General features: G+C 44.2%; 11 protein-coding genes across 14 annotated transcripts; 7 read left to right on the top strand and 4 right to left on the bottom strand.

The window, feature by feature from the left end:
* The first annotated feature begins 1,434 nt into the window (after positions 1 to 1,434).
* LOC133908854 (uncharacterized) lies at positions 1,435 to 25,685 on the top strand. Of its 3 annotated transcripts, none has more exons than XM_062351039.1 (44): positions 1,435 to 1,757; positions 3,243 to 3,428; positions 3,787 to 3,876; positions 4,491 to 4,564; positions 4,647 to 4,802; positions 5,204 to 5,327; positions 5,444 to 5,499; positions 6,535 to 6,589; positions 6,675 to 6,731; positions 7,389 to 7,490; positions 8,219 to 8,299; positions 8,388 to 8,440; positions 9,241 to 9,310; positions 12,456 to 12,519; positions 12,626 to 12,774; positions 12,849 to 12,973; positions 13,072 to 13,129; positions 13,316 to 13,413; positions 14,012 to 14,096; positions 14,180 to 14,245; positions 14,337 to 14,396; positions 14,606 to 14,692; positions 14,810 to 14,984; positions 15,591 to 15,634; positions 15,713 to 15,844; positions 15,917 to 16,045; positions 16,116 to 16,168; positions 16,240 to 16,288; positions 16,826 to 16,884; positions 18,600 to 18,750; positions 18,830 to 18,961; positions 19,285 to 19,413; positions 19,499 to 19,584; positions 19,984 to 20,099; positions 20,190 to 20,302; positions 21,229 to 21,352; positions 21,432 to 21,550; positions 22,172 to 22,376; positions 22,472 to 22,643; positions 22,867 to 23,191; positions 23,352 to 23,491; positions 23,841 to 23,962; positions 24,057 to 24,258; positions 25,274 to 25,685. In XM_062351039.1, the coding sequence occupies exons 1-44, from the start codon at positions 1,653 to 1,655 to the stop codon at positions 25,350 to 25,352; spliced, it is 4,857 nt and encodes a 1,618-aa protein (XP_062207023.1). In that variant the 5' UTR covers positions 1,435 to 1,652; the 3' UTR covers positions 25,353 to 25,685. The 3 variants fall into 3 exon arrangements, with proteins under 3 accessions (XP_062207023.1, XP_062207024.1, XP_062207025.1); XM_062351040.1 differs by having other exon boundaries at positions 5,216 to 5,327; XM_062351041.1 differs by lacking the exons at positions 1,435 to 1,757; positions 3,243 to 3,428; positions 3,787 to 3,876; positions 4,491 to 4,564; positions 4,647 to 4,802 and having other exon boundaries at positions 5,217 to 5,331.
* Positions 25,686 to 29,848: 4,163 nt separating this feature from the next.
* LOC133908856 (single-stranded DNA-binding protein, mitochondrial-like) lies at positions 29,849 to 32,388 on the top strand. 2 transcript variants are annotated; one of them, XM_062351043.1, is made up of 7 exons: positions 29,849 to 30,059; positions 30,257 to 30,330; positions 30,413 to 30,549; positions 30,626 to 30,834; positions 30,963 to 31,063; positions 31,378 to 31,437; positions 32,079 to 32,388. In XM_062351043.1, the coding sequence occupies exons 2-7, from the start codon at positions 30,264 to 30,266 to the stop codon at positions 32,093 to 32,095; spliced, it is 591 nt and encodes a 196-aa protein (XP_062207027.1). In that variant the 5' UTR covers positions 29,849 to 30,059; positions 30,257 to 30,263; the 3' UTR covers positions 32,096 to 32,388. The 2 variants fall into 2 exon arrangements, with proteins under 2 accessions (XP_062207027.1, XP_062207028.1); XM_062351044.1 differs by lacking the exon at positions 29,849 to 30,059 and adding an exon at positions 30,111 to 30,162.
* Positions 32,389 to 33,126: 738 nt separating this feature from the next.
* LOC133908855 (signal recognition particle subunit SRP54 2) lies at positions 33,127 to 36,849 on the top strand. The gene is made up of 9 exons (XM_062351042.1): positions 33,127 to 33,547; positions 33,691 to 33,790; positions 34,525 to 34,678; positions 34,749 to 34,899; positions 34,986 to 35,134; positions 35,623 to 35,723; positions 35,798 to 35,955; positions 36,097 to 36,211; positions 36,302 to 36,849. The coding sequence occupies exons 1-9, from the start codon at positions 33,317 to 33,319 to the stop codon at positions 36,631 to 36,633; spliced, it is 1,491 nt and encodes a 496-aa protein (XP_062207026.1). The 5' UTR covers positions 33,127 to 33,316; the 3' UTR covers positions 36,634 to 36,849.
* Positions 36,850 to 37,506: 657 nt separating this feature from the next.
* On the bottom strand, positions 37,507 to 38,571 carry LOC133906951 (homocysteine S-methyltransferase 4-like). Its single transcript, XM_062348923.1, is given in 6 exon segments — positions 37,507 to 37,674; positions 37,787 to 37,844; positions 37,916 to 38,064; positions 38,229 to 38,358; positions 38,482 to 38,516; positions 38,518 to 38,571. Coding segments are annotated over 6 exon segments (594 nt in total).
* A 17,714-nt stretch (positions 38,572 to 56,285) lies between these two features.
* On the top strand, positions 56,286 to 56,777 carry LOC133906962 (uncharacterized). Its single transcript, XM_062348932.1, has one exon. The coding sequence runs from the start codon at positions 56,286 to 56,288 to the stop codon at positions 56,775 to 56,777; it is 492 nt and encodes a 163-aa protein (XP_062204916.1).
* A 7,020-nt stretch (positions 56,778 to 63,797) lies between these two features.
* LOC133908857 (uncharacterized) lies at positions 63,798 to 71,565 on the top strand. The gene is made up of 18 exons (XM_062351045.1): positions 63,798 to 64,322; positions 66,157 to 66,396; positions 66,541 to 66,604; positions 66,717 to 66,846; positions 66,950 to 67,091; positions 67,476 to 67,733; positions 67,813 to 67,897; positions 68,338 to 68,440; positions 68,840 to 68,965; positions 69,034 to 69,147; positions 69,406 to 69,524; positions 69,639 to 69,726; positions 69,825 to 69,917; positions 69,988 to 70,077; positions 70,190 to 70,309; positions 70,418 to 70,509; positions 70,959 to 71,013; positions 71,226 to 71,565. The coding sequence occupies exons 1-18, from the start codon at positions 64,124 to 64,126 to the stop codon at positions 71,253 to 71,255; spliced, it is 2,148 nt and encodes a 715-aa protein (XP_062207029.1). The 5' UTR covers positions 63,798 to 64,123; the 3' UTR covers positions 71,256 to 71,565.
* A 3,643-nt stretch (positions 71,566 to 75,208) lies between these two features.
* LOC133908860 (lysine-specific demethylase JMJ31-like) lies at positions 75,209 to 80,128 on the bottom strand. The gene is made up of 15 exons (XM_062351046.1): positions 79,973 to 80,128; positions 79,797 to 79,874; positions 79,573 to 79,659; positions 79,308 to 79,475; positions 79,157 to 79,225; positions 78,942 to 79,068; positions 78,532 to 78,604; positions 78,309 to 78,425; positions 77,835 to 77,954; positions 77,130 to 77,148; positions 76,928 to 77,006; positions 76,532 to 76,818; positions 76,130 to 76,245; positions 75,965 to 76,058; positions 75,209 to 75,579 (listed from the first exon to the last, which is right to left on the bottom strand). The coding sequence occupies exons 1-15, from the start codon at positions 80,099 to 80,101 to the stop codon at positions 75,523 to 75,525; spliced, it is 1,620 nt and encodes a 539-aa protein (XP_062207030.1). The 5' UTR covers positions 80,102 to 80,128; the 3' UTR covers positions 75,209 to 75,522.
* A 15,529-nt stretch (positions 80,129 to 95,657) lies between these two features.
* On the top strand, positions 95,658 to 99,033 carry LOC133910111 (uncharacterized). The gene is made up of 4 exons (XM_062352629.1): positions 95,658 to 95,864; positions 95,945 to 96,031; positions 96,117 to 96,320; positions 96,744 to 99,033. Exons 1-4 carry the CDS (start codon positions 95,834 to 95,836, stop codon positions 98,789 to 98,791), a joined length of 2,370 nt encoding a protein of 789 aa, XP_062208613.1. The 5' UTR covers positions 95,658 to 95,833; the 3' UTR covers positions 98,792 to 99,033.
* A 3,114-nt stretch (positions 99,034 to 102,147) lies between these two features.
* On the bottom strand, positions 102,148 to 102,831 carry LOC133908861 (photosystem II reaction center W protein, chloroplastic-like). Its single transcript, XM_062351047.1, has 2 exons — positions 102,644 to 102,831; positions 102,148 to 102,560 (listed from the first exon to the last, which is right to left on the bottom strand). Exons 1-2 carry the CDS (start codon positions 102,714 to 102,716, stop codon positions 102,241 to 102,243), a joined length of 393 nt encoding a protein of 130 aa, XP_062207031.1. The 5' UTR covers positions 102,717 to 102,831; the 3' UTR covers positions 102,148 to 102,240.
* A 2,983-nt stretch (positions 102,832 to 105,814) lies between these two features.
* LOC133908862 (transcription factor BHLH148-like) lies at positions 105,815 to 107,430 on the top strand. Its single transcript, XM_062351048.1, has 3 exons — positions 105,815 to 106,267; positions 106,352 to 106,645; positions 107,136 to 107,430. The coding sequence occupies exons 1-3, from the start codon at positions 105,860 to 105,862 to the stop codon at positions 107,268 to 107,270; spliced, it is 837 nt and encodes a 278-aa protein (XP_062207032.1). The 5' UTR covers positions 105,815 to 105,859; the 3' UTR covers positions 107,271 to 107,430.
* A 1,043-nt stretch (positions 107,431 to 108,473) lies between these two features.
* Positions 108,474 to 111,164, bottom strand: LOC133906971 (calmodulin calcium-dependent NAD kinase-like). Its single transcript, XM_062348943.1, has 8 exons — positions 111,008 to 111,164; positions 110,430 to 110,653; positions 110,259 to 110,317; positions 109,784 to 110,005; positions 109,552 to 109,681; positions 109,114 to 109,445; positions 108,881 to 109,022; positions 108,474 to 108,776 (listed from the first exon to the last, which is right to left on the bottom strand). Exons 1-8 carry the CDS (start codon positions 111,162 to 111,164, stop codon positions 108,531 to 108,533), a joined length of 1,512 nt encoding a protein of 503 aa, XP_062204927.1. The 3' UTR covers positions 108,474 to 108,530.
* Between the last annotated feature and the right edge of the window lie 16,384 nt (positions 111,165 to 127,548).

The raw sequence follows: 127,548 nt of genomic DNA on the forward strand, positions 1-127,548 counted from the left end.
TGGAAATATATAGAATACACGGGCCTAACAATCTCACATCTTATCCTAAACATTTTGATGAAATCACGTCGAAATTAGTGCCCCATAGTGCCAAGGGAGGCTAGGACCGGGAGCAAACGAGCGTGGTATGTGACATGGTGAACCGCAGAGACTATATATATATCATTATAGAGGGATGCTCTCCCTTAATTCTTGTCAGGTGGTTACCATATCGCCACACGGCCCTGCTGCTCGTATCCCTTCCTCTGTTCCTCAATTCCCCTATATTTAACCAACCTCTAAGTTGAAACAAGCTGTTGAAAAATGAATCACGCGATGAGATCCTACGGCCAGGAAATTGGGACAAGAATTTGGGAATCCAGCCTCGAAATAGTAACTCGGTTATTCTTTGAGCCAAACCACTCTTATGCAGGTATTTTATTCCAGAACTGAAATAGCCGTACTTACCCTAAAGTGGGCCAAGTGTACTAGCACAAAACCATGTTAGTGCATGTACTCATGCGGTCAAGGGAACTATTGAATTCGGCATGGAACACGTAAGTGGTGGAGACGGCCGCGACGGCTACAGCCTTTGATCTCTCCATTGCAGGTGGTCTAGTGTGTGAGTTGAAGAGTTGTCGCTTCTTCACTTCATTAGTGCTTACATCGATTATATGCTAGGCAATGTAACAAAGTTGCGCATGCTTTAGGAGAGCTTGGTTTGTTGTGCCTCGCGGAGACCAATCCATACGTGGATGACCTTCTGATATGTATCAAGAACTTGATGGCCGGTGATTTGCTAATTTATCAGTACATGGTTAATGGAATTCTCTTTTCCATTAAAAAAGGGGGCTTCTCCTCCCCAGTCGATAGAGAATCAAGCAAATTTTAACTGACTGCTCCCCACCATTCGATTTAGATCCTACAAACCTCACATCATCTTCTACTTTAAGACAGCTTGTATTTCTTCTCGCAGCTCCCCCCGCCTCGCCCTCCTCTTCCGACTCCCCGTGGCACTCTCGCCGCTAAATTGGTTGCCACCGACCGTAGCGATGCTAATCCGATGGTGCCAAACTGTTGGTTTTATGCTCTTGCCTCGTCCCTCCATTCCCTAATCCCCTCCCTCCCAAACCTAACCATAACCGAGCAGTGTGGCAATGAGCGACAGCGCCGGAGACAAAAATGGCGGCAAGGGAGGGAACTCACCTTCGTGGTCTGGTGTGGACTTTGGTAAGAGAAGAAAAAAGTGCAGCGTTGAGAAGAAGCATAGGAGAAGAAAGCCAGGCACCGTTGGATACGCATCCAACGAACCGTGTAGTTGACTGAAATTTTAGAAAATTTGAGTCAACTGACGTGTAGACATTCCGGAAAAAAAAAACTACAAAGATATTTGTTTAGAGATCAAGATGCCCAGCTAATCGCTAGATCGAGATCGAACGGTCCTGCGACCTTCTTCCCGCAAAGCAAAACACAGAAGGCAACTAACATCGAGCGCACATAAAGGTTCTCTTCGTCGTCGTCCCCGCCTCTCCTCAGATCTCACCACCCCCCGCGCCCATCCGGTCCTCCCGCTTCCGATCCCCGCCAAAAGGGCAGCCCAAAACCCTAACCCCTAGTCTCCCCGTCGCTTCCCTGCTGTGCTTGAGGAGGAGCAGGGGTAGCAGGAGGCGGAGATGGCCTTCATGGCGGCGTTGGAGGCCGATCTGCGCGCGCTCTCCGCCGAGGCGCGCCGCCGCCACCCCGCTGTCAAGCACGCCGCCGAGCACGCTATACTTAAGGTCCGCCTCTCCTAGCCCGCGCCGTATTCTCCTGTGATCACGCCGCCGCCACCCATTTCGCGCTCCAGTCCCTCGGTCGCCCGTTCTGGATCCATTTAGCAACGGGAGTAGTATCAGACCATTTAGACGTGTAATTGGAATCTGAAAGTGGTTGTTTGGCTTTGGTAGCTCTAGTTCTGGTTTGGTTCTGCGATAGCAGTGTGTTATGAATTAGTGATATGGAAGTAGGATTGCCCCACCGGATGATTTTTGGTGATCTCAAGCGGGAGAACTAATTTTCAGGCCGATTTTACTTAGAAGAATTGCACCTCTGAGGAGTGGGATTTAAAATTTTTAACTGCAATTTGTGCATCGTGGTTAAGTAAGCTTATTGACGAGTGCTTAAACAGGTCTGGCCACTAGGTGGGTGTAGAATCTCTAATATGATGAATAGTTTTGAGCGGAGTTTGATGGTTTGTTGGAGGGTTAGGTTGCTTTGGTTCGGATGTTTGCAACTGATTTTGTGACTTTATCTGGTTGGAGTGGAAAATCTCAAGCTCAGACCAAATGCACACAGTTTCCATGGTTCCGCGGAAAGCTTAAGCATCATATGCCCAAAGAGGAATAAACCACGTGGAGCTGGAAGAACTTTATTGGTTTCTCCAAGTTGAAGGATTTATTACCTAGTAGTCCTGTGTTGGATGGCTCGTATGGAATTCCAAACTTAGCTCAGGAACTATATCCAATGAAGGATTGTTGGTACAATTTCTTGTGCTATTAAGAAACTCCATTATGCGTGGCTGGGTGTTTCTTTCCCCTTTTGCGTGTGATTTTTTTGGGGGAGTGTTGAATATAACTTCGTTGTTCAAATCATCAGTGGAAAAAAAGCCTAAGAACTCTTCGTTAGTCATGGTACACTACCAGACAAATTCGTAGGCTTTTAGTTACCATTTGGTTGTACTTTGAAACATCCATGTTAATGCTCTTTGCTGGAGAGTTTAAACTTGTGGAAACACCTGCCACTATCCTATTTTGATTTTATATGTATGAGACGGTTTTTGATGTTATTATGAAAAATGTTACCAGTTATTGGTTCTATTCCATGAACATTTATCTGCTTTAGGGTAAATCTAAGGCATACCTGTTATTTTGCCATAGAATCATTAAGCACATCCATCTAGTCGGTCCAACATTAGCTGTTCAAGCTTCTTTAATCTTTATTAGTACCAAGGATCTCTCTCTCATAATCCAAATTAAGTCAAAATTCTGGCTAGAAAATGTAGAGTGATTAGTTGAGCACACTTTTATTTTTCTTCCAGGACAGTAACTTTTGTTATTAAATATGTTATTCCTGCAAAAGACTGGTAGTTTGTGACCTTTTTATACATTTTCAGTAGTGGTATATCTTTTTTTTTTGAGCTGAGTAGTGCTATATCTTATGTGGTATAAGTAGTGTTTACTTGTTCCCTGACAAGACATGTATTTTCAATTCTTTTTATCTTGAAGCTCCGATCTCTATCCAGCCCAAGTGAAATAGCTCAGAATGAAGATATACTGCGGATGTTTCTGATGGCATGCAGTGTTAAGTCAGTGAAGCTGAGTGTAATAGGACTATCCTGTTTGCAAAAGCTTATATCACATGGTGCTGTTGCATCATCTGCATTGCAGGAGATACTAGCGACTTTGAAGGATGTGAGTTCTTGCCTTCTTGGTCACTTATTGACCCACATACCTCTCACTCTGTTTGTTTTGAAATTTTCGTCTTAGATAAATTTACAAATCAAACATGATATTCTGTGTTATCTATTGAATGTTGTGTCATTTAGTTTTATTCTGATTTGAGTTCGACAATATGTTTTCTGAAGGCAAAAATCTCAAACTTTCTTTTGTCAAACTAGAAGTTTGTTATAGCTGTTTATTTTTGTATTAGGACCTTCTTTCTTGTTTTACTCTGTGCACATTTTTGATAAAATTTGACTTACATAATATTCTTGTAGTTAGCTACAGCATTGAACTAGTTGTTTCTAAACTGGTGTTTGTTTCACTGCAGCATGCAGAGATGACAGATGAGATTGTTCAACTAAAGACTTTGCAAACGATGTTGATTCTCTTTCAATCGCATCTACATCCTGAAAGTGAGGTAGCAACTATCAATGGTTATAGTTTTTTTTTTGTGTGGAAGGTTTCTTACGTGTCATATCTTTAGCTAACCTTACAACATGTGGAAGCTTCTATCTATCAAAATAGGAAACATAAGACAGCAATAATGAGCCAACAAGTCACCACCTCTTGTTACTACTGTTGACTTTTTTCTCATCTGGATTATGTGCACTGCTACCTTTTTTTTTTCTTCTTTCTAAAAGGAAGGGTATTTTACTATTCTTTTTCATTTTTTTGAGTGTAGGCTGTTGGAGTTTGAGTTACGAGATTTTAATATTTTAAACCACAGTGCATTCTTGTCCAATATGTTTCAGTTGGCTCTAGAATAAATATTGTTACCCGAAATGGTAAAGAGACTAAGTGTCTCTGAGTGTAACTCCACTAGTAAAGTAGTAACTTTTAAGTCTGCCGGGAGGAGGGAGCATATCTGTTTGCTACTTCTTGGATTGTATTTGAATCTTGAATGTTTCTTTGGGTAGTTCTTTGAAGCCCAAGTAATAGTTGCGGTGTAATGTCTTGAATGCCTTATCATGATCTTGAAAATGTTACCATCCGTAGGCTTATCTTTTCAGTACATTGCTTATATTCTTTCAGGAGAGCATGTCTCAAGCTCTTGGCATATGCCTTCACCTACTTGAAAGCAGTCGATCTTCTGACAGTGTCCGCAAGTGAGCTCAATGGCATTTATTGTTATCTCATTGATTCCCAGTTCCTTATTGTGATATCCTAAATCACATATTGTTCATTTAGTACGGCAGCAGCTACATTTAGACAAGCAGTGGCATTGGTCTTTGATAATGTTATTCGCGCCGAATCACTTCCCTCCGGTAAAGCTTCTTCAGCAAGACTCAGTTCGCGTGTTAGCTCTGTTGCGGATAACGTCACTCGTAGCTTTTGTCACGCACTGTAAGACTCTGTCCATTTCTTTATTGATTAAGTTATTAAGGCAACTCTTAGCTGCTAGTTGACATTATGACAAAGTAGATCAACTTTGGCTAGAAAAGCAAAACACTCATATTTGAAGTTTGTTGTTCCCGATTCATTTTTTTGCCTTTTGACAAAGTTGCACTGCATGCGTTCTGCTAGATTCTTATTACTTGCACCATGCTAGAATTTTGCTTGTAGTTGACATGGATGATAAGACAAGCTGTACATATTTTGCTTTCATACATACGACTTCTTCATTCTAGTTAGATTTGAAAAGATATTTTATACCAAATACATGGCCGGTACAACAGAAAATTAATGTCATTTTTCTGTGTGTTGGTTTTGCGCTTCTCTTTTTTTGCTCTATTGATTCAACCTAGATTACATGACAGATCACTAGCAAGTAACTCTGGAGAGCCTACCATGAGGGAGAATCTGAGTGATGTTGGAAAGCTTGGACTACGTCTGCTTGAAGACCTGACAGCTCTTGCTGCAGGTGGATCTGTATGTGCGAACAGTTTCTAGCACCTTCTCTGTTCTTCAGTAAATAGGGATATATGAAGTGTTCTATAATTTTTTCCATGTGATCTTTTGGGTAACTCCCAACCTTTTCCCTCTAGGCTATGTGGCTCCGTGTTCATTCACTGCATAGGACATTTGCCCTTGACATACTTGAGTAAGCTCTCTAAGTTCCAGAAGGAAAATTTGGCATACTTTCGGGATAATTTAAGCATTCTAAATGTTGTCACTATCACATATTTTATTTTTGAAATTTAAGTCTTGCTTCAATTTTTTTGTTTTGTTTGAGCCGCTGTTGTTATATGTTGTTTGTGAAACTGATGGGCGGCAATGGTGCTGATCTTTAGTGCTGGCTTCTTGTGTGGCATGAGTTTCGGAAAAAAGATAATTGCAAAGGACATCATAAACACACCAAAGTCCTAGAAAATGATATTGACTTTGCGTGCCTTTAAACTCCACTAATCCCTCTTATAGAGTCATATTGCTTTTCTTCTAAACTTTTCATGAACTTATGACCCTTGTAAGTTGCATAGGCCTACATTATCATCACAAATATGTTCCCATATTCCAACAAGAGGTCTTGATGTTTGCATCCGCAAAGCATCAAATTATTTGCAGACGGATGGTTCCATACTTGAACAAAAGATTCTTGATGCATCATGCAGTTAATACTTTATGGTTTGTTGCAATTTCTTTCTAGATTTTATAATTATCTCAGATTTGAAAACGAGTATATCTTGTATTTGTGACTCATATGGACTTGAGTTTTTTTGGTTGCAATTATGGCCAAAGTCTGGATTGTTGCATGATGTCTCAATATTTTCTGTTATGCGGGTAGTGCATATTTTGTTCTTTTCCATTTATTATATTTCTTTTCAATTTACGATATTACTGATTGTTCTTCTCTAGTTACGAAATTGTTTGTGACACAACTTCAACAGAATTATTTCGCTCTAATTTTCCATTCATTTGCAATAGTTTGATCAGTCGCTTGTTGTTATTGTATAATGTCATGATACTACCTAGGGTTTGAGTTAAATATTGCTGATCCTGACATTCTACCGTAGTTGAGGGTTGAGTCTCGGCTGTATATGTTGTGCAAAACATGCATACAGAACGAGCCAACTGTATGTGTTGTGCAGAACATGCATATAGAACAAGCTAAAGCTCATATGGGCATGTTTTATGCCAGGTTTGTGCTATCCACATATGTTGCCATATTCCGGGCATTGTTATCTTACCAGCAGGTTTGTGTTTCTGAAGAACCTTTTATCATCTGGCATTTTTTTAAATCAATGATCGATAATTTTGGATCCTCTTAAAATCTGCTAGGTCTTGCGTCATCAAATTTGCTCTCTTCTTATGACTTCACTCCGCACGAATGTGGAGGTAGGTACATTAAAATCAGGAGTTTGTTTTTATACTTGTAACATTCTTAATTTGCAGTTTCAATTTTTCATTGCATCACCACAGTTACAAGCTTCATATGCAGAAACATGAGCTTGTATATTCAGTATCTATTCACGTTTCCAACAGTACATTGATGCGTCTCTGGGTTCTTGATTTTTAAAATGTAGGTTGCCATGTATGATTTTTGGAACCTTATATGCATGGAAAGTATTACATTGGGGCTGTGTAGTCTTTTGATCATAGATTCATAGTAGCTCTTGTCCTTTAGCTAATAGGGGCAAACACTTTATCATTTGGCCTGAATCAGGAGTTGAGAGGTTTGGCATTAAAATAAATAAATCTAAAAAGCTGGCACTCCTAGTTCTTTGGCTCTTTGCTATCTCACCTTGTTTCATGTGCTCATCTTGTTTTTATTCTCTTTGGCATTGTGTCGGCTTTTCAAAAGCACCTATGATTTTTAATTTTGGATGCAACAATTAGTTGAAAGCATCTTTTACGGGGCTTTAGTTGAAAAATCTTACTGGAACAACTAAAGTTTCCCTAATAGATTCCACAGGGCAGCTCATCACAACACAACAGCAGAAAACTGGTCCTTAGCGGCTTCTGTGCTTGATTTGTTTTCTGATTTGTCTTCAGCTCGAGGGTGAAGCAGGGGAGCCTTCTTTCCGTCGTTTAGTCCTGCGTCTGGTTTCTCATGTCATCAGGCTCTACAGCTCTTCACTTGTTACTGAAAGTGAGGTATTGTTTTGCCCATTCTCGTATACATCCGAATCCCACTACGCTAATGGATCTGTAAGTTGCTCAATAAGCTGAGCTAAACCATCCATAATGTGATCAATCGAAGCTCCAATTCTATAACCTTTTCTGATAAGTTTTTTGTTGATCAATGCGAGAAGTGCTGATAATTCTTTACTATGGAGGGTAGCTTTAGGAAACTATTATGGTTATTAATGATTATATTAGAAGTTAAGACTAAATAAATCATGGGACTAACTACGCAGGTTTAATACTTTTAGGAATGCATCATGTGAATTAGTCTTAAAGTAGGGGAATGAGAACAAACATTCTTTCCTGTTGGATTAGATGAGGTAGATTAAGCACCATAAGTCAGCAACATCTTCTAAAAGATCCCCCTGAATCATTCAATTTATACATGACTTCCTATTATGTCAGTAATCACCCTTAGTTTGCAGTGACCAAATTTGATTTATCAGTAGATCTTAGAGTTCTTATTCTGCTATTTTGAGGGTAGTTCCTGCCAGCTCTTTTCCCTGATATGGTTGACCATGAGATAGTATTTTACTTTACTTGTAGCTTGAAATCGCTAGCTAGTCTATATGTAACACTTCAGACCAACTAAATTGGGATTTGGAATAAATAGCCCGCTATTATATGAGTGCTCATGGTGCTTTTACTTCATCTAGTCATATTATCTCACCTGAGCTCTAAGCTGCTTCTGTTTACAGGTGTTCCTTAATATGCTTGTAAAAGTTACCCGTCTGGATTTACCATTATGGCATCAGATACTTGTTCTTGAAATTTTGAGGGTGAGTTTCCTTGGCTACAATAGAGATTGATGCTTATCGATGATCTATCTTTATGTGCTTCCCCTTATTGTTAATTTTGTTTTATCAGGGTTTTTGTGTAGAAGCCCGGACTCTGCGCTTGCTGTTTCAGACATTTGACATGTACGTATTATATCCACAACGCTATTCTTGAATCACTCTTGATATGTCTATCCTTCTTTCTTCTCCTGATGGATGGTTTTTTATATGGTTTTTCTCCGGAGGCTTGTTAATCATGCTGGTCTTGCAGGATAGAAATTTAGGATGTACTTGTTCTTTTTTTTCCTTCTAGCAGTCGGTTTTGGAAATTTCACATTTTTGCTATTTGTTGTCCATGTGTAAGAGAATTGATGCAGCCATAAAGATATTACTTGGTAGAATCAGTAGATGTAAGCAATCCTATAGAAGATACCATGAAATGTTTTAGGATTTTAAAATGTAATAATCAGCGGACAACATGGCAACTCATCTCTCATATTATAAATGTTCACTTCGCAGTTTTAATGAAAGGTGATTTATGACTTGCGAAAGATTTGTATTCGTTAACAATCGGTATCTGAAAAGCAGTGTAGAATATCTATATAAGCTTCCTTATTTTCTTCTGGTGATTGGATGCACATAAACCTGTCATGGGCTTTGAAGATTCTTGTATCTGACATCAGTAGTTGTATTCAAAGAATCTATTAGTGGAATAACTAATACTTTTCATTCATTTGAAGAATTATCTATTGAGAATTACCATGAAAAGGCTCCCTGTCAATGTTTTATCTTTTGAATTGTTGCTTAGCCAGAAGTTTCCTTTTTGCAGCTCATTACTATACATGTCACTGCATTGGTGCTTTACATCTCCGGGCATACGTTATGTTTATATGTTTTTTTGGGAGACCTTCAGCAGATTTCTTCTTCTTCTGGTAATGATACAGGAATCCTGTGAATACTAATGTGGTGGAGAACATGGTTAGAGCACTTGCTTTGGTGGTAGCTACTATTCAGGTGGTATTGGTTCCCTTGCTAAAAAACAATAACATCCTTGTTAAATAGCGATGCGCTTCTAGTTATTCTCAACCTTGGTTCCTTGTTTTTTCTATTACCATTTTTGATCACATGACCTTTTCTGTTTTCGTTTTGTTTTGTACTTTATTTATTTGTTTTTGTGCAAACTCCGTTTGGTTCGTGTTTTTACGTCTCAATCGTCAGATATTATTATTTAGTATTCTGACTCCAGTGCAAACTACCTTTTCTTTCTTCTACCAGGTTGGTTATTCTTGGTTTTTGATGCGCCTTGACCTGTCAGTGAATTGCCTCACCGATATGCATCATATCCTTGCTCAACCCAACTGGGCAATGATCAAAATGATGTTGTTTGTGAATAATCCTGATTATGTGGGAGATACTCAAGCAAGATATAACCTCTATTATCTCATATCCTCTCTCTCGTTCTCATCTTCACTTCTCAGCATCTGCTGGTCCCCAGCATCACGCCACCAAGCTGCATGGAAGGCAGCCTGCGAGAGAACTGCCAGGCTCCTGTTTCTAGTTACATTCCAAATTGCATGGCCTTAACACTTTCCATTGAAGTGTGTGCTATTGCACTATCTTGCTAGTCAATCCTCAGCCTCATCTTAGTTATAATCCCACCGTATAGGGTCAGCTCATTCTAGTAAGATAATAGCCAGTCATTTCACAATGTAAGTTCAAGCTCATCCGGTGCACATACCAAGGAAAGTCAACATTATAGAGAATTTAGTAGATATAGACCGAAACGACCCCTATTAAATGAAATCGCCACCGTTCAACATTCTCAGCTTTCCTGGCATTAAAATCATGGGTATGCATGGAAAAAACATAATTACTATTCTAGGATTCCAACAATAGGCATAAATTGAAGCGGCTTCACAATGAAATATGGACCTATTTTGCAAAGCGGTGACATATGAGAATCATCATGCTTGTATCTCTTAATTTAATGTCCAATCTGTTAGGAATATAGTCATTATCCTGTACTCTCTCATTTACTCTATATATTGCCCCATTAGGGCTATCATTGAATACGAGTTGCTATTCCTAATATGGTATTAGAGCTAGGTTTTCTCTTTTGGGACGCCTCAACTTGTCCCGATCTAGCCCACCTACCGTTGATTTCTCTCCCTTCCGGTTTCTCTCTATTGTCCGTCGACTTCTTCCCTCGTCGGTCGGCTTCTCGTTCTCTGGTTTTTTCACTATCGCGCGGCTCACAACGTGGCTTGCCGTCAGCTTTTCTCCCGCTAGCTCGTATGTCATTGCCATCAATGGTGACTTCGCCTGCAAGAGCTTCTCATCGTCACATGTCCGCCCGATCCACCGCCGAGCTACTACTCCGCCTCCGCTGTGGCTCCCTTAGCTAGCTCCTCTCCACGCATCTTCATGGTGATGCTCCTCTACGCGCCATCCGTCGCTCGTTGCCCGCTGGCTCGATTCCACGCCACCGTTGTCGAGATCCGCATGATCCGGCGCCTCGACTTTGATCCGTCGCCGTTGTGGCTTTGATTCATCCCCGCTCTGCTCTGGCTCCGCCCATCGTTGTCTTCGTTGATTCGCGCTCGCTTGCCCGTTGCCGGCTCCGCCCGATGCTGTCTTCGTTGATTCGGGTTCGCCTGCCCGCCGCTGGCTCCGCCTGCTGCTTTGGGCTCGCCTGTTGGCCGTCGACCTCAGCTTGATCCGCCCACCGTTGGCTCCTCCGCCGTCGGCTCCTCTCCGCCATAGGTTGCTCTACCACCGAATCTGCCAGCAGCTCATCGCGTGTTGCTTCCCGCCTGTTTGCGCCGTGCTCGTCTTCAGGTGCTGGCTCCACGCCGCCTCCACCAAGTTGTCTTCTTCTACATCTGGTCGCGCTGCATCTTGCCTACAAGCAATGCTTGCTGCTGGACTAGGTTGTATGTGTTGGGCCTGCTAGTGGCTTCGTTGGCTTTTTGCTTGCTTGGTGTCGTTGCTTTAGGCCAACGTTTTCGTAGTGAGCTGGTCCAGGTGCGTCCACATCCAAGTCTCGATCTCTCTTTGAGTTCTTCTATACTGTGCTAGTCCACATATTTCTTCGTCAATTAGTTGATTTCTTTTGTGGTTAGCTAAATGTTCGTCTTTGTTTGGCTACTCCTTTCTCGTCGTTATTGATGCAACAATCATCTAGGTCTTTTCGTAGCTTTAGTGACCTAGGGCATTCTTTTGTGATCTTGATCTTTCCGTAGCTTTGTTTGTAATTCATGATCTAGGGCATTCTTTTGTGATCTTGGTCTTTCCGTAGCTTTGTGATAATTTCGTTTGTTGTCTTGCTACTCGTTGTCACTTTGTTGTGATTCTTGACCAATGGCATTCTTTTGTTGCATCATCACGACTCTACTCCTGTGCTTCGTTTTGTACTTCTTCGGCTTGATTCGACAGAATTACCAAGGCTCCACTCAGATTTTGGATGTATTAGTTCTATATTGTCTAAGTTTAGTACTTAGTGTCAACTCTTTCAAATGCAACGCTATTGCATGCGCGTTGCATTTGAGGGAGGGGGGGTAGGAATATAGAGTCATTGTCCTTTACACATACGTTATTAGAGTCATTTCCCTGTATTCTCTCATGTACTCTATATATTGTCCCATTGGGGCTATCATTGAATACAAGTTGATATTCTTAACAAAATCATCTGCACAATGTGGCCCTTATCTTCTGTCATTCTTAAGTGCCACTTCCAAAGTTCTCTTGGTGTCCTCATCTTTGCTTCCCTTTTCTTGTGTTTGACCTAAATCAGCAGCACAATTTTCACTTTGACTTCAGCAGCTTCCTTTGTAGCGAACTTCCAAGTCTAGCTCACCTTGTCTCAACATAAAATAAAGTAAAAAAAATTTCGATTTCATGTTTACTCTTGTTGGCCAATCACAATGGTAAAATTTCAGAAGAAATGATTGGAATAAAATGATGACTGATACTTGTTCATCTCTATTTTATTTTGATTGCGATGCTACATAAATATGCTTGATTTTTATCAATAGATGAACATGCTCTTTATGTTGGTGATTGTCTACCATATTTTGTTGGCGGATCATGTTTCTTGGAACTCATTTTAGTTGAGCATTGTCTATTGTTATTCCTTTAACTTGAAATGTTTCTTTTATAGGCTTCAGATTCAAGCGAAGAGACTCTAGCAGCCGTTGCTGGAATGTTCAGTAGTAAAGCTAAAGGTACCATCTACAGTTAATAAAGTCTGTTGATAATTCACTTCCTCTGAGCTTGTTATTTAGTTATCTCAGATGTTAACTAAATACTGATACGGAAACTCATACACAGGGATTGAGTGGAGTATGGATAATGATGCATCAAATGCTGCTGTTTTGGTTGCTAGCGAAGCACATACCATCACTCTGGCCCTTGAAGGCCTCTTAGGTGTAGTTTTCACTATTGCTACTTTGACTGATGAGGCTCTAGATGCTGGTGAGGTAAGAAGAGATGATTCTTATGAATACAATTATGAATCTGGGAATGTAACGTTACTATTTTTTATTCCTTTTAGCTTGAATCACCAAAATGTGAATCAAATAGTATGGAATGTAGTGGGCAGTTGGCCCTTCTTTGTATGGATATGGTCAATTCAACATGGTTAACCATCCTGGACTCTCTGTCACTTATTTTGATGAGGTTAGGTCATTCTTTAAACTTACACTTACCTTTCTGTAACCTACATGCTATAATGCTATTTTCCCTGTTCTTATGGTTATGGGTAATCCAATTAACAGGTCACAAGGGGAAGCTATAATATTAGAAATATTGAAAGGGTACCAGGCGTTTACTCAGGTGATTGTAACACTTTTGAAAATTCTCCTGCTTGAGTCCACTTAGAGAATGACCGTGTCCCTCCCATAATACGACTTTAAGGACTACTGACGTTCTGTTGCTTTTCTGTTTCTATCCATTTTTTCCTATCCTCTATATTGAATCAACTGTTTTGACAATCAGAATGTGGAATGCATACTCTTTCAGGCATGTGGAGTTCTCCGTGCTGTAGAACCCTTAAACTCTTTTCTAGCATCACTTTGCAAGTTTACAATCAATAATCCGAATGAAGGAGAGAAGAAAAGGTACGCCACTAGTATCCTGTTCGCTAGAATATTACTGGACATATATCATATATGATATATCCGAATATCTTTGTTAGAACAATACATCATTTACCTGCAGCCACCTTCTCTGCAAGTTTCTCTTCCATTTTTTAGTAGATGAGATGAGATGTGGTGCGTATCATTGTAATATGGTTGATCAGAAATACGTTATAATATATTAGTGGTTTTAGCTGCAATGTTCATCCATCTTGTAAATTCCAGCCTTTTGATTTGTCTACAGTTAACTTTGGGGGTCTATGACCTACCTAAACATTTAGTCCATTGTATTTCCACCTTAATGCTCTTGTTGGGTTTCATCTGTAGCCTACCCCAACTTGCTTGGGACTAAAAAACTTTTTTGTTGTATTTCCACCTTAAGTGTGTGATAGCACTAATTTTTTTGGTTATCTGTGACTTTATCTGTCCAAAAAAGGGGTTCTATTTCTTTGGAATTTTTAATTTGGAAACTAATAGTTCGAAAAATGGAATATTTTTAAAGGGAATGTGACCTTTTTAGGACATATTGTACTGAGGTTTTTCATGATGCATTGGTGTTTATTTTTTATACCTATGTCAGCATTTTGCTCTCTCCTGGATCAAAGAAACCAGAAACTTTAATGGATCAGCGTGATAGTATTATTCTCACACCAAAAAATGTGCAGGTAAGTAGGAAGCAAGTGTGATATCACTTACTGTTATATTGGCATTTTCACATATATTTACTGTTGTTTCATTATGAATCCAGGCACTAAGGACACTTTTTAATGTTGCACATCGATTACACAATGTCCTTGGTCCTTCCTGGGTTCTGGTAAGTAGAGAGTTAGATTAAGTTGCACCATTTTTTAGATGATTTAGTTACAAGAATTACTATGGTAGATCTCTTATCCTTGGAATTGTAGGTATTGGAGACTCTTTCAGCACTTGATAGAGCTATTCATTCTCCACATGCTTCAACCCAGGTTACACATTCTTTAGTCCCCAATTTACTCATTATATGTGTCAAGGAATTTGTGTTATTCAGAAGTCGACATACATTTCTTTTTTGTTAACATTGTATTACCTCAAACAGTACCTCCATGATATTGTTGCTTTAATGATCATTCTGGTTTTCTCTGTCTAATTTGTGTTAGTATTATAATTTTGTTGACACTACCAGTTTCTCTCACAGGAAGTATCAGCTTCTGTTTCAAGACTCTCGAGAGATACATCTGGACAGTACAGTGACTTCCATATTCTCTCTTCTTTAAATTCTCAGGTCAGGAGGGAAACTTTTTTTTTTGCTTCTTTAAGGCCTTTTTTATGTTGCACTTTTTCATCTCTTAACTACATTGCCCATATGCTAAATTGCATTTTGCTTCTTTGTTGGAGGAAGTTGTTTGAAAGTTCAGCCTTGATGAACATAGCTGCTGTGAAATCACTTTTGTCTGCGTTGCACCAATTGTCAAGTCAGCACCTATCGGGAAATTCTCAATTATCAGGCCAGCAGATCGGGAGCATTTCATTTTCAGTGGAGCGCATGACATCTATACTCGTCAATAATCTTCATCGTGGGTGCTTTCTTTGCATGAAGCATGGATATTTTTTAAAGATAAAATAGCCTACTTAAATCAGTGATATTATGATCTGTGCTAGAAGTTTGATCAGGTATACATGCTAGGGAAGATATATTTTTTAAACAGCGACAACTTGAGATTGATCACATATATATACTTGAGATGTATTTGTTAAACATAACAGTTAAGTATGCTGGTTTCTGCTTTTCTAATTTGAAACGATGAGCATAATTTGCAGCTAGTGTCAAACTATTTTTGTTTTGTGGGACATCTCATACTTGTCCATTGGGTATAGCATTGAGGTCATCATACATTCATGCCAATCTATAGCATCAGTTAATCTTTTGATGAGCATGCTGTTACATGAGATGTGGCTTAGCAATTTACTACTTCATGACATAGTTCATGTAAATAAATGACTTGGATTGAGGAAGACCTGGGCTCACAAGAGCTCATGAACCATTGGTGAACTTGATCTATAGTCTTAACTGCTTAGTATAATTAATGTGAAGCCGAGTTAGGAGATAAGCTTACTGGCACCATAGTTTTGTGTCTTATTAGTTCTGCTATTGGTTATTTATGTGGTTTATCCTGTTCCAGGAGTTGAACCGATATGGGATCAAATTGCTGCTCATCATCTCGAGGTAGCAGTCTTTTTTGTTTGTTTTTCTTTCCTTTTATGTAATGTCAATGATGATGTTGGTGATGGCAATACATTGCAGCTTGCCAATTGCTCCAACCCACAATTACGAAATATGGCACTGGATTCATTAGATCAATCAATTTGTTCGGTTGTGGGTTCTGAAAAGTTTCAGGGCATCAGTTCAGCACCTCATCAGTTTCAAGAAGACCTAGTAAGGGCTCAATAAATTTACTTTGCTCTGCTCGTGTGATTTGTCTGACCTTTCTGTTCCTGTTCTTGCTAGTTGGTCAAAGAAAGCGAAACTGTATCATTTGAGTATGCAGTTTTATCTCCATTGGTGATCCTCTATTCATCCAACAAGAATATTGATGTTCAAATGGGTGCACTAAAGATTCTTTTGCATGTTCTTGAGGTACTTATTTTGTCATATATGGTTTTAATTGTGTGCATCAGACAGTATCGTCTTACCTGTATTGTTTCAGAGACATGGAGAAAAGTTGTCCTTTAGCTGGCTCAGCATTCTTCATATGTTAAGGTGGCACTGCTTTTTATTCGTGATATTAATTTAACATTTACTTTTAGTTGCTTACATCCATCTTATTCTAGGGCGGTTACTGATGCATCAGAAAAAGATCTTATCTCCTTAGGCTTTCAGGTAAAATTTCTAAATTGTTCACTGCTATGTTTTAGCATAATACGATTGTTCTCTGTGAGAAGGGTTTTTTTTTTGTTTGTTGTTGTAGCATAGCTTCTCAGGCCTGTAATGTTAATGTCTACCATGGACATATGGAAATGGAATGGGATTATGGGTTACATTGCTCGACTCTAGTATGTCAATAAAATAATTTTAGCCTGTAAAATCTGTATTAAATATGCCACTATGATACTGTGGGCAACATTTATAAACTTAAACATAGGATAATAAATGTTGAATGCTCATTTGTTTTGTTTGCTATTGTTTTTGTTAGGAATATAGAGTCCTTATCCTTTATGTATAGGTTATTAGAGTCCTTTCCCTGTACTCTCTCGTGTACTCTATATATTGCCCTATTGGTGCTACTATTGAATACAAGTTGCTATTCCTAACAGTTTTGATGCAGTGATATATTTTACATCCTAATGCTTTCTTACTAGGATATAAGTTCTATCATGCCTTTTAAAGATTGCTTCAACACAATTGTTTACTTTGCAGAGCATACGCGTAATAATGAATGAAGGACTGGCAAACATCCCTGTGCAATGCCTTGACGAGTAAGTCTCTCAAACTCACTTTTTTCTTTTTCTTTTGGGTAATGCATACTCTTGCTATTCTTCTCATTTTGCTACTAATAATGTGTTTATTGCATATGAGAGGACCTTTTCTCAATGTTTTTCCCTGGTTATATTAACACAAAACAGAACCATGGAAAATTAGGGAAGAAAATATCTACCACCTTGGATCCTATAAATTATGGTAAACTTAACATGGTCGTCAGTGAGTTTTAGGGATTTTGTATGAGATTAGCAGGATTCTACAGTGACATGCAATTGCACAGATAACAACAATATATCTAAAATTTGTTTTATTTCACTTAACAGAGTCTTCGACAGTGTGACAATAACCATATTACTTGAGACTGTTTGAATATGCTGAGGGAGTCCACTGTGGTTCTTGCCGGTTTCCCGTAGTGATTTGCAACTTCTCATCCATGCATGAAGAACACTGCCAATTTCTCCATCTTTTTTCTTGTAACAACACTCACTCAACTTATATAAATAAATGCTTATTTTTCTTTGCTTTTAAGTTTTAAGGATGGCATGCCTTGTTTTTAAAGATCAGTTCGCACAAAAGTAAAATGCATTAAGAAAAAGGAACACTAAATCAAAGTATTCTAAGTCTAGGCTTCCATACAATCTCATTGGAAGAGAGCCCACAAGGTATGGATCTTAGATAAGTGAGCGTAACCAACAGAAATGCTGATGAAAGACGATTCAGAAAATTTCGCATGTTACAGCTTTAGAATAGTTTGAGACTCATGCACGCCAGTATGGCAGTATACCATGAAATCATCTTGTGATAGTTGAATGGACACCAAAAGTGCTTAAGGCTGTCAGATGTACAAATTACAAATACAATAACCCTCAACAGGTACGACGGGAATTCAATACACACAAATTAGATGATATCATGCTGTCGAGTGTATCTGACTTGGTAAATTGCATTGATAAGTAACGATCCTGTCCGTTGTGATCTGGATACAAGATTAGAGCCTGACTAGTGCTGTCAAAAGTCAAGAAAATGTGCCTTAATACAGAACAACCATTTGCCATCATTTGGTGCAGCTATCTAGAAACTTTTGATGCTTTTTTTTTTGTCAATCACAACTGATTGAAATGGTTAGTCAAACAAACTTCGTTTGGAATAGAGGCTTGGTTAACAAAAACAAAGGTTTGAGAAGAGAATTCTAGCCTGGCTTCTCAGTAAGGCTTTTTAATAAGGGGATACCCTATTTCCATTACCATGTAACGGAACAACTGTTTATTGTCTTACAACCATTCCGAAAGGATAGAAACAGAAGTAGCAGTTCAGTCAAACAGAGGATGAAAGCAAGGTCCAACAGCTAGATAGACCGAAATTACGACACAATCAGACAACAAACAGTCCATATTCAGACACCAAAATAACCTGAAGACAAAAAGCAAGGCACGCATCACTGAGTCTCCTCATTATCATCCTCTGGCTGTTGCTGCTCACACTCAGTAAGGCTTTGAAAGGAAGAGTTATGTTTAGTTCATAAGAGTTTTATCCTCATCTTGAAATGAGTTATAAATTATTTCTCATAGAGCAGCACGTGCATACCTAAACTTCATGACTTTTTTTACTATTTGTTGCAATTATCTGATATTTTCTTGGTCAACAAATGCCTTCAAGACTATTTTTACTATTTGTTGCAATTATCTGATATTTTCTTGGTCAACAAATGCAGATGCATTTTGGTAACTGGAGCTTATGGTACTCAGAAAACTGATATAAACATAAGTTTAACAGCAGTTGGTCTTTTGTGGACTGCTACTGATTTTGTCGTGAAGGGATTAATCAGCAAATCTGTTGAGCAAGCTAATCACACAAATGAAGGCGTGTGGTCACTTCAGATAACTATACTATCCTCTCTGATTTTGTGTAATACTAATACGTAACTCTCTTTTGCTTGCAGAGGTTCAGTCTGGTGCAGCAACAAAAGAGGCAAAAATCAAGCAAATTCCTCCAAAACAAGTCGTTGATTATAGTAAACTTTTCTTTTCAGTTTTTTCTGTCCTTCAGAAATTGGGTGTGGATGATCGTCCTGAGGTACATCTTTGCAACATCATGTTCTGTGCTTGAACATCCACGATTTTGTTGATAATCTTTTGAGTAGGTCACTGCATGTCAGATCTTGTGATCTCATGAATCGTGCTAACCTTGGCATCCTCTGTATGCTCTCCAAATATACAGTGCACACTTCTCATTCTTATCATGAAAATAACTTTAATTTTACTTTTTCCTGAAGAAAAAAATTCGTTGTTTCAGCCTAGGATGAATCATTTCATTGAACTGTTAGCAGGCAACAAACATTTTCTTTATACCAAGATCTTTGTTGTACAAACTTATGCCAAGTGTTTGTTCATTTCAAGGTTCGGAACTCAGCTGTTAGGACTCTCTTCCAGACGCTCAGCACCCATGGACAAAAACTTTCTAAGAGTATGTGGGAAGATTGTCTGTGGTTATATGTTTTCCCTATGTTAGAACATGTTTCCCACTTGGTAAGTAATAATGCAATTAAGTAGCATGTTTTATCTTCCCCATAAATCTCGTCTGATGAGAATTAGGCTAAACCTTCTTTTCCAGGCATCTACCTCATCTCGAGATGAGTGGCAAGGGAAGGAACTAGGAACTCGAGCAGGCAAAGCTGTTCATATGCTTATCCATCACAGGTTTATGTCTTTTCAGAGAACTATAAACAATAGACACTGGCTATGAATTGATATTCAAACTACTGTTTATGAGAAAAGAAAGGATCAACTGCTGTTGAGCTTTGTAACTTGATCTCAGGAAAGCTTAAATGACTTATTTTTGGGCTTCAGTAGTATTTTTTGAGGGGGAATACACTTGATAAGGGAATACACTTGATAAGGGAATACACTTAGATACTAGTTTTTTTTTTTTTTTTTTTTTGAGGGGGAATACACTTAGATACTAGTTTTTTAGGTTCTGGTATTCCCTGTAGGCTTATTTGCTCTGGCATTAAATAATCTTGATTTCTTTGCACGCTTGCATGCTTTCTTGGTGATATCCCTCGTTTGTTCTTCTAATTACTTCGTTTGTTTTTCCAGTCGAAATACAGCACAAAAACAATGGGACGAAACTATTGTTCTTGTACTAGGTGGTATAGCACGGCTTTTGCGTTCTTTTTTCCCTTTCCTCCAGCAATTGAGCAAATTTTCTTCTGGTAATCTTTTCTTGTACTACCTATTGTACTTATGTTGGTTGTCAGTTTGTAAACTGCAAGTAACTTTTCATTGTATTTAAAAATGTTCAGGTTGGGTGCTTTTGCTTGATTTTATAAAAAATAGCATCTTAAGTGGTAGCAAGGAGGTTGCTCTTGCTGCCATAAATTGCTTGCAGACGTTTGTTGGTTCAAACTGTCCAAAGGTATCCTCTACCCCCCCTCCCTACTCTCTCTCTCTGGAATTGTCATCACTATCTTATTTATTAGAAGCACCTACTTGAGAATAACAGCCCTGCAAACCTGCTTGCTTTATTCACCATGAAAGTACCTGCTTAGATTGTGATGCTGAAATCTGGCTTCATACTCTCTAGGAACAAACTAGATTTTATCTTATTATTATTAGGGAGAATTCCTCTCATGCCACTGCAATTTTCCTTAATATTTTGCTTTGAAGAACTGTATGTGAACTGGCATTAATTTGTACACAATGAAAGTTTGATAAATAGCTTATATGGACCTCGACCCAATGGGTGCTATGGTGATAAACATGAGACAAGCAGGTTTAGAAATTCTTTCGGATTGTTATTTGTAGTTCAACATAGTGCTCTCATGGTTTGAAGTCTGAACTATGTTAAATGTCTTAATTGAACAAAGTAACTTTAGAAATCATAATGTTTATAACTGTATTCAAGTATTGACATCCTACTTCTGTGCCAAAACAAGACAACAGGTAACCAAGTTTAAAAGTAATGGACAGTTTTAGGTCGGGATTGTATGTTTCCTGTGAGTAGGCGCTAGGCATCGTTTCCGAAATGCAATCTGTTAAGGACATAGTCACATGATAGCTGTTTTGACTTACGAGTGCACTGGCTGCTTTATGTTTTTTGCTATATCTGCTCAAGACTTATAAGAAACTTCTCAGTTCTCACAACTCTGAGGTGGTAGTGCATCTTTCAGCCTACTCGATGTTGATAGAATTTACGGCTTGATCTATATTTTACTTGGAAAAAGATTTATTATTACTGTCATTGAAATGGCATGCATTGGACTGGTTGTATAATTCAGATATTATTTAGATAAGAAAAGCATCAGAAATACATGTTTCATACTTTCATGAATATTTTTTCAGGGCAATCTTGAATCTTCCTATGTCAAATCTGTTCTCAATATTTATGAACTTGTTCTTCAAACTTCACCAAATTTTAAGAATGACTCAACTGATAAAGTGAAGCAAGAGGTCCTCCATGGTCTTGGTAATTTACATTTTTTTTGTTGTTTTCTTCGAAGCACTAGATGTTGTAATGAGCTATTAATTGTGTTTCATTCATGCAGGCGATCTTTATGTCCAAGCACATTCTCTATTTAATGATGACATGTATCTAAGGCTCATGGCCATTATGCATCTGATGATTAAGAGTACCATGAATCCTACTGATTATGATAGTGAACTGGTATGCTCGTGCATGGATATTTTCTTTTTTTTTCTCGAATACATAGCAATGCATGTATATTTTCATTAATATTATTTTGCTAGAATATGGAGTATAACCATATAAGTTTCTTCTAATATCTTTATAATACTTAATTGCGAGGCTGACATGGAGGGTCTCTAGAATTTTCCAGTAAATTATCTGAACCACGTGCTTTACTTGTTGCTTTCTGGAAAGCTAACTACGACCCACTAACCTGATTCTGTGAACATTGGGTAGTATAGCACACCTTGAAAGAAGCTTTTGGTCTTCATTTTCTCATAGATAGTCTTAGAATATGTTTTTTTATTCCGTAGTTCTGGTTTTGTGAACATTGAGCATGAGAAAACACCATGAAAGAAGCCTTTAGCTTCATTTTTCTCCTAGATAATCTTGGAACATGTTTCTTATTCTACGGTTCTGGTTTTGTGAACACTGGGCATGAAAGTACACCATTAAATAAGCCTTTAATCTTCATTTTCTTGTAGACAGTCTTGGAACATGTTTCTTGTTCAATGCTTCTATCCTGATAACTTTCATACTTTAGGTTGGGGTGGATCCTGCTTAAAATTTGTTGTCTCAATTAGTTTTTCTATGCTTTAGGGTAGCATCCCTGCTGTACAGCGTGGTATATTGGAAATCGTTCCTATGCTACACCCAACAACTACATTGTCTTCGATGTGGGCACCTCTCCTCCTTGAGTTATTATGCTATCTTAACTGGCACGAAGGTCCCCTCCAGAAAAATAGTAAACAGATACACAAACAGGATCCTGATGCACTGGTAAATGGCGCAAAGCGTGCTTTTGGTAAGACATGTTATGATATATTATATACAATGTTGCATAGTTTGAGGAAGTATGTTTCTTCCGGAGTATTTTATGTCTAATTTACTATGTCACAGTTGAGCGAAGTCATCTCAATGACAGTGGCTCAAAACTGGATAGTGTGGTGGGCTGTGGCTGGGGTATTCTGTTTGTAGAAAAGCTTGTGCCAATCATTGTCAACCTTTTTCTGGAGGCCCCACCAACTGAAAGGTTTAGTGCCTCTCCGGAAGTCATTCAAGGTCTAGGAAGGTAAATTGCTTTTTATCTGATAACATAATGCAAAAGTAAGAATGCATTCACTCGTCAAGAAGGTTCTATGCTTATTACAGAACAGCAGAACTTTTTTTTTATACTTGTTAGTTATTTTTCATGTCAGAAAGCTTCATTTAGACCATCTATATTCTAGATAATGAGTGTGTGAAATTATGATTGTGGTCTTCTTTGATGCTTACTCTGGAAGTTGCCTACCTAGGTGCATGAATACAAGGAGAGACAATCCAAGGGGTACCCTTTGGAGAATTTCTGCTGAATGCTTCAATCGTGTTGTGACAGATGAGGTGAGGCAGGACAATGCCAATTGTAAAAGTGATGTGAACTCATATAGACTTTCTAGAGCTCGTTTCTGGAAGGAGGTCGCAGATGTGTATGAAACCTTTCTTGTCGGTTCTTGTGGACGTGTGTTGTCATCAGATGTTCCTTCAGCTGACTCTCTTACAGCTGATGAGACCCTTGAGATGAGTGTCCTCACTGTCTTCGGAAACGATGTTCTGAAGTTGCAGAAGGATGCTCCAGTTGAGGTTAGTTAGTCAATCAGAAGTATTTGCTTACCTTTTGCAGATGTATGCGACACTTGATAGCCGGGTGGCTTGGAAATCAGTTTTAGCATGACCTTGTAAATGCTCACTTGTGTCCATCTCACATCTAGTTTGCATATTTACTCCGATCACATTCTTTCAGGTATTGCAAAGGCTTGTGAACTGTCTTGATCGCTGTGCCTCACGAACAGGATCCCTGCCTCTTCAAACTGTTGGTCTTTTACCTTTGCACTGCAGCAGATTTTCACTGAGCTGTTTGCAGATGATGTTTTCTTTATGCAGGTACAGTAGTTTTCTTTTATTTGTTTGCTTGCAAGCATTGTGCAAGTCTATTGTAAAATACAATGTGCAGATCATCTTCAAAATAATTTGGCAGCATGACTCACATTTGAAGAAGCAATACGCTTCCTGCATAGTAACATGTGAGGGATTTGGAGAATGGTGGGTGATCTGTCCAACAAGATACTGGGTGGATGGGAGTCTTACATGCATCTAACTTTTCATTTCTCCTTTGTGTGGGGACAGCCTCAATTAGATATGGGCAAACTCTGTACTCTGTGTTCCTCACAATGTTAATGTCTTCTGATCTGTAAGTTTAGAACTAAATGTTACCTTGTTTCTGTGATTGCAGCTGTACAGTGTCGGCAAGCTCGTGCGCTACAGTGTCAGAAACCAGCGAAGTTTCTATTCCCATTCTTATGGAGCGATGTGAGGTTATACTGGGTCAGTTTTTAGCCGATGAAAATGACCTAGGTACCTTTCAAAATTTATATGATTACATTACGAATATGCTACCTTTTGTAAGTTGTAAAATTGCATTGATCTGTTGTATTATCGGTGATTGCAGGAGAACATCCTTTGCCTAGTGTGAGGATTGAAGAAACAATTTGTGTTCTTCAAGAGCTTGCTAGACTAATCATAGACATCGATGCAGCTAATGCTCTCAACATACCGCCATATCTGAAAGAAGCTTTGGGGAAAAACAAATCCCATGGACGGTCTCATTTATTGTCTTTGCTTCCCACTTTCTCTGAGCTTGTTGTTTCAAGGTAGCCATTTATCAAAGCCAGCACCTTGTGTTTCCCCATGCTGCATTAGAAAGCTCTGATCATGTGACAACTGACATGATGGAGACCAAAACCCTCTCACTGCCACAAGCACTAAAAAGGGTACATAGATAACCAGATATCGAATATTAGGGACTCGGCAATTCACAGAAAGAGAAACCTCATGGGCATATTCTTTCCTTGGTTGGAAAAAAACTTGCACAGCTATGGTTCTATCTCCTGGTTATTGCTGTTAGTCAGTCAACAAACGTAGCATTTTTATGGCTTTGAACAATCCATTGTTCCCATATTGGGGGTCATCATTACTTTGGAGTCAGTTCTTGACAAGTTTTGAACAAATCCCAAACAAGTTTAGGATAAATCATTTTAATAACGGTAATGCTAGGATAAGTCCTTTATAAAATTGAAAGTGTATATTATTAGCTTCAGGCTGCAAATTTCTCACAAGTAACCAGGGCATGTCCTTTGAGCTTCCTGCCAAATTTTGAATTGAAACGGTTGCCCAATTTACTGTGTAAACTTAGGATTTAACCACTGGCAGCGCCAACCTGTTCTTCTAAACACGGTTCCTCCCTGAATGCTGCTTTTTGTTAATTAAAGTGCTGGTTTTGCTTAGGATCTCTGGGGAAAACATATTATTTCCATATTCCTATTCGAGACATTTTGCATGATCCTGCTCACTTGGAGACTAAAAAAATAGAAAAAATCAAAAGAGATGAAACATACGTTTTAAGCATCAGATTTGAAGCAATCAAAATTTCCTGTCTTACCAATACTTTATTTTATGTGCCTTCTGATGTTTTTTTACTTAAATTTGATGTTGTGGCCGGGACATTGGTTGAAATAAGAAGGACATGCTGGAGTAGATAACTGTTTTTTTTTTTTTTTTAAAAAAGACACTAGATTAAGAGTTGGCTTTGGGCTTTTTATGATGCCAATTTTGCTTGTTGTAGTCTGAAGTTTATATTAATTGTTATTGTCCTTTGTGATGCATCAGAGAAGCTAGGGTGCGGGAGCTTGTACAAGTGCTGCTCAGGCTCATTTCCTCAGAGCTAGGGCTACAACGTCTGACATAACAACTAATGCTGAAACTCCCATTTATGTTCTTTTATTGGATGAAAAACGTCTAGTTTTGCTAGTATTTCCCCCTCCTTTTACAAATTTGATTCTGTATACCCATCGTGACAGTTAAATTAGGTGTTATCACATGCATCTATGAATAGAGTTGTATATGTAACATTTTGCTGGGAAAATATGGTGATTGTTTCTGTAGTAATTAGGTGTATAGCTCATTCTTCGCTGTTTTTGAAGTAGGAAAAACCCTTTCAGCCACTCATGTAAGTTGTGCCACTCCCCTGTATTTTTGATAAGTTGGAGTTGTTATAAAGAACAGAACAATTGCATGCGGAGATCCTTGTAAGTAAAATCAAGTTAAAGTTGCTTGTAAACTTGGACGGATTTTCTTTGTTCCTGGCTAAATTTTGAAGTTGTATTCGGTACTGGACAAGACTGATGCATGTTGTATAATTTTTTTTAACAATGAAATTTGCCCAGTCCGAATACGTTGAGATAGTTTTTTTTTTTAATAACAATACAAACCAATTCTGACCCATAAATAGCAAAACAATACTAGTTGCTACTCCATGCATCACTGGCGGGCTGATCAGTTGCACACTTGCATGACTTGATCAGTTGATCTAATTGGAAATAGAAGGGCTTAGAAGCTGCTCATGATAGTTAGAAACCGAAGAGTAATGTTCGAGCTTTATGTGTTCTTAGTTTTATTCACCTTCGAACTGTTTTCCTGTAAACCAAAGCAATAAACTAAATTCAGTGTGAAAAAGGAGAGTGAATTGGTAAATGGAGTCAGTCGACTAATCAGTCACTTCCCGGATCCTTTTTTTTTAGGGAAAGCCTTCATGGCGCGCTTTATTGATTCAATATAAAACTTACATCGTCTGATAACAAAGAGAGAATGAAAACCAGAGGATCCTCTTTCCAAACACACAAGTTTGGACCCTACGCTTCACAAACTAAAGTATGTGCTATCATATTACTCTCTCTAGGACAATGATCAAACATTACATTTGTAAAATTGCGACACAGAAACACACATTCTTCATGTAGCCGCAGCGGGACCTAAAGAATTTCCCCCCTCCTTCATAACATCAATCACCTCCATACAATCCGAATTGACGGTGATATTATTGCAGCTCAATTGTCATGCTAAGAAGAGTTCCATCACGTAGTGCCAGAGCTTCTGTTGTAGGTGCATCCGCCACCACCTCAATTCCCTGGCAACTAGCAGTGACAAACATCCCCTGATCATCGCGAATTTCAGCACCAGTGGAACCTGATCCCAAATCAAGAGAAAAAGCAGTATCTACATTTAATTTAACAAAACCCTCCTTTGGCTTACACCATCTGTGTCGCTTGATCTTTGCGTTGGGCTTCCGAACCTTGCAGTAATTGGTCACGATAGCCGCTATAGATTGAGCCGAGCGAACTGGCATCTGGATCATCTCACCATGCGTTACCTGCCGTCTCTCCCACCAGATGTAGTAAGTGGCCGTAGCAACAAGCTCCTTCATATCAAAGCAAGATAGGTGCTCGAGTGCCAGTGATTGTGCATTTTGAGTCGGCAAGCAAAGTAGATGCTCAAGTGCCACCGATCCCGATCTGTCAACCAAAGCAGCATCATCAATTATTTTCTCCATGCCCAAATAGCTCCAAATTTCCTTCACACGTGGGCATCGAAAAATCGCATGCATAATATCCTCGCAATCCAGTTTACAAATAGGACATTGGCTCGACGTCATCAGGTGACGATTAGCGAGCACAGCATAACATGGAACTGTCCCATGCAGTAGACGCCACACAATTTTTTATTATTTATTTTTGCCGGGACACTCGTCGACCAGACTTGCTTCCAAACAGGATTATTTGATGATGTTCCCTGACCTGACGCCCTCGCCATACTCCTACCATAATGAGATTCCCATTCAGTATAATAGGCTGATCTCACAGAAAAAATCCCATTCTTTGTCTGATTCTAGGACACAAAATCCTTCATCATTTCGACAGCTAAAGGAATGTTCAATATACGTTGGGCATCAATTGGGAGAAAAAGGTTTCATACCAGCTCTTCATCCCAACATCTGTTCTCCTCATCAATCAATTCAGAAACTTTTGTTAAGACAATGCCTCCCCTATGCGTGATAATTTCCCTTGATGGGCTGTTTGGGATCCAAGGATCATTCGAGATATTAATTCTTGTGCCATCACCTACGCGCTAGATACAGCCTTTCTTGAAAGTTTGAATACGAGCCCACAAACTCTGCCATGTATAAGATGCTCCTTTCTTCAGCTGAGCATTTAGCAAGTCTCCCGAAGGGTAATATTTAGCACGCAACACAGTAGCACAAAGAGTTTCAGGTTCTGCAAGAAGCCTCCAACACTATCTAGCTAACATTGCAAGATTGAAACAATACAAATCCCGGAATCCCATACCACCTCGTTTCTTCGGAATGCACATTTTCCACCAAGCAAACCAGTGCATATGTTTCTGCTAGTCATCATCCACCCACCATTATGGGACGTAGCATCTGTGATCCCTTTACATACTTGTTTGGGAAGTTTAAAAACCGACATGGCATACGACGGTATAGTTTGGGCTACTGCCTTGAGTAACACCTCCTTACCTCCAAAAAATAATTTTTTTTCCTCCCATCCACTTAGTCGACCGCACACCCTATCAAGAAGGTGCTTAAAAAAATATGTACGACCCACTCCAACAAGCGGAGGTAGCCCCAAATATTTATCTGTAATAGCCTCCGTCATGATGTTAAGCTCAAGACATACTCGTTCCCTCATATCAGCACTTGTACAAGGACTGAAAAAATACTGGACTTCTCTTCGCTAACCAGCAGGCCTGACGCTGCACAATAAGAGTCCAGAACAAGACGAAGCGTAGCTGCATTCTGTTCATCCGCTCTCATCAGTATTAGAGAATCATTTGCAAACAAGAGATGGGAGACTATTGGCACATTTCTGCAAACCTTGACACCAATTAAATCACCTAATTTCTCAGCATGCTTAAGAAGACTTGTTAGACCTTCAGCACATAGTAGAAACAAATATGGGGATAGAGGACCACCCTGTCGCAATCCCCTAGTTGGAATAATACATTCTAATTGATGAGAAATGACTTTCACTTGGTATTTAACTGAAGAAACACAGGTCATGATAAGTTCTACCCAAGAGATGTCAAAGCCCAGCTGTTCCAAAATTTTCCTCAAAAAAGTCCATTCAACTCTATCATAAGCTTTATGCATATCTGACTTGATTGCACAGAGACCAAATTTTCCCTCCTTCTTTCTCTTAATAGTATGATAGCTCTCATAAGCAATTAAGATGTTATCCGTGATCATACGCCCCGGAACAAAAGACCTCTGAGTTTCTGAAATAATATCTGGCAATATAGTTTTGAGTCTAGCTACAATTATCTTTGAAATCACTTTGTAAACAACATTACAAAGGCTTATAGGTCGAAACTGTGTTACCTTTTGGGGCTATCAACTTTCGGGATTAGAACAATATTTGTATTATTCCATTCATCTGGAATGGTTCTCTTATTTATCGCTTCCAGAACTTCATCTGTCAATTCCTCACCAATAATATGCCAAAACCGCTTAAAAACACTGCATGTAGGCCGTCCGAGCCTGGAGCCTTCAAATCACCTATGCTAAAAAGAGCTTTCTTCACCTCCCTAGTATAAGGTGCCAGCAAGACCTCATTCATAGCTTGTGATACACATGGCTTAACTTTATTAATAACTTCCTGGTCTGGCATCACAACTTCAGCAGTGAATAATTTTGAAAAATATTTAGCGACATGAGCAGTCAAGAGTTCATTACCTTCCACCCGCTCTCCATCATCACCCTTCAACTTTTTGATAATTTTTTTCTTTCTTGTACTAGCAAAATTGTGGAAGAAGGCCGCATTCTGGTCTCCATGCCGCAGCCAATTAGCACGACCTCTTTGAACCTAGTATATTTCTTCCCGTTTCAAAAGATTTTCTATTTGGATTTGCAGCTCCTTTTGTTTATAAATTGTCTCTTCTGCCAATGGTCCAGGCATTATCGCATCCAGCTCTTTCTGCAACTTGCGCAGGCGATTTCTAGGACCTTTCAAAACCTTTCTATCCCATTCATGCAATGATGCATGTATTTGCTCTGTCTATTGAGCCAAGGAGCTGCCACCATTCAGCTGGGCTATCTCCCACGCTGTTTTTAGAATCTCTTCCACTGCCTCCTCACACAACCATCTAGCCTCAACTTCCCGATCCTGTCGAGTTCTCTATCTTTTTTCTTTTTTGCGGCGTCTTTAATGTAAATCTTCATCAGCTAAATTCATATGGTCCAATCCATTTTTCCTCTCTATGTTACGCGTTACGAATTTTTATGTAATATAAATGCATTTATAGTAAAATTTTAATGTGCAGATTTCGTGGAGGAATACAGTTTTTCTTTCGAAAATACTGGAATTATTTCGGGCTTCGGCCTAGGGGGCTGAACCATGTCAACCCAAAGCCCAGCACTACCATCGTCCTCTTCTCCGCACCCGCGCCGTCGAACCCGCCTCCAGCCACCGAAGCGCGCCAGGCCGCCACTGACCCCGAAGGAAATCCTCCCTCGTGGTCGTCATCGTCCTTCTCTCTCCCCCCCCCCCCCATCTACCGGGTATTGGATTGGCGTGGGGGTGGGGGTTGATTTCTTCCGTTGGTAAGGAACCCTAGCTTGCTTGAATGGATCTTCTGAGAGAGCGGTTAATCCAAATTTTCATTATCGCCGCAAGTTGCTAGGGGTTTTATTAAACCAAACTGAGGTACCGGGGAGCAGCTTTGACAATGAGAAAGACTGTTTTGTGCGTGCGTGTGTTAAGTTGGTTGTCATTTCACCTCTTGTCTCCATGTTTGTAGACATACCATGAGTACAAGACTGCTGAAGGGCTTAAGCCTGAGGTGGCTCTTAGCGCAGCAAAGAAGCTCAGCTGGTGGGTACTTCTCCATTTCATCTTAGAAGAGGCTCGCAATATATTTACATATGGCTAGTACATTATTGTTTCTTTCTTGTAGATTTTTACAGAAATTCACAAGCATGGAGCTCCACTGTATCATTTTCCGATGTTGATGAGAAGAATGGCATGGGTGGCGAAGGTGACGACGACTTTACAGGTCCTAGGAGGAATATAGAATTCCGCGGCGTGTACCGGGTATTTGAACAATAATCCATACTTTCGTTTGCAGTGAAATAATTTGATACTTATTGACTAGGTTCATTCTTGCCAGGCAATCATTTGTGGTAAAGTTGGACAAGCGCCTGTCCAGAAAATATTAAGAAATGGGCATACGGTAACTGTGTTTACTGTTGGGACAGGTGGCATGTTTGACCAGAGGATACTGGGTGCTGAGAACTTGCCAACGCCAGCTCAGTGGCATCGGATAGCTGTTCACAATGAGCAGCTTGGTGCATATGCTGTTCAAAAGTTGGTCAAGAAGTATGTGGTTTTAGAGCATAAGATGCAGCTTTTCTCTCTTGATTGATACATTGTCAGAAATTTAGTTCAGTTTCATTGTCTTAATTTTACTGAGAAAATAAAAATGCTATCGCTGTTCCTCATTTCAGCTCTTCAGTTTATGTTGAGGGTGATATTGAGACTAGAGTCTACAATGACAGAATCAATGATCAAGTGAAAAACATACCAGAAATCTGTGTGCGACGCAATGGTACGTTAATCTGAATTCAAATGTAATTCTCCTTCGGTGACCCCTTTTCCCAGTAGCATCATTTTTAGCAAAATAGTTTGATTCAGATGAGTTAATTTAAGACCTGGCTAGCTGAATTATTTCTTGGAAATGAAATTTCCTGCTAATTATCTTACCCTAGTTGTACACCACTTCTCTTGATATATTGTGCTCTTATCATTTCTGAATTGATGACATTGCCATTTTTATAGATTTTGCAAGCTTTTTTCAACTGTAATCGTTGTCATTCTTCTCTTGATATAAGCTTCGTGTCCGGAAACCATTAATCTGTGCAGGCAGGATTAAATTGATACAATCTGGGGAAAGTGATGTCAGCAAATCATTGGATGAGCTAAGTAAGTTCAGCTCGCATCTCAGAAGTTTTATTTATATGAAAATTCATATAACATATAGAGTTCTAGATGGTCAGTTCCTTGCAAGATTAGTAACTAGGCAGCATTGTAGTTCAATAGAGTTGTTTACCTATGCTGCTTTTTGCTTTAAGACTAGCAGCTCAATGTCTATGGATAGAAAGAAACGAGAATATGCATGAGGAACTGTGTACCTTTGTATTAAGAAGGAAAGTGGGAACCTGGATCCATCAGCTCAAACACCACAATATTGTGCTCTACCTCTAGGCCATGTGGCTTTTCCATTCTATGTCTATGAATGGATGTGTAATTGTGGGCACTGGAATTTTAAAAACCTTTTGGGTTCTAGAGAACATGTTAATTGTTTTGATAGTCTATATATCAATGATATTAGAGAGTTAGGTAATCAAACGGTTTGAGAAAAATATGAAGAAATGAAAGGAAAAATGTCTAGCTGGTGTCCGCCGGGTAATTAGGCAGGACCCAGTATCCCAGTGGTGATGGGATCCTGAAACCTGGAACTAGAACCCTGGTGGTGTATAATTGTTTGCACTAGGACATTTTATTCATGTGTAACATATGTTCACTGCAATTCACAGAAGATCATAACAACCTTTTGGTGGCAGGGGAAGGACTTTTCTAGTTGCAATGCGATGGACTATAGGCAAGACGATGAAGAGTTGGTCCAGTGATGTGCTGGACTTGCTCCTCGTGGAACAAGATGTGGAAGTGATTCTATCAGGTTTAGCAGCATTGTGTCTAGGAGTGAAGGTTTGCATGTCCTTGCAGATCAAAGCAGTCTGCTTCTTTCCTTTTGTTTTTTCAGTTCAGCTGCTAGGATGGTCATATGGATGTTGAAATAAATTTGTGGTGTCATCTGAGCTAATATGGAGAGTGGAACCATTTCACGCTATCAATCCGATTATATTTAGCCGACGATTTAGACCCTATTTGTTTTTTTATTTTGATTATGGATTCTAGTCCTAAAAATAAAAGCAAAAGAAAATTGTCACAATTTAAAGGTTGATTCTCACAATCCATAATTATTGTTATATTATAAAATTCTGTAATCCACAATTTGATGAGAAGAAGCTTTAATTGTGATAATCCATAGCAAAAACAAACGTGGCATTAGGATAATATTTTACAGAGTAATGGGTAAATTCTAAGAGGGATGTTTTTTTCTTTTGGCTGAGAGCCACTTGAACACCTCATGGTCGCAAGTTACTCACCACAGAGTCTCGTAATGTTTGTTTCTAGCTTGGTGACCTTCACCATGAAACGTAATGTGATGCCGTCAAAGATGTATAGAGCCATCCAACCTATTTAAGCAATGCCATCAAGCTAATCCATCCTATCCTGATCCAATCAATGACCATCAAGCTAATCCATCCTATCCTGATCCAATCGACGGACGAGGGAGAAAGGTCGAACCGTGAGAAGGCTAAGAACATCTCTATCGGATTTTTTTCACGAGTTATATTTTTTTCTAAATAGATTTTTATTTTTTCTTTTATGGTTTCTTTCACGAAGTATTCTCAAGGTTATTTTTATTTTAATTTTTTTTCACGAATCACCTCGAGAAAAAGTGGAGATAAAAAATAAAAAAATAGAACGGCAAGAGAATTAAAAACGAACGAAAGATGGCCTTAACGGATCTCACATTCTCACTCCGCGTGAAACCCGATCCCGCCACGTCACCACCGCCTCCTCCGCGTCATCCCCTCCCCATCCCTTTCTCACGCGAGACAGGCGCTCCCCCGATCGGAACCCTAGTCCTCTCCTACCCCCACCCGCGGAGGTCACCACCGGCGAGGGAAGGGAAAGGGGTCGGCGACCGGCGGAACCCCACCAATCAGGCAAGATGGTGCTCGCGCAGCTGGGCGGGAGCATCACCCGCGCGCTCGCGCAGATGAGCAACGCGACGGTGATCGACGAGAAGGTGCTCAACGACTGCCTCAACGAGATCTCGCGCGCGCTCCTGCAGGCTGACGTCCAGTTCAAGATGGTCCGCGACATGCAGGCCAACATCAAGCGCATCGTCAACCTCGAGGCGCTCGCCGCAGGAACCAACAAGCGACGCATCATGCAGCAGGTAGGGTCGTGCCCGCCCCCCTTTATTCCCCTCCTCCCAAGTCACTGCCCCCGGACCCCAAAAGCTTCCATGGATTTCAGTGTAATTTGGGGGAGATCGTGCATCTTGCTGATCGCGTCAATTGTTATCTATGGTTGCTTTAGGCCGTCTTCACGGAGCTCTGCAACATGTTGGATCCTGGGAAGCCTTCCTTCACTCCTAAGAAGGGGAAGCCAAGCGTAGTCATGTTCGTTGGTTTGCAAGGTTAGTGTTCATGCTGATACGTTATGCCCCATGCTATGATAGATTCAGTATGCTTACATCTGCCAATCGAAGATGGCCTGCTAGTTTTTTTGCTGCTCAAGGTGCTCCTAAATGATCGAAACTTGTCTTATCATAGTTTAATCGGATTGGGATGTTTTGCTCTTTTGCTCATTATCAATCTAGTAAATAATTTTAAAGGTTGTTTCAGAGCTTTGCCAAAAGCCTCAGCAAAATGCTCACTTCATTACTGATTGTTGGTTTTTGTATGCCCTTTATGGAAAAACATAGCCTTTTTATCTAACAAGTTCACCTATGAATTTCACATCACTTAAATAGTTAGGATGTTTAAACGTTGACTGCTCGTGTTATGTAATTTATCAGAGATAATTGATCACTTATTGGAAGTCCTGTAGCTCTATTGTCAATTTCAAGCTATTTTCTTGAGGGCACTTCTTGAATCACCACGATGTTAGCGGAGCATGAGGCTTTTTCCTTTTCATTTTTGAAAAAATGGATGCAGTGATTTGAGGCAAAAAACGAAAGCATCATAGTTTCTTCATTCAGGCTGAACATGGTTGCACAGCTAGTGATGCTGATGCACTAGCCTATCTGGTTTATCTGGATTCTGGAAAGATGGGGCAAATCTTTTAAATTGAACCCTGATGGGGCAATTCATCATGTTATCCCTTGCATTCTTGTTATTATGTTCACAAGATAACATCATTTTCGTACAGGTTCTGGTAAAACTACCACTTGTACAAAATATGCATATTATCATCAGAGGAAAGGATTCAAACCAGCACTGGTTTGCGCTGATACGTTTAGGGCTGGTGCTTTTGATCAGTTAAAACAAAATGCAACAAAGGCCAAGATCCCCTTTTACGGAAGGTGCTCTAACTCTCTCAACTTCATTTATTTGTTAATGTTATCTCTGGTTTTTATAACTGTCTCTTTGCAGCTACATGGAGTCTGATCCAGTGAAAATTGCTGTTGAGGGTGTGGAGAGGTTCAGGAAAGAAAACTGTGATCTCATCATTGTAGATACTAGTGGAAGGCACAAGCAAGAAGCTGCACTGTTTGAAGAAATGCGTCAAGTTTCAGAAGCAACGGTATCTACAATCAAAATTCCCAAACAAGTTCAGCAATACCCTGAACCTAGCAAAATTTCACCTTCATTCTTTGTGCTTTTCTGCAGAAACCAGATTTGGTACTATTTGTTATGGACAGTAGTATTGGTCAGGCTGCATTTGATCAGGCACAAGCATTTAAACAAAGCGTTTCTGTTGGTGCTGTGATTGTTACAAAAATGGATGGTCACGCGAAAGGAGGTGGCGCACTTAGCGCGTTAGTATTCTCTTCCTTTTGTTGCTATACACTCTCGGTGCTTTTTCCTCTTTCCTAGTCTATGAATAACATTGTTTCTGTAAAAGATCTGGACTAGCTGCTCTCAATTTGCTATAGTCTGGGCACGTTCTCCACAAATAATTCTGCATTGTTTCATTCTTGAGAAACGATATAATTAGAGCTCAACCATTTTAAATAAGTATTGGAGTTGGATAGGTTTATGAGATAGTGGGATGCTATTCTTGAAACAGTTTCTACATATCACACGTGTTTCACTTTCAGGATATACTTCGAGCCTGGAGCTAATTTGCACACAACACTATCTTCGTTCATGTTGTCTTTAGTTTATTCTGTTTTTGTAATAAGTTCTTTTCCTTGTGCTCGTGCATGCATTTAGGATACCATCCTTGAATACCTACTTCTATATCACAGTAACATTCAGAACATGTGAGGAACTTGGCGTACCTAACATCCTTGTTTCTTTTCAGGGTCGCAGCAACAAAAAGTCCAGTTATATTTATTGGAACTGGAGAACATATCGATGAGTTTGAAGTTTTTGATGTGAAACCATTTGTTAGTCGTCTGTTAGGTCAGTGAAAGTATGAGGTGCGCTGTTTTATATGTGTGTTACCTTTGGTTAACCATACTTTGTGTATTTGGCAGGATTGGGAGACTGGTCAGGCTTTATGGACAAGATTCATGAAGTAGTACCTACCGATCAGCAGCCTGAGCTTCTGCAGAAACTGTCTGAAGGAAGCTTTACTCTCAGACTTATGTATGAGCAGTTCCAGAACATTCTGAAAATGGGTCCTATTGGCCAGGTTAGCTACTTAGTCCTTGAAATTTCATTAACATATGTGCAAAACTAACACAGTAAATCACATATTTATTATTAATGTTCAGTCAACATCATGATCAGGGTGCATCACTCAAATAAAACTTAAATTTTGGATTATTTGCAGGTCTTCTCTATGTTGCCTGGATTTAGCGCTGAATTGATGCCAAAAGGACATGAGAAGGAAAGCCAGGCTAAGATTAAGCGGTACATGACGATGATGGATTCCATGACAGATGCAGGTAAGCCCCGTTGACAAGTTCCTTCCTCTATATTAATTACTGGAGTAATATTGCAACAATTGTTATCGTCATATCAAATTTTCTTCTCAGAGCTTGACAGCACAAATCCAAAGCTGATGACTGAATCAAGGATTATTCGGATTGCCCGGGGATCTGGCCGGCCTGTCAGGGATGTCATGGACATGCTGGAAGAGTACAAGCGGCTTGCTAAGATCTGGAGCAAGATGAAGGGACTCAAGATACCAAAAAAAGGAGAGATGAGTGCACTGTCCCGCAACATGAACGTTCAGCACATGAGCAAGGTCCTTCCGCCGCAGATGCTAAAGCAGATAGGTGGCATGGGTGGTTTGCAGTCTCTGATGAAACAGATGGGATCAAAGGAAATGAGTGGAATGTTTGGGGGCATGGGTGGCGATCGGTAGATTCAGATAACTAGATCACCAGAAGTACGGTTTTATGTGGATCACCGACGGGATGCGAAATGCAGAGCTTTGAAGCTGACATTCAGAGCTGTCACTGAGCTTGTCATTATAGTTTTCCTAGAGGGTACACATGCACCGGATTTTAAAACTGGTTTTTGTTGATTTATGCACAAGCACAGTGTAGCTTCTAATGAATCTACCTGAAATTTTGATTTATGAACAGTGTTTGCAACGGAAAAAGTAGGTTATACTCTGGCAATTGTGCTTTTGCTACTGGACGCGTTAGTTGCTCTTTTGCCCACAGTTCTGGGCTTTTGGCTCGTGCCTTAGTTTATGAACTGTTTATTGGCGACGGTATTCGAACCTGCGTGAACATATGGTACCCTTTGACAAAATGAAGATGACGTCTAAAGTTCAATTTCTTTACTTTGTCACTAGATCTGGATACGTGTGTACGTCACTCCTTTTGCTTTCCGTTCTTCGTGCAGCATTGTTGGCAAGAGGCTGTGAATCCAGCACAGCCCTTGTGGTGTCAGTCATCCTGTCTCTGCAGCCTATTTGACTAGCCTTGGGAGAAAGGCCAAGACTCGGATCGGACTTGCCGCATCGGCAATAGTACTACGTATGACACGAAACACTCGATCGATCCTGCATTTTATTGCCGAAGAAAACATCTATGCAAGGACGTGTAACGCATGGCGTCCTTCCATCCGATTACACTCCTTCCGGACTCGAAGCCAATACCAGACGTACGTGAACATTCAAGTCACAGTGTGAGGCGTCACGCACAAACCACGCGGTGAGGACGAGTCTCTCCAGCCTCCACCGGCAAACGAGAGGCCGAAACGTCAGAGCACGGCCCCGGCAGGGAAATCATCGTTTTTCGGCGATGGCGTCGTCCTCGCGCAGCGCCCCCGCGATCGCTCGCACCGTGGCCGGGCTCGTCCTGCAGCCCCCTCCGATGAGCGCGGCGCCCGCCTGCCTCCACTTGCCGACGTACGACACGAAGTTCGTCCCCGACGCGCCGGCCGAGCCCTGCACCTTGCGGAAGGAGCCCACGGTTTCGTAGGCATGCAGCATGCTATAGGCAAAAACCGAAGCAAAATGAAACGAATTTACGTGACAGGGCTAGCTAGAGCACGCGCCACCGTACCCATTCTTTCGTCTCGGCGACGTAGGTCTCCCCGCTGATCGGGTACACGACGACTGCAAACGCCACGTTCCGATGTTTTAGTCCTGCTGATGCTGCACACAGAACGTGAACTAGCAGAGCGGCAATGTGCGATGTCGTACCTTCTTGATCGACAGGACAAGCCCGTGGATTGGCCTGGGAGCAGTGCAGTTTACTCCGACGGCAGCCACCCTCTCGCAGGAATCAGCAGCGGCCGCGCACTCGGTGATAGAATCTCCGCTCGCCGCGTTGATCCCATCCTTTGAAGTGAAAGAGAACCAGGCTGGGATCCGTATGTCGTTCTCCAGAAGCTCAGCTAGCGTAGGCCTGCAGGCTCTCACGGTGACAACCATCCTGAGGTCAGCACGACAAAGTTCGTGCAAAGAAATACGAGATCACACCCCGATCGATCCGCCAAGTTTACCTGTGCCTCGAGCTTGTTTGGGATCGTTTCGAAGGCGATCAGGTCCGGCCCCGCGTCTGCAAGCACCTGGAGCCGCCTCCGGTGGAAGTTCTTGAGCGCTTCCTTTGTGACCGATTTGCCGTAATCTCTGCTGCATCAACGCATGCACGTTATCAAGCAAGCGATGCCTCAAAGGTACAAGTCTGAGATCTCAAAGTTTCGAGACGGACGACAAGATGCTCGAACAGATGGGATACGCGGCTTTCGTGCGTGCCTGTACTCGGAGCCGTCCGCCAGATACGCCCCGTAGGCCGTAGCTCCCGATCGAGGCCGCCGCTAGCACCGGCGGTTGCTCCCGCGACATGAACTCACTATTATAAAAATAGAATTATATGTCGATCAATCACTGCCGGTTCCTCGTAAGATTAATTGACTCCTAATCTTACGTGAACATAGAAGTTGAGAGGTTTTGAGAGGCCAGTAATGTCAGTAGGAGTGCGACTCTATGACACCAGGGGGTATAGTGAAGGTTTATCTTGCTGCTCGCGCGAGGACAGACAAAGCTAGAGGTCTTGAGCTGAAAGTGGGTGTCGGAGTGGGTTGTCAGACATTAAAAAAAATAGAGCGACAGCAAAGGAACGAGACACCAGAGCTTGGTGCGGTTTTGGTGAAGTAGATGGAGCTAGGCATGGTCCAAGTAAAGCAGGCGGAAACAGGCAAACCAAAGCCAGCAGATCGAAACAGATATTCCAGAAATTTTTTGGTGAACTTGAGGCAAGATTCAGATATAAAAACAATTCTAATGGGATGATTTTTAACAACTCCACTAGCAAATCAAATCAAATATAATCATAGATGTTGTGTCTTAATTCAAAATTTTGCATCCACTTGGCCTGATCATGCGAATAGCATATGTAAATATGAGTATGTAAGTCATGATATCATACTAGCTAAGCAAAAAGCATAAGCTCTTATTCATGCCTAGATACAAAATCTACACATGCAAAGGGCTAGAAAACTTCAATGGTTTCTTGGACCATCGAATATTTCAATTTTTCAATCGGAAGTTCCGATATGTGAAAAGTCCCAAAAAAAATCCCATTGGACAATGTATCTATCACAAAAATGGAAATATAAATTTTAAGAATACTTATCTCTTAAAAGACATTGTGATGGAGTGTTACTTATAGAGTGACTTGGATAGATGATAATAGTTTTTCTCCACATAACTTGGCAATTTTGGCAATACGATAAATCTTCAAATAATTTAACCAAGTCAACAAAGCCCTTCTTTCCACTTTGAGGACATGATGAGGATAAATTTCCCTTCTTACGGCACGTATAGCATATTTTGCCGCTAAGCCTCTTTACTTGAGGCTTCTTGATTTGATGATCATTTGATTGACATCTTGTTATATATGTTCTTGATATGATCCTTGAGCTCTTTAATTTCCTCTACAAGGTTAATTTCGCAAGTAGAACTAGAGGAGACGTTTTTGTTAGAGCAACAAGCGGCAATTCTTCATTAGATATAAATTTCGTATCAAATGAATCGATATGACTAGCACATGTTAAATCTATATTATGCAAAGAAAGTGTAATATTGTCCATATGAGGTTTATATGATTTTACCGTTGAGAGAATTACCTCATAAGCTATTTCTAGCTTGGTATGAAAAGTTACAATACTTTTATAAGTGCATGAAACTTTATTATGATTTTTTTTAGTTCCACATACTTGCTAGTTACCTTTTCAATTTGAGCTATTAAATCAACATTTTCTTTATTCCAAAGATGTTATATAAGAAATAGAGTTAGAAGCACAAACATCATCAATAGGGGAAATAGTGAATTTATTTTTAGATATAGAAATAAAATTAGGACATGACATATCTAAATCTACTAGAGGCATAGCATCTAATTTGTTAATTAAATAAACATGTTTAATCTTAAGATCCCCATAAAAATTGGATGAAGAACCATGCGATTCAACTAGCAAAAAATTTGAGTGTTTTTAACCAAAATAAATATGCTCTAAAAGCTAAAATATAACATGATACATAAGAAAGCAACAAATAATAATATTATGCATAACTAAGCAATGTAAATACTTGTTACTGAGATGACATTGATTCGTAATGTAGAAAGTTCATCTTGAAACTTGACTCATTTTGGTATAAGGTATGAAATTACTTCTTCACAAACGAGTCAAGCCTCTAATACCTCTTCAAGTACCTATTAAATAATCCAAGAACTTTGTGGTATTTAAACCATGTTGGGTCCTTGAATGTTAGTCACAAGAGATTTAGACACTCAAATGATCTTTGCATGAAGTTTATGTGAACTAATAACCTTAGCAATTATGATACCATTTCTAGCCTTTCTAAGTGAATAATGATAATTGAAAAGAATAGATTTAGGAGTATTACCATTTAGGCAATTCTTACCAATGTGTCATTTCTCTCGATAATTATAACAAATTATATTTTTACTTCTAGTCACATCGCCTTCCTTCTTGCTAATTTGCCTCTTTGATGTCTTTAACTTCTCATCAAGCTTGCTAGGACAACTTGAGGCAAAGTGTCTCATTTCCTTGCATAAAGCACAAGATGTGAGTGAGATCTTTCTTTTCTTTCTTCTTGCTCATCTTCTGTATCTTGATATTTCTTTTGATGCCTTCTATTATGTCTTGTTCAGTTGTTCTCCTTTTTCTTGGCATGGAAATCAAGTCTATTTTTATCATCTATGCTTTTTTGATAATTCAAGATATCATCAAGCGTGGTCTTCGAGTTGTAGCATCCTTCTTGTTTCTTCTTTAATTTCTTGATCTCATCTTTTAGCTCTTTATTCCCCTCTGCAAGTTTAGTATCAACAAGCATAGAGGAAGAACTAGCATCAAATTTGAGCTACAAGGTATATCTAGTAATTCATCACAAGAAATGGACATGTCAACCTTAGATGCAATGCATGAACTAGATACACATGGTATGTCATCAATTAAATCACATGTAATTCCTATGTCTATTTTAACATTTTCGGATACATTGGCCACAAGAGAACCATAAGCTTTTTTGAGCTTCTCATGAGTTTCACTAAGAATCTCATGAGATAATTTTAGCTTCTCGTAAGATTCCTTAAGCTCATCATGAGACCGCAATAGCTCCTCACATAAGTCTTTCAAAGAAACATTTTTCTTCTTTAAATTTCTCATTTTAGATTTATCTTGGAAAATATATTCGTCCATGCCTTCAAGCATCTCAACAAGATGATCATAAGAGTATTCATGATCATCATCATCATAAATAATTTTTACCTTCTTATCACCTTTGACCATAAAACAATATAGTAATGTAGATGAAGTCGAAAGCTCATCAACATAGGCACATGAAGAAGAACAATCATCTTCATTGTTAGAGCTTGAGATAGAAGAAACATTCATAATCATTAACTTATCAATGTAATTATAATTTGTCATGTTGGTTCCATCATATTTTTCTTACAATTTGATCCACATGTCATGAGCAATTTTTAAATTTCATATCTCATAGAACATATCTACACTCAAAATACTAAATAAAGCATTAGTAGGTATAGCATCTATATGTAGGCATTTCTCTTGCCTTTTTGTTGGAGCATGGTTTTCCAAAGCATAAGAAAAACCTACAACTACGATCCATCATATCTTCAGACTCATGACTTTAAAATAAGAAATTATGTGTGTTCTTCAATAAGTATAATTAGTGCCATCAAATAAAGGTGTCTCACAGGGGTATTCTATACAACTAGTTGTCATCTTTTTTCTCTAGGGATGATTAAGTCCACTAAAAAGAGAGACCGAACTCTGATACCACTTGTAGGATCAAGGAGGTCAACTAGAGGGAGGTGAATAGACGGTTCTAAAAATTCTACAAGATATAACCAATTCTAATACAGAATTAAAAGATCGATTACAACACATATAAAACCCCTAAAATCTATATCTCAACAAAGTGATCAGTTCTATGTTTGTCAAGGTTTGCAACCTGGTGTGGTATGTAAACAATTATAATTTTAGGAGTGTAAATTGTACAATGTAAATAAGCTTAAGTATACAAATAAAAAAAAGACACCGTATTTTTTACCGAGGTCTCGGAGACTTGTCGGTCTCCTCTAATCCACGTTGAGGTGAGTTCAAGCCTTTAACCGCTCATCTATCAAGTATGCAATTCTCACCACGAGAAGAGGCTCACCACGAGCAACTTGATCTTGAGACAGATTAATCCAATGAACCACTCACTATCTCAATTCTACTAGAGTTGCACTTTACCACTCCGGCAAGACGTGCACAAAGCCTCTCACAATCACACCGAACCTTCTCACAAGATTCTTTGAGAAGATCACCAGATCACAATGCCACCACATCGTCTAGGTGTTGTTAAAACCTAAGAGTAACAAGTCAAGACAAACTCGACTCTCACCAAGTGCATAAAGCTCAATCACTAATGCAAATGCACTTAATTCTTGCCTCACAACCCTATCTATATGCAACACATGAACAAATATGTGGAGAGGATTTCACTTAGCTCAAGTATGCTCAATGGGGTAGGAGTGATACTCCAAGTCACTGTAAAAGGGGTATATATAGGCTACACCACCCAAACTAGTTGTTATACCAAAAGCTGACATCTCTGCGCATCTTGCTATCAGATCGTAGTTCACCTGGCAGTCGGACCGCCACTGTACCAATGACTCTAAAACTAACTGTTGCAACCTTTTCACCTTTTCAACGTTCAGATTGACCCTCTTGGCGGTTGGACCGTCATCCTCTCCAGGAAAATAGAGGTTCTCTACAAGCTTCGGTGATCAGACCGGCCTCCTTAGCGGTCGGATCACCACCCGATCTAGAGAGATAAGAGTTCTCTATTAGTTCCAGGAGTTAGACCGCTCATCTTGGTGGTCAGACCGCCACCCTGGTGGTTAGATCGGAATTCTTGGCGGTCGAACCACCATTCCCAGAACAGCAATACCGACACTCAAAGAAACAACGATAACTTTTGAACCCGATGTCCGATTTATGTGATCTTAGACTCTACGAAAAGCTTATTCAGAGAGCTACACATCCCAACTAATTTATTGATCTCAAACGCATTGGATCAAACCTAATACATAGTCAAAAGATACATATAATAAAAACTACATGAATCTTAATCTTTTGCAAAACAAATTTGCAACCTAAAGGTTCCATACGACCAAGGGTTAAAGCATTCACTATGACAACTTGAAAAATACCTTTGCAAACTTAGTGACATGCCATACGGAGTTGGAACATAAACTTCAGCTATTTGCAAAACCCATTTATAAACTATAGCATCCTACCAAAGAAAGTATACACATATAGGATTGAGCTTATCAACACATGATAAAAACTCAAGCAATCGTCAAGACCCCTCTTAATAGTATGTCATTTATCCTATCAATACGGTCAATTTTCTTCTCTAATTACCATTGATCGATAAAAGAAAATACCATATATTTTATATCTTTGCCTTGAACTAGCCATCCCTTTGGACTTGACGAACACATCATCCAAGTCCCGATATTTCTTCTAGGCTTGTCATCAACTCTTCACTTGATCTTGATAACAATGTTCATCCTCGCTTCCCATCTCGATCCTCTCTTGATCTTCCAAAAGCTTAATGAAGTTCACTTGATTGCGTCTCATGCACCAAGCATGGAAGAATTTTCTTTTCACAATATCTTCATCCGGTTCACCACCGAGATATGAACCACAAGCATCAAGCACATAACTTATCCACTAAGCTTGTATTGATCTTGATCTTTCAACTCGGCACATTGAATATCTCAGTTCAATATTTTCCTTCATATAGAACCTAACTCCAACTTACTCTCAAGCACATAGCACATGGGTTAGTCCATAAAAATCAATTGACAATCCATAACTTTAGTTACTTGATCTTCACAAGTAACTTTGGTCTTCACGCTAATTTTCAGTTTTCTTAAGACCATCCTCAAACTCTGAGGTCTCTTCCTCTCTAGCTTCTTCTTCATCACATGAGCATCACTTAGAGCTCAATGACTTCGATGTATCTCTTTGATCTTATTGCATTCCTCAATGAATCAATACTTTATCACTTATGCATCTCCTATGGAATAACCTGCTAATAATTCTCAATATAATTTTTAGTCCACATATATTTCATCACTTATCCGAGCATCACTTAGAGCTCATTCATCTCGATGTATTTCTCTTGATCACATGGCATTCCTTAATGAATGCATGCTCAATCCTCCATATACATAACCTATGGAACAACCTACTAATAATTCTTAACACAATTGTTAGTCTATATATATTATCATTAGTTACCAAAACCATACTTAGGGGCTAGATGCACCTTCAGACGCTCAGGCCAGACGGCCACAACTCCGATCACTGCTACCGGGATGTGGGTTGAGGGATTATCACCACCCTGATACCCACCATGGTCACAAGTGCGAGAGGTTTCCACAACTCTCCTATACCCTTTGGTGCTCTTAATTCAGCTAGGCACACTGAATTGGCAAGTGCTAGCGGCTTATGATCTCTATTTCCCAAACAAGAGTTTCCCCAATTTAATGGTTTTAGTCCTAAGATTTGGATTAGAAAATGTGAAATGTATTTTGAACTATGTGAAGTTCCCAAGTCAGTGTGGGTCAAATTTGCTATCATGCATTTTGAGGGATCTGCTACATTCTGGCATCAATCAGTAGAGTCACAAATTTCTAGGATGAATTGGAGGGAGTTGTGTCACGCTATAGGAGCTCATTTTGAACATGAGCAGGATAATGAACTTATTCGTCGATTTTTCCATATGAAACAACTTAACTCAGTTATAGAGTGCATAGAAAAACTTGACGAGATAGTCCACCAAATACCTGCTCATGACCCTGGCTTTAGTTCTGTAGTCATTACTAATAGATTCATAGATGAAATCAAAGAGGATATTAGAGTAGTTGTTTTGATTCATAGGCCACATGTCTTGGATATTGCGGGCTCTCTTGCTATTTTTCAAGAGGAAGTGACATTGGGAGTTCAGAGGAGAGATATCAAGTGAAATGATGGTAATTCCTTCTTGAGGAATATTAACAAAAGTGCTGCTCCAATGAGTGCAAAGACTTCTCATCACAACCTGGTTGATGATTAAAGAATAGTAGAAGCACAAAGAAGCAGAAATGAAGAGGATAAATTGGCAGCTCTCAAGACTTATAGAAGAGCCAAGGGGTTATGCTTCAAGTGTGAAGCAAAATGGGGGGCCTCAGCACACATGTTATTCTACAATTCCTTTACATTTTGTAGAAGAGTTGCGGCAGATGGTTTCTGACACTGGACAGAACACAATGGAACCTAATTCTATTGGTGATTCTGATTTCTGAGAAGACCTCATGGCTATTTCAGCTCAAGCAGTGTCCGGTGTAGATTCTAAGAGGATCATGAGATTATTGGGCCAACTGCAAGATTCAAAAGTTATAATGCTCATTGACTCCGGGAGTTCTAATAGTTTCATCAGTGAAGCACTAGTAGTTAAGATTACTGGATGGAAGGAATTAGCAATTCCATTGAAGGTGAAGGTAGCCAATGGGGGGGCTTGCCCTATGCACCCATGAAATCCCTGACTGCGAATGGTGGGTACAAGGTATATCATTTTCAACCACTCTTAAGATTTTTCCTCTTCATTGCTATGATATCATTCTCGGCATGGATTGCTTGGAAATGCATGGTCCTATGAAGATAGATTGGGTTGATAAGTGGGTGTCTTTCAATTATTGTGGATCTGACATTAAGCTTCAGGGAGTATATTTCAGTTCATTGTTGTGCTACTCAATTGATAGAAATGGCTTACTGAAACTTGAGCAAAAAGATGAAATCTAGTGTGTAGTCCAATTATATTCCACAGAACCTGATATGTGCAAGGTTGATTGCCATGAAGAGATTAAGAAACTTATACACAAGTTTGCAGATGTCTTTGAAGAGCCAAATGGGTTACCTCCTACTAGAACATTTGACCACACAATTCCTTTAATCTTTGTAGCGATACTGTCGGTGACACAGGAACCAAGGGTCCTCGAGTCCTGAGGCCAGATCAGCAGTTTGCCACACGGCGCCCTCCCGCGGGGATCATCTCCACGAGGTACGAGAAGACTAAGTCCCGGGAGAGGGTGCTTGGGGCCATGAACAGTGGTCCCCGAGTACCCGAGTTTCCCGATGATCCAAGAAGACCAAGTGCCGAGAAGAGAGTGCTCGGGGCCGTGAACAGTGGCCCCCGAGCACCCAAGTCCCCCGACGACCAGAAAAGCCGAGTACCAGGAAGGGTGTGCTCGGGCTGCGAGCAGTGGCCCCCGAGCACCCGAGTACCCTGAGGACCCAAGGAAGTTAGTTCCGAGAGAGAGTGCTCAGGGCCGTGAACAGCGACCCCCGAGCACTCGGTTCCCCGATGACATGAACAGTCAATTCCGGGAGAGAGTGCTCGGGACCGTGAACAGTGGCCCCCGAGCACTCGGTTCCCTGAGGACCGAGAAAGGGCATATCTGGGAGAGAGTGCTCGGGGCTGTGAACAGTGACCCCCAAGCACTCGGTTCCCCAACGGCCTAAGAAGTCCTTCGCTGGTGGCCCCCACAGAGGTCCAGCGGTGAGGTGTCAACCAGTGAAAGGCCCGATGCCGCATTTAAGAGGGCGCGTGGCCTGTCACTTCCAACTGCTCCTGCCACGCTCGGTGTCAGTCCCTGCCACGGCGTGATAGGGAGGCATGGGGACATTTAATGCACGGGTCCCATCCCGCGTCATCCGGCGCGCCTCGGGATAACATTGCGAGGCCCAAGACACCCCGCCTGCTGCCCTACTGTGTCAGGCGTACAAGACCGAGCGGGCACGCTAGGTCGTTCGGTGGCTGTCCGGTGGGCCCTCTCCGCGGTGCCCGTTGCAGAACGACATCATGACGAACGAGACCGGACGGGGGCGCGTTTTCAACCCCCCCATCACTTCATGTGGCAGCCCATGATAGTTGCTTTCCATTTATAGCGCCTTGGAGCTTGTGCCCTCCCTTTCTGGGCACGCTACCGCCGGTGAAGTATTTAAGGAAGGGCCGGTCGACACAGAAAAAGGGACTCAGAGATAAGAAAAAGAAGAGAAGAGAGAACACTCTTGGACAAGCACAGAAGCTGAGATCACCGAAGAACAAGGAGCCCGAAGCTCTAGGATAGACAAATATTCTTGTAACCAGCAACATCCCTAAGAGACATTCTCAGTGCATTTATAACATCCACACAGGAGTAGGATATTACGCTCAGTGCGGCCCGAACCTGTCTAAAAACCTCAAGTGCATTTACTGCATTCTGCATCCGGTCATTCCATTCCACCTGCCATCGCATTTACGCCCATTTATTTCTCCCGCAAAACAGATTCAGAATCATCCCTCTGGCCGAATCTCAAAGGGGATCCCTCCGGATCCCTGCTTGAGGAGTTCACCCTTCGACAGCTGGCGCGCCAGGTAGAGGGGTTGCATCCCTGAATTTGTCTTGTTTTCCTGCAGAAAAAATGGCAGGTGGCCATCGTCTCCGACGCACCGGCTCCAGCTCCAGTGAGGAAATGGAGCCCCTCGCGCAGGAGGCCCCAGTCGCTGATGCTCCTCAGCAGCAGCCACGGTCCGCCCGCATGGCACTCCCCTCTCACGGGGACCATGGTGCTGGGCCCAGCAGGGCCGTCGCTGCCTTTGCAAGCGCACCGCCTAACCCTCAGCAAGCGGTAGAAACTCCTGCCGCGAGGTCCACGTCTGGACAGCGCCGAGCGCCTTTGCGGCGTAGGCTCGCCTTCGGCGATGCCAGTCCTGGGAGCGCGCTGCTTGCGGCGCAAGCTCTCCTCAGGCACCCGCCAGTCCAGGCGGTGGGGGAAACCCCAGAAGGTCGCTGGCTCCAGGAGGTGGCCGCTCTGGTGGGCACGGCTCACTGTTAGGTGCTAGCCGAGAGCTCCCGCGCTACCTCCCACCGCGGTGCAACCAAGGCCGGTCCATCCTCGGGTGGTGGCCGAACCGGCCAGGGGGCCTCCAAGCGGAGTGCCGCCCCCTTGGCCACTACCGGAGCTTAGGACCTACGCTTGCACCTCAATGAGCAGAGGGCCGTCGAAGATGCGTGTGTTACCCTTGAGAGCCAACGAGAGTCCCGGCATGAGGCCGAAGCTGAGGACCAGGCCTCCTTCGTGCCAGCCCATGACCGCCGGGGCTCCCCGGCTCGCCGGCGTTCACCGCCCAAGGGCGCTGCCCGCGCAACAGGGTACGGCACAGGCTGCCGCGCCTTCACCAGCCAGCTACGCCGGGTCAAATGGCCCACCAAGTTCCGGCCAGAACTGCCGAAGAAGTACGACGGGTCCATTGACCCCGTCGAGTTCCTCCAAATCTACACCACCGCTGTCCAAGCGGCTGGCGGCAGTGAAAAGGTGATGGCCAATTATTTTCATGTAGCCTTGAGGGGCTCTGCTCGTTCTTGGCTTATGAACTTACCCCCAGGATCCATTGGCTCCTGGGATGACATCTGCCACCAGTTTATGGCAAACTTTCAGGGCACGTTCACGCGCCCCGGCCTGGACTGCGACCTTCACGCCGTCAAGCAGCAGGAGGGGGAGACGTTACGGCGCTTCATACAGCGCTTCAGCTAGGTCCGCAACACCATCCCGCGGATAACCCCCCACGCCATCATTGTCGAGTTCTGGTAAGGTGTCCGCGACGAGCGGATGCTCGAAAAGCTGGGCACGCACGAAGTCGAAACCACCGCAGAACTCTTCGCGTTAGCCAATAAGTGCGCCAAGGCGGTGGAGGCTCGGACGTGGCATGTTCCACGCCCTGAGCATCCCGCCGTCGATCAACCAGGTCCTTCCAGCTCTGACAGGCGGGAAAAGAAAAAGAGAAGGAGGTGCGAGGCTGTCCCTGTCGTGCCGGCCCAGGGCCCTGCCCATGGGCCAGCCCAGGAGCCTGACCGCTGGCTAGCGCGCCGGGCGGCCGCCGACAGAAGGCCCGCACCCGCAAGAGCTACGGCCCCTCCGAGGGCTCCGGCTCCCGCGAGGGCTCCTGCTCCCGCAAGGGCCCCCGCTCCTGCGAGGCCCGAGCTGGGGAAGTGGTGCCAGATCCACCAGACCGAGTGGCATGACCTCATGGAGTGCCGCACGGTCAAAGGTATCATCAAGCGGCGCCAGAGGGACCGCGAAGAGCCCCGCAGGGGCAGCGACGACAGAGCCGCCCCCGATAACCAAGAACTCGGCTTTCAGGAGCTTGAGCACACCGTCGCTTTCATCGATGGAGGCGCGTAAACGCCCTTGAAATGGTCGGACTCCCCAATCACGTTCAGCCTTGCCAACCACCTCGCAAGTATTGCAGGCGTGGGGCGACTACCCCTGGTAGTGTCCCGCACCATCTGCAACGTAAAGGTCAGCAGAGTGCTGATCGACGGGGGTGCAGGCCTGAACCTCCTTTCTCGAGAGGTCTTCGAGAAGCTGCAAGTGCCTTCTAGGCACCTAATGTCGTTGCTCCCTTTCTACGGGGTGACACCCGGGCACTCCCTGCCCCTCGGGCAGGTCGAGCTACCCGTGACATTCGGGAGCCGGGATAACTTCCGGACAGAGGACGTCATCTTCGATGTCGTGGAACCCCCCTCCCCTACAACGCCATCCTCGGGCGCCCAGCGCTCGCTTGGTTCATGGTGGTCACCCGCTACGCATACCTCACGGTCAAGATGCTGGGCCCTGCAGGCCCCATCTCCGTGCCCGCTGAGACCGGCAGCGCCTTCTTTTGCGCCGAGCAGCTATACTCGGCCTTGGTCTTAGCCCGGGCCAAGGTCGAAGGTCATCCAGGGGGCCCGGGACCCTCTTTATCCAAACTCTGACTCGCTGCCGACACCTCCGTTCCTACGAAGGAAGTCGTGGTGGGCGAATACGCTTCCCAGGTCGTTCGAATCGACAGTGACCTGGGCGGCAAATAGGAAAGCGCGCTCGTCGCCTTCCTCCGGACCAACGTCGACGTGTTTGCATGACAGCCGTCAGATATGCCCGGGATCCCTAGGGCGGTGATCGAGCACCACCTCGCCGTGCGCCCGGACGCACGGCCGGTGAGGCAAAAAGTCTGGCGGCAGGTGCCCGAGCGCCAGGAGTTCATCCGGGAGCAAGTAAGTAAGCTCCTTGACACCGGCTTCATCCGAGAAGTCCTCCACCCCGAGTGGCTGGCAAACCCAGTCATTGTCCCGAAGGCCAACATCAAGCTCCATATGTGCGTCGACTACACCGACTTAAACAAGGCTTGCCCAAAAGATCATTTTCCTTTACCCCGTATAGATCAGATTGTAGATTCAACCGCAGGGTGCGATCTTTTATGTTTTCTAGATGCAAACTCTGGTTATTACCAAATTCGCATGGCCATATAGGATGAAGAAAATACTTATTTCACCACTCCGGTGGGGACTTATTGTTATGTATCAATGCCATTTGGTTTGCGCAACGCTGGGTCGTCTTTCCAGCGCGCTGTGCGCATTACCCTTGATTCGCAGGTTGGCCACAACGTCGAGGCTTACATCGACGATCTCGTGGTCAAATCCCGAGACTGTGCCACCCTGCTTGAAGATCTGGCCAAGACTTTCAACAGTCTTCACACTACCCGCTTGAAGCTCAACCCCGAGAAGTGTGTCTTCGGGGTACCTGCAGGCAAGCTCCTCGGTTTCTTGGTCCCTAGCCGAGGAATCGAGGCCAACCCAGAAAAGATCCGGGCCATCGAGCAGATGCGACCCCCGGCTCGACTCAAGGAAGTTCAGCGTCTCGTCGGCTGCATGGTGGCCCTCGGGCGCTTCATCTCCAAGCTCGGGGAGCGAGGACTCCCCCTCTTCAAACTCCTGAAGAAGACCGGTCATTTCGACTGGGCGCCGGAGGCCGAGCAGGCCTTCCGCGACTTGAGAAAGTATCTCACCTCGCCTCCCGTACTGGTGGCCCCCTCCGAGGGAGAGCCTTTGCTGCTCTACGTGATGAGTGCTCAGGGCAAGGTGCTGGGTCCCAGCTCCTGGCCGCCCCCGGGCAGTCTCCAGTTCTTGCGGCTCCTCCCGACCAGGGAGTCGAGCCCGAGCACTCGGCCAACCACGACCACACCGCTGAGCTCGGGGGCTATGATAAGCCCTCGGGTGAAGCCGCAGTCCAGGCCCGTCGTGTATAGTGACCAGTGTACTTCGTCAGCGAAGTCCTCCGAGATGCCAAGACAAGATATCCTCAAGCTCAAAAGCTACTCTATGTCGTGCTCGTCACTTCCCGGAAGCTGCGCCACTACTTCCAGACGCACAAGGTCTCGGTGGTTACTACGTATCCGCTGGGGCCAATCCTCCGGAACCGAGAAGGCACTGGGCGCATCGTCAAGTGGGCGGAGGAGCTGGCAGAGTTTGATCTGCACTTTGTCAGCCGTCAGGCGATCAAAAGCCAGGCGCTCTTTGACTTTGTGGCAGAGTGGACGACCGTCCCCGAGATCGACCAAGAAGAGATTTCCGCATATCCCGGGTACAATACGCCTGGGTACTGGGTTATGCACTTCGACGGTTCCCTAACGCTGAAAGGCGCAGGGGCCGGAGTGATTCTCACCTCCCCAACATGAGAAGAACTCCGGTACGTCGTGCAGCTGCAGTTCCGAGCAACCAATAACATGGCGGAATATGAGGGCCTCATCGCCGGCCTCCGGGCTGCGGTGGGCCTCGGGATTCGTCGCCTCCTGGTCAAGAGAGACTCCCAGCTGGTGGTCAACTAGGTGTCGAAAGAGTACCAGTGCACGGATCCTCAAATGGCGGCATACGTGGCGGAAGTCAGGAGGTTGGAGAGGCACTTCGACGGCCTGGAGCTGCGGTACATATCTTACCGCGACAACGCTCTGACCGATGACCTTTCTCGCCTGGCCTCTTCCTGTGCGCGCGTTCCTGTCGGAGCCTTTGAAGAAAGGCTCACACGGCCTTCCGTCCTGCCTGCCGACCAGGATGAAGGGGAACCCTCGAGCCTAGTTGAGGGGACCCAGGCAGCGCCCTCAGTGGGGAGCCCCGTCAGGGTGCCGCCACCCGGTGAGTGCGCTGCGCTTGCTGGCGGTTCTCAAGATGCCTTATAGAAGGACGAGATCCGAGGGTACTTAAAAGAAAATTTTCTTCCTGAGGATGATGCCTCTGCCGAGAGGATTGCACGACAGTCCAAACACTATACCATAGTAGACGGGGGTCTCTATCGGCGCGGCACGGACAGTGTCCTCCTGAAATGCATCACCCGGGCAGAAGGCGGTGAGCTTCTCACTGAGATCCACGAGGGCAATTGCGGTGGCCATGCATCGTTGCGCACGTTGGTCGGGAAGGCCTTCCAGCAAGGTTTCTACTGGCCTACAGCTCTCCAGGATGCTTCCGAGTTGGTTCGGCGCTACAGGGCATGCCAGTTCTACGCAAAGTAGATTCACCAGCCAGCTCAGGCTCTTCACACCATCCCCCTGTCATGGCCCTTCGCGGTCTGGGGGCTGGACATCCTGGGTCCATTCCCCCGAGCAATCGGGGCTATGAGTACCTCTACGTCGCTATCGACAAGTTCAGAAGTGGTCGGAGGCGGTTCCAGTCATCAAGGTTACCAAGAACATGGCGCTTCAGTTCATCCGCGGTATCACAAGTCACTTCGGCGTCCCGAACAGGATCATCACCGATAATGGCACTCAGTTCACAAGTGCCCTGTTCGGGGACTACTGCGAGGACCTCGGCATCAAGCTCTGCTTCGCCTCCGTCGCTCATCCTCGGAGCAATAGGCAGGTTGAGCATGCCAATGTTGAGATACTGAAGGGGCTCAAAACCCGGACCTACGACGTGCTCGCAAAGCACGGGAAAGGATGGATCGATGAGCTACCTGCTGTGCTGTGGGCCAATCGGACCACGCCAAGCCGCGCCACTGGGGAGACGACATTCTTCCTCGTGTATGGCACTGAGGCGGTCCTCCCCTCTGAGCTCACTCTTGGCTCCCCTTGGGTGCATGCCTATTCCGAAGGTGAACAGGAACAGCGAAGGCGTGACGACGTCGACTACTTGGAAGAGCGCTAGCGGCGTGGCGTGCCGCCGTCCGAGTAGCCCGATACCAGCAAAACCTGCAGTGCTATCATCAGCGTCACATCCAGGCCCGGTCTCTCGAGGTTGGGGATCTAGTTCTCCAACGCGTTCAATCGCGCGAAGGAAGGAATAAATTGTCCCCTATGTGGGAAGGCCCCTTTACCGTGATCGGTGTCCCGCGAGAAAGCTCTTTTTGGCTGGTTGCGGAGGATGGGCAGCCGCTCCCAAACGTGTGGAACATCGAGCATTTGCGCAAGTTCTATCCTTAGATGGGCATGTTTGTGCTCGGGCCAACCAGACCAGGGGTCCCCCCCCCCCCGCCCAAGTTGGCCGGGGGCTACCACCAACCATGTAAGTCAAGTCACCCAATCTTGTACAAAATTGTCAATATATATTATCATTGTCCAGTTCTTATTTCAAATTTTATTTTCTCTCTGGAATCCATATGTTTAATCTGTCTAGTGAGATGCTCGATTGTGCGAGAAAAACATGCTCTCTCATTTTTCCCGTTGATAAAAGAATCCCGATCGGTATGCGCGCAGGCAGTTACCGCTGACCTAAGTCTGTTGTGGTAGGCTGTGGTGTTCGGTGTCATGGCAGCACCCCGAGCATCACCGAGCCTCTGGGGTTCTCGGGTAATCCTACCACTTGAGCAAAGAGTGGTCGGGAGCCTAGACCCTAGGGGCGGGCTGTCGGTGCTCGGTCTGATCAGTCCTTCTCGGGCGCCACCGAACCATAGGACCTCTGGGTTATGCCTCTGTTTGTATACTTCGTCGGTCCGGGTATTCGAGAGGTCTCGGGTCAAAAACGATAGCAGTCTATAATGAGTACCGCACTAACAGAACGCACCAAACAAAGAATCTTTTCCTATTTCCCAAAGCTTACAGATCAACAATCGGGAACAAAAGCAGCCTGACCACGAGGGCCTCCGTGCCCAGGGCGCTGCTCAAGCCTAGGGGGTCCTCGGGTAGTCCTACCGCTCGGGCACGAGTGGTCGGGACCGCCTGGCCCCTGGCTCTCCCTCATGCTTTCTAGTGCTCGGGCGCTTCGTCCAAGGGAACCAAGTTCCCGGGCACCCCGAGCTCGGAGCACATACCCCTCTTGGATCGGTCGACCGAAAGGCTGACAGCTGTCCGGTGAGTGGCTAAAGTTATACGAATTTACATTCTTACTTATTCAGCAATCTAATGTTCTCGAGCTATCCTCGGGACCCTCGCATTCTAATCTGTTCGGTGAGATGGTGTCCTTGCGCACAAAACCCTGCCCACGTGCTCGCTTTTTTCAAAACGACAGAACGGACAGTAGACAGGTGTACCGTACGAACGGCAATGCCTGACCGAAGTCCTTCATGGTGGTCGTGGTGTTCGGCCCGCTTGGCAGTACCCCGGGCACTACCGAGCCTCTGAGGTTCTCGGGTAATCCTACCGCTTGAGCAAAGAGCGGTTGGGAGCCTAGACCCTGGGGGCGGGCTGTCGGTGCTCAGTCCCTTCCGTCCTAGCCCAGGCACCACCAAACCGTGGGGACTCTTGGTCGCATTTCTGCTCGCACGTGTCTCCGGTCTGCTTGTTTGAGTGGTCGCAAAGTGGAAAAGCATTCACTGGTCGTGGCGTGCTCCGTGCTGGATCGACCTATCTCCCGAGAAAGGAAGTTCGTGCCTTTGTCTCTTGACTTAGCCGCTGCAGACTCGCGAGGGCTCGGGGGCTGAATGCGCGGATTGATCCCACTACTCGGACGCGGAGTGGTCGGGGCGACTTCGTTCTCAGGGGGGGGGGGAAGGTCGGGCTCGGTCCGGCTAAGTACTCATCGGGACATCAAGTGAAAAGAGAAAAGACTTCATCAAGCATTAAGACAAACGTCAGAGTTGCGATCCCAAACAAATGCTTCCATTATATTCAAAAAAGAAGAGCTATTCAGACGGATCACTCCCATATTTACAACAAGTCAAAAGAAAACAAAAGACAAAAGCCTAATCTAGGTCGGCAGGCTCCGGAGGCGGCGAGGAGTCTTCGCTGCTGCTGCCACTGCTCGGTACCAGCAGCGGCTCCCGTGTGAAGCAAACCGCCACCTCGGCGGCGACGCCTCGGACAGCCTCCCAGGCGGCCTCTTCCTCAGCCTCGACCACCCCCTGCCGGGCTGGCTCCTGCGAGAAGTTGGGGTCCCGGCTCCGATAACAGGCCAGGTCGTGCTCGGCCACCGCTTGGGCCAAAGCGCGCCCTTCCCGGGAGGCTAACTCCTGCATAGCCCGGGGAAGAGCCTTTAGTCGCCGGCTGATCTCCTCGAAGCCGAGGGCGATGTGGCCGATGGTCTCTTGATCCATCCCCTTCTCGCCCATGTTAACTCGCCCGAGCCCGGCCACCCTCACGGACCTCCGTGCTTGCCGAAGAATGTATCGAATCATCAGCTTGACCTTGGCCCGCTCGGCGACGACGGTCTCGAGCTCGTCCTTCGCGATCTGCAGCCGCTCCTCGAGGCTAATCCCCTCGGCCGCGCTGGTCGGCACGCCGTTGGTCGTCGGGGCTTGGCCCCGCTTCACCTGGTCAGCAAGGGCAGTAAGGGCCCGCTCCCGGGAGGTCAGCTCCTCCCGAGAAGTTAGGGCCGCCGACGCCGTGGCAGTCTCCTCCTCGCGCAGGGTAAGCTGCTCCTCCCGGGCGTCCTGAGCCGTCGCCGTGATCTCGATGTCAGTCTCGCGGACCGCCACCTCCTCCTCCCGACGGAGGACTTCGGCGCGACTCCGCTCGAGCTCGTCGTTCCGACGGGCTAAGTCTGCCCGGGAGGTCTCCACAGCCTTCTCGCGTGGCACGATGGCCTCCTCCCGAGCACGTACCAGCTGCTCCCTGGCAAGCAGCTCTGCAGCCTGCCACCGCGATATCTCCCCTAAGCGGGCGGCCTCCTCCTGCACGGCGACGGCCTCCTCGCGCACCTCCTCCAGGGCCTCCCGCTCCTCGGCCACTGCACGCATCACTCCGAGGCAATGCGGGCCTCTAAAAGCCGACCGACCTCCTCCAAACGCCCCCTCTCCTCGACGAGGGTGGTACGGTCGGCCTCGAGCTGCGCCCGCTCCCCCGCCACGGTCGCTTCCAGCCGCTCGATCACCTCTGGGGCGCTTCCTAGCACGTCCGAGAGGGGTTCTGTGGCCTGGCTGGACAACGGCCGGGCACTGGGTCCTCTGCGAGCCCTCTCTGCAGAGGCGCTCGGGGTCCCCGATTGCTACCATGCCGATGCCGCCCTCGCTGCGGCCATTTGCCCCGCCCTCGAAGTGCTCGGGGCGGGCTCGGCCGGCGCCGGCTGCTCCGGCGCGGCCGCTGCACTCGGCTCAGGGCACGGCGGCGCCTGCGGCTCCGGCTCGACCGGCGCGCTTGGCTCAGGCGCGCTCAGCTCAGGGGCGGGAGCCGGCCTTGGCACTTCCGGTCGCCTTTGGTCCCCGGCGGCATCTTTGGGCAGCCTGAAAGCAAACAAAGGTTAGTCCCCTAACTTACCCCGGGCGAAGTGCGCTCAGGAAAAGGAAAATACTCACGCAGACTTTGGTCTGCGGTATTGCCACCAGGACTCTGGGATGTTGAACTCTAGGCCCTGCGGCTTCGGCTCGGAGTCTGCCCTCCTCCTCTTCGGCGGGGGGCTCTGTCCCTAGGGCCACTGAGGGGCCGCCGTGGAGCCCGTCTCCGGCGGCGGGTCGGCTTGGGCACTCGCTATAGAGCCGCCGCGCCGGCCTTGGTCTTCGGGCTCCTGCGCCCTGGACCTCGCCTCCGTCGCGGATTCCGCGCTAGATGACTGGCTGCCCCGGCCTCCCTTCTTCGCGCCGCCTGCCGACGGCCGCTGCCGTGGAGGCGACGGCGACGACGAGGACGACGGTTGAGGCACGAACGTCCGGGGGCGCTTTCCCTTGTCCCCAGGGGCCGCCGCTCCGCTGCCCCACGGCCGGCCTATGGCCTGCCGCCCGCGGCACCCCTGCCGCCCATCTGCGTCCGGTCGCCCGAGGCCTCCCTGCCGCCTACTGGCGGCCTGCCACCTGCGGCGTCCAAGCCGTCGGTCCTTCGGGCGCCTCCCGTCTCCTCGTCCACCCCGAGGATCTGGATGGTCCCGGGGTTCCGGCGCCCCGACCGGTCGACCAAACCCTGGGCGTCGAACTCGGGCAGCGTCGCTTGCAGCGCCACTCGGCCCGAATTTGCGCAGAGCGCCAACTGCTCCCGGGGAAGCACCGCCCGGGTCAAGTCTTCCACGCCGGTCACCACCCGGAGCAGGCCCGCCAGCGCCGCCTCATCAAGGTCCCCGTCCTCGCCGATTCGGGTCCTGGTGATGTCCTGGGGGCCCGTGCACATCGAGCTGGGGCGCACCCGCTCCCGCAGTGGTGCCAGGCGGCGGCGCAGGTAGTCTGCCACCACCATCACCGACGTCAATCCTGCCTGGCTCAGGTAGTCGATGCGGTTCAGGACTGGCCGCATCCGCTCGTCCTCCGCCAGAGCCGCCTCCCAGATTGACCTCTGGGGCTCCGCCACCACCTCCGGCAGCGTGAGGCGGTCGTGGGGGCTGACATCGACGTAGACCCAGTTGCGCCGCCAGTCGTCCCACTTACTCCGCAGTACCTGGGGGATGTACAGCTCCGCCAAGCCGTCCCGCAGCCGAAAGTTGCAGCAGCTGGCGACGTCCGCGGTGGAGGAGCCCCTCTTCTTCCCGGCCCGCCGCAGCACGAAGAAGTGGCAGAACAGCACCACCGACGGCGGCACCCCCATGAACATCTCGCAGAAATGCCCGAAGATGGCCAAGATGACCACTGAGTTCGGGCTGAGGTGCGCCAGCTGGATCCCGAACGTGTCCAAGACTTGGAGGAAGAACGTCGAGAATGGCGGCTCCAGTCGGTCCGTGACGGGTGGGAAGCTCGCTGGCCTCACCACCAAGGCCTCCCCCTGGCCTTTGGGCACCATCAACTTGCGGACCTTGTCCACCCCCTCTTCGTTGACAATCCTCGACTCCGGCAGTATGCTATCGGGCCCCTTGTCACTGCGGCTGCTTCCTGCCCTCGGCATTGTTTCGGGGTGGGAAGTGTGCTGGAACGGGAGTGCGCTGCTGGCCTAAGGGAGGACGAAAGCTCTGGAGCGCAAGAAAGAAGAAGAAGGCAAGAAGGCTTGATTGTGAAAATGGCGCAAAGGGGCAACAGTTCGCTCCCCTTCTCCTTTTATATCATAGGGATTTCAAACGACGCCTGCCGCGGCGCGCTCGGCGAGACGAATTTCCTTGACCGGCGCGAGCGCTAGGCGAATCTCCCTCGGTCTGCACGGTTGTCAGCAGTCGTTAGGCGCACTACCCTTGATCTGCGCAGTTACCACGCGCACCGCCTGCCTCGTTGTCATGTGCCTCGGGAGTCAGCTGGACGCGCGTCCGTTCAGCTCCTCGCTGGGCCGTACCAGAAGCCTGGGCCAGAGAGGCCAGCGCCTAAAAACATGCCACTTGGCATCGGTGCTGGGATCGGCCTCGATTAAGACGAGGGTCCCATCCGCAGTCTCTAGGCCATTGCCTGCCAATGGGCCCGGGGGCTGCTATCGGTGACACAGGAACCAGGGGCCCCCGAGTCCCGAGGCCAGATCAGCAATTTGCCACGTGGCGCCCTCCCGCGGAGATCATCTCTGCGAGGTATGAGAAGACTAAGTCCCGGGAGAGGTTGCTCGGGGCCATGAACAGTGGTCCCCGAGTACCCGAGTTCCCCGATGATCCGAGAAGACCAAGTGCCGGGAAGAGAGTGCTCGGGGCCGTGAACAGTGGTCCCCGAGCACCCAAGTCCCCCGACAACCAGAAAAGCCGAGTACCGGAAAGGGTGTGCTCGGGCTACGAGCAGTGGCCCCCGAGCACCCGAGTACCCCGAGGACCCAAGGAAGTTAGTTCTGGGAGAGAGTGCTCGGGGGCCGCTGTTCACGGGAGGACATGAACAGTCAATTCCGGGAGAGAGTGCTCGGGACTGTGAACAGTGGCCCCCGAGCACTCGGTTCCCTGAGAATGGAGAAAGGGCATATCCGGGAGAGAGTGCTCGGGGCTATAAACAGTGACCCCCGAGCACTCGGTTCCCCGACGGCCTAAGAAGTCCTTTGCCGGTGGCCCCCACAGAGGTCCAAAGGTGAGGTGTCAACCAGTGAAAGGTCTGATGCCGCATTTAAGAGGGCGCATGGCCTGTCACTTCCAACTACTCCTGCCACGCTTGGTGTCAGTCCCTGCCACGGCCTGGCAGGGAGGCATGGGGACATTTAATGCACGGGTCCCATCCCGCGTCATCCGGAGCGCCTTGGGATAACATCGCGAGGCCCAAGGTGCTCCGCCTGTCGCCCTGCTGTGTCAGGTGTACAAGACCGAGCAGGCACGTCGGGCCGTTCGGTGGCTGCCCGGTGGGCCCTCTCCGCGGCGCCCGTTGCAGAATGACATCATGATGAACGAGACCGGATGGGGGTGCGTTTTCAACCCCCCCGGTCACTTCGCGCAGCAGCCCATGATGGTTGCTTTCCATTTATGACGCCTTGGAGCTCGTGCCCTCCCTTTCTGGGCACGCTACCGCCGGTGAAGTATTTAAGGAAGGGCCGGTCGGCACAGAAAAAGGGACTCGGAGACAAGAAAAAGAAGAGAAGAGAGAACACTCTTGGACAAGCACAGAAGTTGAGATCACCGAAGAACAAGGAGCCCGAAGCTCTAGGATAGACAAATATTCTTGTAACCAGCAATATCCCTGAGAGACATTCTCAGTGCATTTATAGCATCCACACAGGAGTAGGGTATTACGCTCAGTGCGGTCCGAACCTGTCTAAAAACCTCCAGTGTATTTACTGTATTTTGCATCCGATCATTCCATTCCACCTTCTATCACATTTACGCCCATTTATTTCTCCCGCAAAACAGATTCAGAATCATCCCCCCAGCCGAATCTCAAAGGGGGTCCCTCCGGATCCCTGCTTGAGCAGTTCACCCTCTGACAGATACCCTTCAAGATGAGACCATATAGATATAATCCAACCCAAAAGGATGAAATTGAGAGGCAAATCAAAGAGTTGTTACAAAAAGGTATGATTCAAGCCAGCTCGAGTCCTTTTGCTTCACTAGCCTTAATAGTTAAGAAGAAAGGTGGGGGGAGGGGGGATTGGAGGCTCTGTGTAGATTACATGAGACTTAATGTTTTGACAATCAAAGGCAAATATCCCCTTCCAATAATTGATGAGCTATTAGATGAGTTGGCAGGAGCTAGATGGTTCACATCTTTAGCACTTAGGGCTAAGTTTCACCAAATATTGATTGTTTCCCAAGATCAGTACAAGACTTCCTTTCTAACACACAATGGTCAGTACCAATGTAGGGTAATGCACTATGGCCTGACAGGTGCCCCAGGGACATTCCAAAGTGTTATGAATGCCTCTTTGGCATACTTTCTCAGGAAATATGTCATTGTATTTATGGACATATTCTTGTGTATAGCAAAAATTGGAAAGAACATCTATCACATATAGAGCAAGTCCTTGAAATGTTGAGGAACCAACAGTTCAAGGTTAAGCTATCTAAATTCTCTTTTGGCCAAAAACAACTTAACTACCTTGGACATGTTATCAGTGCTAATGGGGTAGCCACAGATCAATCAAAGATAGAAAGCATTCAGAACTGGCCTTCTCCTGTAAATGTCAAAGAATTGAGAAGCATTTTGGAATTAGCTGGTTATTAAAGGAAATTCGTAAAGGGTTTTAGCCTTATCAGTAAGCCCCTAACCAATTTGCTAAGGAAGGGAGAAATATTTATATGGACTTCAGAAGCTCAAGAAGCATTTCAAGCATTGAACATGCTTTGGTTACTGCTCATGTATTAGTGCTGCCAGATTTCAACCAACAATTCACCATAGAGACAAATGTTTCATATAAAGGAATAGGAGCGATTTTGCAACAAAACGGACATCCAGTGGCTTTCATCAGCAAGGCACTTGGTCCTAGAAACCAAGGGCTTTCCACTTATGAAAAGGAATGTTTGGCTATCCTATTTGCTGTCGACTATTTGCGTTCGTACTTACAGCAGTCAGAATTCATAATTTACACTGACCATAAGAGCTTAGTTAACCTGGATGATCAAAGGTTATCTACTTCCGGTTTTATCAGAGAATCAAATCCTTGTTTGTTTGGCCCGGAATGAAAAGAATGATCAGAACCTTTGTCAGCCAATATGTAATCTGCCAGCAAGCCAAGTATGAAAGAGTGGCATACCCTGGGTTATTGCAGCCCCTTCCAGTACCAGATCACGCTTGGCAAATTATGTCCTTGGACTTTATTGAATGTCTTCTTTCATCTTCTCACTTCAATTGCATTATGGTAGTTGTTGATAAATTATCCAAGTATTCTCACTTTATTGCCTTAGCTCATCCCTTCACTGCTCTCAAAGTTGCTATTGCTTTCATCAGTCATGTTTATAAATTGCATGGTCTCCCTCAAGTGATAATCTCATATAGAGATAAAATCTTTACAAGTTTCCTATGACATGAACTGTTTAGGCTCACTGACACCAAATTGCATATGAGCACAACATATCACCCTCAAACAGATGGTCAAACAGAACGAGTAAATTAATGTTTGGAAACATTTTTGAGGTGTTTTCTTCATGCTTGCCATCACAAATTGTCTTAGTGGTTACCTTTGGCAGAATTTTGGTACAATACAAGCTACTACTCTACTCTTGGCAAGACTCCATTTCAGGTTCTTTATGGGCAAGAACCTAGGCACATGTGCATTGATAGAGTTGAAGCTTGTGCAATACCTGATATGCAGCTTTGGCTCAAGGAAAGAGACCTAATGACAAGATTGTTGTAGCATCACTTGTTAAGAGTCCAAAATCGCATGAAGATGCAAACTGACAAAAAGAGAACTGAGTGGACCTTTTCAGTTGGTGATATGGTCTATTTGAAACTTCAACCATATGTGCAATCCTCTGTAGCTAGCCGAGCCAATCACAAGTTATCATTTTGATACTTTGGTCCTTATCAGATCCAAGCAAAAAATGGACCAGTAGCTTATCGCTTACGGTTGCCACCTTCTAGCAATGTGCACCCTATCTTTCATGTGTCCTAATTGAAAAAGGCTATTGGCTCTTAGGTTCCTGCCAGTCTCCAACTCACTGCACAATCTCACCAGTACCAGGTACCTGAATCTATTCTTGCTTTTCGTTCACATAAAGTTGGCTCCCGCATTATCTCACAGATCCTGGTTCGCTGGACGGGGTGGTTAGACTCGATGGCCACTTGGGAGGATGAACATCTACTTTGCTAAGAGTTTCTAGCGGCATCGACTTGGGGACAAGCTGGTATTCAAGGAAGGGAGATTGTCAGGAGTGGGTTATTGGACATCAACATAAGAGCAGCAGCAGAGGAATGAGACACCAGAGCCAGGCACGGTTTTGGTGAAGCAGATGAGCTAGGTTTAGTCCAAGTGAAGCAGGCGAAAATGGGCCAACCAGAGCCAATAGACCGAAGAGGTTCCAGAAGCCCAACACAAGAGTTATCAGTCCAGAATGGATCCGCTAATCGCTTGGCCCATGAGGCTTGTAATCAGCGAGAAAGGAGAGTAGTATTTAGGCTTCTTTCTTCTTGCGGGAGAGGGGAGAATAGGGGGAACAAGATGGATGACGCCGAGCTTGCTCATGTGTAGGTGTGTGTGGTCGGACTTCATCAGAGTTGTTACTGAGACATATATACACACATACATAGGCGATATCGTGAGTTCGTGACAGTGGGCTAGGGTGGGGCGAGTTTTCAGGGGCGTGTTCCCTTCTGCCGAAGCGTCGGTGGCCACGTCAAGCAGCAACGCTGTACATGTTGTCCTATATCGCTTAGTGCATTTTACGTGCCTCCACGGAGGTCGCAACACGACTAGCATCGCCGATGGGCCGTTCGATAGATAGTCATGCTCCTGCAGCAAATTCAAGAATGCATTCATCTAAGTTTTTCTTTTTCTTTCATATATCAAAAGCTAAGCTTATTTTTTTTCATTGGATGCTACTTCTAGTGTTGTGTGGTCTTTTTCCACTTCCACTGCAACATCTTCTCTGTCCGTCTCTATCTAGTAGACTTATCGTCAACAGATGCGCTACCTAACAACTCTGGTCTTGATACTTACAAACATAAATCTAAGGTAAGATACAGTGCACGAATCAGAAAATGACCATGTCACCTAATGGTGCACGAATCATCGAGAAAGCTCAAAGGTAAGAAGCTTTTTATTAGAAACTAGTGTGATTTACTCAGGCTTTTCTCCAAAGGAACTTTGAACGGTTTACTCAACCTTTTCTTAATCGACATATAAAAACGTAGGTTGGATTTGGCTTCGAGAAATGTTCGATTTCTCGAAGTGTCGTCCAGCCGGACACCCGTGCAAAGAAACAAAAGAGCCAAACGGAGCGAACAAGTCATCATCGGCATCACGGCCGTCCTCATCCTCGGCAGTCCGCGATCACGCCCCCGACTTCAACACCTCCACCGACGGCAGGCAGCCCCGCAACAACGACACCCCCGCCCAAAGACCATCCTCGCCCCCTGATGCCTTCTCCTTCCCCAAGACGCGCGCCTCTGGAGCCAGGGACAATTTGGTCATTCCGTAATCCGATCAAAACCCACCCAAACCCAACTCCGGTCGCTCCTCCTCCCTCCCTTCCGCCCGAAGTCTCCACGCTCCCTTGCTTCCGCCCGTTTAAAACCGTCGCTTCGTCTCGACTCCACTAGGTCATTTTCCCTCGCCCAATCCTCGCTCGCGTCAAAACCTAGTGGGCACGGGAGTCTCCCCCCACGCGCCCGGCGCCTCCGCCTCAGATCCGATGGGCGCGGCGCCATCGACGCCGAGGCTGGGCGCTGCAGGCGCGCCGCCGCCGCCCGGCGCGGCGGAGCAGATGTTCGCGGCGCTGGTCGGCGAGAAGGCGTACCCGATCTCCTCCGAGTTCTGGAAGCAGCTCCTCGAGCTGCCCCTCACCCTGCAGTGGCCGCGCGACCGCGTGCTGCAGGCGTGCCACGCGTTCGGTGAGCATGCCGCTCGAGATCTGGGCCCCTCCCCTCCTGCGGTTGCGCTGATCGCTTCCTTTCGATGTTGCGTGGTTCATTCTTTCTCGCCCTACTATTCGTGTTTTGATCTGTGGTTTCTGCGTGCGGGCTCGGTGAGCACACCGCGGTGGGTTCACCTTTGAGGTTCAGAGCTACATTGAGGTGGGGGGGGGGGGGGGGTGCAGCATTTTCACTGCGCTGATTGCGTCGTTGGGAGGTTCTAAGTGTTGATTTCTGCGGATAAAAAGCGGGGTTTACTGGTGTTTAAGATGGGGATTCTGGGGGCTTTAGCTGCGGTTCTGGTGAATTTCGTGCGTGCATGCTGGAATCGGCGAGACATATGTTCGTATGGACTGCGAGTCTCAGCTGATTGACATTAGTTTGGTTGCAAAATGGCTGGTAATCACGTTGGTAATTCTGGGTTTCTTTGCGTCTAGGTGACTGGGTTTGGTTTACTTGGACTACTTTGGTGAGCTGAACACTCAAGTGGAAGAAAAGTGATGATTTTACTGATTGGAATGTGAAGGCATTAGGCACTAGCTCTAATTTTATGGGCATGCTGTGAGTTTATTAAATTGATTGGGAGTTCATGGCTTCAAATGTGTGTGGATTGGGCGCTTGGGGCCAGCTTTTGTGCTGTATGTTGTCAGTAATTAGAGACCTTGTTGATGTGCCAGTGCATTGGACTATGTGTTGCAATTGGTGATAATGTTTCAAACTCTTCTAGTTGGATAATACTGTTAGATTAAAGGTAACGACATATTAAGTGAATGTGATATGGTAGAATTCAGAATGCAGTTATAGACACTTCCAGTCATTGTGGTCTTGGGTTTGCCAGAATGGCAATGAATTTATTTCTGGACTGTAATATTATATAAAAGAGTAAACCGTTCGATAGTTAGGACAGTGGATGGTCCTATATTCTTGTCCAACTTATGTTGCGAGGCTCAGAGGATTTTGGATTTCTGGCTTGTGAAGCCTTTGGTTGGTGATAAAGTGGGACTATGGTTGAGCATCCTTTCTCATTATGATGTTTGGATGGTGGAACATACTGAAATATCCGAATGCTGTTTGGGGTTTAGATGGTTGCACTAGAGCAACCTCCCTTTCTTTTGGATGAAAGATGCATGCATTTCTGTTTGTATCATTGAAGATGTGATGTCAAATGCAGAAGTGTTCATCTATATGAAAAGCACCTTCAACAGTAACAATGATGAATGGAGCATCGATTGATCCTTTGGTTATTACGTGATTCTTGATTAACAGTGTATGTTCATTTGATGGTTAAGTTTTGCTTGTGCAAGTCATCTAGAATTGCTCATTGATTCGAGTTCCAGTGAGGACTCTGCTCCACAGAGTACTAACAATTTAACTATAAAAGATCATGCTGTTTGGCAACATTGGCATCGACACAGTATTAGAAGAATTGCAATGAAAAGGCTAGAATTCTTTGACGGGACAAAATTGCAATTTTATATCTTAAAGTGGTAGCTCAGGTGTGATATGTGAATTTCCATGGAAAGGACTTTGGTTTAGTTGTGGACTTGTGTCGATGAATAAGTGATTAAGAGTGTCCTATATTTATAACTAAAATTCTTATTTTATTCAGCTTACTGTAATGTCAGGACATGCTGAAAGTGAATTTGTCATGTAACTGAAGCCACTTGCATTATGTAAGATATTTGACTAGATTATATCAGTGGTAAACTTGATGCTCCGAATATTTTGGCTTCTTTTTACATGATTGGTTTTTCAAATTTGTTTAACTCATAATTATCTTATGCTTATGGGTCTTAGTTTTGTGCATGTGCAGCCCAGAACAACTTCCAAACAAATCATCTCGCAAAGATTTTGATCCATTTGGTTTGGTGCTTGCAAGAGTGCACTTCAACAACTTCGGTATCTTGTGTTGTATATCGGAAGGCTATCAATGCTGCATATATATCATCCATATTTCTCAAATTCATCATTGAAAATGCGAAAACTGATAATTGGCAAGAGCTATGTCTTGACATTGACAAGAATGAGAAGGGGATGGAAAATTTTCCTGCAGGTATCTCATTATCCAAATCCAATAGTTTCTGTATGTCCATTCTGTTGCAAAGCATACTTATTCTGCAAACGACTATATATATTATTATATAAGTGACTTGGATGGAATTCTGATGATTTTTTGGTGTTTACTTGAACTTTAAAGAACACACCGTGGAGTATTTTCTGATGAGAGGTGTGCTGAACTACATTGGTAGTGTAGATGTAAGGTATCTCAATTGATGACTTTTATATAATAAACTTTTCTAGTTTCAAGTGTTTTTTTTCATCTGTATGTTTTTTTTTCATTTGATCTAACTGTTTTTTTTTTGTCCTGTTAAGTCCGGAGTCATGCTACCTACATCATGAACTTCTGAACTTGATGCTAGTTCTTATGTCGACTCAGTTATGTTCTGGACCATCTCCTGAACCAAAAGATGTGCATCCTTTCATTGATGCAGCTATGCTTCAGGTAAAACTGAAATCTAATGATGCATCACGTATGCCAATTTATTTCCAGAAATTCTTGAGATAAAGTTTGGAGCGTATCTCCATGCAACATGTTTCTTCTGCAGGACAGCTCCATAGTGGCCTCGGTGGTGCAAACGTTGTTGCTTAATTTTGTAACACGGCCAAAGATTCCTCTACATGGTTCGCACCCTGTTCTCTCTGATGATGGTAGGCCTGGTGTTCTGCAGCGAGTTGGCTCAGCAGCTGGTAATGCGGATCATTTCCTTTAGCATAAAATTGTGTCTAAGTCTGAGTTACTACACTATCTTCATGATTTTTTTCATGTCAGTGCCCTAAGGAAGATATGCCGCCTTCTAAGTTCAGCTACTTGTTTAGAATATGCTAATGGTCTTTTTTTCGTACTTCTCATGATGATTTAATTTATATTCCGCCTATGCTCTACAATAATCATCTTGTCCAACCATTGTTTCTAAGTTGCAATTGTATGCTGGTTAAAAATTATAATGCCCATTTTTATGTCAGATGATGCTATACATTTCAGCTATTGAGCCATCCTTATATGCCCCTGTCCCTACTAAGAAAAGTGTTTCAATTATGGAAAATCTGTAACTCATTTATCTGATTCTGCAGCAAATTTTGTCTTACTGCCTTATTATACGTTCAACTACCTTGTAAGCTCAACTCCTGAGGGTGCAACAAGTCAATTGGCAGATAAAAGTTTACTTGTTCTGCTTATTATGATCCACTACCGGAAGTGCATTTCAATAATTGATTCCATTCCGAGCAACAATATATACGCAATGGATTCAAATACCAAGGACAAGGATGCACCAGCTTTTCATGAGAACCCTTATTGCAAGGCTTTAAACAATGCTAAGGACGTTCAATGTAAGATGCACCAGTACTACAGAGAAACTATGGCACTAATATCGATCTCTAACAGTTACCCAAATGGACTATGCTGCAGATGATCGTGCTGATGTTGAAGGAAATGCTCAACATGGACCTGTTGTCAGGTTGTCTTTTGCAGCACTATTTGATGCTCTTGGCATGTAAGTAATGCCTCATCTGCTGATGTTTAGGGATATCCTCATATTTTTATTTATTAGGTCCGTACCAAATTGCCAAATCTTTGTGTGCCATTCTCAAATGAAGTAATGGCAATGTTCCATTTTTCCTTGGAAATGAAAACATAGACCATAGTGATAGTTTTGGTCATCTGTGGATTATGAATAAAATTAAAGAGTGATCTCCTGACAGCATTGTATATCAGCTTTTGAAGGTTAAAAATGAGACTGCACTTCTCAATAGTTGGCAACTAATATTTTTCATTTATGTTTTGTCATTCTTCGGGGCTCGTTATCGAGTGCCTGTTATTATTTAGATCGATCATAATATCTGTTAATCATGTTCCAAGATGCACATTTAAGTTGCTTTTTACTAGAAAAAGCTTATTGGCAGTGTATTTCATTAGTTTCCACTATCCTTACAGATGCTTAAATGATGAGAGCTCGGTTCTGTTGCTCTATTCTTTGGTCCATGGGAACTGTGACTTTCAGGAGTACTTTCTGGTTCGAACAGACTTGGATACTTTGGTACGTTTTGTTAGCTACATTTCTAAACTCTTATTGCTGGAGATTTAGGGCAGATTTGGGATATGCTTTGGGTTCATAAAACAGCTGCAGTTCTGAAATTGTTTCCTTTCCAATGAGAGAGTATATTAGCATTCATTATGATTTTGATTAGTAGCATTTGCGCATTGGCCTTGTTTTTGGTTTCATCTCTTTAACTTCATGAACTGGCTTATTCAGTTTGGTAATAAGACAGATATTTTAGTTTGTTAAATAAGACACACATACATCTATGGGTTGATGTGTCTATCTGCATAAAAGGTTGAAAACTGAATTCTATATCTAATTACATAATAACCGCTCATTCTCTAATATAGCTTTTACTTGATGCATGCTAATTTACTTTGTCAATTTTGTTAACAGCTGATGCCTATCTTGGAAATGCTCTACAATGCATCAAGGAAGACTTCGAATCAGATCTACATGTTGTTGATAATTCTCCTGATCCTCAGTCAAGATTCAACCTTTAATGCTAGTGTGCACAAATTGGTAAGCAATCTAATTAACTTCTAATTTATTTATTGCAAAATTATTAATGAATTAATGCACAATTCCAGGTGATTCCTGCTGTTCCTTGGTACCATGAGCGCCTCATCCATCAAGCAACTCTGGGATCTTTGATGGTTGTAATATTGATCCGGACCATCAAGTACAACCTCTCCAAGTTGCGGGTAGGTATCATAATCTTTGTTGTTTCCTACAGGAAAGTTGAAATACTGTTCTTGATTATACCATATTGGAAATTTCTTTTTGAATTTTCATGCTATCATAATCTTTGTTGTTTCCTACAGGAAAGTTGGAACACTGTTCTTGATTATACCATATTGGAAATTTCTTTTTGAATTTTCATGCTATCAGATGCTACAGTATGTACCTAACACTATATCTAATTTTTGACTATTTAATGTTAAGCTTACCTACACCTGCAGGATGTCTACCTTCACACAAACTGTCTCGCAATTCTAGCAAATATGGCTCCTCATGTGCATAGGCTGAGCGCATATGCATCTCAAAGGCTGGTTAGCCTCTTTGACATGCTTTCTCGCAAGTACGCTAGCTCTACCTATTTCCCCAGATTTGTTTACCTTGCTTGAGTGTAAGTCTGTAACTATGGATTACACTTAAAGTAACTTGTCTTCTGCTTTTACGTACAATGCACTAGGTATGCCAAATTAGCCGAGTTAAAAAATGACAAGGCTCTCAAAGTTATATCTGATCAGATGGAAGCAGACAGCATCGCAGATGATACGGTACTCTACATTTTTTTGTGTCATAATGTTATCAGCATCCTTGCTTATGTTTCCCTTCCCCCCCCCCCCCCCCCCTAAATAATGGTTTATTTTTGCAGTCCACAGAGCTTCACATATATACTGACTTCTTAAGAATTGTTCTGGAAATCATCAATGCAATCCTTACATATGCATTGCCCAGAAACCCTGAGGTATGTGCTAGCCTGCAATTCATTTTACCTGATAGGACGAATAGCACTGATTCCAACATTTTTTATACAGGTTGTGTATGCTATATTGCATCGGCAAGAGGTTTTTGAGCCATTCAAGAACCATCCACGTTTCAATGAATTGCTTGAGAACATATATACAGTATGTGTTACTGTTTATCTATCATGAACTTTCAGAAGTACAACACAGAAAAATTCAACTAAAGTATCTATTGTCCAGATTATCATCATATTTCATGGTATGTGTCTGATAGGTATTGGATTTCTTCAATAGTCGAATGGACATGCAACAATTAGATGGGGAATGGTCTGTGGATAAGGTGCTTGAAGTCATTAACAAAAACTGCCGTTCATGGCGTGGAGAAGGGATGAAGGTAACCATTTCATCATTCTTGTTGTTTGGCCTAAATTTACATATTTATGATTATAAGATCTTCTGGTAATAAGATTGGCTGACAATATACAATGATTTATTTTTTCAGATGTTTACCCAATTAAGATTTACATATGAGCAAGAAAGTCACCCTGAGGAATTCTTTATTCCATATGCATGGCGCCTTGTTCTATCATGGGGGTAATCATTTGCTGTTCTGTCTATGCTTCTCTTATGAGATTGATCGTTAGCAATATGCAAGTAATATTAATAGCAAAGTCTTAGACATGCAGCAGGTGATACGAGAGAAATGTTATCTACCCATCTAGAAAATATATTGATTTTGATTCATGGCATCTTGGCTCACAAGCTAGTCATAAGCTTTCACATGTTTGGTGCAATTTAGTTCAGCCCCTCTAAATGTATCACATGTAAATCAGACATGATGCTGGAATTCTGTCTAGTGATCTAGTCTTTGATGGCCATGTAGACATTTTTTAATCACTTTCTGAGACATCATTTCTAGAGAAGTGTCTTGGTTCATGCCTGTTTGCGGAGGCTCTATGTTGTACTGGAGTTTTGTTCTGATACCTCCAACTTCAACTCACACTGATTTGTCCTAACTGTTTTGTGTATTCACTTCTCACCAGGTTCTCTTTCAATCCTGGCGCCATAAATTTGTTCCCTGTGGAGATTCACCTTGATGTAAGTTACTCTTTTTTCCTAGCTTATCTGTCAGTTACATGCTTTGGTATGAATTTCAACATGGTACCTAGAGCATCATATGACATTTGCGAATATGATGTTTACTTTTTTTGTGTTTTTTGCGAACTACTTCTATGTAATAACATGCAGTGCGATGATCACTTGTTCTCACTATAATAATGTTTCTTTCTGCCAAAATGAATTGCTCCCAGGATGCACCGTCTGGTGAACAAAAGGTTTAAGAATGATCTGAACCTGAAATCTGTGAAGAACACAGTTACACAGAGATCTTTTTGTTTCCTCATCGCAGCAAAGAGTTTGTTGTATATAAGGCGGCATAAACAAGATGGTCGAACTGTACTCATTCTCATTCTTTTGTGTTAATATTTCTGTTGTCACATAATGTAATGCCTGAGCCCTGAGGGATGGAGGGATTGCGCATGGGATTGGATTTTGGTTAGTAGAGGGTAGCGGACTATATAGGGTATACATAATTCTTTCACAAGTTATTGTTGTATTTTACCATTAAGCTGAAAGGCCTTTCTAGTGTAACCACCCTGCCCCCTTTGTTGTTGCAAGTGTTCGACCTCTGCTGTCTGCTCTCCTTTGTTGCTGGTGCCCTCCGTTGGTACACCTGCCCCTCGGTTGGAACGGACTGTGGCAGGTCATGTAACACACCAGGAACCACGAAACCTTAAGTTGTCATTTAACTACGTTATAAGAATGTCATATATTTAGAAAATTAGAGTAACATGAAAGAAAAAATATAAAAGCATGATAAGAATATGATAGTATTCTGAACAATATGAATAAGTTAAATTAAGCAACTAAATCATAGGTTTAACATCACTAAGTTTATTTTAAATAAGTTGAAAAAAATTCAACCTCTAATATTTTATTAGATCACAATGGTGATGGTAAAAGTGGGTACTACGTGTTGCTAAATCTTTCCCTTCATGCTATTAAAATATTAATTTAATACTTCAACGATGTATAAAAGATAATACATGGTATAATCATTATTTAGCAGATTCATTATACATAAAAGTAAATAATCACTTCTTCATATATAAGCATTAGGTGATCATTATAAAACAACTACAATATGAGATGCTAGAAGTACCACTCATTATATATGACATGATATGAACAACATAAGCAAAAATCATAACTTCAAATACTTAATAAGTATGGAGTGAGGATAACTTCAGCAAGGACATCATCGATAAAATTAAAATCACATAGAATAATGTATACCAACTTCACTAAGATCATCCATTTATAACCACATATCACCTGCAAGTAATAGTATTACTTTAATAACTGTATACAATCCATCACAACAAAAAATCAATGGAAAAGCTTCTGCGATACAATATGGTGCATGTGAATGCTATGCAATGCAAAGTTCATATATAACTTTATATTCTCTTCAAATTCACAATTTAAACCACATTGCATATGAATTTTTGAGAAGCATCATTTCTCATATTAACTTCCACGACAACTTTGATATATAAAACTTTCACATGACTAATCTTCGATTACTGCGAATGCAATGCATATGTCTACTATCTTCATACCTAACAATGTATGAAGCCGTATCGTATTACAGCAATATACGATGTTGTACCATACGATCAAACTATAAGATCATGATATAACTTCAAGAGCACTTTCGGAATAGTCATATAACGTTCTCACCAACTTGTCTTATGCACTCCAGAATAGTTATATGACTTTCTCACCGACCTTGCTAAAATGCAATGCAATGAAATACGATGTTGATGATATATTGCAATTGCAAGAAAGAGAATCACATAGTTCAACACCATCCATATATCAACATATAAGGCATATATAGAAGTATATGATATAAGTTATGATCTTCAATATGTAGTAACATAGATATAATATACTTCAAAATTGACTAATAGACTACTCCACTGTAAGCTCTCATATATATAAAAAAACTATTTCTATGTAAAACACCAACTAGATAAGTATTACACTTATGCTAACTCACGATTCACCCATTTTATCTTTTATATCATGTATAAAACACCAATATTGTATTATTAATACTGCTTATGACCATATAAATAGCCCAAGTTATGATCTTCACTTAGACACGTAACTTCATACAATAAGGATATAAATACAACCTTCATTTAGATATGAGTGAGATAACATATCAATTTTATCCTCCATTTAGTATAGTTTTTCAACCTACTTCACTATCCATAAAAGATCATAGTATGACGGCTTCTGTAAACTCATACATAACCCGTATTATTATCCTCATGTATTCTAGCCATTGAAAGACAATATGTGGATGTGCTAAAAAAAGACTAAAACTCACAAATAAGTATTATTACCACTGCATTAAATTTTACCGTCTATGTAACCAATAAATATTATTACATCATCTTTATAAATATAAAAAAGTAGACCATATAAAAAAATAATCTACATATGCATATGCCACGAATGTGCATTATAAAATCAACCACGATCTAAACTGCAAAAGCCATCGTATTAGAGAACAACCATATAGAACATACTTAACTATCTTAAAATATCACTTAAAGTCATCTTTCATATTATTAAGTCTAAACATGTGTATTATATTTATAGGAGGAGATAGTAAAAATAACAAGTTAAAGTTATAGCAGCAACCACCACATTCACTCGCCTCTACCAAAGACGAAGACAAGCTATACTCGCCTTGGCGCAACACCACCTGCTTAAGCACTCATACATCAGCACCACTACACACCAAAAGAACATACAAACAGCAAGAAACACAGTCCTACACCCGGCAACCTGTCAAATAAATAAGACAGCAAACACCTTGTTCACTTAACGACAGAAGTACTACTTGTCTTTTTTTTATCTTTTAATATACAACAACTATGATAGCAAACAAATAGATTTATGCAAACTGCAGAATGATACCTATAACTTTCATGAAGAGATCATAATTTTATTCTATCATTAAAAGAACGTAAATCGCAATGAAAAACTGAGGACATAATTTGCCTGAGATCTGACCAACAAAAATCTACAGATCACCACATACGGTACGTTGCTCCAAAAATTATAAAATTTTACAACATTATCTACGACTTTCGTTACTATGAGAAAATTCACAAAAATCATTAACGCCACTAAATCTACCCACAAACAGAAACTAAATTCTGAATCCAATGCTGCTACACAACAGACTTCCAACCTCTATTTCACCCAATTAACTAGGCCCAAAATTTCTCAAAAAAATACAAAAAATCTTGGTCTCTGAGTTCTCTACAACTCTCCTATTCATTAGTTCTGCAGGAAAAATCGTCTTTATTGTCTAAACCATCAAAACAACAAGACTGCCCGATTAGACTGCGTGCAGAACACCGATTAGACGCAAATTGACGGTTTCCCCTAATTAAATCATCCTCTAAGGACATGCTATTCACTAAAATGTATCCAAAACAGGAGGAAAGCCATAAATTTGTTACTTAGGTCATCCACACAAATAATCCCTTCTTTCCCATTCTTCCCCCCTCTCTCCTTCTCTCTTCATGTGTGGTAATGTAGCACCAGAGTGCTGTAGCGGTGAAGTACTGTACCATGTGGCTACTGTGGCAGAGTGGCGGTTAGGTAGGGGAGTGAGGGAGAGACAACCAACCCTAAGGGAAAATATGTTGGTTTGGGTCATAGGCCCGAAGTGAGGTGACGTCCTAGACACAAGTTGGGTAAGTGGGGGAAAAAGATTAGCCGGCCTCTAAAGCTAGCTAAATATTATTTTGTTCTATTTTAAATATTTTATCAAAATATTTTAACTTTTCACGGTTCATTGGAAAAACCGAAAAACAAAACACAACCCAGAAAACGACCTTTTGACTCATAGGACATCACAGGTCAGATGTAGCATAGCATGTAGGTCTTCGTGGAAGAGCGTACACGTACTGATGCTTTCCGGAATTGCCTCAGTTGACGTGGGAGACTGTACGTACAGCCGGATTCGTTTTGTGGTTACTGATACTATAACATAAAAATTTGCAGGTATTTCATAGAAGGAATTAATATCGGGAAGAAAAACTCCAATGGTGAACACGAACAAGAAACAGAGAAACTTTAATATTGTCAAATTGAAAGAATCTGAATTTCAATAAACTGGATCTTTGTAAATGGCTCATAACAATAATTCGACCCGTTTAGGGTGCTAGAATTAACATGTGCATAACTTCCGTATAACCAGATCGTTCTGGAAACAAGTATCATACATGGCCGTACTGCTTAGAAACTCCCACCAATCCAATTAAGCTCACATTACACACTGATGGCTGCAAGTGCGAAGCTCAAACATTCCTTCATCAGTACGCTAAGTTCTGAACGACAATGTGGCCATCTGCCCAGCTTTGATTCAACAAACCGCTCAAACGATCTTTCTCTAACATTCACTGGAGGCTGTAGGCTGCCCACTAGCTCCATGATACATTCACTGGTCTGTGCACGTTAGCTGGGTCGGTCAACATGCACCCTGAGATATTTCTCTAGGACATTCTGGAATACCTGCATCAGAAAAAAAAATGTAAAACATGAGAAGTTGGTTTAATGATGAGAAATCTGCAGAAGGCTTGCATTCATGAAATAATTTCGATTCTAACAAGTTTGCACTATATTAGCAAATATTTCCATATAAGCAGTTCAAGTAGCACGTGCTAGTTTTCTTCCAACTTCGACGATATGTTGGAAGCACCAGTTCAAGTAGCACGTGCTAGTTTTCTTCCAACTTCGACGATATGTTGGAAGCAGCGATAGACGTTATGTTTGTATAAGCTAGCAGGTAACAGATTAGTTAGTTTTCACTGTTCTATTTTAGTTAACAATTAGAAGTAATCATGGGTTAATAATGATAGTGTACTGAAATGGAAATAGTTTATGAAAACAGAAGTACCTGAAAGGAAAATAATTCCTTCCCATTGAGAAGTGCATCCATTGCAGCATACTGGTCCTCAAACACACTATAGAATATCTTGTAGAACTCGGACCTGTATCATGCCATTCAACAGTTTAGAAGTGTCACTATGATCTGCGTTACAAAAATGACGAGAGTACTAACTGTTCTTCTTTTGTGGTTTGTTGATCCATCTCATCAAACTTCCTAGTCAGTATCTCTGCTCCTACTGGTCCAAGCATGTTGAGGACTAAAGCTTCTAATGTCCTTGGGAAAGTATGCTGCAAATCATAGAAGTTTAAGAGTACTCAGCTCAACAACAAAAAAGAAAAATATTGTTGATGTGTTGATAACCAAGATACTGAACAGATCATAATGGTTGCAATGTTTCATGCACAATTGCACAATGATGGAAATTTGCACATCATATAGAGTGCATAGAAAACAAGAATAATCTGTTTGCTCAGATTTCTTTTTTAGGTCCAGAAAATGCTAAAGGATTAGATTTGGAAAGATAACAGAAATGCAACACTATCAAGTGATTGATTTTCAATATGTAATGCATACCACCATTGCAAGCAGCATACTCCGCAATTCAAGTGGTTCAACTGGCAAAATGATTTTCGTGACAGGATCTTTGTCCAAGAGCGATGAATCATCTGCAGCAGCAGTCTTCTTTGTTTCATTGCTTTGGCTGGAAGATGTATCCTGAGATGTGGGTTCTGATATGTCATTTTGGTTAACCACTTCAACACTGTCGTGAACCAGTGAGATGAGTTCATAAAGTGCTTGGAGAGTGGAGGATTCCAGAGTTTGCAATAATGAATCTTTTTGCAAATTGAATAGCTGGAAACCTGTTAAATGATATACAGAAATTCTTGTTCGTGTGGGAATCACAAGGGAATTGAATCCAAAGAAGCGGATGGAAATCTCAAGATGTCTCAGGTGGCATAGAGTATTGACCTGTCAATGCTTTGTCCATAGGCTGAACACTGGTGCTATCTTTCGAATGACCAAAAGGATTCTTCTGCGCCATTATGTTCTGTCTCATGAAAAATGACCAATTTAACAAACAAATTATTCATTGGAAGAATTGTGAAGCTGTTCAAAAGAAAAGCCTTTTTTTATTCTATTAGTATAAACAAAAGAGGGTAATGGCACGTACCATCTCCTTATCCACCAATCTTCACTAGAAATCGATTGTAGAGGTAGAAGCCCACCCAACGGAGTGAAAACAAGGGTAAACTAGTCAGATATTGTTTGAAAACGGGTATTGCGAAATAAACATTTAAAACATGGAAAATATTTGGTTATAAAATGATTTCATCAATGTCCTTTAAATGTAAAGTTAGGTCTGCCAGGACACAAATCCTGATCCCTTCTTGTCATGTGGGGACAGCACTATAGCCATTAGCCAGCACCTATGTGGAGCAGGCCGTGGGGCAACAGCAGATGCGCCTCCAGAGTTGGCTAGGCTTAGAGAGTAGAGACTAGTCCTTGAGATATTTTGCTAGATCGTTTACTTAAGTGTCACGTTGTTTGGTTGGAGGTAAGGTTGGTTTAAAGAGTCTAAATTGTATTCACCGATTGTACAGGGGTATCTCTAAGAGATAAAGCAGTTTAAATTATTCCGAATTTTCATGGGAGGATGGTATGTGGGAGCTTACTCTATGAGTTGACCTGTGAAATGGTAACATCTATCAGCACATACCAAAAAAGTAACTCTAGTGACAAGTATGCTTTTATCGCTGTGATTATTCGCGAAAGGTGGAATGGCAAACGGAAGGTAGCTAGGAAGTACAGAATACTCGTACAATTAGTTACAGTATGGACAACCAATCTGGGACCAGTGTAATACATAATAAAATACCTGCTCAAGATTCGGCGTAGATAGTAGGCATCCATATGCTCTAACATTTGAGTCATTATTCTTGACTTCCACCAAAAGTTAACTGCTATGGTTAAATCATCGCTGTAAACTTGGTGATACCTGTTACATGAACTCTCAAAGTGTTAGCAGGATTAATTTCTGCAGTACTGATTTATCAGATAACAATTGACAGAATAAAATTAAGAAACAAAGGCTCCTATGTATGCGAACTGTCACATATGTTTAGTATCTTAGGAGCGAAAATGTATCTTAAACCACATCAACACATTCTACATTCAAAGGAGTTCAGATTAGTATTGTGAAACAAATTTCAGTTTAAAGATGACTGGCTATATTTTTCACAAATCTATGCATCCGAAACTAAGATGACAAGAATCCAGATTGATGATACACACACACACACACATAGAAGGTTCAACAACAAAATGGCCTAAGAAACTTATAAAGATGTACCATCCTTCTGGTATGAAAAGAACATCCCCGCTATTTAAAACGACTCTTTCAGAATATTCCTTCATGTATCTTGCCCTTGTATAGCTTGAATAATCTGGCTCCTCAATGCTGACAGAACTGCCAAATAGATGGTGAGATCAGAGGAGGTATTTTAGACTGTTAAATTTCAATTACTCCAAGGCAGTTAAATAAATTAAAATACTTCCTGTGTGGAAGACTTTACCTATGGTTGGAGGCCTCACCATACACAGGCATTGGGTATAAAAATGGGGATGCAGAAGGAGGCCACAAAGTTACTGTATAATTTTTTAAAGAGAAAGACCCCATTAGCATAGGTCTTTCTAGACAATCATCACAAGTGCTACACATAATCTTTATTGCAATCCTTTACAATGATGAAAGATTGCCAAAATCAAAGTTGAAAAAGAGGAAAATAGCGATCAGAAAATATGAGCCTATCTGCAGTTGCAGTAAAAGGATTTCCTATGCTGCCCCAGATTAACACGTCCACCAAACCAGCAGCAATTGGATTATATGATAAAACTTCCCAAATAAATCAATTCTTTGAGGTAATGGTTAACAGTCCAAAAGGATATCAAAACTATAGCAAATTGCCTGAACCATGAAAGATACCTTTTTTGCAACCAGCCACCACGCAAAGAAGGTTATGGCGGGGATCGTAATGAGTACTTGATCTCAAGTGAGCCCTATTCATCCAAAAGTTTATTGATGATATTGATTTTCCTCTTAGAATTATAGGCTGTAGCAATAAAGAGAAATAAATTAACTTCAATGTCCAACTCCAAAGTCACGAGAGTAGACAATTCGGATAAACAGCAAAGTGACACCTCCTGAATGTCCTCTTTCAAAACTTCCAACGAGCATCTATCTTTGTTCTCAGTGTTGAGAATTGACACCTGCTAAAGATAAATTCATTTCCTGTTAAATAATAACTGCGTAATACCACACTGTTACAAAGGGCTAAAAAATTGAACTTGCCTGTGCTAAGTAGATTTGCTCAGAGTTCTCTGAGATGCTTGAACACGTCTCCCAGAAACAAGCTGGCTCCTGGAGAATTCCCTGCTCTTTGGTTGAATCACCAGCCGCATTTACACGCCTCAGGTAAGACTTGCATGATTGAATGAACGTGGAGAATGGAACAGACACCTGCATCGAGGAACAAGTAGCATTAGCGTCTCCATGCAAACGGTTCATACTGCTGAATTTACAACTTGTAAGCAGCAAATTCAGAGCAAAAACCAGCCCTCTCATGGCTTCTGAGATCCCCATAGAATACATGCGCAGTGTTCGACATCATAGCCTCCACTGCAACATCAGGTCCCACTTTTCCCTATAGAACAATCAGAGCAAGTAGAGACGGTTGCAGCGAAGAATGCCTCAGAAATGAGCTGTTTCTCCCCTGATGCCTCATACGAATTGGGGAGACTTGCTAAGAAAAGAAGAACTAGAGAGAGGATTGATCGAAACCAGCAAGTAGTCGAGGCCGCCATGGAGAGGATCCCACCGGCAGGAGGCGTCCCACCCCTTAGCCACGCCGCGAAACACCTACAAAGGTTCCACAAGGGAACATATCAAGAACTGATGGGAGGAGAGGGGGGGGGGAGCGCAGAGAGCTCCGAGAAGACGAGGGGTCGAAGAATTACGGCGGGGACGTTCTTGGGCTCGACGTCGTCCGCGAACTGTTCGGAGGACGGCTGCGACGCAAAGCGGGCGGCGCGGAGGCCGGCGCCCAGCCGCGCGCCCACGAACTCGCCCTCTTCCGCCGCTTGCATGGCGCTCCGAGCACGACGAAGCGCTCTCGGGCTGGGCTTTCGGCTGTGCGACCGCTTACCAGAGCTGAAAAGAAAATGGGAAGCGCGGACTGAGCCCAGCCTGATTCCATACGTGCCCGAGGTGGGCCGACCGCGGCCCTATAAACTGTGGCCCAATTGTCTGAACCGCGCGTGATCGAGGATTTTCGGCCTGAAAAGATACCATGGCGTGTGAGCAGCTTCCATGATTCGATCGAGAGTGCAAACATTGCGAAGCTTTGCTAAGGAACTCATAGGTGCACGATGCTACCTAGGTACGTGAAGAGATTGTACCGGCAGTCTAGTGTTTACAGTAAGGAACTATTTTTTTAAAACACTATTACAATATATAGACATTTACCCACATTCATATCACCACACGTATGCATTCATACAACATCTACTGAAAATCGGAGATGTAAAATTTGAAGATTGATGAAGTCACAATGGGCGTCTCCCTATCGACGGATATATCATCTACTACTGAAAGAAAATTTTATCTTGATAAGATACGAAGCAAATCTGGTGTTTGATTCATACAACGTAGTAAGGTAAGGAAATCTGGATAGTCGGAGTTGCACAAAACTCTTGAGATCTAAATGCACGCATCTATTGCTAGCCTTTGATAAAGGGAACTTCTAAATAATAGCCCGCTATATTAGTTGTGTTTTCGGCCTAATTCTATCCTGATCGGGTTATGAAGAACGAGACTCGTCGGTTTGTGTGCGAATCATTTTGTATTTTTGGCCCAAATCATTTTGTTTTTTCATGTTTTAGAGAGAACTCACATGCTGATCATTGTATCCATCTCTTTGTACAAGTTTGTGTTGATTTTTCAACTTCTGGACCACTTTCCTGTACAGATTGCATGTGTTGTTGGAGACAATTCACCTGCTGATCAAAGCTTTTGGTTGGATTGATTCTTGTATTTGCATCAGGCAATCCTCTATGTTTACTGTTTGGTTTCAGTATTCATGTTATTCTCATAGCATGTAACTCAAGATCACTGTTAACCCCTATATATAACACAAGATCTGCTCATAGCTTTTCCTGAGGAGAACCCTTTTTGTTCAATCCAGGTTCATTTGTAAAGCAGTGTTGTAAGCATCAATTTTAACATCCATAGGAACAGTAAAAATAACCAATAATCACTCATAACCGTGTTCCTTTTTTTCATGCTGTACTGAATCCACATCAAAGATCTTGGCTAATGTGAACAAAAGCACTGCAAAATCGGGTATCAATCTGTACCCTTTTTGCCTTGTCATCATCGTCTTCTTCCGTTATTGGCGTCATTCTTCCGCTTTCCCCTTCGTCATTATTGTTTCCGATCTTTTGCTTGGTTTGAGATTGAGCCCTTCTCTTTCTTAAGTGTCAAGTAGATCGATTTTTTTTTATTTCTGTAGATATCGGGTACGTTTAAGTGTTGGGCCTGTTGTCTTCGAGACCCGTTATGAAATCAGGCGGGAGAAATATTCCCGTTTTCCTACTCTGTTGAAGGTAGGGGACACATGTTCTTTTTTAATTGATAATTGACTGAACATAGAAAAAAATCTACTCGTTTTTTGGTGTTTCATTTTTGCCTGCTATATAAAACTGACTGCGCTCGAACAAAATTGTAGTCATTTTTTCTCGTTGTTGATGGGATCTAAAAAACTGACTGAAATACTTACAGAAAACGGTCATTTTTTGTCTTGGTTCTAAAAAGCATACATAATGATGCATTAGTCATCTATTGGTCCAAAGTCTGACTGAAATCCAATAGAAAATTAGCTGATTATTAAGTAGTCAGTCTCATGTTAAAAAGCTCATCCGCAAAAAAAAAAATGTTAAAACGCTGGAGCCAGTTAAGAGCCCTATTTTTTTATCATAAAGAATGATATGATTTATATCACAGTCCATTGAAATATATAAGGCATTTAATGTGTAAAATTGAAATTTAGACAAGTCAAGTATTCAATGGCGAAATGAGCTCATGTTCAATATTTCTCCATGACAATCCCTTGAGTCGTAGAGAATTTTGTAAGAATTTAAAGTTGTCTAGGATTAGTAAAAATGACAATGCCCTATTTGTACAGGGTAGGATCACCTGGCCGGTACTATCGATTGTTTCATTGAAAATAGAGAGACATGATGTATATATGTTTAGGCCTCCTGAATGATAATAGCACAACATCCTGTGTGTTGTGTTGATCTTTGTATTAACTCAAGAAGAAAGTGTGTAGATCTAAATTATAAGCTATTCAGCAAGACCTTTGAGCCTAGGCTTGAGTTGATTTGTCTTCTCCCAAGTTGAGTTGGCTTGTGTTCAATTGAGATTAGATTGTCTTGGTCGTTACCCATATCATGGTTTATATAGTCAAGCACAAAGGGATCGTGTTCTACTCGGTGTCTCAAGCGTATTCGACTCGATCTGTATCTCCCGAGGTATAAGGGCACTCGTCCCTTATAAGGGGATGATTCTTTTCAAGTACAAATAGAAAAAAGTTCTTGGAGAACAAGTTCGTGTCGTACTTACCAAGAAAGCTAGACATATGTACGATAGAGATTTTATCCTTAGATAATATTGTATTTCTATTAATACCTAAATTATTAATTATATATTAATCATCAAAAGGGTTTGAACCATGTCACCAGTGCAATCTCGGATCCCGTTGTCTTCCAATCCTAGTTCCGTCTCTTCGAGTGTTCTTGTTTGTATATATCCGACTAATTTTGTGCATGGCCTGTGCCAATATTGACGCTGAATTTCAATCTGTGTACATCACATCGATCTACACGTTTTTAAATGAAATATTGAAGGCAAATCAGTCGGAGATAAGCATAATATTATGCATGTATCAATTCCAGTACATATGCACACAGAAGAAAATGAAGACGCACTATTTGGATGTTCACTCATGAAAATTCTGCAAGTCATGACTCATGACCAATAAACAAGTTATCAGCACCTAGAAAATCAAGAATGGAATTTTTAATTACGTGCTCCTGCTTGCCTATTATGTCTAAGTGATTGGAAACTTTAATTGCATATCTTGATCCTGATACCGTTATTTAAAAAAAACCTCAACCAACGGCGGATCCCCCACACCCCCTAGATTGTTTCCATGTGAAGAGGAGGAGGAGGAAGAATAGCATCCTCCCCAACATTCTTCCCATGTGTCTGCCATTGACCTCAAACAAGTGAGATCTTGTGTCTTTGATATTTGACGAGACTAAAATGAATGGGAACATATCTAGTGAGACCAATCTGACTCAAGCTCAAAACATAGAAGAGAGATGCAAACGACGACTATAAGAAAACTAAAGTCCAACAGATTTTAGCCCAAATTATGTACATAGAATAACAAAATCAGACAAATGTTTTCATGACTATAATTCCTTCATGTATCCCAGCACAAAATTCTTTCCTACAGTGTGTCTCATCTACTTATATTCTTAGAAAATTTACTTAAAGCGCTTAAGGTTTCAGAACACAACAATCATAGATCAATGAAGTTCTCCTCTCCATAAGCTTTAGTAGATATATGTTTCACGTCGACTCTGTATACCAGGAGAAGTTCTAGGTCACGATTTATCATCGAATAGGTCCATTTTCACTCCATGCTATCTGGATTTAGATTTTTTTCACTCCACTCGGGATGGTATGGGTTGAAATCCGAGTTGTTATATTTGATGACAAATAATACTACAAAATTTCTACTACTTTCAGCCAGATTCTTTCTTGAAGGTAGGGGGTAGGGGGAGAGGAATCGATCAATCAAAGAGGCCAGATCTAATATCGAATTAAGATGCATGTGAGAACTTCAGATCTACCAAGGAAGAAAAATAGGTGAACTGAAGTAAACAAATAACAAGAAATCGTAAGAAGGAACCAAAAGGAGGGCAGGAAACAACTTCAGCTGGCTGCAGCAGTGACAACAATTACCAAAATCCATGCACAAATGTGCCTAAGTTTTGAAATCAATCAATATAAGCACATGTATTTGGTGTTGTCAATGTGAGGTCCGACAACAACACCGTGTGGAGAGAACCACACATCGATGATCCAAATGACTCACCTGACAGAAATATATACAACCGGCTAGCATCTTCCGCTAGGGTCTTCTATGTGCAGTGCAAGCCCTGCTCATCTGATCTATCTTGTGCATAAGGCTTCGGTCTTTTTTCTGTGGTGAGGTGAAACAGAAACTAAACTGCATGTGATATGTGAAGAATTAGTTAAGGGTACGCTTCATTTCAGTGCCCCGATTAGCAGATGAAACTGCGCAGCACGATCTGAATCTTAGGCATAATTGCCAGGAACTTCATCACTGGAAGAAGGAAAAGAAAGATCAGATCATGCTGGCAGCTTCAGCTGCTTAAGGTGCACATATATGTACCACATCTACATGATGCTATCTTGGTATATATTGTTGATCATCTTATGATCATACATATGCCAACGTGTGAGGGATGGAGAGGGTTAGGGCACGGGAGCTCCTAATATATAGAGCAGCAGAAGCAGAACGAATAAGGTAGGAGTATCTCAATTAATGTTAACTACAGAGATTAAAGTTCAAAATGTGAGGAGCTAGATTTATACAGGATTTTAAACTTGGAAAAGCTAGCGACGGTGGTCCTATGAGCATGCAGAGGAATCTATCGAAAATCTGGTACATATTGTCTTGCATGCGACGATGCTCTTTCTTTCATTTTTTTTCATTTGGGAAGGATTGCGTGCGATACTTAGCCTAGCTAGGGTTTTGCAATTGAATATATCTGCACCAGGACACTTTTTGTGCAGTGATTAGCCGGGGCGTGCAGATGCAGTGCACAAGGCCAAGTTGGCCGGCCGTTGCAACAATGGTGACCTAAGTAACGGGACCATCGCTATTCGCTAGCTTCTGGTCCCATGTCAGCCGCTGTGGGTCAGTTTCAGGTTTGTGAGCTAGTAGCTTGCACGCCAGCTCTTGTGATGCACGATTGGTGGCAGTGGCGGACCCAGGATTTGACGATTGGGTATTCAGTATAAAAAAAATTCAATCTAAAATACGAGAAATCTATTGTAACGTAAATTTTAAAGTATAAATGGTTCATAGTAGAGAAGTTTCAACTAATTAAGAGAAATTATAAAATATTTAAAAGAAAATTATAATTTAACTTTGTGTTCCTTCATGATTTGGAAGCGTTAAATGATGTCACTATCTTTAACTTGCACAAAAAATTCACGCTCAACTGCTGACTGCCGAACTGGGCAGTCACAACATGGAGATCATGAACTCTTGATGCTTGTTGCTGTGGTATGAGAAAATGAGCTCTTTCTAGTTAATAGGCCGAGTGGAGGATGAATAGTAGCTTGGACTCACGATTTGCTGGGTGGTCTGATAGATTGAAGCAGCAAACAAGTAAGTTGATCTAACTAGAGATATATATACGTAGTATAGCTACTATATAATCAATTTTTTTTTAAAGTTGGGTATTCAATTGAATACCCATGCATCATGATGGGTCCGCCCATGATTGGTGGTACAGTAGGACGAGTGTGACAAAGAACTGACACGTACTGTTGGTGTTAATTCTAGGGTTTTTTTATTTATATGAAGTAAGTATATCTTCTGACCTCTATACCAATAGGATACTAAGTATATATAGTTATTTTATAAAAATGAGCACCCATACCAAATCTAGTGTTGGGGGCAAGCCCTAGAAAGTCTAAACAATGTAGATATAGTAACTGTGTGAGACGTGGGTAAAGACTATAATACCCTCGTCTCTTGTTCCTAGCCATGAGCACATAAAAATATCTTAGGGATAAGGATGGTATTGACCACCCCCTCTTATCAATAAAACAGTCCCAAGGGAGAAAGGAGGAGCCACACCTGACTGATTCTCACACACTCGCCCATCTCTCAGCAGCTCATGTTGTCCTCTTTCCATTCTCCTCAAGATTGAGCTCTCCCATGGTGGAGAAAGCTCTCGTCTACTTGATTGTGGGGGGATTTTTAATCCCTCAATAGATGGCGCTATCTGTGGGGATAATTGAGCGAGAAGCCACGTCAAGGAGGAGAAAGACGAGGGCACCATCTTTACATATCTCTTCTTCACATCATTTTGTACTAGGCTTCATCTTTGCATTCTTGACCTTGCAGTATGTGGCCATCAGGCTGCCAAAGGCCGTGGGGCTGCAGCCATGGCTGAAACCTAGCCTCGCATGCTGGCCGCCCTCGTGGGCATCCTGGAGTCATTGTTGCGGCCGGTGGCGTTGACGTCGAACACGACGGTGACGTAGCCGGCGAGCAGCAACAAGTCGTCGATAGGCTCAGTTGTGCCGCACACAAGGCAACTCCTTCGTCTACTCATGCGATCGTGAAGTCCGTGCAGAGCAGGTAGCTAGTAAAAAGATTAGATCACCTCAAAGTGAAGTGAGTAGGTGACACAATGAAGTAGGTGACACACTGGTCAGTCCATGTCGTGCGGGCATGGGCATGCTAACAAAAAAATGGTAAGGTCTCTTTGTCAGTACAGCAGGGTGCTCTTTTTCCTTTCTCCTAGAGCTTCGTGCACCATGACATGACTAGATAGCCCTGTAGTCTACCCACACAACTATATGGCTACAACAAGTAGACTGGTATATCAATATAGCTACGACAATTGGGTACTAGCAAGCATTGTGACTCTATGAGCATAGTAAAAATGTACTAAGGGTAGTGACATGCTCCTTTTTTCCTGCCCTCTGATCTTATATGTAGAAAGATGTCCGCCAGCGAATACCCACATGGGGGAGGCCCTTTTGCAGCACAGGCTTCGCGTGGCCCAGCTGCCATGCTTCCCAGCTTCGCTGCACGCGGCCAACCCTCGACCGTGCAACCGCGTGGGGGCAAGTAGGAGAAGGCCCTCCCCTCCATTGATGGGCCACCTCCACAATAGAGGCCAGCGAATCCCTCCGCTTGTGGACTAGCTCTGCACCGAGGGGATCGGCGGAGGCCTGCTGGGCTCCAGCAAGCAGGCTTCAGCCTGCTCTGGAGGCTTAGGTGGAGCCCCCTACGCAGGAGGCCTATTGGGCTTCGGCCTCGCTCTGGAGACCCTGGCAAACCTACCCCTCTGGTAGACGGCCCGCGTAGGAAGCTCTGGAGGCCTTCCAGGCTCCGGCCTCACTGTGGGGGCCCAATCTGTGCAAGGTACGCCCCACTACTGTACTCTCCAATTCAACAGAAAAAAAACAGAAACAAGTCAAGCCAGTGGGAGTCGAACTCCAGACCTGCAACCTCACAACAGCATAGCTAATTGCATCTAACCAGCAGGTATGTTGATTGCTTCCATCTGTTGCGTGTGATACTTTATAATTAGTGCACTATTGTGATGCTAGCGCTATGGTCCACGCGTGCCCAAGGCTGCATACAGTCGTACACACATGATGCCTTGGGGTGGGCCCTTGAGTTGCAGGCATATGCAATCATCAAAATTACATACTGCAGGCATTAATTTGGCGTGTGCTAAAATTAGCTTATCTAGCTGTTGATATTTTTTACTACAAATGGCTACCCGGTGCTAACAGTAATCACATGTCTCGAGTTGTATCTCTGCTCAATAGTGTGACATATCGCACAACAAGCAAAAGCCCACAACGATGGCATTAATAACCCCATCACCGTGGCACTACTCCTCACCTCGCAAGACTCAGGTCTTGGTCGCATGATATGCCGCCTTGAAGGCCATCCACCTCAGCAAAAGACCACAACAATGGCACTAATAAACTCATCACCATGGCACTGCTCTGCACCTCGCAAGCCCCAGGCCTTGATCGCGTGACACGTTGCCTTGAAGGCCACCCACCTCGGCAAAAGCCCACAACGATAGTATTAATAAGCCCATCACCGTGGCACTGCTCCACACCTCACAGGATCCAAGCCTCGATCGCATGGCACATCCTGCCTCGAAGGCACCTCGCTTCGACCAAGCCCGTAATGACGGCACAAATAGGCTTATCACTATGGCACTACGCAGCACCTCGAAAACTCCAGGCCTCCCTCCGCCCACTCATGACTGAAAGACGCAAGGGGGGGCTGGGGGATCGCCACTCATGACCAAAAAACTCAAGGGAGTGCAAAAGAGTTGAAACGACAGACACTTGGTAATGCCAGGTGGGTTACAAGGTAAGCCAAATAGTAGTTGTTCACCATTTTAGATTTAAGCCATTAATGGCTTGAGTGCTCTTTCACATCAAAGCTTTCATAAGCTCCTTTAAGATGCGTTATTTTCAAAATCAGTTTAGGAGAATCATAAAAGGGCTAGCACGGGAGCCAACATCATGTTTGAATATGCTTAAGAGTGCATAGCTCAAAGATCACGCTAGGGAAATGACCTGGATGGGGGTCCTGGAAAGAGAAAATATATAGCATCAAAACATACACATAAAACAAGGCTCCATACAACATCGCCTCCGTCGAACCTCGCCGTCGCCACCTTTGGCAACCGCCGAGGGGGTCGCGGGACCATGCTCCCCTGGCCTCGCCATCGACTACGTGCCCGACCTCCTCTTCGTCTACTTGGCATCCGTCCCTTGCCGTCCACTCGGTGTCAGGCCTCTGTTGCCGAACTCCATATGGCACCGTCTCCGTCGAACCTCACCGTCGCCACCAGCGGCAACCACCGAGGGGGTCGCGGGACCACACTCCCCCTATCCTTGCCGTCTACTCAACGTTCGTCCCCTGCCATCGTCCACTCGGATGACATCGCCTTCGCCGAACCTCCTCACTGTCTACTCAGCGTCCAGCCCCTGCCGTCAGACTCCGGACGGTGTTGCCTCCGTTGAGCCATCTCATCGTCTACTCAGCTAGGGGTGGAAAGGCTCGGCTCGGCTCGATAAGATGAGCGAGCTAAAAAAATAGGCTCAGCTCAGGCTCATTGCTGGCTCGAGCCAGCTCAGCTAGATCGCGAGCCAAAGGTCAAAACCCCAAAATCTATTTGTCTGTGGACATTCAGCTGCGGATAAGGCTTTGGCATCACCGGTGCTGGACCGTATGATTGTGCATGCGTGTCGTGGGTGGGATGCTGATGCATGGAAGCTCGAGCCAGCTAGTGGGAGCGCACGGCAACTGGTGGAGCGGCGGCGGGCGGAGAGGCTGATGTGTAGGAAGGCAGCGACCCGTCGCTTCGGACGCTGGAGGTCGCTCTGCACCAAGCACCAGCGCAATGCACGGCAATATTCCCCGCTCCCGGCCACGATGCGTCCGCCCGCTCTTTGCTCTTCCGTTTTCTTTCCAATCTGTTGTTGCCTTCAACACCAAGCCGCAGCAACCACAATGGCTTCCTACTTCGTCATTGCTTTGTGTTGCCTCGTCGTCAAGCCATGCTCTCCTCAACGAGCAGGATCAGAAGTAATAGGGGGGTTGGGAGGTGCAAGGGTGGATCTGAGGATAATGCGGCGCGATGGATGACAAGAAGGGAGGTGGTGGTGGCCGATGGGTGGGAGAGCGTGGAGGGAGAAGGACAGGAGCCGACGATGAGGGGGAAGGAGAGGAATGTGGCCGATGGTGTGGAGCAGCGTTGTGATGTCTGGGTGTGGGTGTCTCAGCATATGAGCACTCTGGATGTGCTCACGCTTGGTCGGCACCGAGCCGCTTGCGAGCCAGCTCGGGCTCGGCTTGATTGACCATCAGCTAGGTAGGTGGCTCAGGCTCTACTCGTTTGTCCATCGAGCCGAACTGAGCCTATTCGAGCCTAAGTTGGCTCACAAGCCTCGAGTTTTATTTCCAACCCTATACTCAGAGTCTGACCCCTGTTGTGAGGGCTCTGGATGACGTCACCTCAGTTGAGTCTCCTTGCCGTCCACTTGATGTTCGGCCCCTACCACCGGACTCCGGATGGTGCCGCATCAGTCAAACCTCGCCGCCACCACCCGCGACAACCGTCGAGGGGTTCGCGGGACCATGCTCCCCCTGGTCTCACCGTCGACTACGCGTCTCGCCCCTGCCATCGGTCTCTGGACAGCGTCACCTCCAGCGAGCCTCCTCGTCACTGACGTTGTTACGGGGCCTCTGTTGCGGGGCTCCAAACAACGTCGCATCCATTGAGCCTTCTCACCGCCTACTCAGTGTTTGGCCCCTATTGTGAGGGCTCCAGACGACGTCACCACCGTTGAGCCTTCTCATCGTCTACTCAGCGTCCAGCCCTTGTTGCAAGGGCTCTTGATGACGTCACCTCTGTCGAGCGACATCGCCTCCTCCGAGCCTCCTTGCTGTCTACTCGGCATCTAGCCCCTGTCGTCAGACTCCGGACGACATTGCCTTCATTGAGCCTCCTCGTCGTCATCCGCTCGGCATCGAGCCTTTATTGTTGGACTCCGGATGGCACCGCCTCTGTCGAACCTTGCCGCCGCCTCTATCGAACCTTGCCGCCGTCGCCCGTGGCAATCGCTGAGGGGGTCACAGTACCATGCTCCCCCTGGCCTCACTGTCGACTACACGTCCGACCTCCTCACTGTCTGCTCAGCGTTCAGCCCCTATCGTCGGACTCTGGATGACGTCACCTCCGACAAGCCTCCTCCTCGTCGACTACACGATTGGCCTCTGTTGCGGGGCTCTGGACAACGTCACCTCTATTGAGCCTTCTCGCCATCTACTTAGTGACTGGTCTCTGCTACGGGGCTCCGAACTGCGTCATCACCATCGAGCCTCCTCGACGTCTCCTTAGCGTTCGACTCTTGCTGTCGGACTCCGGACGACACCGCCTATGTCTAGCCTCACTGTCGCCACTCGCGACAACCACCGAGGGGGTCACAAGACCATGCTCCCCCCAGCCTTGCCGTTGACTACGCATCTGGCCTCCTCGCCATCTACTCGGCGTCCAACATCTGTTGCTAGACTCCGGACAACGTTGCCTCCACTTGGCGTCTAGCCCCTGTTGCAGGGCTCTGGACGATGCCCCCTTCCCCCTTCATCGAGCCTTGTCGCTGCTACCAGCGGCAGCCACAGAGTGGGTCACCAGACTACACTCCTCCCCAGTCTCGTCATCGACCCCACATCATGCTTCGACGATAGGGAACGACCATGAGAGTCTTAGTTTGTTAGGGGTTGGAGGTAGTTTTCTGTACATCCGCTAGCCCCTCGGGACCTCAAAACCAGCAGATGAGGGGGTGCTGTTGGGGAAACACCCCATACCCTTAGGAAGTCTAAACAGTGTAGATAGAGCAACTACGTGAGACATGGGTAAAGACTATAGTACCCTCGCCTCTTGTACCCAGCAACGAGCACATAAAAATATAATGGGGATAAGGGTGGTATTGACCACCCCCTCTTATCAATAAAATAGCCCCAAGGGGGCAAGGAGGAGCCACCCCGACTGATTCGACTGATTCTCACACACTCACCTATCTCTCGACATCTCCTTTTTTCCTCTTTCCATTCTCCTCAAGCTTGAGCTCTCCCATGGTGGAGAGAGCTCTCGTCCACTTGACTCAGGGGGGATTTCCGATCCCTCAACATCTAGGACTCACTCGAGTGGAGAGGTTGCACCACAAGGACCCACATTGATTCAGGGTAGACGGCTAAAATCTGCTAATTTTGATTTGGTTGTCCACTTCTATTCAAATCCCTCTATTGATGGATCATATTGATTTATTGGCAATTGAGCAAGCGTGAGCATTTTTTTAGACAATGAAATAAAATATCCCCGGCCTAGCATGCAAAGAGTACACGAACAAGATTTCATGCAAGTGTGCAAGATGAAAGCTGTGAACTTAAGTCCGTGGAGATTTCACTTGATGAAACTCGGATTAACCTGCTGATCAGATGGATTCATGTTTTATGTTTTATTTTTCGGAAACGAAATTGAAATGGATGAGGGGTCGTGCTCTCTGAGTATATTGCTTAATTTGGACACCGTAGAGCAAAATCGAGGCAATCGGCTCATGTCAGTCATCTCTTTCGTTTCTTAGCAGCTATCGATCGAACTTGTTCATGGCAGGTATGATGTACAGTACCCTACAAAACCATTGTCATTGTTCTCCACGCTGCAAGCTCCACGCGCCGCCAGCTCAACGGTCTCGGTCATCGTAAGATCATCTCCAACCTTATTCTCTTCATTTTGTTTCTTCCTGATTACCTTCTTCGTTATCATTCCTTTTATTTTTTCTCATCTCTAACAGCTTCTCTTCGAGGAGAATCACGAAGTGAAAAGAAAGAGAATCCTGTCTTGAAGAAAATGATCTTAAAAATCTCTTCGTGACAAGAACTGTGAAGGAAAATTGTTGGAACGCTGAAGAGAACGAAAATCCGTTCACGACGGAATTTTCACCCGCGACAGAAATTGCTTCGGCATAGTCTAACATTCTCATAGCTCCGTCACCCGCACCACCGCGCGCCGTGATCTCTCAACAATTCGCGCACCGTACGCACGTCGACCTGCGCCTGTGCGCGCCCTGCCTGTTCACATGCACAGACAGGCACGCCATGGCCACGAGCTGGATCTGACGGTTTGACGACGTACCTCACCGTCGCCAACATGCGAATCACGCACTACTTCCTGCATGCTGTGGGTTACGGGATTTTGGGTCGTGCTCGTGGGACGGCCTGCAACGACGACGACGTGCTGCGCGCGCGCTGTTTTCTTTCGAAGTGTGGCTGCTACTACATCTACATCGTAGTACCGTTTTCTCGGATCGAGAAAGACTGCGTAAACGCATGGAGCACCGCGATCTGCGTGCAGGGCCAACTTTCTATCGAGAAACAGGGCCGGGGAACCAATCGCTCGACGTTGTTGATCAGTCAACGTTTCCATAGATAGTAGTTACAATCATGTAAACAAACACATGTGTGAAACACCCAATCAGAAGTCACCTGATGTTCCCAAAGGTTATCCACTAGCTCTCTTCCCAAAGGTTATCTACTTTGACCCCAACAGCAGCCGTCCTCCATGAACACGTACAGTAGTCCGGCCGGGCTACACAGATACCGTCAAATGCATGCGCTGTGCTGCCCATATATTGAGCTAGGTTTGGCAGCCACGGCCCGACCGGCCGGCCGGCGGCGGCGACGACGACGCCAAACTCCGCGGCACACCGACGGGGCGGCGGCACTACTGCGCGCCCACGCCCAGCACCGTGTGATGCTAAACGAAAATTCCGCTGCGAAATGTACATCTCGAACTACGCACGAGCGCCGATCGAGAAGATGAACAGCGGGCGGGAGCGGTCAGAGCAGCAACCGGTGTGCGTGCGTACACGGCCAATGCCCAATGCGTGGTGCAAACTGCAAAGCCATCGGAGGGGCGCACATGCGACCACGCACGCGCGCGCCGTGACTCATGTGCGCGCATGCGTCCATCCATGGTCCATCTTGGAATCGCAGACGTACATATTCGCACTACAAGATTAGATGCTTTGAGCAACTATAATCAAAGTGGTATTATACCGCAAAGGAGCTAGCCTCGTCAACAATATTCACTAACAAGTGGTTTCCTAGTTAGCGGTGAGATAGGATAGACTATTTGTTAGTGTCACATATATTTTATCGAGCTATTTTTTTACATGGAGTACCGTGGCATGAGCTATAATGAATATTTTAAAAAACAATTATTTGTAAAGTAGTCAAAGAAATCAAGCACCTCGCGAAACTAGTTGGGACCAAAATAAAAAGATAAAAGAAAACCCTAGATAGCTTGCTGGTCCATTGGTTCATGGACGTGATCTCAACCGATGACTATGATCCAGCTTCAAAATATCTGTGGTCCTGGACTACCACGCGTCGCACTAATGCACCATGCATGCATGGGTAGTCTATGGACACTAGTCTATAACATATATATTATCGAGTCAATATTTCGATGTATGTGTACTGTAGCTACTGTAGCAGTAGGCCCACATATATATGTATGTATATATATACGGATATACATATAATATAATTTTATTTTTGAGAAATTCCAAAAAATATCGAAAGGAATATTAGTTATATTGATAAATCGACTGAAATAATATAAAATACAAAGAAAAATATATAAAACTCAAAAAATATGAAACATTGTACTCGGATTATTGCAATACCAGTATTTCTAGTTTTGACATATGAGGTTTAGTTAGTGTGATGTAGTGGGTTTAGTGTCATATCGATAATTTATGAATAGGTCGGACCAACTTACAAGCCTTTGTATTTCAAATATAACACATTCGAACTAATCCTTTTACACAAAACAATAACGAAAGTGTAAGAGATGTGATATGAGTATTCAGGTCTATATCCATAGACGGGCTAGGCTGTAAACAAATTTTAGAGATAGAGTGTTACAGATGATATTCTAAGTCAATTCTCATTGTACGAGTGCATATGTGCTGATATGTGGAGACGACATGACACCGATGAGAGATTGTGGGTATTTCTCTGTTACCCGTGATTGCTCGAGTAACCTTATGTTGCTGTGGCCGAATTGTCCAAAACACTGAGCTATGCATCGCCCAAACTTTTACCGATACCAAGTAAAAAAACACACACACACACACACACACAAAGAAGCCAAGTTTACAGTTGCAAACAGGTCAACAACCACTAGATCGAGAGCTGGTGATGGCAATCATAAACTCAAAATTTCTAAGGAAATCATGAGGTGGAAAACCACTTCCACCATGTGCGATGGGGAACACCAGGAGGGCCTTGTGAAAGTATGTGAAGCAGGCTAGCAGCAGACCAAAAGGGAGGTGTAGGCCATGATTACACCAAAAACATAACAAGAGCACAGGTTCATGTCCCCCTCCAACTCAACTGGATCCGAGCTTTAGAGCCAAAGAAACCACGATACAATGCTTCCAAAAGAAATCCTTGAGACAGGGAGCTTGAATTGGGAAGAATCAAATGTGTAGATAGGCATATTTAAACCATTATTGAACATGCGCCGAAAGCTCGATTGGTTCAAAGAAATGCTCCAGCTCATTACATTCTGTGAAAAGGCAAGCCGAGGATTTCTGTTCTCCAATAAGTGAAGTTTTGCTGTAAATCGTCACATGATTTGTAAAATTAAACAAAATGATTTTTTCAAGCTGTAGGAGGGTTCGTGTCCATATCTTAACCTGATCTGCCTTCAGGACCTTCATCTTCTTCCGACATCCATTTGCGACAATCTGGAGAACATATTGACAGAAGAGTGAAATGATATAATTATTCATGCACCCAGCATTTTTTTATAGAAAATGGATAAAAACATTCATGCACCCAGGCCCCAGCATATAAGATTGCAAGAAAATAACAATTTTTTTGTTTCACCAAAAGCATATAGACATCATGTTAAATCATACACCCGATATGACCAAGCTTTTATGATTTTTATAGAAAAAAGGGCTCAGCTTTCCTACTAAATTTCAGTAAACTCTACTCTAAACAAATTCAGTCATGTTGGTGAATGATGCAGTCATTATCCTATTAGATCTCCGACTTCACTTTTCTTAACTTCTCCTAAAATTATTAAGAGGAAATGGTGACCCACAAAGCAGGTATTTGTTATAGTTTGCTCCCAGCACTACAAATACAAGGAGGCTCACAGGCAAACTATGCTGTCTTGTTGCACTCTTTCTAGCTAACCATGAAGTGTCCACCATCAATCCACCATCATGGTATGTAGTGCTCAGTTTCATATCCTCATGTCTTTCAATAGCCAGTAATTTATGCCCTCGAGTTAACTTAACCAATGTTCCGATCGCTCTTAGTATATCAGAGCTTGAGCTGAGCATTGATGTGTAATGAGATCATGGGCAACAACAACGTCACTGGTCAACAAGGTATGCATTTTGCTAAATAATATCTGCCATCTAAAGATGAAGTTTGAATATTTTGCTAATTAGCTACCTGTGCTGTTTAGTATCAGAAGATCCCGTTCAAGGTGTCGGCAAAATCATTGAGCCCTCAAATGGTTCAACTGGGCTCAACGACACAAACACTGAGAAAAGTATGGGTGGTAGTGCACTAATTTCAGGATAAAAATTCAGTGTATTAAACAACCACTATGATCACTCACTTTATGTTTATGCTAGATACTGAGAAGGATGGCACTCAGGATACAAATATGTCAAAGTCCTTAAAGGACTCCATCATTTCCAATGGTGGAGATGAACAAGTGGCCTCTTATCGAAATAATTCATCATCTAAGATTGAAGGCTTAGATGAGAAAAGCAGGGGCTCGATTCAGGACAATGCATCAACACAAGATGATCAGAGTGGTAACTTACCAAAAGAAGGTCAGTTCAATCCTCTGCTTCAGATTATAGCTTACTTGGTACCTTTTCGTTGTATCGTTTTATTTATGTGCTTTAGTTCACAATAGTTCTCCCTATTTCCCAATTAGTATAAGTCAAATAAGAAGCATGGCTTAGCATAGAGACTTCATAATTGTAATGGTTAGAGAAACGAAAAAAAATAGCAATATAAATATAGGGATGCAAAAGTACAGCAAATATGCTACCCATGCTATAAAACAAACAAACATGTTACCCACATGCAGTAACTCCTCCCTTACTACGTCAGCTTAAATGAACAACTATCTTTAATGAATAAACTTCAGAATCTAAAATGGATGGTAATAAAAAAAGTACCACTAGGCATTTATTCTTGTTTTTTCTGTCGCACCGAATTCTACTAAAAAAGCGATTCATTTGGCACAGATCATGAACTAGTGAAGGACGAGACAACTGAAACAGCTATATATCCTGCAGAAATAATTTTTCCTGTCAGCACCACCATTGAAGATATGATAAGCATCAAGGATAGTTCAGTATCTAGTGAAAAGGTCAAACAAATCGTGCATGGGACTCGAGACAGGAGCGGAGAAAGTACTGTGGGTAATTTCAGATCATTGTTAGAGGAAAATATAGAAGGGTCACTAGAAGATGAGGAAGAATCTAGAAGCCATGAAAATGCACCGATGGGTGGCAATCTCTCTGGTGAAGATACAAATGAAATATTACAACAAGGACACATTGAGGTGTCAACAGTAGAGGGTCAGTTGATGCAAATGCAAGGAGAAACTACATCGTCAACTGAATCAATTGTCAGTACTTATCTTGATGCAGATGATTCTGAGATTAAGGAAGTTGTCATAGAAGATAAGCCTAGACAAAAAGACAGTCCATCATATGTGCAACTATTAGATGCCACAAATATGAAGACATCCAAGGATTATATCACAGAAATACCACAAGTAATCAGTGCAGTCACCACAACAACAATAGTAGAGCCTATGATTGTAAGTGATGAAGCAATTGAGGAAGGAGAGAATATACATGGATATGAAGATATTCCAGAGTATAGTGCACCTGATAATCTCTATAATGGCGAATTTGCTGCAAAATTTCAGCCATATCTAAGAAATCCAAGTGTAATAAAGGAACAAGAACCGGAGAAACATGAAATAAATGAGAGGGTAGTTGTATCAAGAAAGATTTCAGATTCTGTTACTACAACAGTGGAGCATAGTGGCATTGAAAGAACATACATGAAGGAAGATGTTGACAAAACTGTCGCAGTTCAGAATCTAGCATATAATTTTGAACAGGAGAAGGAGCCTGAGGAATATGATGGTAACTTAGTCAGTCCTGTTGAGGTCAATGGAAAGGATTTGACATGCTTACACTCATCTTCATCACATCATCTTCTTACTGTGAATGACGAAAAAGAACAAAGAGAAGTCAATGGAGTAACTGGAATACTAGAGTGTGATAAAGAGACAGTGAAAGAAATTTTAGAACAAGGTAATAAGGTAAGTAATACAGAAGGATTAGGTCAAAACATTGATGCACAGGTAGCAGCAAAGGAGGGAGGAGACTTATCCAATTTACCAATGACCACATCATCAAGTCCTCTTCTGTTACTAGAAGATTTTGACAAGGGATGTATAAAGCTTGATATCTCAGATAGTAATGAAGGGACCATCACCTCAACATATAACGCAAGGACCAGAGATACACAAGAAACTATAACCAGCTCACAAGGTGATCGGTCTCAGCAGATACAGTTTGAAGAACATGACGTTGTAAAACTTGACAACGGTGAGATTCTTAGCACTTGCATGCAGTTGGTGGAGAACAGCTCAAAGATAGGAAAAATCTTTACTGATGGTTCTAACCACAAGAAAGTAGGTGTGAACGCTACGTCGATAAGTTTTACTATTGAATCCAACCAGGAGGGTTCTACAACAACCACTACAGCTATAGGCTTTACTGCTGAATGCAACCAGGCGAAAGACACAACAGGTGTTGATAGGGCTACAGAGGAACAATATATTCTTCAGACATCAACTCATGTTAAAGAAGCTAGTGAAGAGACTCCACTTCTTCAGAGAGTTGAGAGCATATGTTCTTTCAGTCATTCTACTGAACAGCATAGCAAAGTAGGCATGGGCATGCCCATGGCTGACATCTCTGTGATGCAATTTAAAGTCGAAGATGAAGAAGAATCTGAGAAGAGCCCACTGTTGAGCCCCAGGGAGCCATCAGGAGGAGACTTCAGAGTACCAAATCACTCTGCACGAAACAAGAAACCATTTCAGAGCTTAATGACAGAGGACGGGGTTGGTATGTTGTCTCCACTGAAGGAACAAGAATCGATCCCAAATAACATTGTCTTGGTTAGTTCTCCAAGAAGCAGAGGAAAACAGAAGACAAGATCTTCCTTTTTCACCAGTTGCATGTGTTGTGCCACACCTACAAACTGATGTTTTGCTACATGTGTGTTCCTTTTCTTTCTGAATTCTTCAGTGCTTGGTTAATTACTTTGCCCAACAGCTTTATGATAAAGTTGGTGCGGTGAAAAATGTATTGCAGGTGTCAAGATCAAGAATTTTGATATACCACACTTGTATTTGATTGGGTATTTATAAAACTGTCGTCTTCTTTGCACTGATGTATCTGATCAGAAGAATGAACGCCATGGGTTTTACACCAACAGGCAACAATCATGTACCCAGTGCTTTAAAGAAGTCGTCAAGATAAATGCATCATTTGTGTACTGTACAATACATTGTATATCAGTATCTAATGGCTCCTCAAGAACTGTTTTATGCATGTAGCAAGGAGATTGATGACTAGAGGAGCGACGAATATGCGCATCAACAAATTTTTTGCGAAATCGATAGTCATCTTCTATTTAGATTACCCAATACACCTTAAAACTCAAGCGGAAGCAAAAATAAAGAGAAGTTTTAATAAGAGAAAATCGAGGTAACACGACTCCACGGATGATATATGAACCATATGTTATATTTAAGATCAATCTATATATCTTAGCACTCGAAAGATCACAACTTGCAAAGAAATAAGAAAAGATGAATACCGAGCAACGAAACTCTCCAAATTAATTATCTAAAGGCAAGAGAATTCAAAACTCCATCACATAAGTGTGTGTATGTAAATTTTATGCCTCTAGCAATAAGAAGAATGACATCACAATGTGCTGAAACTTTAGCCTAAAAACCAAAACGAAAATCAAATCCGGAAACCGAAAAACTTGCAAACTTGCAATAGAACCAATAGAAGAAAACTAGAAGGATGTGAGCATAATATATGAAGAAAAATAAACTTCGTTGTAGCAAAGGTTAGCTATATTTTAGATAGATTACAAAGATTTTTTCTCACAAAGCTCTCACCTAGTACATAGGCTAAGCACTCATCTTCCTCTCCTCTGAAACCTTAGCACAAGACTATCATATGGATGACACAGGGGGCTCAAAATGGCTGATTCATCTTCTCTTATTGCCCTACTCCTCTATTTATAAGCTTAGAAAACTTGACATCTAAGTTTTTTTAGTTTTTTTTCCTCAAAATACCACTCTCTTTTAGTACACTCATACCTACCATCGAGGATATTTTGATCAATTTTCTTCTCAATTCATCAGACAGCCACAGCACCTTCACGACTTAACTTCGCCTCGAAAGATTCGCAATGGTGCCATGTATTCCTCCAGTCCTCCCGCGGTTTTGAAGCCAAACCGTTAAACTCTAGCACACTTCTCAAAGTGTGACTCCCCACTTGCTTACATCTTAAGCAATCACTCCGATGTCTACTCGTGTACTCCGTCTTGCGATCCTGATCACCGGCAAATCTCTCCCACTTCTTATCCCTCAGGTCACCTTGTTACTTGCACCAGCATCCCCTTCACTTGATTTTGTTAACACGCCGTCTCCATCCTCCCTTCTATGCTTTGCTTGATCTCCACGTGTTCAATTAGCATCACCATTGACTCCACCCGGTACCAAGCATCCATTTAGCTCCAATCACCTGCTATCGACCGCCAAGTTGTATCCGTCGTCTGCACACCATAAGACAAGTAAACACATATCTCCAACTTTAATTCCAGTTAGTCCATAATCAATATGCTCAAATGAAATACCAAATCAATTTAAATCACATCAAAGATCATGCAAAACCGAAGATTATTAAACCAAATAGATACCAATGTCAATCACTCATCATAAGTAAACCAAAAGATATTTCAACTTAGTTTCTTAATGCAAGAACAAGGTAGAAATTTATGATAGTGAAAACTATATTTCAGGTGTCAAGAGAAATTTGTTTTGGGAGAGGAGGAGGGAGGCTAACCGGGGCTGGAGATAGGCCGCGTGTGGTCCCCGTGGGCGAGGCGGTGCCGGGCCGCGCTCTAGCGAGGGGTCGGCAAATCAGACACCAACCACCCTGGTCGGCAAATGCCAAATGGAACACTGATCACCCAGGCATACGCAAGGTCGAAGCTCTTGAGGTGCCTCCGGTAGGTGGGAGGAGACGGAGGCACGTAGGGCACAAATGTAAATTTGTAATACGGTGACGCTTCAGCGAGATACGGCGTGAAGCGACCCAAGCCGCGGACGTTGAATGGAGTAACGACCACCCTGGTCGGTGAATTGGATACCGACCACTCCATGGTCCTTGCAATGGCCCTCGCCATCCACGCGCAGGCGCCATCAGAGGCATCAGAATCAATGCCGCGCCGTCGAAGGCACTCGCCACAACATCCAAGCCATCCAAGGTGATGGAGATGGAGGCATTGCTGCTTATTCCCGCCAAGGACCTGGTCACTCGTGCTAATGCCTCCGACACGAGCCCTTCTTTGGAGCTGATCGTCGCTCCGATTCCTCAAAACTCTGGTGGCTGGCGAAGAAGACAAGGCCTTCCTCTTTGGTCGGTGTTGATTGGTCTGGCAGTTGACTGGTTCTGTGGCCGTCACAAAGACTCTCATGGAGGCTCCTGGATCTAAAAGGCCATCGACACCGGTGGGAACCGGTTCCTCTGATTTACTAGAGGTAAGTTAGAGGTGAACAATATCATAAACAATATAGTAATTTACTATTTATAAGGTCTTCCTATGCGATTTATGTTCGTAAAATATTGATAATTGGATTACTGTTCATGTACATACTATTTACGAAACCATTGTTTGCAAGCACGATTCGTAGAGATAAATTATGAGTATTGTTCACCTAGGGACTTACTGGTAAGTTAGAGTAGCGGATTCCGCACTGGACACGGATCCTCTAACTTCGGAGGGAGCAAAGTTACGGTGTGCAATCGGCCTTGCATCCACCATCCAAGCTATCCGAGGGTGCTCGTTTGCTTGTTTGGTTGACCCTAGCTACTCTATCTTTTCTTCCCAAATCTCACATCCTCGTCCTCACTACTAGTGGAGCGGCAGAAGAGCTTTAGCCTAGGACTCTCATGGTTGGTCAGGCAAGCTACACACAATCCTCGATGTTCAGGTTAGTGGTGCAAGCCTTTGCGCGCACGAGGTAGAGAGCTCGATTCGCTGGATCCGGCATGCGTAGCGCACTGCACCACCGTTCGAAAGAGAGTCTCGTACGAAGTTTATGAATCATCTGTATAAATATTTTCTCTAGTAGTGATTATAGGATTCAAAGATGTGTAACGGGATATTGACAACCTTGATTGAAAAGTCACACGACGCAGCCCCCTAAATAACAAGAACTCTACCGGAAACTCAAATCTGTGCAAAATGTTCTTTTTTTTTTTTTTTAAGTTCACTCGATAGCAAATACTTCGTCTGACCCGCCAATCAACATCTCGAAGAAGCAAAAGACTTAGATACAAATAGCAATGTCTGAAATTACACCGATCACCGCCATGTTTACAAGCAGATCAATGATAGAAGAGCATTCAGAGCGAGAGGCCCCCAGACTCCTCGTCCTCGTCGAGGTCCGAGGTGTAGACGGTGTAGAGGGACCAGATGAGGCCGAAGATCCCCAGGAGGATCCACCCCAGCAGGTTGTTGCTCAGCCCCAGGCTCAGCCCGGTGCCCTCCGTCGACATCCGCTCGTCGACCAGCGCCAGCGCGGGTGCCGCGGACGCGGTCACCGCACCCGCCGCGGCGAGCAGCGACGCGCCGGCGCCCTTGATGCTGACCGGGGCCGCGTTCTTGGCGTCCTTGGAGTAGCTGCACCTCACCCTGTCGCTCCTCGCCCTCAGCTGAGGCAGCCCTGTAAACACCGAGCTCAACGTGAGCATGCAACGTTCAAAAGACTGAACGAATTTTATGGCATGCGTGTGGGTGTCGCCGTACCTTGAGCGTTCGGCCTGGCGATCGCGGCGCGGGCGACGACGGTGGTCGCTGTGGCGGCGCTGACGGTGGCCATGGCTGCTGCTGCCTCTGGATCTCTCGCTGGCCGCTTCCTCTGCCGGGGTGCTGGAGAGTGGAGTGTGGTGCGTTGCTTCTTGGCTCGCGTGCGCTAGTTGGCGGCGTTTCCTTTTAAGGCGATACACGAAATTATCGCGAATCGATGTGGCTGCGAATCGTCTGCCGCCACTAGGATTGGGTGAGGCACGGGATTGGCTATCCTTGAACACATGGCCTATCCGCTCTACGCCAATAGGTGCGCTCCACCTGGACCCGTCGATTTCTCCCGCGTCAAGTGGTGGTTAGGAACTCAAGGCTGTAGGGAAAAGTCGATAAGGAAAAGAAATTCCATAACAAGCATGGAATCTGTGCTTCTGCAGCCCTGTTCTTTATTTTTGAGGGATTTTTTTAGTGATTTTTGAGGGAATTCTGCAGCCCTGGTAAGGCACGTATACTACAATTCAAATAAAAGGCACGTATATAATACTAGCGTCTTTTTTTAAGAAACCGGGTTGTATTTCATATATGTATATAAAGGATTACATTGCATTCCTTACAAAGACACCTCTGAGGTACATAAAAATTACATCTTGGTCCTTGTAAGGTTCTCCCGATCGCCTTCATCGCCGGCAATCGGAGCAGCCACTCGACGGACCGCCGCCACTGGCAGGAGAACACGCCGAGCGTGCAGCTTGAAGCTGATACCCTTCTCGACGAAGAAGCTTTGTAGTTTTTTGTTGCTCCAACTATTAGCACATCGAGCTCGTCGATGTGCTCTTAACATTGAACGTACAGGCACTAGCTACTTGACAGCCACCGGCCGTATCATCACCGAAAGACATGGGATCTGTCGCCTGAAGCATCGCATGCGGACGCGGTCCCGAGTCGTTTGACGACGAAGCAACCAAAAGGGTAAAAGACCGCCGAAGCGGGTACAAACAAAACCCCAACCCGATTTCTCGGATAAGAGGAAGTCGTACCTCATAGGAGAGACACCGGAGATGGAGATGGAGCTGCCGACGCCGGAGATGCCTGGAGGAAGGAAAATATGATGGACATCGGTAACACCGAAGCCAACAGACTAAACTACCATACCTTATTTAAAACTAGACTACCAGTAGGGAGTATGTAGGCCGAGCGCCAAATCGCGGTTTCCCTCCCCCTCCGGCGCCGAAGGGCCACCGGAGGCGGAGGGGAGCCGGCGAGATCAGCGTCGGGAAGGAGGTCTTCCCTTTTTCAACTGGTCTCAACTGTAGCAGAGGTCTCCGAGAGGTCGAGGTATATAATACTAGCTTCTTGCAAGAACGTTTGCAAACTTGGGCCCAATTTTGGGAGATATTTCGTCCTTCACTGTACCTGATTTGTTTTGGGCCTCAACTCCTCTTCCTGTGGGCTGTGGGCGGCGGTGACCGCGAGCTGAGCACCCGACGGAGCGAGCTGCACACGCACAGGTGAGTCGGTGATGCAGCGCGAAATCTCTCCGTCTCTACCTTCCCTCTGCCCACTCGACGGAACTCGTGACCCGGGTTCCTTCGCTTTCACGACCTGTTCGACGGAATGGCTCCGGGGCGCGATACCGCCAAGAGGCACAAAAACGGCCGCCGGGGACGACGAGGATCGTGCGAGCACCTTCACCGCATTCTGTCGCTCCTGTCGTCGCGCGAGCTCGTGCAGACGACGTGCATGCTCGCTCGGAGCCGGCGTAATCGGTGGAAGTCCCCGAGGACCTTGACTTCGAGAATGCACATGAAATGAACAAGTTCCTTAACGGGCCCGAAGCCTCTGCTTGAATGTGAAATCAATTTTTGGCCCAAAGATGAGACTTTCGGCTACCTGGCCGGACCTGTGGATCCGATATGCCCTTTCATGCAACGTGCGGGTGCTTCGTATCATTAATCACCTTGGTTATGACTTGTGCAGTTTATCTTCAGAAGAGACTTTACATTATGCCCTGTATTTAGCAAATTAAAGACTTTGGTAGTCAACTAGTGGTGCACTGTTGCTAACCTTGATGCGTTAATCTTTTTCATCCAACATTCACCAGTTCTAGAGAAGCTCACTCTTCAACTATATGAGGCATATGTTTCCTCCTTTTGATACTCCTTTTAATATCTTGTTTTTGCATGTATGATGGATTGACTCTGCATAAATATTATGTAAAGGATCATGAAGATAGTGCAAAGGAGGCAAAATACGATTGGGCAGAGCAATCTTTTGCTTTCAAGCATTTTTCCTCTCACCTAATATAGTAATTAGCTGCTGCTTAGTATGTACTTAAGCAAAATTTGGGGGGCCTGTTCGGTCGCCCAGCCTGGACCTGCTAATATACGGCCCTGCCTTTTATCCGCGCCTGCAAGACACACGCGGGAGGATGAATCCGACTCGGTGTCGGGAACCGTTTCCGTCGCGGACTCGCGGTAGCGCCAAAACTGACCAACGCGGGGGACGTATCAAGCTGGGGCTGAATCCTATTCGATTTGTTCCCAAGAGAATAGTCCAAGTAGATCCAGGGTTCCTCTAAAAAAAAGGAGCGGTAGATCCTGCGTTCTAGTCCGAATCGATATCTCTGCATGCTGCAGCAGCTGCTGCTCCTGTGCTTCAGGAACATGTTTTTCACGAGGACTACTACACCACGTTGTTTGTCCTCGAGGTGGTTTGGAGAACCAAACACGTTGTTTGTACTCGAGGTGAGGGGGCCACCGAAAGCGAGTGAAACGACAGTTTCGATCCAATCCTATGCGTTTCTAGAACAAAAATTTAATCTTAGCTGACCGATCAACGCTAATCAATGATATCTTGCACACGGCTTCGACGACAAAGACACTTGCACGCGGGTTCGTGACCATTGTTTCACCGCGCACGGTAACACGCACGCGGAAGAATTCACTTCCTGGGGATCGGAAAAAACACGTTACAGTAACGAAGCGGCCGGCACACGCCGCTTTGTACTAGTCCCCTTCAGCTCCCCGTTGACAGTGCATGCTTTCACGTGCTCGCCCGCGTCGCTTGCTGGTCAAGGTCAAACCAGCCGCGCGTAACGACCAGTCCGTAGAACCTTCCGATCAGCCCGTACACTTTCGAAACGTATATATATATAAGAGCGCAGATGCCCGTGGGCGGCGAGCACATCAAGTGCGCACGGGGCCGTACGCACAACCAGCCATGGATCCGTTCTACTTCGACCACGACGACGACGACGATTACGTGATGAGCCTCGGCCTTGTGCTCCCGGCGCTGGCGTCGGTGGCGGCGCAGGCCGGAAGCGCCTTTGCGGCGTACCAGCGGCGTGCGGCGACGCTCCTGGAGTCCCTGGTGGGCCGGCAGGGCAACTCTGGCGGGGGAGCGAACGTGCACCGGAGGATGTTCTGTTACCTGAGACGCATCGCTGACGCTGCGGCCTCCACGGGGACCGTGGTGGACGCGCGCTCGACGCCGGCGGACGGGACCGTCGTGCCGCAGGCGCCGGGCAGCTCGCGGTTCCGGCACATCATGCGGGAGCGGCTGCGGCGGGAGCGCCTCAGCCAGGGCTTCGCCGACCTCCACGCCCTCCTGCCCCACGGCGCGTCAAAAGTTAGTCCCAACACGTACGTGCGCAGTGCGCTTTTCGCCCGGTCTGTGCGAGTGACGCGAGCAAATTAACTTGTGCGCGCGCAGGGTGGCAAGAACGGCATCGTTGGCGCGGCGGCCGGCTACATCCGGGAGCTGGAGCGGAGGAAGGGTTGGCTCCGCGCGAGGAACGAGGAGCTGCTGGGGCGGGCGGCCCCGAGGGCGAGATCAGGGGACATGGTGGTGAAGGTGCGAGCCGAGAGCGAACACCATCCGATGGCGGTTGATGTGTTCGAGACGGTGCTCCGGCGGCTCAAGGCCATGGAGGGGCTACGCGTGACGGCGATTCGGTCGTGCTTCTGCGCCGGCGGGATGTGGATGATCGTTGGAGTGGAAGGCGAGGTACGTGCGCCTAGTTAATTTCTTGTCACACTCAATTCTCAATGTATATTTATTGGTTATGAAACATTTGCCATATAGCTAGGTCAACCCCATGTGAATTTATTCTGACCCAGGAAACGTTCAACCCTGTGTGAAAAAGTGAAAGCACCTTTAAGCGTTTACTGCGGAGTACTGCACATAAAATTAAATGACCAGTAATTAGTTAGGGCGAGATGCCATTTCATTCCAAGGTCATTTCAAACCTCAAAAATCATCCAAACCATTTGATGAACTACGTGAAAAAAAAACAGCTAGTTGTAATTCGGGCATAAGTTCACCAATATAGATCTGTGCATCGGATACTTCCTCTCTATGTACAACTAGTAGTGATACTCTCAACCTAAGTGAAGATCGATTCACTTCTCTTAAAAAAATCTCGTCACCAGTTCATTACTAATTTTGTTGTATCTTGTCAGTTCATTACTAATTTTGTTGTATCTTGTCTATAAAGATATCATCTTGTGAGGTGGAGAGGGCAATAGCAAATGCCTTGATGGAGCTTGAGGAGAACGAACTCGGCACGCAAGATCCAAGAGGAAGCAAGCGGAGCTTTAGTTGTCAAGTTGAAAGTGGTGTACTGAGCTGATGTTCTTGGTTCTCTCGCAAAGGGCAGAAATGATTTTTCTGTCACATAAAACATAAGGTACGGGAAAGCATCCAGTGCTAACATATATGGAATCTTCCAATTAGGTAATTGGATATCCGGCTTAGCAACAGAAATATATTTTTCATGTTTTGACACGTCTGTTGTCCTGTCTCTGAAGTCTGAACACAGATCAGTGAGCGCATGCCTGAAATGTGACTGGTAATTCGTGCCCGCGTGCAATATTTGCCGTTGTCCTGGCGCTTTCTCAAGCTCCGGATTGCCAAATATTCCTCCATCCCAAAATATAAGTACCTATTGGGATGTGAAAAGTCAAAATTGTAAATTTTGATTAACAATTAGTTAATTATATGTATGTTTTAATATACAAAAGTTATATCAATAAATTCATATTTTATAAATCTTTTAATATGATATTAATTTTATAGCAATTGATAATATATTATAAAATAAATTAATAATCAAAATATACTTTTAAAACTATTTTAAAATTCTAATATGTCATATATTTTGGAGAGTAGTACACTAGTGCACGACGCGATCACCTGGACTGCACACCTCGATCTGTAGCCCACCAAACTTGGCTGGGCGGGCACAACTGACTGACCGGCCGGCCGGCTTCCGCTGCACGCACGCACCCGGTACCCAGTTTCCCAGGTGGAAGCTGCTTCCAAACCGAACTCTGCCCCTCGGCAGCCAACGCCCCGCCCGGTCCGCGCGCGGGTGACGAGTCTGTCGCGAACCTGAACCGGTCAGAAGGGCGTGCCTGCGCACCCGACCCACTCCTTCGCTGCGCGCGCGGTCGTGGGTCAGCTCGGTCTCACGTGACGCGGCCGCTGTCCGCACGTACGTCAGGCGGGACGCGTCTGTGTGGTGCAACGTAACGCTACGGCGCTACGCGCGAATGCGAGGATTTGTAGCGTTTCGCGGGAAAAGCTTGTGGCCAGATGGGTGGAGCAAAATGGTGGTCGTGCAGGTGGATTTTTCGGCTTTTGGCCGTAGTTTCCGCGCATCCTCGTGCCAATTATGCAGCACGATTATTCTGCAATGGAACAAGGCAAATTTGTCTTTGGAGAAAAAACCTTTACCACGATTAGTATATCTCTTATTCCGCTTACAAACTTGTGTTACAAAAGAAAAAAAAAACAGCTTAATTACAACTAGCCCAGCAAATTAGAACCCCTGACAAATAGTTTCATATATAGTACGATTGGCACGAATGTACCGGAAGGCCAGCCGCGGCTACGGGGACGGGAAGCAGGCCTCGCTGTCGAGGATGGCCTCCTTGAGCTCCCGCTGTATCGACGCCCTCACCGGCGACGCCACCAGGTCTTCCCACACCGACTCCGCACCGCCCGTCGGATGCCCGTCCGGGTAGAGCTCGTGCACGCAGTTGGCCTCCTCGTTGATCCTGCTCACCCTGTCCAGCAGCCCGATCTCCTCCACGTCAACCAGCAGCCTGCTGTCCTTGTCCTTCCACCCGATCAGCTGTATGCATGACAACGTGCACAGAAAATGCTTCTCAGATCTCAAACATCACCGATCGGTGCAGAAAATATATGTGCATGTGTCGGTCGAGGCCTCCGACGGACCTTTGCGCCGGCGATGGTGTTGGTGCTGTAGAGCCTGGCGTTGTCGACGAGGTCGCAGTACTTCCGGAATGCGCCGGCGAAGCGCTTGTGCGACTTGAGCTGCGAGTTCACCCGCACGGCTCTCCCGGATATGATCGCTCGCCTGCCACCGTGGTGGTGAGTCGTGTCAAACGCATGCCAAGCTGCTTGTGTTGAAGTTATAAAAGAGTCGTCCTTCGTGCTTACTTAGTTACCTGATGCCCCTGACGACGGCGAGGTAGGCGTCGCAGATGATGCCGACGAGCTCGATGCGGTACGGTTTCCTCGTTCTGGGCCCTCCCTGCTGCTCGCCGCCGGCGCCATCCTCCTCAACGGGCTCCCAGTACTGCTCGGTGGTCGTCCCGTCGGCGGCAACCTTGTAGCCGACCCCCATGCGGTGCCGCTGCCGGTGCACGGACCGCGCCATGGCGATGGTCTGCAGCACGAACGGCTCCCACGACATCGTGCCATCCATGATCACGTCCCGACCCTCGTTCAGTGCCGTCACCAGCAGCGACGACGCCGCGTCCGTCGACGACTGGTGCACCTGGGCGCATGCATCACGTGCCATTGCTCTGGATCAGTGCCATGTCTATATATGCCTATATGGTGCATGCGAGCATCGTCGCAACAAGAGGGCAGTTTGGACGCACCAGCTCGGCTGTCTGCAGCATGTCGTTGTGATGGCCCCGCGAGCTGATGGCTTGGTAGATGACGTCCGACTCCTTGAACGCGTCGGCCTCCACGACCACGGCGTTCGCCGCCGCGCCAGTCCAGAACACCCTGCACGTGCGCCGTGGTAGTCAGGTAACGGCGTAACGCTACTCATGCTCCTGAGGCTGCACTTGATTTCTGTGAGTGAATCAATTGAAACGAATGACTCACTCCTTCATGATCTGTTTGAGCACGGTGCTCTTGCCAGCGCCCATGCCGCCGCCCATCAGTAGGAGGACAGGGCTGCGGTCGCTGTGCGCCACCGGTACCATCACGTCCGTGCCCGGCCGGTTGTCGTAGCAGCTTATCCCGATGGCCTTCAGCTCCTCCATCAGTGTCGAGAACAGCCTGGTGACCTTCAGCTCTCTTGTCACCCTCTCAAACCTCATCTTCCTGTAGTCCAATAAAGAACCAAAAGTGTATTCATACATCGGATATAATTATAAAAAAGACTAAGTTGTTGCTACACATTATGCAATACCCGTACGTAGTAGTTTCTGTTTGTTTTTTCAATGTGTAGATCTGTTGTATCCAAACTCTGTTTCTCTCTTAATACAAAGACGTGATTTTTTTTCTATATTCTAAAAAGAAGAAAAACATATTCTGTTCTTGCACATTTTGTTCCAGATATGCGGACAATAGTTACCTAGTGGCCTCCATTACCATTCTTCTGAGTTTTCTTTTAGGCTGCTCGGATGTTAGAACCTAGGCAAGTGAGCCGAGCATCAATATACACGAACAATTCGATTATCATAAAGCAGTACGAGCTCGATTCTCCTGTTTAGTGTGCAAACTTTCTTCTACCTCTGGTCTGTACCTGCGTGATTACGTGGGTTGCACATTTCCAGTGGAAGGAGAAGTAGCCAAGTATGCATTTGTCCAGCTCCTCGATCAGCTTCACGAGCAGGGCGTCCGGGTTCATCTTGTTATGGAAGAAGGCGAGCAAGTTCTGATCATACCCCTCGTTCTTCTTCAGATAATCATACGCGAGTGTGCAGAGGTGCGGGCACTCGTTCAAATCGTCAAACCCGATTTGGTTCGCTGCAGAGACGAAGAAAAATCCCGATCAGCTAAGATGCCAGCAGCATTTATGGTATCAGATATACTCCGATACTCGGCTATTGACAATTTGACATTCACAAGACTAAAGAAAATTAGAGAAAAAGCAGGCTGGCAAAATTCCTTGCATCGTATCCTAATGCGTGTGCATGCCATGAAATTGTTACCATATATTTGTAAATAATCTTAGACAAGATCGAAGATGAGCGGAACACCATGAATTTGGTTTGCCGTTGGTTGATAACGTAGGCAGCAACATTAACTTGGAGAAAATAACAGCCACACGGGTCCACGACACGGGTGGGGCCGGGATCGGAGCATGCAGAACGTGCGTACCGACGTAGTGCGCGAACGTCTGGATCTCGTGGACGCGGCCGGCGCCGGACAGCAGCAGCAGCGGCACCACCTTTGCGCTGCTGTCCTTCATCCTTTCCCGGTCGTTCGCCGCCGGCGCCCAGTGGCCGAAGCGCTCGGGCAGAATCGCGCGTAACATGAGCCCATCTATCGGAAGGAACCACGCGGCATTGCCTGTGAGACCTGGGGAAACGTGCGTCTGTCTCTGAGATGCAAGCTTGAGGCCAGAATCGAGAGAGAGAGAGAGAGAGAGAGAGAGAGAGAGAGAGAGAGAGAGAGAGAGAGAGGATCCAATGGGTGCGGAGGTGGAAGAGCGGAACAGGTGCATGCATGGGCCTGGCAGAGAGAGAAGTGAAACGCAAATGCACGCAGCGGCGTTATTGGGTTCTTCTTTTGGGTCTTCCCTTTATAGCGGGCCTGTCAGCGAGAGAGGGTACTCACTCATGATGTCTATCGGTCGAGAAATCGTGTGACATGGTTGAATTCGACGGCCCGGGCCTCCCGCACCGGGGGACGGCAAGCGGCGCGCAAGCATGAGTGGCGGAAGCCGAGACGTGTGAGTGTGACGCGCAGCTAGCCACCACGCGACGGAGGGGTCGGCGCAGTCGATCGCCGGGTAACGTGAAGCCTTCTCGCTCGTATTCATCCAGCTGACTTCACCTTACCTGAACACCGTGCAAGCTAGCTGTCAGGCCGCTAGGATTTGACCACAACTTGTTAGATACTCAGGCTTAATCTATTATATTTAAGAAGAATTCTAAATTAAGTTCTAATGGATAGTGGTAGAGACTAACTTAAAATTTTGTTGTCTCCCTTATCTAGTTAGCATGTGTGAATGAAAGGATTAAAAGAATATACACACTCGTTCGTCTTGTCAAGACAAAGCGGGACGAATGGCGTAGGTGCACGATACCTACGTAAATGATTTGCTAAAATCGGTATAGTAGTTTAAGAAGGTGTAGCCTCATTTTACAATTTTATTCTTTTTATGAGTGGGCAAACAGAGAGAGAGATCATGGCATGTCTCAATCACAACCACACAATTTTCTCTCTCTACATATATATATCCGTTGGACGTCACCATAAAAGATACATATAATTAGGGTTTTGACTATTTCTCTCTACTGCACCATCACATATAGTCAGCTCCGTCTCGCTCCGCTGGCGTACACCGGCGATCAGGAGAGCAAGTCTTTGAAATCCATCGCTCTTGGAATCATGTACTGGGAGAGGACGAATAAGAATTTTAGGAAGCGTTCGACACGATTGTTCATAAGCTATTTTCTCTATATTATCACAATCTTCTTTCTCTACGACCTCTTTATCGTTGTCTGTTGCATCGTCATCACAGGAACTCTGTATCTCATGCTGCCGATGGATACGTTCACTGTGATCCATCATATCTGTCATACATGTTTCCTATTGTTTTTGTCCTGAAATATATTATAGAGATACATATATAAAACAGTCTCTTGCAGTATGATAATGTTTTCATCATGCTCATGTTATATTTAGAAATTAAATTAAATATGAAAGTGTGCTTTTATTCAACATTAACTCAGAGACATCCCAGGCTGCACCAGGACATCACGTATAGGATCTTGTATGGCTTTCCGAAGAAACAATACATCATCACCCCCAACTACCATTTGATTTCAACCCAACCTCCACCTCACATGCACGGTCCTTCTGCCAATACGTGCACAAGGGCAACGGAAATGATACTTGTGGACAACAAATCTCAGCTTATATCATGGAAGTATAACAGTTATACAATTGTGCTACTATTCTGCTAGTAGCTTCCTTTTACAGATAGGATACAATAACCATAGAACATCTCACCCCATCATGAAAATGAATCAAATCACATACTAATGATACAACAAGTTGATGTCATTGTCGATAATTCAGAGAGGAACGGTAATCTGATATCTGGAATCTGGATTTACCAAGGTCTAAGGATCGTAAGCGTAGCATCCTTGCCAGATGTATCTCATCCAAGTTGTAGCCATGATACCGCAAAAACAAACAGTAAGGAACTTATCCTGGCAAAATAATTAGCTTACATCGCCTGGCTGGAATCTCCAGAAAAATTACTAGCAAAGTAGCAAGACAGGGACCTCCATATTTTGTTTGAATACGCAGGAGAGATACATATCTTTGTATTAAGAAGAAATAGTAAAGTTACAGAAATTGATACGATGAACCTTGCACTTGCAGGGTCACAGGAGTGGCATAATCCAACATTTCTTTCCTTAAGAGATTACAAGCAAAGGAGCCAACTAGGCATAGCCGGTATAAACGTTCAGACAATTGCGCCGAAACCCGCTCCGTGATGGCGATCAAATTCTTTGCTTTGGCCTCTCGCCAGCGGACGATGTCGTCATTGATGAGAGCCACCAGGTGAGCTGAAGAGATTCGGTGATTATTAAAGATTATGTCGTTGTGTGAAAGCCAAATTTGCTAGCAGGTGAGGAGGATGAGCGAGTCCAAACCCTTGCGTAGCTCTTTAGCGACTCGTCATCGTAGCTCAAGCCACTTGTCGACGAGGGGGGGCATTGTCACATGAATTTGAATCCCAAGAATACGCCACTAGGTCTCTCGCGCCAACGTACAGTTGCGTAGCAAGTGATCAGTAGTTTCAGGGAGTTGAGAGCAATGTGTGCAGGAGTTGTCGGATTGAAGTCCAAAACGTCGTTGCCTCGCCGCTGTCCAAAGCAGGCCATGTAACCCCAGTCAGCCAAAGAACTTAACTTTCTAGGGAGCCCAAGTATTCCAAATTAAACTAGCACCCTCGACACAGATGGCACCTTGAAACATGGCTAGGTACACCGATTTAGCTGAGTATTGGCCAGTTCTTGTCCATTTCCAAATCAATCGGTCATTGGCTGAGGTCAAGCTGACGGATTCGAGTTTGCCCCAGAGCCATACATATTGTGCTATCGCTGGTAAGCTCAGAGGACCGATGATATCTTTGATCCACTTGCGATCTTCCAATGCCTCTCTTCGAGGTTTTGGAAGGCACACATCTGAACAGATCAAGAGCAACAGCTTTGATAGCACGATCGTTGAGCCAAAAGTCAGTCCAGAAGAAAGTGGAGCTACCATTTCCAATTTCAAATTTGGTTGAGGCGTTGAAAAAGCGACCACGTCTTTGTCATGATGTGAAGGAAGATTTACCCATGGTTTGGAAGAGCTACTCTGCTGCCACCACAACCATCTGAGGCAAAGAGCAATCCCGGCCAAACGCAAATCTTGGATGCCAAGCCCGCCATACTCAAAGGGTCGGCAGACTCTAGGCCATGAGAGGGGCACCGACCACCTGTAGTAGCTTTGTCGCCCGCCCACAAGAAGGCCTTCCTAATGTTGTTGATTTTCTTTATGACCCAAGGCGGCACCACAATGGAGATGAGGGTGTGCAAAGGTGTTGACGAGAGCACAAACCTTACAAAAGTTGCCCTGCCCATCTTGGAAATGAACTTGGCCTGCTAGGATGACAATTTGGCGGCAACATGGTCCACCAAATGTTATAGATGAGGTTTGAGGAGACAACCAGTCGAGAGGGAAATACCCAGGTATTTAATGGGGAAGGAAGAGCAACCGCATGGGAGGTTCTCGTTGATAATGTTTATGTCTGTCTCAACACATCAAATTGGAATGGCAGCACTTTTGTCCAGGTTTGTGGTAAGGCCGAATGACACTCCAAAAAAAATTAAGAATGGCTAAGTGAGCCTGGATGCCCTGCTGGGTTGGTGATAAGAACACTACCGTGTCGTCTGCGTAAAGGGAGCAACGGTGTAGAATTAAACCGTGTCCCATAGAGTCAATCATGCCTATCTCGCCGGCCAAGGTCAACAATCGAGCTAGAATGTCCATGACCAAGATGAACAGGAAGGGGGAGAGTGAATCTCCTTGCCTTATTCCTCTGGTATGGAAAAGAGTGGGCCTAGAAAAGAACTGAGGAGGATTTGGGTTGTAGAAGAGCCCAAGATTGCTTTGATTCCACTGCAGCATCGGGGGCGAACCCCCAAGCCCTCAAGACCTCCAATAAGAAGGACTAATTGACAGAGTCGGATGCCTTTGAGATGTCCAACTTAAGCAAGATCTTTGGCCACTTAGCCTTCTTGAGCAACCACGCAGCGGAGTGCACCAACTTAAATTGTCATGTATGGAACAACCGGTGATGATGGCGCTTTGGTTATCAGAGATCATTGAATCAAGCCGAGGAGCAAGCTTGAGAGCCATAATCTTGGTGATAAGTTTGCCTACACTGTGAATGAGGCTAATCGGTTGGAAATCTAATGTCGTGGAGGCTCCTTCCTTCTTTGGCAACAAGGTGATGAGAGCACTATTTGGACGAGATAAGCACCTACTATCACCGATGGTGAAGGAGCAGATAGCTAGAGTCAAATCCTCCTTGATCACAGGCCAAGCCGCTCGGTAGAAATAAGTTGTAAATCTGTCAGGTCCAGGAGCTTTATTAAGTGGCAAGCTCCTTATGGCTGTGAAAATTTCATCGCTGCTGAAAGGCACGTCTAGTGTGCTCAGGTCGGGGCTGGAGATTCCAACCACCTGTAGATCAATGGTGAAGTCTCGTGTAGGAGAAACTTCGAGGATGGAGTTGAAGTGGGAAAACAACGTATCCTCCATGGCATCATTGGAGGAAACAGGGTATGTCGTCGTGGATAGGGAGTTAATGTGATTTCTACACATGCAAAACTTGGCGAACGAATGGAATAGCCTAGTGTCAGCATCACCATCACGAAGCTAGGCTACTCAAGAGCGGCTCCTCGTGATTGTACATTTAAGGGAGTCCAAGCCTAAGCACCCGAACTTGAGGTCTTTGTGAAGTGCAGACTCGACCGACGAAAGCACCTAGCCTTCATGTGCATCCTCAAGACGAGTGATGACTTCCCAAGCGATGAGGAGTTGGTCCTTTATGTTGCCAATGGATCTACAACTCCAACGCTGGAGCTCCTTAGCCATCCACGTGAGCAAGATGTGTAGCCTCAGTAGAGGAGGCATGGTTCGTTCATCCAGGTTCAATTTCCACCTATTTTTGATAGCTTGAAGGGAGCCAAACATTCTGACCCAGAAAGATTCAAACTAAAAAGGACGACATCTTTGAGATTGCACCGTGGTTGAGAGAAGTAAAGGATAGTGGTCCGAGCAATCAGAGGAAAATGATTGTAGGAAGCTGTCAGGAAAGGTAGCGTCCTAGTCTGAGGACACGAGCGCGTAGTCTAGTCTGACCAAAGTAGGAGCAACTCGCACATTAGACCATGTGTATCGTCATCTGAAAAGGGGCAAATCTTTGAGTTCGTGCTCTATGATGAAGCAGCAAAACCTAGCAATAGAGTGCTTGTTGATTTTAAGATTGTTCTTGTCTGCAGCTGCAACAATCATATTGAAATGCCCAATGAGCAACCAAGCACCTGACAAGGACGCTTGAATCGCAGTGAGCTTGGATAGGAAGTCGTCTTTCCTTCCATTGTGATTTGGCCCATACACAGCAGTCAGGTGAAAGGACCAAATGCCTTAGAGGTGATGTAGGCTGTAATTGAGAACATGTGAACTTGAATTACGGCTAGAGAGAATGGCTGTCGACAGGCAACTAACACGCCTCCCCTAGTGCTGGAGGCAGGCAGGATAAGAATACCCAGAAACAATGGGACTGCACATCTCATTGATTAGAAATGGATTACAGACCCCCAACTTTGTCTCGATCAAACAAACAATTGAAGCATTATGGTCAACAATCATAGATCTAACAACGTTCCAGCGTGCCTCGCAATTGAGGCCGCGGACATTGCAACTAAGGATGTTTAAGTTGTTCATATGAAGAGGCAACAACACATGGGCACCGATTAGGCTAGAACTTCAGCAGAAGGTCCTGGTTCCCCAATCGTGATAGCTTGGTCGGGGAACAACTCCCGAATTGCCTAAATGTGCTTCTCGGACAGAGGTTGATAAAAAATCCGCTTGTATTCCTAATGATGCCAGGGAGAGATGTCCTCACCATCCTTGATGAGACCTAAATAGCGTATTAGTGGGATCTCCCCCCGCTTGGATGACTGCACGACTGAGAGGCGAGCTTGAGAAGCTAAATGGTCACTCCTCCTTGGACCCCTGTCAGAAACCAGCGGTTGTGACAACAAGCGAGGTAGTGTCATGAGAGGGGCAGGGATCTCCCCTGTAAGTCCAAGGAGGAATAGTGAACCGAGGAGGCCTTCGTAATGGCTGGTGTGTTCGTCGTAGCGTCAGTCATGTTCGTAGGTTTTGCATCAGTAGCAATTTTAGGTTGCGGCTGGGACATTGAGCTACTATTGATTGTCTGACAACAGACCCAACTGCTAAGCCACAATCCAAACCTCAACGTAGGGCTTCTTGAGGCGGGGGCGAGCCGTCTGCCATGGCATATGGTGGAAGGCCCACCAGGAGAGCAGCCCTCAATGACGTGGGAAACTAGGGCATCAGAATTCACGGTCTGCACCTTGGGAGGCCTGTGGCGCCTAGAGTAAACCAATGCGAAATGCCTGACGCTTACAGGCGCGCCCTGTTGGCTAGCAACCAGTCTGTCGAGGGTGAGACGTTCGACTGTTGAGTGGTCAGGATGTGTTGGAAGGCTCTCGTTACATGCCGTGAATGAATCGACAATAGGTTCGAGATGTTCTAGCCTAGCCACGCCGAAAGTAGACCCCAGATGTCTAGAGGTTGCAGCACCCGCATGGGGCATCAAAGAGGGTGGTGACTCATGAGTCTCAGCATGGACCACCAGAATAATGGGAGAAAAATGCTCGCTCATCATAGGGTCAAAATCCCTTGATTGACACCGATCATGGGTTGTGGGGAAAATGACGAACGGGTCTACCTGCCCTGTCAAAGCTGCATTGAAAGGTAGAAGCATGTGCCCAAGGTCCGTTGCGCCTGCATGAGGCACCCCAATGGAGGGTATCTCGGTAGGCGGGCCATGAAAGGACCCGAAGGGGATTTACACAGAGGTGAATGATGGTGGAAGAACACCCACTGCCAACGGATTCCATGGGAGTGGCCCCCAGCCGGCGAGGCGGCCCTAGCCGAAGAAGCTGGCAACAGTAGGAGCGAAAGGTGCCTCCTAGGGGGAAGGCCAGAGCGGCCCATACCATTGGCCAAATGGCCATCGAACTCACCGTTCCCATCTTCCAAAGGGATGAATCCATCATTGCTAGGGGAAGATGGAACCCAATACTCTGCCAGCGAGATGAGATGGATGAAGATGATGTAACGCAAGGTCCTCTTGTCCATGATGTACGACAGAAGGTTACCGAAGAGCTGTTGCATGGTAGGGTCGTCATAGCAGATGACATAGTTGGGCTCTGCCACCTCCAAAACAACGTTGCTGGGGATACTCTCCGGCGAATCGCACCAAGCAACCACACGAAGGACAGCGAAGTCCTCCCGATCCACCGAGGCAGCCTCATTCTCTAGTCTTTCTACCCAGCAATGGTCACTGAGGAGCTGTTGAACTACGGAGACCGACCAGGTGTGTGGAGGACTACTGCGTAATGCGACAACCACCCGGTAAGCTAGGAGCCCGGTGGATGCATGGGCTAACCTCGTCCATGGCTGGAAGAACCATAGAACATCCGCATGAAGCGCCTTACCGCTGGCAGCAAGAATGGAATCACACGCGAGTTAGGACCTGCAAATAACTAGGAAGTTGTCAGGTGAGAAAGTCTTGACCTCGAACTCCCTCCCTGGAATTCCAAGGCATGCCGTGAGGAGATTGGTGATATCGGACGTCGGGAAGCCGTGCCGTTCAAACAATTTGACTATAATGTTCAACCTTGATGAGCTAAACCACATATCAGACACGCTTGAAGCCCTCTTTGACCCCTTCTCTACAGAGGAAATTGACATGGTGGCAAAAATATGCCCTCTGACAAATCCCTGGGCCCTCATAGATTTAATGGCTTCTTCTTTAAGAAATGTTGGGATATCATAAAAAATGACTTCTACAGGCTCTGTGCAGATGTCTACAATGGGTCCATCAACCTGCAGGCCCTGAATAACTCTTTCATCACTTTGGTTCCAAAAAACAATAACCCAGTTACTGCAAAAGATTCAGACCCATCTCCCGGTCTAAAACTTATCACAAAATTGTTGGCTAACAGACTCCATAGGGTTATCATTCCAATCATCCATAGAAATCGATATGGCTTTATCAAGAACAGAATCATTCAAGATTGTTTAGCTTGGGCTTTTGAATATATGCATCCGTTCCACTCCTATAAAAGAGAGTTAACTATTATGAAGCTAGATTTTGAAAAGGCTTTCGACATATTTAATCACAATGTCATCCTTACAATGTCTCAGAAGCTTGGCTTCCCCTCGAGATGGATTAGTTGGTTACATTGCATCCTGAGTTTGGCATCCTCCTCAATCCTTCTCAATGGCGTTCCTAGTAAATTCTTTAACTGTAGGAGAGGAGTGAGGCAGGGTGCCCCCCTCTCCTCTACTTTTTGTTCTGGTTGCTAATCTACTCCAATATATCATCAATGAAGCTCATAGAAGGGGTATTCTGAACAAGCCAATCCCAAGCGCAGATGCTCAGGACCTCCCAATCATACAACATGCAGATGTCACTTTACTTTTTATGGAGGGATCCCAGAATCAACTTTTCTGTCTAAAAGGAATCATGCATTCTTTCTCAACTTCTACTGGCCTGAAAGTGAACTATGATAAATCTTGCCTTGTTCCTATTAATATGGGACAAGAAAATACATCTCTTTTGGCAGCAGTCTTTGGTTGCGCTATGGGCTCTTTTCCTTTCACTTATCTTGGTTTATCCCTGTGCACTTCTAGGCCAAAGGTGAAGGACCTTGCTCCACTGATGAACAAGATTGAAAGGAGGCTTTCCACCATCTCTAACTTCCTCACCATCATGGGAAGATTAGAAATGGTTAACTCAGTTCTCTCGGCTTTTCCCACTTACACTATGTGCGCTCTTCACCTCCCTTCTATTGTGATCCAAACAATAAATAGAGCCAGGAAACAATGTCTTTGGAGTTGTCCTAACATTAATACTTCTAAAAAGGCCTTTGTGGCTTGGGATAAAGACTGTAGGTATAAAATGAAAGAAGTCTTGGGAGTTATTAATATGAAAATACAGAATGAAGCTCTCCTTCTCAAACACTTGCACAAGTTCTACAACAAACATGATCTTCCCTGGGTTCAGTTGATTTGGAATGTTCACTACTCTAATGGATAAGTACCCCATCTAGATCTCACAAAAGGCTCTTTCTGGTGGAAGGATATTTTAAAATCGGATGATAACTACAGAGGCATTGCTTCTTGCTCAGTGGAGAATGGTGATTCTATCCTCTTCAGGAATGATGTATGGAATAAATCTATCCTTAGGACCCCCCCCCCCCCGAAGCTCTTCTCTTATGCTGCAGGAACGAGAGTGACGACTAGAGGGGGGTGAATGAGCGCCTCAATAAATTTCTTGTAAAATCAATGACCTTCTCCTATTTAGATCACCCAACACACCTCAAAACTCAAGTAGAAGCAAAAATTGAAAGAAGTTTTATCAAGAGAAAATCGATGCAACACGACTCCACGAATGGTATATGAACCATAGGTTCCGTTTAAGATCAATCCATGTTTCTTAGCACTCGAAAGATCAAAACTAGCAAAGAAACAAGAAAAGAAGAACACAGAGCAAAAAAACTCTTCAAGTTGATTGTCCAGAGGCAAGGGAATTCAAGACCTCATCACATTAACATGTGTATGTGAATTTTTATACCTCTAGCAACAAGAAAAATAATCTCACAAGGTGCTGAAATTTTAGCTAAAAAACAAAAATCAAAACCGAAAAGAAAAACTTGCACACAAGGCAAGGGAACCAAGAGAGGGAAACTAAAGGAGTAGAATTCAAGCATATGAAACAAAATAAACTTCATTACTCAAAAAGGTCAACCCTATTTTAGGCGGATTACAAAGATTTTTCTCTCAAAACTCTCACCAATTACATAGGCTAAGCACTCATCCTCCTCTCCATTAAAACCCTAGTACAATGATTTCATATGGGTGACATATTTAGCTCAAATGGCTGGTTCATCCTCTTACATAATCCTACCCCTCTATTTATAGGACTAGAAAACTTGACCTCCCAAATTTCCTAGCTTTTTTCCAAAATATCCCTCTCTTATAGTATACTTCTACCTACCACCGAGGGCACTTTAGTCTATTTTCTTCTCCATTCATCGCATGGCCGCGACGCCTTTACGACATAGCTTCGTTTTGACGCAAACTTCTCAATAGTACCACGTACTCCTCCAGTCCTCCCATAGTTTTGAGGCTAAACGGTGAAACCCTAGCATGCTTCTCAAGTGTGACTAGCCGTCACTTGCTTCTACCTAAAGCAAGTGCACCGATGATGACGCGTGTTCTTCATCTTGCGATTTTGACCGCTGGTAAGTCTCTCCCACTCCCGATCTCTCGGACCGCCTTGTCACTTGCACCGGCATCCCCTTCGCTTGACTTTATCAACACGTCATTTTCATCCTCCATTTCATGCTTTGTTTAACCTTCATATGTACAGCTAGGAGAACTCTTGACTCCGCCCGGCCCTCCTTGATCATCCGGCACCAAGCACCCGCTTAGCCCTGATCACCCACCATCGACCACAAAGTTACATCTATCACCTGCACACCTTGAAACAAACAAACAAATTTCTCCACACTCCAAAACATCTCCAGGTTAGTACAAAATCAAAGACTTCAACTCAGAGCACATCCTACAGAAACCATGAACACTGGATGTTCCAATGTGTTCTGCTCCTGAACACTGGACTATTCAGTGAGTATAACACTATCTATTATAGAAAATTTTTGCTCTTTGTAAGAAAAGGTCTGGTGAAAGCTTATGGTGATATCATGTCTATCACCGGATAATCCGGTGTGTGCCAATCTACCGAACCACCCTTTTACAACCTCTCTGCAACAAAAGGTCCGATGCATTCTCTGGTGTTCACAATCTCAGCACCAAACCATCCAGCGTACATAATCAAACTTGATGCCAAAAATCTCCTCTCTACAGAAAATACTTCGGTGCTCTCAAAGTCCATCACCGGACCATCCTGTGTTTGCTTTCATTTCTACTTCAGCACTAAAAATGCTCTGGTGCTCACTTCATCGTAACACCAAACTATCTAGTGTGGTCAAAAAACCACACACTGGATGTTCCGGTGAGGTATAATTTCCTGAACTCTAAAACAATATCCTCCAATTTTGCTTGAAAAATTGCTATCTATAAGAAATAGTCCGGTGAGTATACACTGCCCACCGGAACTTCCGGTACAAAGAAGAATTCGCCAATTCAAAACACCACCAACTCGAGTTAGACAAGAACAAGAACAAGGATCCACAATTACATGCTAACCAAGTTCAAAACACATCAATTGTTGTCAATACATCATCACATGCAAACCAAGACACTTTTCTACTTAGTTTCTTAATCTCCCCCTTGATGAGTGTATTCATAACCCTCAAAGCACAAAGATTTGGTATAGAAAAAGTGAAGCATATCTAAGTGACCAAAAACTCGAAAAAGAGTAAACACAAATCACTTGGCATAAGATAGATTGCAAAAGGCCGAAAATAAGCAAAGACAAGCCAAAACCTCAAAAGATCAAGAAAAGCTCAAATACTTAAAAACAAATGCTTCCGTTGATGAATGCACATCTTTCATTTTTCTTTGAGATTTGTTGCAAAAATCCTCATTTCTCTTCCTTTGAAGCATATTTATGCATATACTTATCTTTGTGTATGTTCTCTCCCCCTTTGGCAATGCAAACATCAAGGATAAAATATTATGAGCAATCCTAGTGAGTTTTCACTAGTATACTACAAAGCATTTGCAAGTGCTATAAATATTAAAAGGGCTCCGGAAAGGAGAGGATGGAGCTTACAATTGCACAGAGGCTAAAAAAGAGACAGTGACACAAGAATATGAAGCTTAACAAACTAAACCTGAAAAGTTGGTTGACGTATTTAATTTCACATAGCTGAATCATAAGCAAGGTGACCACCACATTTATGATAGTAGGCTTTGCAAACAAGCATTTATGATAGTAGGCTTTGCAAACGCTCACATATGAAACTAAGACTTAGTTAGGTCAAGTGATTAAAATAAAATTGATAATTTAGACACATTTCTTTCATTTTTATCCTCAAGTTGACTCTTATCCAAGCAAAGTGTCGTGCAACTGGGTATAACAAACACCTCGAAGCTTTAAGACAATCGTATTGGATCACATTTTAGCACAAGAGACTTGAATTCACCAGATTATTCACATTTTCACAAAGAAACAAGTTTTCACATGATCAAGTCAAGTAGTGTATTTGTGACACAAAGAATACATATTTCCCCAAGGTTCTATCATGAGCTAAATATTTGACAAAGACAGAAAATATAGTGCAATATTCCCCAATCTACTATCTTGAACCAAAAAGACCTAGAACAAGATATCCATCAAACTAGCTTTAACACAAGTATTAACTAAGCCAAAGCAATTACAGACATAGTGATAAAAAATATAGTATTTTATAGTCTACATGATTCATAAAATTACCAAATTTCATCTTAAGGAAAGGTAACTTGCTTGAAATGTATCATGAAAGCATCAAGAAGAGCCTAATGTTAAAAGCTTGCTCTACATAACTACTCAACTTAGTCCAAATTCAAGTCTAGCATTCGAAAATGCTAAAGACATACAAGTCAAAGCTCAACTACTATGATTATCTTCCATAATGAGATGCAATACAAATGCAACAAAAGTAAGAAAGAGTGTGTAGAAAAGAACCCCCCCCCTCACATAATACCATAGGGATGGCACACCGCAACGTCTCCTCTCAAATAGACAAATCTGGTAGTATCTAGAGGCTTGGTGAAAATATCGGCTATCAGGTGTTGGGTATCAATGTAGCTTAACTCAATGTATCACTTCTTATTGTGGTCTCTCAGAAAGTGAAATCTCACATCTACGTGTTTGGTTTTAGAGTGTTGGACTGGGTTATTTGCAAGGCTTATGACACTGGTGTTATCACAAAGAAGTGACACACTCTTAAAGTCTAACTCATAATCTCTCAATGTAGCAACCATCCACAAAATCTGTGAGCAACAGCTACATATTCAGCTTTAGCAGTAGACTGTGCAACGCTAGACTATTTACGAGAAGACCAACACACAAGAGAAGTACCCAAAAAGTGACAACTACCAGAGGTACTTTTCTTGTCAATTCTACAACCAGCAAAATCCGCATCTAAAAAACTTCGAAGAGAAAGTGAAGAGAAAGCAGAAAACCAAAGCCCATGCTCGAGAGTGTGCTTGAGGTACCTCAGAATGCGTTTCACAGCTTGGAGGTGAAACATCCTCGGTGAAGCCTGTAAGCAAGATACAAGCAAACGACGAAGTAGATGTCGGGTCTTATCACTGTCAAGTACAAAAGAGAGCCGATCATACTCCTGTCTCCCACTGGTCCACTTCCTCGCCATCTTCATCTAGATCAAGCACCATCGAGGTAACCATCGGTGTTGCCAAGGGCTTCGCATCACTCATGTCAAAAAATTTCAGTAAATATTTGGTGTACTTCGTCTGATTGATGAATGTACCTTACTTGCATTGCTTGATTTACAACCTAAGGAAGAAGTTAAGCCCGCCCATCATCGACATCGCAAACTTCCTGCTCATAGTTTCTACAAACTTGACCACAAATATATGAGAAGAATCACCAAAAATGATATTATCCACATATAGCTGAACAAGTAAGAGATCATTGTCATGCTTGAGAGTAAACAAAGTTTTATCAACTGACCCCATCATATACCATGCTCTAGATGCTTGCTTAAGCTTATACAAAGTCTTTCTAAGCTTTTAAACTCTATGTGGGTATTTGAAGTGCTCAAAGTCTGGGGGTTGTCTAACATAGACCTCTTCCTAAATGCAACCATTTCGAAAAGCAATATTGACATTAATTTGATACAACTTGAAACTCTTGGATGCCACGAACGCAAGAAGGATCCTAATAGCTTCTAACCTAGCTACGGGTACAAAGGTCTCTCCAAAATCTATCCCTTCAACCTGAGTGAAACCCTAAGCCACTAGACTAGCCTTGTTTCTCACTACAGACCCATCCTCCCCCTTTTGTTTTTGAAAACTCATTTTATGCATATAGTGTGAACATTATGGGTGGCTCTACAAGGACCCAAACTTGATTTCTTTCAAAATTTTCAAGATCTTCATGTGTGGCATTGACCCAACTCAAATCAGATAAAGAATGTCTAACATGAAGGGGCTCAAAAGAAGCAACAAATGCAGAATCAGTAAAATAAGCATGAGAAGGAAATTTGGACCTCATTACGCTCTCATTGATGTCATCGATCATCGTCTGTGGAGAGTGTCACCGCTGAATGTATTAAGGGGCCTCATGCTGTGAGTGTACGTACACTCCGCCTCAAACACTGATGGTGTAGGTTCAAAAGCAGCTGAAGTGGAAGTAGAGGCTACAGGACTCTCTGCTGGAGTAGAAGAAGCAAGAGCCAAGTCTGGAGCAGGTGTGGTAGAGAGAAGTAGTGGATCATCCTCGTCATCACCAAGAGCTGAAAGGTCGTCATCTACAAAGAAACTCTCGCTTATCTCCTGATCACCTGCATACTTAAAAGCAGAACTAGCATAGGGGGTTGACTCATCAAAAGTCACTTCACAGGATTCCATAATGGTGTTAGTGTCAAGATTGTAAATCCTGTAAGGATGACTATGAAGAGAATACCTTAAGAAAATGCCATCGAAAGATTGCGACTCGAACTTATCAAAATTTTCACGCTTTAGGATGAAGCATCGACACCTAAAAACTTTCAAATGCAAAACATTCAGCTTCCTCCCAAAGCACAACTCATAAGAAGTCAAATTCAAGATCGAGAGCAAGAAAATCTGATTTGAGATGTAGCACACTGTGCTAAAGGCCTCAGCCCAAAATTTTCTAGGAGTCATATGCTCATCAAGCATCATCCTAGCCATTTCAACTAAAGTCATGTTCTTTCTCTCAACCACGCTATTCTGCTGAGGAATGTGTGGGGGCAAAAAACTGATGCTCAATGCCACGCTCAAGACAAAAGTATCAAAGAGATAGTTCTTGAACTCAGTGCTATTATCACTCTCAATTGCTTTCAATGCACCAGAGAGTTCCTTGAACAATCTGAAAACTAAGCTCCGAAAGTGTGAGAACACTTCATCCTTACTCACAAGAAAGAAGATCCAAGAGTAGTGAGAGAAATCATCAAAAATGACAAGAACATATCACTTTTCACCTGCAGAACGAACCCGAGAAGGACCAACAGTGTCTATACGGAGAAGTTCTCCTGGTCGTTCAGTCATCACCAAACTGGCTGGTGGGTGGGAGGCAACAACCATCTTGCCATGCTGATAAGAATCACAAATAATATTCTTCTCAAACTTGAGCTTGGGCAATCTCAGATCAAGTCTAGGGCACTCAAATAAGTAAGTAAATCAAAGCTCATGTGTCCTAGTCTCCTACACCACATCCAAAGCTCAGAAGAAGATTGAGCAATCAAACTACGAAAAGAACCAAGAGACTTAGAAAATTTAGCTCCAAAAACTCTCCTAACTCAAAAAATCTTGCAAATCAAAGTGCCAGAAGAATCGAGAACTCAAGAAGTATCGCGTTTGAAACGCACTTCCAAATTCTCATCCAACAACTGAGATACAGAGAGAATATTGTATCCCAGATGCTCCACTAAAGCTATATTCTTGAGAATGAAACCCTCATTCACCCTTACCATACCTTTGGCTTTCACTCTTCCTTTTCGATCATCTCCGAATATGATGTACTTGTGTTGCTTCACGGGGGTGAGGCTGGAGAACCATGATGAATCTCTGATCTTGTGGCACGAACAACTAGAGTCAATGAGCCACTTATTCTCCAGGCCTCCGTCTGCCACATATATATGAGAAGAATAATATGTGGATGACTTAGTACTGGGGTTAGTAAAAAACCTCTTGATAATCCAATACTGGGTCATCCACCTTTAAGTGGTAAAAGCAGGTGCAGGTAAAACAAATCTAGTACGCTGAGGGTGATACCATGATGAGGAAAATGTGGTCTTCCAAAGTGCTAAGACTCAAATCCTCTAACATGTGGACCAAAATCATATGAGTCATGGCAAAATCCACGCCGAGTAATACCTCTAGGAAGAGACTGAAAAGCGCTAGGGACTCATGAGTGAAAGCAAGAAAAAGACTCATGTACACCAACAGAGAGACGGTACATGTCCCAGGTGCTCCACTCTCACTCGTGCCACTCATCTATCTTATGGCAAAAATAAAACCCAACCAATCGACCTTCTCTCTAGCAGTAGGCGTCATGGTAGCGTCTCTCGAGAACTCGTCTATCGGTCACTCGAGCCTCTTTCACAAGCTCTCTCATCTTAGACTGTGGAGCTCTCTTCGATTGTGGTGCAGGT

This window comes from Phragmites australis, chromosome 2 (genome assembly GCF_958298935.1).
Source record: "Phragmites australis chromosome 2, lpPhrAust1.1, whole genome shotgun sequence".
NCBI classification, from domain to species: Eukaryota; Viridiplantae; Streptophyta; class Magnoliopsida; order Poales; family Poaceae; genus Phragmites; species Phragmites australis.

Coding starts and splice junctions, on each gene's coding strand:
- LOC133908854 (XM_062351039.1), top strand. CDS start 1,653: ATGGCCTTCATGGCGGCGTTGGAGGCCGATCTGCGCGCGCTCTCCGCC. Junction 15,845..15,916: donor ATCAGTTTCAAGAAGACCTA/GTAAGGGCTCAA, acceptor TGTTCTTGCTAG/TTGGTCAAAGAAAGCGAAAC. Junction 21,353..21,431: donor AGAGGTCCTCCATGGTCTTG/GTAATTTACATT, acceptor TCATTCATGCAG/GCGATCTTTATGTCCAAGCA.
- LOC133908856 (XM_062351043.1), top strand. CDS start 30,264: ATGAGTACAAGACTGCTGAAGGGCTTAAGCCTGAGGTGGCTCTTAGCG. Junction 30,331..30,412: donor GCAGCAAAGAAGCTCAGCTG/GTGGGTACTTCT, acceptor TCTTTCTTGTAG/ATTTTTACAGAAATTCACAA. Junction 30,835..30,962: donor GTTCAAAAGTTGGTCAAGAA/GTATGTGGTTTT, acceptor TCCTCATTTCAG/CTCTTCAGTTTATGTTGAGG.
- LOC133908855 (XM_062351042.1), top strand. CDS start 33,317: ATGGTGCTCGCGCAGCTGGGCGGGAGCATCACCCGCGCGCTCGCGCAG. Junction 33,548..33,690: donor AGCGACGCATCATGCAGCAG/GTAGGGTCGTGC, acceptor TGGTTGCTTTAG/GCCGTCTTCACGGAGCTCTG. Junction 34,900..34,985: donor GTCAAGTTTCAGAAGCAACG/GTATCTACAATC, acceptor GCTTTTCTGCAG/AAACCAGATTTGGTACTATT.
- LOC133906962 (XM_062348932.1), top strand. CDS start 56,286: ATGCGGGCCTCTAAAAGCCGACCGACCTCCTCCAAACGCCCCCTCTCC.
- LOC133908857 (XM_062351045.1), top strand. CDS start 64,124: ATGGGCGCGGCGCCATCGACGCCGAGGCTGGGCGCTGCAGGCGCGCCG. Junction 64,323..66,156: donor GCAGGCGTGCCACGCGTTCG/GTGAGCATGCCG, acceptor GTGCATGTGCAG/CCCAGAACAACTTCCAAACA. Junction 68,966..69,033: donor ATGCTAGTGTGCACAAATTG/GTAAGCAATCTA, acceptor GCACAATTCCAG/GTGATTCCTGCTGTTCCTTG.
- LOC133908860 (XM_062351046.1), bottom strand. CDS start 80,101: ATGCAAGCGGCGGAAGAGGGCGAGTTCGTGGGCGCGCGGCTGGGCGCC. Junction 79,875..79,972: donor AGCCCAAGAACGTCCCCGCC/GTAATTCTTCGA, acceptor GAACCTTTGTAG/GTGTTTCGCGGCGTGGCTAA. Junction 79,226..79,307: donor AGCAAATCTACTTAGCACAG/GCAAGTTCAATT, acceptor TATCTTTAGCAG/GTGTCAATTCTCAACACTGA.
- LOC133910111 (XM_062352629.1), top strand. CDS start 95,834: ATGGGCAACAACAACGTCACTGGTCAACAAG. Junction 96,032..96,116: donor CGACACAAACACTGAGAAAA/GTATGGGTGGTA, acceptor TGTTTATGCTAG/ATACTGAGAAGGATGGCACT. Junction 96,321..96,743: donor TGGTAACTTACCAAAAGAAG/GTCAGTTCAATC, acceptor CATTTGGCACAG/ATCATGAACTAGTGAAGGAC.
- LOC133908861 (XM_062351047.1), bottom strand. CDS start 102,716: ATGGCCACCGTCAGCGCCGCCACAGCGACCACCGTCGTCGCCCGCGCC. Junction 102,561..102,643: donor CGCCAGGCCGAACGCTCAAG/GTACGGCGACAC, acceptor CGGTGTTTACAG/GGCTGCCTCAGCTGAGGGCG.
- LOC133908862 (XM_062351048.1), top strand. CDS start 105,860: ATGGATCCGTTCTACTTCGACCACGACGACGACGACGATTACGTGATG. Junction 106,268..106,351: donor TGCCCCACGGCGCGTCAAAA/GTTAGTCCCAAC, acceptor GTGCGCGCGCAG/GGTGGCAAGAACGGCATCGT. Junction 106,646..107,135: donor TCGTTGGAGTGGAAGGCGAG/GTACGTGCGCCT, acceptor TTGTCTATAAAG/ATATCATCTTGTGAGGTGGA.
- LOC133906971 (XM_062348943.1), bottom strand. CDS start 111,164: ATGTTACGCGCGATTCTGCCCGAGCGCTTCGGCCACTGGGCGCCGGCG. Junction 109,682..109,783: donor CTCAAACAGATCATGAAGGA/GTGAGTCATTCG, acceptor GCGCACGTGCAG/GGTGTTCTGGACTGGCGCGG. Junction 109,023..109,113: donor GCCGTCGTCAGGGGCATCAG/GTAACTAAGTAA, acceptor CCACGGTGGCAG/GCGAGCGATCATATCCGGGA.